This window comes from Podarcis cretensis (genome assembly GCF_951804945.1).
Source record: "Podarcis cretensis genome assembly, chromosome: 6".
NCBI lineage: Eukaryota > Metazoa > Chordata > Lepidosauria > Squamata > Lacertidae > Podarcis > Podarcis cretensis.
The window spans coordinates 38685351-38829529 of record NC_137175.1 but is presented as its reverse complement, the minus strand read 5'-3'; the positions used below and the strand labels follow the sequence as shown (position 1 = coordinate 38829529).

General features: G+C 42.7%; 7 protein-coding genes across 7 annotated transcripts in view; 3 read left to right on the top strand and 4 right to left on the bottom strand.

Annotated features, from left to right (window-relative positions):
- The window catches only part of GUCA1B (guanylate cyclase activator 1B), a 27853-nt gene extending 8247 nt beyond the window's left edge, over positions 1-19606 (top strand). Inside the window, exons 2-5 of the mRNA XM_079980052.1 lie at positions 1562-2013; positions 9786-9935; positions 16127-16241; positions 17293-19606. Of these exons, the coding sequence (XP_079836178.1) occupies positions 1810-2013; positions 9786-9935; positions 16127-16241; positions 17293-17414 (591 nt within the window). The 5' untranslated portion in view covers positions 1562-1809 and the 3' untranslated portion in view covers positions 17415-19606. The remainder of the gene's footprint in view (positions 1-1561; positions 2014-9785; positions 9936-16126; positions 16242-17292) is intronic.
- A 9328-nt stretch (positions 19607-28934) lies between these two features.
- GUCA1A (guanylate cyclase activator 1A) lies at positions 28935-41207 on the bottom strand. Its single transcript, XM_079980051.1, has 5 exons — positions 41065-41207; positions 40472-40732; positions 32497-32646; positions 32084-32174; positions 28935-31195 (listed from the first exon to the last, which is right to left on the bottom strand). Exons 2-5 carry the CDS (start codon positions 40667-40669, stop codon positions 31044-31046), a joined length of 591 nt encoding a protein of 196 aa, XP_079836177.1. The 5' UTR covers positions 40670-40732; positions 41065-41207; the 3' UTR covers positions 28935-31043.
- Positions 41208-45414: 4207 nt separating this feature from the next.
- Positions 45415-52041, bottom strand: CIMIP3 (ciliary microtubule inner protein 3). Its single transcript, XM_079980122.1, has 3 exons — positions 51847-52041; positions 48789-48858; positions 45415-46140 (listed from the first exon to the last, which is right to left on the bottom strand). Exons 2-3 carry the CDS (start codon positions 48801-48803, stop codon positions 45745-45747), a joined length of 411 nt encoding a protein of 136 aa, XP_079836248.1. The 5' UTR covers positions 48804-48858; positions 51847-52041; the 3' UTR covers positions 45415-45744.
- A 16659-nt stretch (positions 52042-68700) lies between these two features.
- LOC307219056 (uncharacterized protein C6orf132 homolog) lies at positions 68701-108000 on the top strand. Its single transcript, XM_079981906.1, has 5 exons — positions 68701-69003; positions 84197-84312; positions 97905-97980; positions 101794-104830; positions 105935-108000. The coding sequence occupies exons 1-5, from the start codon at positions 68856-68858 to the stop codon at positions 106038-106040; spliced, it is 3483 nt and encodes a 1160-aa protein (XP_079838032.1). The 5' UTR covers positions 68701-68855; the 3' UTR covers positions 106041-108000.
- Positions 108001-116345: 8345 nt separating this feature from the next.
- WDR77 (WD repeat domain 77) lies at positions 116346-125631 on the bottom strand. Its single transcript, XM_079981907.1, has 10 exons — positions 125404-125631; positions 124224-124409; positions 123271-123412; positions 123137-123186; positions 120273-120343; positions 119981-120035; positions 119198-119269; positions 118997-119105; positions 118689-118757; positions 116346-117710 (listed from the first exon to the last, which is right to left on the bottom strand). The coding sequence occupies exons 1-10, from the start codon at positions 125540-125542 to the stop codon at positions 117551-117553; spliced, it is 1053 nt and encodes a 350-aa protein (XP_079838033.1). The 5' UTR covers positions 125543-125631; the 3' UTR covers positions 116346-117550.
- Positions 125632-126765: 1134 nt separating this feature from the next.
- Positions 126766-135446, top strand: ATP5PB (ATP synthase peripheral stalk-membrane subunit b). The gene is made up of 7 exons (XM_079981909.1): positions 126766-126928; positions 127009-127054; positions 130207-130352; positions 131061-131224; positions 132446-132571; positions 134430-134609; positions 135313-135446. Exons 1-7 carry the CDS (start codon positions 126898-126900, stop codon positions 135382-135384), a joined length of 765 nt encoding a protein of 254 aa, XP_079838035.1. The 5' UTR covers positions 126766-126897; the 3' UTR covers positions 135385-135446.
- Positions 135447-136503: 1057 nt separating this feature from the next.
- On the bottom strand, positions 136504-143776 carry LOC307219058 (adenosine receptor A3-like). The gene is made up of 2 exons (XM_079981908.1): positions 143292-143776; positions 136504-139204 (listed from the first exon to the last, which is right to left on the bottom strand). The coding sequence occupies exons 1-2, from the start codon at positions 143735-143737 to the stop codon at positions 138607-138609; spliced, it is 1044 nt and encodes a 347-aa protein (XP_079838034.1). The 5' UTR covers positions 143738-143776; the 3' UTR covers positions 136504-138606.
- Positions 143777-144179: the final 403 nt, after the last annotated feature.

The following is a 144179-nucleotide window of genomic DNA, read 5'->3' as shown; positions in this document are numbered from 1 at the left end:
TTTGCCCCAAGCTTTCCCTGTGAAAACCCGCTCTTTAAAGCTGAATCGAAGCAAACACCAATTTGAGGTTTCCTTGGATTGTTGTTTGTTCCACATGAGCTTTTGAGAGCAGGTTTTTGTGGGGAAAGCTCCTCAAAATGGAGACACAGAGCTTTAAGTTGTGGGCCATGTCTGGAAAGAGTGGAGGAAAGATATGTGTGGATAAGGCCTTACAGCAACTGTTAGAGCCACTATGGTGTACAGTGGTACCTCGCAAGACGAAATTAATTCATTCTGCAAGTTTTTTCGTCTTGCGATTTTTTCGTCTTGCGAAGCATGGATTTTGGAAAAGCTTCAAAAATCACCAAAGTCTTCAAAAACCTCAAAAAAGGCTACCACACCGCGTGCTATGAGTTGCTTCTCGAAGTCAAGTCTCAACTGCACCCCCTGAATGCACGGTTTTAAGAAAAAGGAAACAAACTTGCAAGACAAAGGAAACAAACTTGCAAGACGTTTTCGTCTTGCGAAGCAAGCCCATAAGGAAATTCGTCTTGCAAAGCAACTCAAAAAACGAAAAACTCTTTCGTCTTGCGAGTTTTTTGTCTTACGAGGCATTTGTCTTGCGAGGTACCACTGTATTGGAAAATGGGTTGGGCATGGACTGTAGAGAGCTGAGTTTGAATCCTTGTTCAGCCACTAAGCAAACAGTGCCAGCCAAGCTATTACAATTCAGCCTGACGTCCCTCACAGGGTTGTTATCAGAATAAATTAGGAGGGCCATAGAGGCTATACTCCTTGGAGGAAGGATGACATGAAAAATACTGAATAAATAAAACAGTAAATGTGTACTTATAATATTTTATATAATAATATAATATGATTTTTGTTTGCTATAAAATATAGCCATTCAGATTTTACTTTGACGAGGATTTGTTTCGCTCAGGCATATAGGTGATTTTATGGGAAAGGGGAGTCATTTCTGTATCCAAAGAGCTGTCAGGTATGATAATACTTTTAGCCCTGAAGTTCTACTAAGGAGCTCAAAGCAAAATGCTCATTTGTAAGAAGAATGCGAGATGTTTCTGTTTTTTTTATTTAGTTTACTTACATACACTTGAAGAAGGATTTGCATACATTTGAAAATGACAATTGATTTTCAGAAGTACATAGTTACATCGTGATTCATAGACCAGAGACAGTAGGATATACACACCAAATTTGCATCCACAGAAATGTTGGGTCCACGTATAGATAATGGTGATTTACATTTAATTTTTCTTTGTTGTTGTTTCATATGATTTAAGAGAAGCAACCCCATTCACCTGTATTTGTGACGACAACTGAGAACAGCTGCAATAGCTTTGATATGTTCCAAATGCAGAATCATTCAGAAAAGTGTTATAAATAGTCTTAACAGGGGAGCTTTCAGGTCTTTAGACTGGCATCAGAGACCCCAGTGACCTGACTTGGGAAACACTTCTAAATGAGACATTGACCTGAGACCTCTGAAGGTCTCTGTGACGTGTATGGGGGAATCTCCTAATGTTCTTATACTTTCTTATCTTGTGCTGGATTAACTCAGGGGATCCACTCCCAGTTGCGCTTGTATGAGAATGACACTGGAAGGCTGAGTAGCCGCTGCATGGAAGACGGGTAAAAAGAAGAGGGAAAAATGATAAGGAGAAGCAGCCCGGCATAATCGTGCAATATTCACCAAAGCAAGAAAAAGAAAACTCACATCGTAAGTTTTTTAAAAAGCTATTCAAGAAAGAAAATACCAAGCTGAAAGAGAAGGGGGAAAATCCCACCACTTCCATTTCGTGAAACAACATGGGACAACGCTTAACAAATGAGGAGGGGGAACAAGTTGAGATTGATGTGGCTGAACTGCAGGAATGGTATAAGAAGTTTGTGGTGGAATGTCCAAGCGGGACTCTTTTCATGCATGAATTCAAGCGATTCTTCGGAGTACAGGATAATCAGGAGGCAGCAGAATACGTGGAGAACATGTTCAGAGCTTTTGATAAGAATGGGGTAAGCATTATTTTCCAGCATTTGCTGTTTTAAAAAGCTTTTGATTTAATTTAATTTAGATTTATATTGAAAGAAGAAAAGTCACTTTCCATTCTTTTCTGAGGCAGCTTCCAGACAACCCACTTATTGAACCATCTTATGGATTTGTTTTCAGGGAGGTTAAACAATGTTGGATATTTTCTGAGCATTCATTGCACCACACATGGGTTACTCCACACTCCCCATTTTATTTGCCGGTCACTTTCCGGATCTTTTTAGGAAGTGGATATGTTGCGCAAGACCTCCAAATCAACTTTAATTGCACAACCTGAATTTTCTGGTATGTGATTGCATCCCACCCCACAATTGCAACACTCTGGAAGCACCTTAAATGTGGATTTTTCCTTTGGACTAGACCTTATTTGTTAAGTGTTATTTGTTCAGAGGAGTTACCGATATGCCAAACTTGCAGGAGGTGGGTAATAATTTCCAGAACTTCCCAGAGAGTTAACTAATAAAATTTAATTTTGTTCAATATTCCCTCCAGCCCAACCCCACCCCAAAATTGGGTTCTTTGAACCTTAGATTTATCTGTCAAATTCTAGGAACCTACATTTTACAGACTTGTGAAATGTACATCAGATTCAAGGCAATAAACGGTGAACAACCTTCAGAAAAACAAAGCTGGACACATTTAAAGGGGTTCTCTCAACTGTAGCCATTAATATAACTTTAATTTTTATGATAATCATTTATCTGGGTAGCAAAATGATTTTCTGATGAAACAGCCTGTTGTCACTGTACAGTGGTAGGAGAGTGATTTTGGTGCACTGATTTATAGCAGTCACTGCAAGGTCACACTGACTATTGTTACATAAGATGTCACTTGACTATGTTCTAAATATCAGCGAGAGGAAGGAACTCTGCTGACTTAGTGACCTTAGATCATAAAATCATAGAATTGTAGAGTTAGTAGGGACCCCATGGGCCATCTAGTCCAACCCCCTGCAATGCAGAAATATCAACACGCAGCCCCCCAATCCAATTTGAAATCATACTGGACCCTACTTAGCTTTGCAGATCTGCTAATGGTTTTATTGCTGCACCACTAGGACAAGTCGCTTTGTAACTAACAACGAATCGGTAGCCAGAACATCATTTTGTTGTTGAAATTCCTGTAAATAACATTGGAATGCCACATTTTTATTATTGTTCAAGTACAGATCAAATATTGAATATATTTTTTAGCCAACCTCCATACCTATATTACACACTTCTTGTAAATGTCATAGTAATTCATATCAGTTTAACTTCATATTCCCTGTTCCAGGAAGAGAAGCACTATACAGTGGTACCTTGGTTTACAAACTTAATCCATTCTGGAAATTTGTTCTTAAAACCAAAGCAGTCTTAAACCAAGGCGTGCTTTCCCATAGCAGCGGGGGACTCAATTGACAAATGGAACACACTCAACATGAAGTGGAAAATGTTCTGCTTCCAAGGCAAAGTTCACAAACCAAAACACCTACTTCCGGGTTTGCAGCGTTCTTAATCTAAGTTGTTCGTAGACTAAGCTGTTCTTAAACCAAGGTACCACTATATAGACATAGAAGGAGTGCATTGTGTTGAACTGGACATATGAAAGATGCAGCTTGTATCCAAGTTGTGACTCAACACGTTCTGAGAAGTTTCAACTTAGATGGGCTGAGTTGCAGTGTGGGAGTGAATTAAACTAATCACAAAACCAGCTCAATTAATTAAAAATGAGGTGTAGTCATCAACTAAGTTCTACTCAGGGTAGACTTGCTGAAATTAATAGGTCTAACTTAGCCATGTTCATTAATTTTAATGGGTCTACTCGCTGAGTATAACTTAGTGGGAGACCCCACCCAACTCCTGTTACTTCCAACACATAATTATCACGTGCTTTGATGGCAAGGGAAATTTCCAGCAGGAAAGCACCAATTCAGGGCAACAGGCTACAAATGGATAACACAGTTGAGAGGTAAATGTCCTTAGGAAGAATATTCTAGGATTTGCATTTTGTATGTTGGGTGTTTTTTAGTTTGACATTGACATTGTACAACTGCATATACTGAATGCAAGCTTTAACTAATTCACAGCAAGGGTAAGAGCAGAGGGGAAAGAAAGATGCATATGCAGTTGGATAGCGCAGATTGTTCTTGTTGGCATCCACCCATCTCAGGAAACAATGGAGTGTGCCTCCAAGTTGAAGTCAAACCACTGGAGAATCACAGCACCTGCTGTGGCTGCAGAGACTGATAACTCGTAACTGCTGCCTCCTGCGTTGTTTTTGCTACATTAGCAGCACCAAAGTGACCTCCCTGAGGCACAAGCCTCGGCAGTGTGTGTGGAGGTCCCGAGCTGTCCAGACAACAAGACTCCCACCTCTTGGCCTTGCTGATGTGCTCCAAAGGAAAGCAGAGCAATATGTTTGGCACCAGCTTGGCTGCAGGAGTTGCTCCTTAGTGGCCCCCAGTTCTCCAGAGCTGATTTCGAGGGTGCACAAGGGCTGGAGGAGAGGAAGAAGAAGTTAAGAGAATAAGAAGAGCCGGCTGGATCAGGCCAATGGCCTATCTAGTCTAGAATCCTGTTCTCACAGTAGTCAAACAGATTCTCAAGTGACCCCCGAGCACAAGTTCTGTGTGCACATAGAAATCTGTTGTGCCAGCAGAGCTGCATTGTTGGAGGCCATCCTTCATACCAGCTTGAGGTTTGTGCCTGAAATATAAAAAGTGAACAGACCCCAAGAAAGAGAGATGAATGGGAGTATAGGCTTTTGCATGGCCTGATCTTATGAAAAAGTGCTCCACTCTTAAGAGTAGTAGAATTTGATCTGATTGTTTCAGTGTTGGTATCAGCTCAAACTGGCTTGCCGTGCAAGAATTTCCATACAGTCTTTTGTATTAAGTGCCTCTGGGCCGGACGTGAGCCATTGGCTTGGGGAACAGAGGCAGAAAAATTCCCATAGGAATCAAGGAGAGCACAGAGATGCACTGCTCAAAGCTGACAGCAATGAAAGCAGTGTATTCTATGTGAAGAAATATGATGAAATGCACTTTGGGGACTGCAGAGGAATTTATTGCTTGCACCCCTCTAGCTTAAGCCTTACCCATTAGACTGGGCTGGCAATCACTTTAAGCTTTGTAAAGACACTTAAGGGTGTTAGTGGGGTGTATGGAGAAGGATGCGGTTAATAATGAAGAAGAGGGGTAAAAGAGGAGAAGGCTCCTCTCCCACTTTGCTCCTTTAAATCAAGCAGGCTCTGCTTTTCTACCTCCTCCCCGCTCATCCCCGGCTTAGCAAGCTGAAAAACTTTGCTGCTATGTAGCGAGCTGAGTGGGGAGGAGAGAGGGACAGAGAGCCTGGTTGCTTTAAAGGAGCCAACCGGACAGGAGCCACTTACACTCGTGTAAGCGGCTCCTCTCATCTCCCGCTTTGCTCCTTTAAAGAAGCAGGCTCTCTGTCCCTCTCTCCTCCCCACTCAGCGGCTCTTCTCCCGCTTTGCTGTTTCAAAGCAAGCCACGGAGGAGGGAAGGAAGGGGAACCATGGATCCTCTGCTCACGACTGCAGCAGATCCCCCCCGCCACCCGTAGGCATTCCCTCCATAACACGCACAGACATTTCCCCTTACTTTCTAGGAGGAAAAAAGTGAGTGTTATGGTGCAAAAAATACGGTAAATGGAAGCTCTGGGGGTTGGCAAAATCCCAACTGTCTTAGGTGTATGCTCCAGTTTTGAGAACATTGTATGATTGACAGGACATCATGGTCTACCTAGCATAAGTATATGTTCAGCCCTGAGGTCAGTTCACATATATCTTAATGGCAGGAAGATCAAGCCCAGCTAATTGAAGCTATAGCAGACCTATCACTGCATGGCTCACAATTAAAAAACTGGAAGAGCAAACTCCTACAACGCTTAAGAACTGGAAAAGCAAGCTTCTATAACTTTTCTTCTTGAGGGAAGTTGGCTTCAATCAGATTTGACCATAAACAAATTTAAATAAAGATTGTGCTATACAGAGAGCTGAGTGGATGTAATGAAAAACTAAAACCGAAAACAGTCTGAAGACTAGTTATGGAGGGTGCTACAGCAGCTACACTGCCTACCCTACTTATTCTAATCCTTATCTCACAAAGCCTGATTCTGTCAGTAATGAATCTTGCTCTCTTCTTTCCTTCAGTCAGGATGCCAAAGACTGGCTTTGAGAAAGAGGATACTGTCCATTGTTCCTGTTCAGTATAGTTAAATGGTATGCAGGACAAGAACAGGAAAGCCAGACATAGAGATTGTAGGCACCTCCTACCTTTAGGAGTTTTATTACAGGTGTATTCTGCAACATATCCTTGACAAAATAATAGTGCATTGGTGATGGATTCATTTTGATTCATCATTCGTTCTACAATATTTTCCCAATGCTAGGGGCCGGATTAAGACAAACAAAAATGTAGGCTACATTTGAAGCTGACAAGCAGAGGGCCAATTAAGATTTAGAATAAGCAAAAATACATTTGTTTTCAAACTTCCAGTGCTCCTTTAAAATCAAAGAAAAAGGTGCTATATTCTGTACAATGGTACCTCTGGTTACGAACACTTCAGGTTACAAGCTCCACTAACCCAGAAGTAGCTGCTTCTGGTTGCAAACTTTGCCCCAGGATGTGGACAGAAATCACGCGCCAGAGGCACGTGTGCTGTGGGAGTCCCCATTAAAGAAAGCGCGCCTCAGGATAAGAACGATTTCAGCTTAAGAACGGACCTCCAGAACGAATTAAATTCGTAACCAGAGGTACCACTGTATTTACATAGTGTCCTCCAATGGCAGAACCTGTGATTTTTAATATAGCATATGCAATCGGTGATTTCTATCTAACATGTTAATACAAACAAATAATGGTATGAAGTGTTTCTAAAACACAGCACGCCATCCAACTTTTTCATTTCAAAAACCAGGACACGCGTCTTCTGCGACATGCTCCCAGGTGAGTCACGTGACATGCTTTGCAATCCTGCCCTGAAAAAAGTGCTTTTTCAGGGCAAGAGTGCAAGAGAGAGCAGCATTCAAAATGGCCGCCACAGTCTTGCTTTAAAAAATAGGGTGCCCCTTTTTTCTGGGACACTCGGCATGTATGACACAGTTGCCATCTGAATTAACCAATTCAGTTTCTGTCTGAATGGAACCTTTGTTGGAGAAGATTCTTGAGAATAACTCTCCATTCATGTAGCCATTCAGGTCAACTAATCCATGCAGGCAGTTCATGTGCTTGTCAATATAGAATATGGTGTCAGGTGTTTGGTACTCTGTGTAGGGAGAGGGATGTGGAAACTGACATCAAAATAGGAGCCAGAAAGTCAGACATGGGAAGCAAAGTTGTGTATCAGCACCAGAAGAGGATCAAGATAGTGAAGTCAAATCAGGTTTATATAGATCAAGGAAACTAGGTGTCAATAGTGCAGGGTCAAAAGTCAAGAAGATATGCCAAGTAAGGAAAAGAAAGTCAAAAGAGTAAGCAGGGATTATACGCTTCATATAGGATTAGATAAACAATGGAAACATGACCTCAGCACGGCCACACAGGAGCAAGGAGGACAGAATGCCAGTGATAATATGGTATAGAAATGCTAAGGTTGTGTACCACACACTATACTTTTAAAGCACATCCAAAGCACATCTAAAGCACCCTCGCTCAAAGAAATCTGAGCATCGTAGTTTGTTAAGGGTTGCTAGGAATTTTCACTCTGTGAGCGAAAACTGTAGTGCCCAGAATTCTTTAAACGGAAAGAATGTGCTCAAATGTGCTTTTAAGGTATAGTTTGCACATAGCCCAAGTCAACGTCTGTTGTTTCAAATATACAAAAGATGATTGCACCATTTGGAATCATTGCACACTTCCACAGAAACCACTAGTGTCTGCTGTGTTCTGTGATTAAAGGTCTAATCTTCAACTATTTTCAAAATTCAAATGTAATTAAAGTCACTTTTTATTAGCTGAGTTTTGTGATAAGAATCAATTTTAAAAGATCTTCAAATTATCCTTGTTAGAATCTAAAACTTAAATACTTAGACATTGGATCACCCATTGCAGGGTTACTGCCACACCCAAGGAACTCTTTAGACTAGATTATCCTGAAATAGGTTGTATCACAGGATCACTGGGAAGAGTAGAAACTACTCTTTCAATTCCAAAGGTCCCCCGCCCCCTTTTAAAGAAAGTTTTCAAACAATATATAGTCTTTAACAAAAAACAAACAAAAAAAAACATTAGGCAAGAATGAAGCTTGTGAGAGTGAAACACAGTGTTGTTGTTTAGTGGTTTAGTTGTGTCCAACTCTTCATGACCCCATGGACCAGAGCATGCCAGGCACTCCTGTCTTCCGCTGTCTCCCGCAGTTTGGTCAAACTCATGCTGGTAGCTTCGAGAACACTGTCCAACCATCTCATCCTCTGTCATCCCCTGCTCCTTGTGCCCTCAATCTTTCCCAACACCAGGGTCTTTTCCATGGAGTCTTCTCTTCTCAGTAGGAAACACAGTAAAGGTAAAAGGTAAAGGTACCCCTGCCCGTACGGGCCAGTCTTGACAGACTCTGGGGTTGTGCGCCCATCTCACTTAAGAGGCCAGGGGCCAGCGCTGTCCGGAGACACTTCCGGGTCACGTGGCCAGCGTGACATCGCTGCTCTGGCGAGCCAGAGCCGCACACGGAAACGCCGTTTACCTTCCCGCTGGTAAGCGGTCCCTACTTATCTACTTGCACCCGGAGGTGCTTTCGAACTGCTAGGTTGGCAGGCGCTGGGACCGAGCAGCGGGAGCGCACCCCACCGCAGGGATTCGAACCGCCGACCTTTCGATCGGCAAGCCCTAGGCGCTGAGGCTTTAACCCACAGCGCCACCTGCGTCCCACACAGTAGGAAGGCAATATTTATAAATAGCTGACAAAGTATTTGTAGCCATGCTGATCATTTGGAATATAGCACACATACAAAAAGTGAGAAGACACCCTGATTCAAATGTGAATGATTTTTTACGTTACTCCAGGGGTGGTGACCACATAAGCGCTCTCTCGGAGACCTTTACAAATAATCCAAATAAAGCCTACTGCTACAGCCTGCATTTAAAATAGTGAAGGGTTCCAGCTTTCTCCCTCTATCCTAAGACTGAAAACAAGTCAGAAGATAACATATGCTAGACACAATAATAAGACCTGGTGTGTGGATAAACGTGTGTGCATGCAGACACATGGTACCAAGCATGAAGAAGTGTACTTGATAACTTCATTTGATAACAGGAATCTGCACAACGTAGTGCGCTTGATAACATAAGCTGTATTTTTGCTACAAAATGTTGGGCAGCTGCTGCCTCCAGAAATGGAGATGGGATCTGGCCTCAGGAAGGACTTTACCACAAAGACTTCTTGTGATTAGGATTCAAGGTGCACAAATGCTTCCTGGGACAAAGCACTAAGTGAAGAATGGATTCCTTTTGGAAATATAGAAACCTGACGTAAGGCACAACTGGTCGGTAATGATAATCTAAGAGATTTTAAGATTACATTGAGTAATTACGTCAGCCAAAGGTTATAGGAGAAAACAAAAGTAGATAGCACATGAGTAAATATCATATGACTACGTTTAGATTTCATCAGGGAATTGAAATTATGGCATGCAGCCATCATTCTAACTCCATTTCCATTAGTTTAAGATCTTTTTGACAAGTTCACTCTACATTTTGCTTCACTCTTTCCAAATTAACCCCTCCATGTTTTTTAATCCACAGGACAACACCATTGATTTCCTAGAATATGTGGCTGCTCTGAATCTTGTTTTACGAGGGAAGTTGGAACACAAACTGAGGTGGACGTTCAAAATATATGATAAGGATGGCAACGGCTGCATAGACAAACCTGAGCTCTTAGAAATAGTTGAGGTGAGTAAAAATTTAGTATTTGCTGCCAGACACTCTGTCTGATTTCATAACTTGAGTTTGGAGGCTTCTATAAACCCAGTCCTGCTTGAAGAACTGCTGCAGGGTTTCTCAAAAATGGGACATTTCAGCCATCCATAGAGATATGCGAAACCTAGTGTCCGGCACTGTCATGACACTAGATCTGCTGCTGTGAGTGTGAGACCTATGATGTTGATCGCTCACCTTCCCTCTTGAATTGTTTCATTTATTTGTAGCATTTGTATAAGTTTTTTTTTTTTACAATACATAAAACAAAATAATTTAAATGCAACCTAGGGCGTGAAATCATAAAAACAAAAGGTACATATAAAGAAATACTCTCAAAGTTAAAACACAGATTGAAAAATGGGCACCATAATCCAAAGCCCATTTAGCTGGCGGGGGGTGGGGGTGGTATCCTGATTCTGCCAGTCTTTGCCTACAGCAGTGGTTTTCAACCAGTGTGCCATGGCACCCTGGGGTGCCTTGAAGGATGGTCAGTGGTGTCGCGGGCAACACTGGCCTCTGCCCCTCTTTCTTTCCCTCCCTCCTTTGATCCCCTCTCATGTCTCTGCCTCCCAAAGGCTTGCACAGCTGTTTGTTGCAGCAGCCCTGGCTACAAGCTCTGCAAGCGAATGGTGCCTCTCAGGCTGACCAGGGGGTGCTGGTTACCAGAAGCTGAGGTGGCCTCAGAGTAAACAAGCAAGCAGGCAAGGGAGCCCAGCCAGCCAGTCCACCAGCCCTTGCTGTTGGGAGGCAGGGCAGATAAGCGCTGCTTTGGCCTTTCTTGTGCTTGCTGTGTGCAAGGCCTGCCTGGGAATTGAGTGCCCACTGCTGCCTCCCAAGGTAAGCTGCTGGCCTCATGGTCACTTTTGGCTATTCTTCATTGGACCACTAAGGCTGGGGGTATCCTCTTCACAGGCCTCTCTTTGGAGCAGAGGTGGAGGGAAGCTTAGAGATCAGGGGCGACAGCAGCAGCTGCCCAGAGGACTCCCAAAGAGAGCCATCATACAATCATCCAAAACAATTTGTCTGCCTCCTCCCATCATGGGAGCATCAGGACTGCAGATGCCGCAATGACCCCCTCACACCATTAAGCTGCAGTAGGAGCACCCAGGGTATGAATTTCAGCCTGATCCAGGCTACAAAGATTATTTTAAATACCTGGGTGAACAGAACGATCTTCCTCTTGTGCCCCAAACGCCACAAAGATGGTGCCAGAAAGGCTCCCTGGAAAGACTATAGAGCTAGGGTGCCACAACTGAAAAGGCCCTCACTGGAGGAGCAAAGCCTCCAATGAAAATGTTAAGCTTTTGGGAAGATGCACATGGGAGAATGTGGTCTTTTGGACAACCCCATCTAGGGCTTTAAGGTTAAAACTGGCACTTTAACTGGACCTGGACCTGGAAATGGACTGGGATTTTGAAATCTGATTTTTTTAAAATGGTGCCTTTGCTCTGCTCTGTTCACTTTCACTGAGGTTTCCCAAATGATGTTATTGACAGTAAAAAGTAAAAATCTTAACTTTTTTGCCTGTCATGTTAATATGCACACGTCATGCTTTCTTAACTTTATGTGCATGGTCAGAAAGGGTAGTGACAAGGAATGGGCTTCAGTATCAAGGAAAGGATCCAGCTTCTTCTAAATTATCAAAGACTGACAAGTTGGGTGTGATGCAGTGGCTTTCCTGTAATGCTTCTGATCATGATGAAAGTACAGTGGTACCTTGGTTTACAACCATAATCCATTCCGGAGGTCCAATTGTAAACCAAAACAGGTTGTAACCCAAAGCGCGCTTTCACCAATGGGGCCTCCCCCCCAAAATTGGTTGTAATAAAAAAAAATATGGGTTGTAATCCAAAATGGTTGTAATCCAAAGCAGTTGCAAACCAAGGTACCACTGTATTCGAACAAGGTGGCAACACAATCTTGAGAGATAGCAGTGGATTCCAGACAGTCTGAAGGAACAGAGTACAGGAGATGGTTATGGGTTTCTATTCACAAGTGGGAAGAGTGCTGTTGTGCTCTGATCCTGCTTGTGGGCTTCCCATAGGCATCTGGTTGACCATGGTGAGAACAGGATGCTGGACTAGATGGGCCATTGGCCTGATCCAGCACTTTCTCTCTCTCTTTTTTAAATACAATTTTTATTAAGTTTTACACAATTTTTCAACACAACATCTCCAACACTACATAACAAATCCTTGGCTATCATAGCCTAGGGTTTCCATCAACCCCTTCTGATGGTTTTCTGAATTCCTTTCTAATTGTGCATTTTATTACTATGCTTATTGTTTTAAATCCAATCATACCGTAGATTCCGGCGTATTAGGCGACTGGGCGTATTAGACGACCCCCCCCCCCAAAATTGGCAGCTGCAATTTGGGGGTTTGTCTTATAAGCCTAGTCTTTCTCCCGGTGCGGAACCCGCCACCCGCCACCCATACCCAGCGTATAAGACGACCCCCGACTTTTTAACCTCTTTTCCGGGGTTAAAAAGTCGTCTTATACGCCGGAATCTACGGTATGTCAACTAATATTAATACTTCTCACAATAATTTGAATAGCTCTCCTTACAAAACTTCTTGCAATCCTACAATTCAAATACAATATAAATTTCTTCCAGTCCTTTAGGCAAGTCTGGTCCCGCTGGTTTCAAATTTTCCCTGTAAGTCTTCCCAGCTCGACGTTGTCCATCAATTTTATTTGCCACTCTTCTTTTGTTGGCATTTCTTCTTGCTTCCATCTTTGGGCTAATAGTATTCTTGCTGCATATAAAAACAGTTTTAAAAAATCATTTTTATGAATTTCTGTACCTACCATACCCAGTAAAAGAGCTTCTGTTTTTTTGGGAAATGTATATTTCAACATTTTTTTGCTTTCATTATACATCATTTCCCAGAAGTCTTTCTCTTTTTTGCATTCCCACCACATGTGGTAAAATGTGCCCTTTTTTTCTTTACATTTCCAACATTTATTTTTTGTTTTATACATTTTAGCTAGTTTCACTGGTGTTACGTACCACCTATACATCATTTTCATTATATTTTCTTTTAATGCACTGCAGGCAGTAAAATTTATTCGCTCTCTCCATAACCTCCCCCAATCATCTATTGGTATATTATGTCCTATATCTTTAGCCCAATGTATCATTACTGATTTGACTTCTTCATCTTTTAGATGCCGTTCCAATAGTAATTTGTACATTTAAGTGATCCAGCACTCTCATATTCACAATGGACAAGTAAAGGTCCCTGGAGATTAGAACAGTGTCAATCCAAATGGAGAAAATGCAGCTAGGTTGTTTTTTGTTTTTTGTTTTTTTGGGTAATATATACCAGAAAAGAAAAACAATGCTATGTGATCTGAGGAGCTCTTTTTACACACACGGCATGCTGTACATAACCAAGAGCAAACAGTGTAAAGGAATGATCGGAAATTTATTGGAAAAATTTCTTGCTTCAGCTAGCATTACATAAGAATAAGGATTATAGAGAGAGAAATCAGGACTAAGCCATTGCACTTATCACACTAGCCCAGGGGTCTGCAACCCGCGGCTCCGGAGCCGCATGTGGCTCTTTTACACCTTTGCCGCGGCTCCGGGGCGGATACTAGCGAGGGGAGGAGGCGCATTGTGCGCCCCGACAATCCCCACTGTGGCGGGCGCTGTACTGGCTGTGACATCGCATGGGGGCGGTGTGTGCGTTAGTCACGCACCGTCCCGACGTCACCTTCCCGCCCGCCCGCCTGCCCGATACATTGTAAGGGGCATGTACGCTGGTCACTGCATTGAAAGGGGGCATGTACGCTGGTCACTGTTTTGAAGGGGAGTGAAGAACACACACACAAAAAAAAGGTAACTTGTTAATTTAACGTTTATTTCTATGAGGAGGAGTAATTCTGAGGGGTCAAACAAAGAAATAATAAAAAAGTGACAAAAAAGTTATTTTAATAATGACGAGTTTTGCGGCTCCCAGTTTTTTTTTCTTCGGAAACGGTCCAAGCAGTGGCATAGCGTGGGTTGTCAGCACCCGGGGCAAGGCAAGTAATTTGCGCCCCCTAACCCGTGGATTTGCGCCCCCTAACCATAACCCCCAGATGTTGCGCCCGGTGCGGCCGGCCCCCCTGCACCCCCCACGCTACGCCACTGGGTCCAAGTGGCTCTCTTTGTCTTAAAGGTTGCAGACCCCTGCACTAGCCATTCTTTCTTTCCTGTATCCAAGACCAACTGCATCCAGTAGTTAATTGCTTCAAGTAAAACAAAGCCATAATTCCTTTGGTGAGTCATAAGCATCAGGAAGATAAGCAGCCAATGACCTGTGCCAACAAAGAGGTCTGCTTTAGGCAGATTCACAGTCCCAGTTTTAAGGTCCGCAGAGAATTGGCCATAGCTGGGTCATGCCCTGGCTAATCCACAGTCTGGTGAGATGCCTCGTCCTTGTTGAAAGATGTAAAGAAAATCAAGGAGGGGAGAAGAGAATTCTAATTCTTAAGCCTGAAGGGGAAAGAGAGGCCATGACTCAGAATCCCCAAAACTGCAAAAACACACACACAAATAATCCCACAAATCCATCAGAATGTAGAATCATGAAGTTTGAAGGAACTTCAAATGTATTCCCAACACCTGCCAAGGCAGGAAAACCACTACTCCAACTCCCCTGATAAGTGGCCACCCAACCTTGGCTTTAAAAACCACTAACAAAGAAGAGCCCAGCACTTTCTAAGGCAGTTTGTCCCACTTTTGAACAACATATGATGTTTAGTCTAAATACCTTATTTAAATTTGAACCTACTCGTACTCTCTGGAGCAAGAGAGTACAAATTTGCTCTATCATCTGTGCAATAGCCCTTCAAATATTTGATGACAATCATCATAAATAAAGCCTCTTAATCATCTCTTTCATGGGCTAAACATACCTAACCCCTTCAACTTTTCCTCTTAGGTCTTGTTCCCCAAGCTCCTCACTATCTTTATCAACCTCTTTGTCATATGACACATTCGATTTCTATTTTATACAGAAGTTATATTTTCACTTACATTTGAATGGAACTGCTATCCTAAGCACAGGACTAAGAAAAAGTAGTGTTCAAAAAGAGAATATGCGGTTTAGAGGAGGATCGGTGATTACAGAGTTGGAAGTGATCAAAGGCCATTGAGCTTAGTCCTTAATCACACAACAGCTCCATCAACTTGTCATGTTTTCAAAGACCAATCTGCACACCACATTAAAGTACTGTACTGTTTAAATTAAGTTGTGGTTTAATGTGAATGAGCAACATGCTTCTCCTCTCTGCTCCTTTCTTTTGTGTCTGGGAAAGAAGAAAAACAGAGGCTGGCTTGCTGTTATGTGTGAACCAGCACTCATAGTTCATTTCTCTCTTAACAAACCATGATGGTAAGCCTAAAACAAACCATAGCTTTCCAAAGTAGCTGTTTGGGAGAAAAACAAATCATGAGCATTGGTTTGCACATAATGGCAAGCAAGCCTTTGGTTTGTTTCCTCCCCAGTGCACTGAATAAAGGAGCTCAGGAACAGCATTGCAATGCATTTTGTTTAGATCATAATTTAGACCAGCATGGGTCAAATGGTATACATTACATGTGATTGCATCTCATAATAGCCTGGTGGTCTTGTTAAAAAAAAACAAAAACACAATCTGGAAAAGTCATTTTGGGAAGGGCAACTATGGACAGAGAAGGGGTAAATCCTTAACCTCTCTCGCTGCCCACTCCCTTCCTGCTACAAATAGCACCTCCTAGCTGTTTTTTCTGTTCAGAACATCCCAGGTGCATGTTTCCTTGTGCAACCAACAGGAGAAAGCAAGGTACACTGCACTGAAGTCCCAGCAAAGCAGACAGGGAGACTTTACGTACTAATCCTCAAGATGGTTCTGACTCAGTGACCATGAACAAAACTTACCTAAAGGAAATTGAGGAGGTGGAGGTGTATGTCCACCCCATCTGACATGCTGTCTCTTGCTGTGCCATTTTCTGATGTCTCAGATCCTGACATGCACAGATTATTTCCCCAGATTACAAATGTGAGCAAAATATTCATTAGATTTTTCTGCATCTCTGTCTCGGAAACTTAAGTTGCTTTCTTTTCTGGTCTTCTCTTACCAGCAAGTGTTTGTTTGTTTTTAAAAACCATGGTTGTTTTTCTGTCTTCCAGTCTATTTACAGGCTTAAGCAAGTATGCCAGCCTGATGAAGAGCAAGGGGCACCTCGTCTCACTCCAGAAGAAGTTGTGGACAGGATATTTCAGTTAGTGGATGAGAATGGAGATGGTAAGAAATTTTCACCTTGGGTGATATTTGTGTCTGGATCTGTAATACTTATGCCATTCCAATGATTAATGGTTACACCAAAACTCACAGGAAGGAGCATTGTATGCATTTTAGTACAGCCCGTGTCAACTCATTTAAAATGTAAGGGCGTTGGGTGGCTCATTTGGTTGAGCATGAGGCTTTTAATCTCAGGATTGTGTGTTCAAGTCTCATGTTGGGCAAAATATTCCTACATTCCAGGGGCTGGACTAGAAGACCCTCATGGTCCCTTCCAACTCTACAGTTCCACGATTCTATGATTCCCTAGATCAGGGTTGGGCTCCTGTAGTCCTCCAGACATGGCTTGACTACAACTCCTATCATCTCTGCCCCTTGACCCTGCTGGCTGAGACTGATCTTCTTCTGATTGTTGGAGCTGGGAGTCCAACAATATCCAAAGTGCAACAGGTCCCACCACCCTTGGTCTACATAAAAGCTTCTACATTTTTGAGCCTTTACTCAGATTTTCTGTGGACCATCATATCCAATCATTGCTGGTGCTGAGCCAAATCTGAATGTTTGATTTGCACCTGAGCACCTACTCTTGGCTTTCCCCTTTTAGACTTGCTCAGGCACTTCACGACTCCCTTGAAAATGTTTGAAGAGCACGAAGGGCGGGGTGGGGGGAACTCAGCAAATAATGTGCCTGAAAGTGAAAACTCTCTTAAGGAGATTCTGGCTGACTTAAATGCTCTCAACACTCATAGTCCTGGTTGGTAAGAATCTGAAGCGACTATATTGGAACATTCTGATAACTTGTTTTCCTACAATGAATAAGTGCAGAAGCACCATTTGGGACCCACTAGCATGAGGATACCCATTCCCTTCTCTCTCCACAACGAAAATGGCAGGTTGTAGGTGGCAGGAGAGTCTCTGATAGCACATGGTGGCAAAGAGGTGCAGTGACCCAAGTGCTGGCATGCAGATGTACAGAATAGGTAGAGCTTTGAGGGCATGCTTCCTTTGTTCCCTTTCATCTTTGATAAACATCTCTCTTGCATTGATTCTTTAGGGCAGCTTTCTCTGGATGAATTCATTGACGGGGCCCGAAAAGACAAGTGGGTGATGAAGATGCTACAAATGGATGTGAACCCAGGAGGATGGATTGTTGAGCAGAGGAGGAAATCTCTGTGACCGGAAGGATGTGGTGTGGGGCAGCGGGTGGTTCAGTGTGTTGCATTTCCAGTTGTAACCAAATGGAGAGTGCTTCCTTTCATTCTAGAATCATTTGCTTAACTGAAAGCATTCTCCAGCAACTCTGTGAAGCGCATGTATTGAAAGTACCACGGGTACTAACCTATGTGAGCCATGGCTAGGAAATAACCATATGCATAAATATTGTCCTGTTTGCTGGTCCAGGTATCAAAAGGGACTGCCTTAGAAGAGTCTCAAAAGTGAACACTGAGTGTCATTTGATGCTCAGATGCACAAAGGGACTGATTAGTGAGTCACAATGCTTTCTTTGTAGGTGTATGTCTGCTATTTTATGTCTGAGGAGAAAGAGATGAACTTGCTGGAAGAGAGGAAGTTCTTTGGTAACAGAGTTTGAGAAGATGGCTGGTTAGTCTGTTCTGATTCTGAGTTTGTGTGTTCCAAGGGTTTTACTTGATGTTAATATTCTGCTGCTAACCTAAACCATTTGGAGACTGTTTCATCGCAAGTGAGATGTTCCAACTTTTTGTAACATTGCAAATGCACAGCCAAGCATATATGGAATTCGAAACAGGAAAAGAACCTATTTACTATATGCAATGAGACTGCAGGGAGGACAGGCTCTTACTAGACCAAGTGCAGAATATTATGAATACTGAACTTGTAGCATCATACACCTATTGTGTTCTGAGTCTATTTCCCTCTGTCAACTCACTGATTGTCTTAGGGCAGATTCCTCTACATGGTAGATCCTTCTTTGGAACCCTTTTCTAGGAATTTTAGTGTCATTGAGGAAACTTTGGTCTGGTTAAGATGATCCTCCAGACTACAGTTTGAAAAATCAGAAAGGTGACATAACATCATGCGCTTGCAGTAGCTGTCTCTCTCTTGCATTTTCTTGTGGCGGTTCCCACTCCCTTTCCTTATTTCTTCTAACCATGGTTTGCCATAATTATTGACTTGGGCAAACTGTGATTAGCAATAACCAGGACTAACTCCAAACGATGATTTGCAAGCCTATGGTCTCAAGGCATAGTTTGCAGGCAAGTATTACCCTTAGTTTGCCATCTTTGGACATCACAACAAACTATGGTTAGTGGAAACCTGATAATGGAGTGGCTCAGTGTGCATCAATGGAGGTGAGAGGGGGAAGAGAAAGTGCAAGAACACTTGGTACCTTCCCAAACTTCCAAACCATGGTTTGGAGTACTGGATCATGATGTCTGCCCAGGCCTGAATATGAGGATGGTGACAGGGCAGCATGTTCTGGTGAGAAATGATGCTAATTGTGAAATGAGCAGTGCAGATTTGTCACATTTGCACTAAAAGTTTGCAGATGAATTAGTGAATAAATTAGGTGAGGCTCCATTTGCTGAGCCCGTTGCACACTGTGAATACTAGGTATAAGTGCTCATTAGCAAATAGGTGACATTGTATTATATTTATTAAAACCCTTCAAATACAGAAGAACTCATTTGTTTGAGTGGCCTGCATTACATTCAAGCTTTCCAGAGACTACAAGCCAGGATCAGTGCCAGGTTTAGTGGGGCACTTGGCACTGCACAGGTGCCCCTCTTGCCTTGATAACCTGCAGACCCAGCAACAGAAAAAGCTGGTCCAGCCAGCAAGCGATGCTATATTGGAGCCCCAGAGACACTGGGGGAGGGGGTTAAAATGAAAGGAGCCACCCACAGTCATGCGGGAGCCCGTGCTGAGAGGACCACCAGGCCTCCGTGGCCAAATCAGATTTGGTGGTGCTTCCTTAGTGAGGGCTCAGGCCCTTAGCAATGGCCTGGTGGTGTTGACCCCAGTCGCTGGACGGTATAGCAATAGCATGGAATGGTCTGGCCCAAAGCACACAACAGACTGATCATTCTCGTGATCTCTCAATATCTTCATTTTCACATAACTCTTTGGCTGCACATTCAATTTGTAAAGCATGTGGAAACACCAGAAATAAAGTCATATAGGCAATATTTTTGAATATTCATAGATATGTAATTATGGGAAGGGTCTGTTACATCTATCAGAGATATCATATTCTGGTAGAATTGTGTAATACAATAAGAAGACCCAAATGCTAAACTAAACCAGCTGAATAATAATTTTCTCACCTTACCTTGAATGTATTTTATTTGCCATTTTCTTATTCTTCAGACTCATAAGACAAAATCCGCTCTGTACAAGGTTGGAATAATATGTATATATATTTCTGTGGCCTTTTGTTATAAACCCTTTGCTTCTCTTTAGTGTCTGAGTTTTACATACTTGGTTTGCTTTCTTACATTTAGGGGCATTGGGGTTGGTACATGGGTGGGTAAATAAAACCAGTGTTTTCAGCAATCCAGTACAAGTGTGATTGACATATCTCTACATTCTAATATGCTTGCCTTTACTATCAAAGAAAATATATCTTTTATGAAAAGTGCCACTAAAAGTTTTATTATGTATGTTAACTTTCTGCATCTTCATTCACTTGCAACCAAACAAACTTTTTACAATATGGGGTTTTTCTGATGACATTGTATTTGTTTGTTTGTTTGTTAGATACAACTTCTATACTGCTTCAGTGTAGGGGGGGGGGACTTCAAAGTGATTTACACAAATGATAAAACAATATAACTATCGCTAAAGATTTACAACCATTAATTAAAACATAAAGTTAAAACCACAATAGAGCAGACTAAAATAAAACACATTCAAACTCTCGGAACAACAGGGTAGGTTTGTTTAAATAAGAATGTCTTCAGCAGGCACCAAAAAGAATACAGTCGTACCTTGGATCCCCAACGCCTTGGCTTCTGAACAGATTGGCTCCCGAACAATCAAAACCCGGAAGTGAGTGTTCTGGTTTTTGAACGATTTTCGGAAGCCAAATGTCAGGCGCAGCTTCCTGCAGCCAATCAGAAGCCGCGCTTTGGTTTCTGAACGTTTTGGAAGTCGAACAGACTTCCAGAACGGATTCTGTTCGACTTCCAAGGTACAATTGTACAGTGAAGATGTCTGCCTGATATCCATAGGCAGGGAGTTCCAAAGTGTTGGTGCCACTGTCCTAGACAACTGAGTTCTTACAGATGCGGTGCAGGTATTATGTGGCACCTATAAAAGTGCCAATTCCTTTGATCAAAGTGGCCGTGTGGGCACATATGGGATAAAAGGACCTCTTTCTTCTGTGCCTGGAATAGCACAAAAGAAGCTGGATATTCTTGAAGGACACTAAGGCCATGTCCACACTTCATAGTAAACCATAAACTTGGCTTTGCCATCTGAGAGCTACATTACCTCATGGACAACCTTCCAGGGGCCGCGTTCGAGTGTCAATTGAGGCCAGAAACAAAAGTGGATGTGGCTCTTCTCTTTGTGCAGGAGGTTTCATTCCAACAACACAAAAGTCAGTTTCTATACACCTCTCTCGTCAGCCTCCATCCAAACAAGTAAAAGACACCATCATAGTTCATGAAAACTTTCCAGCCAAGCAAAATCACTGAAGAAGAAGAAGAAGAGTTTGAATTTGATATCCTGCTTTATCGCTACCCAAAGGAGTAGCTACTCAAGGAGGCTAACATTCTCCTTTCCCTCCCCCCCCACAACAAACACTCTGTGAGGTGAGTGGGGCTGAGAGACTTCAGAGAAGTGTGACTGGCCCAAGGCTCAGCAGCTGCATGTGGAGGAGCAGGGAATCAAACCCGGTTCACCAGATTACGAGTCCACCGCTCTTAACCGCTACACAACACAAGGAGGCTGCAGAACTGGCCAGTCAGGGGTGTGGCCTAGAGAGATAGAGGTGTGGCCTGAGGAGAGTCCCGAGGGCCAGGTAGAAGGATTTGGAGGGCCACATTTGGCTCCTGGCCCTGAGGTACCCCATGCACCAGTCAACTATGCCTACTTTGCTCCTCTCCACTCTACGTGGCTCCCATGCAAAGGAAGCAGCCTATGATCCCTGCCTCTGTGTTACATCCAAACCAGAGATCAAAACTTGATTTGATCCAAAAACTACTGTGAGTAAAGGAAAAACAAACCTTGCTTACAGATGGTGGTTTGTTGGGAGTGAAAACAACGCTTCTCCATAGGGTTGAACTGAAACAATTGTTTTAATTCATTTTGGACATCAAACATACATACACAGTAACAGCTAAATTTCCTTTTTTAAAAAAGTTTATTTTTGAGACACTCAGAATTGGGGCATAAGACATTTTGAAGTGGGATAAAATAAAATTTAAAAATAGAGAAGAAAGGGCCTCAGCTGAAAGCTTTTTAAATTCATTTATGAAACAGGGATTCTGCAAAAAAGAATCTATGGGTGCACTTTTCAGAGATGTTTTCTTCTTATTGAATCTTGCCATTAGTTCTCTAAGAAGGAAACTGACCCCCTCCCTTCAATTTGATTTAACCCCTGGGCTACTTACGATGTCAGAAACTTTCTGTAATCCATTTTCCAGACCTACAGCCTAATTAAGATTGAATTGACTTGATCCGATTTCTCAGGCTAATTTCGGAAACTGGGAGGTGGGCATCAAAAGCTTAGGAGGAGCAAATCCCAGTTGAAGCTACGAGCTGATCATAGCTGGTGCTTCTTTGTGATGTTGCCCCAAATAAGAGAGGATTGAAGATAGATTCATGGGGAAAGAAGGAGGAGACCCAGTATACCTCCTAGAGCACAGTATTATGGACTGCTGTATCGAGACGAGAATGTGCAGTAATAGTGTTTCATAGGAATATGTAAAAGTTCTGTGTTGTGTTGGATACTGAACAAACACATGTCTTTCCCACAGAACTTCCAAACTGATTGAAAGAAGGGCTCCTTACACATTAAAATTTTTTGACTGAAGAGACATGCCATGCAACCAATTGTAGTCTGAAGCTCTTTTGACTACAAACCCCCAATTCTGGTTCTATGCCAAAGTTTTGTGCTAGAAAACTCTCTCTGCACTCCTCCCAGTGGTCATTTTTCCTCTAATTACTGCTGTGGATTTTATTTTATTTTATTTTATTTTATTTTATTTTATTTTATTTTATTTTATTTATCTTATCTGCCCTTCATTAGCAGTTCCCAATGTAGGTTACAACAATTTAAAATTAAGAAATAACAACAGTTAATAAGAATTATAGAATGAAAAACTGTAAGGGTGTTCTGAATTCTTTTATTCCCTTTTCAGCCCAGCTTTACCTGCATCTCCTGCTTGAATATGAGCCACATCTGCAAAGGAAGATTTTTCCTTTGCAGCCTGGCTTGAGTTAAAGCTGTGAACTCATAAGCAAGAAAAAAGAATCCCAGAAGGTCATGTAGCCAACCAGAACTCTGCTCCCTTGCTGCCGCCCCCCGCCAATACCCCTTCTTGCTTCATTATATTACCGGAGGGAACTAGAATGCATTTTATGTCTGACAAATAGTTTCTATTGCATTAAAAAGATGGAGTTACACAATAGGCTGCTCGGCAGAGTGCTAAGACAATGTGTAACTACAGCAATGGCCAGATGGTGGCATGCTAGATTTATAAAACTCAGGAAGATTCTCAATTTACTGCAAAATGAAGTTGAAACAAATTAGGAGAAATTAAAGACAATTATTCCAACTCAAATTTGCTTGGAGAAAGATAGATTTATCATCTCTTTAAAAAAAAATTCTCATTCCCAGTTATGGTTCCACAACTCAAATTCAAGTTATATAAAAATTCTGGAAACTGTAATATAGGGTGTGGGAACATAAGAAGCTGTCAGTTTTTTCAACTTACCTTAACTATAGGAGCACCTATAATCCTATATCAACAATGTAGAGTAATGTAGGACACACACACAGCTATTCTAGGATGCTCAGACCTATACTAGGAGTTAAATTTCCTTGAGTCGTGTATGGGCAGAATTGGGCTGAACTAGCAAGTTTAGTGTTTTGGCACCAGGCCCTTTATATGAACATGCCCAGGAAAGCTACTTTGGGTTAGGAATTGTTACTTGCAGCCCAATCCTGTTCATGTTTACTTAGAAGTAACTCCCACTGTTTGAATGGGTCTTGCTCCCAAGTAAATGTGTTTAGGAATGCAGCCTAAATTTGAATTGTCACATGCTACCAAATATAACACATGTACTCAAGAAACAAGCTTTGGTTCTTGTATTCTTCTCCCTCCTGTTTCTACTCTCTTAACAAAATGGTGAATGCACATTAATATCACATTATAATTGGCAATGAACAAATTGGTATTGGTGAGTTACAGATAGGTAGCCGTGTTGGTCTGCCATAGTCAAAACAAAATAAATTTTTTTTCTTCCAGTAGCACCTTAAAGACCAACTAGGTTAGTACTTGGTATGAGCTTTCGTGTGCATGCACACTTCTTCAGATACACTGAAACAGAAGTCACCAGACCCTTCTATATAGTGAACCTTCTCACTATATAGAAGGGTCTGGTGACTTCTGTTTCAGTGTATCTGAAGAAGTGTGCATGCACACGAAAGCTCATACCAAGTACTAACCTAGTTGGTCTTTAAGGTGCTACTGGAAGAAAATTTTTTTATTTTGTTTTGGTATTGGTGAGTCTGAGATAACAGAGACTTGAACATGTAATGATATCATATACTTATATTAATGCTTAAGTTTGCATATCTGGTCCCAAGGAATGTTAGGAAATGTAGTTTATAAAGGCTCATAATTCCATTAGAGATTCATATGATGTAAGGGGCACTCTACTAATCCTGTAAAAAAGGTCATGGATTGTAGCATCTTGTGTTTTTATATAATTTGATAGCTGCTATGATTCTCCCCTGGCTAGATCTAGAACACAATGACTGAACACAATGCCATATTGTCTCTGGACCAATGTGGCAACCCTTTAATCAAAACACAGTTGCTGATGAACCATTATAAATGAAGTTTTTTAACATCATGACCGCCCTGCAGTTCAATGAATCGTCTGTCTTTATTTAGCATGTGTCTGAGTGGAAGGCAATGAAGTACCAGATGCGTGATGGTATCCATCCTAAAAACATCTGTATAGTTGCCACAAGAAGTTGGAAAAAGTGGATAGTGAAAAGTTTTTCTCCCTTTCTCATAACGCTAGAATTCATGGACATCCAATGAAGCTGAATATTGGAAGATTTAGGACAGATAAAAGAAACTACATCTTCATGCAGTACATAGTCAAACTATGAACCTCACTCCCCCAGGAGGGGATGACTGGTCACCAACTTGGATGGCTTAAAAAAAATTGTTGTTGTTTAGTCGTTCAGTCGTGTCCAACTCTTTGTGACCCCATGGACCAGAGCACACCAGGCACTCCTGTCTTCCACTGCCTCCCACAGTTTGGTCAGACTCATGTTCATAGCTTCAATAACACTGTCCAACCATCTCGTCCTCTGTCGTCCCCTTCTCCTTGTGCCCTCCATCTTTCCCAACATCAGGGTCTTTTCCAGGGAGTCTTCTCTTCTCATGAGGTGGCTAAAGTATCGGAGCCTCATCTTTCTTGAGGTACACTAACTGGAAATGGTTCCCCTTCAGGCAGGTATTGTCCTCTGTCTGATGTGATCCTTAACTGGCCATTAGACTGTCAGTTGTGAAGCCTGCTGGCTGAAAGGATAACGAAAACATAAGGTTTATCTTTTCAACTAGCAACTGAACCAGCCACTCTAAGTATAGGTTTCACATGTGGCCAGCGTGGAGCCAGTAAGTTAACACCAGCACATGCTAGCTAGCTCATACTCATAGGGAACTTTGCAAAGAAACAGAAAGGAAGTAAAGGCTGAAAGGAAGTAATCTACTTTACCAATAAGTAGTTACTAAAAGAATCTGGCCACCTCATGAGAAGAGAAGACTCCCTGGAGAAGAACCTGATGTTGGGAAAGATGGAGGGCACAAGGAGAAGGGGGCGACAGAGGACGAGATGGTTGGATAGTGTTTTCGAGGTTACCAGCATGAGTCTGACCAAGCTGCGGGGGGCAGTGGAGGACAGGAGTGCCTGGCGTTCTCTGGTCCATGGGGTGACGAAGAGTCGGACACAACTAAACGACTAAACAACAACAACAAAAGAATCTGTAAGGAGAATAAGCTACCTGCCTCATTCAGGTTGCTTATTGCCAGCTTTGCTATATTTTACTTCCCAACAAGGGGAAGAGACTCAGCAGGGCAGCCGGATAGGAAATGGAATTCCTGACTCACTATTTCTATTATATTTCGGAAACAACAGTTATAATTAAAAACACTCACAAATTTATTTTAAGTATGCTCCGCCCTCCATACGGATTTGAGAGACCCCAAGATAATAATAATTAAGTGAATAGGGCTCACCCTTTAAAATAACTAGGTAGACAGGTCCTGCCCTAAATTCCATTCCTGAATATCTTAAGTCAAAATGGCTTCCAAAGCCCTGGAAGTCTCCCTCTCCTCTCTCATGCCCCTCCCACTCCACACCCCAGTCTGCATTCAAGAACTTGACAGCCTTGAATCTACTGAAAGCAACAGGTCTAATTAAGCCATATGGGTAGCATAAACGGGGTGGCAAATCCTGACAACATAAGAAGAGCCTGCTGGATCAGGCCAATGGCCCATCTAGTCCAGCTTCCTGTTCTCACAATGGACAGCCAGAGGTCTGTGGGAAACAAGCAAGAGGAACATGATCACGAGAGCACTTTCCCTTCCCATAATCTGCATTTTCTTTTCACCAAACTAGGGTCAAGCAGAATTAAAAGGGCACTGGTGGGATTTCTCTTGCACTTTATATGATAAAAAAGTCCTGCTGCACAGAGACATCCCTGGCATAGCTGTCAACTTTCAGATTTGAAAATAAGGGATCAGCAGCCTCACCTGTCCCGGGGACAGTCTACGGGATATCTAACAATCCAGGATAGCAGCAGAAAGCAGCTGGAATAAGGGAATTTCCCACAAAAAAGGGGAAGGTTGACAGCTGTAAACCCTGGATCCTGAAACCCTGATTGTGCACCATGTGAGTGCGACTAAAAGCATGGTCCCACAACACTTTTGCTGTGTGAAGTGGAGACCTAGAGAACTTGTGCTCTTTGAAAACAACTTTGTGGTCGTCACCACCACAACCGTTTATCCTTTCCAGCCTTTTCCCATCACAGTTATGTGACCAACCCTATTTATCTGGAAGCCAGGGGCAGCAGGAGTGGCTGCGTACAGACCATACATTTGAATACACCCCCCCCCAAAAGGATCCTGAGAACTGTAGTTTGCAAAGGATGCTGGGGATTGTAGGTCTGTGAGGTATAAGCTACAGGGCAGTGTTCAAATAGCATGTTCCATCAGTGCAAATATTTCTGCTTGTACAATGGGACTCTTGCCCACCACATACCTTGCACCCTTCCCAATCTGCTCCACTGCCTTGGGGAAACTCCCAGAACTGATTTAGGGGGTGCCCAGGGGAAGGGGGGAACATTCCAGGGGGGAACATTCCATTGAACCAGGATAAATCCTTGCACTGATGACACTTCATGGATTCCACCCAGTTCCCAGGATTCTTTGGGTGGGTGGGGATATGCTTTAAATATGCTTTAAATATGTGTTGTGTACACAGCCAGAATCACAGATTTGGATTTAGCAGGCCTATCATGTCCTTGGATTATTTCACCTATAATAATTCCTCCAGGTTAGGCTCTATTCAACAAGTACACATGCATGTCAAGAAATGGGGGAAGAGAGCAAATGTTTCGCTCTTTAGCTACCAAGCTACCAAGCATGAGTCTAAAAGCATCTAAGTTATGCTAAGTAGTAATTAATCTTCATTAATTTATTTTGAATAATGTTGATGAGAAATTGGACCTGGGAATTTAATTGCTTCCTGGAACGCCAGTGCTCAGATGAAGAACTGGCAAGAGCAACAACAACAAAGGTGGTTTTCAAAGAACAGAACCTTTTCTCTTAAACTCTTAATTCCGGTCCGTATCATTTACAACCAGTGCCTACACAAAACAGACAGGCTACAGTATTTGATCTGTGAAATGTTTCCGATCTTTTTGCCTTTCTTTTTTCGTTTCCCAAATAAGTAGCTTCTTGTTTGTAAGCTTGCGGACATGACTATCTGCTCATGCTCAGATACTGACACAGAGTACATTCAGATCCAGAGGTGGAATGCTTCCTGTGCACTCACCTTTAAAATTCATCAGATGAAAAACAAGTCAATTTTCTCTCTTCATCACAGACTGAGTAACTTTTTATTTATTTTTTGCATGAGTGCAATGCCAAAATAAGTCTCACATCCCCACCCACATTCTGGATGGGAGATGGTTTTTAATGAAACACACAGAAAGAATGCTGTCTCCACTAGAATCTCGTTTTTGTTTCATGGTAAGTCTAGCTCTGCACCTGAGTGAGCAGTTGTATGTGTGATGACGGAAACAGCAGTTGCCTAGAACAAGGGTTCTTCAACCTTGGGTCCCCAAGCCCAGCTTAGGGTGATGGGAATTGTAGTCCAACCACATATGAGGACCCAGAATAGCACAACACAGATATGTGATATACTAGGGATTCCTCTTTTATCTTTGCTTGCATTACAGTCTAGCTGTTGATTGGTAGAAATCCTGAATCTCTTTCACATTTGGGCATATGACTGCAAAGAGGCGTTATTATGCCCTGCATGGGTTCTGAAACTCATTTGTTTGCTGCAGCAGCAGCAACCATCTTTCATTAAAGCCAAGCACTCTAGAAAACTAAGATACAGATACGCATTTATTCAAACAGGTAAATAAAAATACCAAAGAAAGTTGATTTTGTAAAATACTATCTTTAATTTGACCTTTGATTACATTGTAACATCCAAAGTATAAAACTTACAAGTTTACATTTGAACGGAAATATAAATTTTCAGAAAATAAAAAAGGGTGTGTACATGGAAAATGTCTAATGTGCAATAGATAAAAGCTATTGCTTCCATTATCACCTGACTCTCTCTCATACCTGTCTCCTGTCCCTGTCAGGTGAGGGAAAAATTAATTCAGTAATCACTAACAGAGATAGGGAGTGTGTAGTTGTGGAAATGGGCAGGGATGTAGAGATATGGAGGACCTGAACATATTGCAGAGTTCCTGCAAAACATCACAGCCATATGCATGATTGAGCTAATGACGCTAATAAAATATATAATCCACTTTCATCAGTGGAACAAACAATCATCAACACGGAGCAATTTGTGTTTTCAGGAAAATGTGTGATCATTGGAGTTAAAGTGCAGATTTCTTATGGAAAATTGTAATGTATGCCTCTCTAGACCACAATACAAAGCCTTATCTTTTTATCATTCAATTCTTATCATAAGTCATAATGGACCTAAAAATTTTGGCCACCTTGATTATGTGAAGATGTACCAGCATTTTGAAACCTCAGTTTGTAGTTTAAAAAAATAAATAAATCCTACCAAAGGAAAGGTTTTTAAATTTTCTTTTTGCAGGTATTAGGTTAATGTGATCTTGTGCAATAAAATAGTAAAAAAAATTCTCTATTCACACTCTTAACAGTATAATTCTATAGAAATCTACTTCAGAAGTGAAGTCCCATAGAGTTCATTTGGGCTTCTTCTAAATAAGCATGCACAGGACTGCAGCCTTATATATTCACTTGTCAGAGAATAACACAGGTAGCACGAATGCCTATTAAAAAAACCCCACCCTTTCTAAATTTACAAAAATAGCTATTATATTACAATCTTTTAAGACCAGCAAATAAAAAAGAAGCTTATGCTCTTGTTACGTACAGAAAATATTCTACTAAAACTTCTTGAGCCATAATATGACAGCGTTGCCATTTAGAGATTCTTCCTGCAACGACAAGAGGCTCTCACAGAAACTGCTTTGATTAGGCTGGTACATGTTTAAAGGCACATGCTGAATACTTGAAAGGAAGAGGGAGAAAATAACACTGTTGTCAGTGGTATTGTTTTTCAGTTTCTCTAGCTCTGGCATTAGGCCCTGTGATTTTTCAAACACGAACAGTGTCACCATTACTATGAATCTCATCAATGAATGCAGACAAGATTGTGTATTTCTGACTCAGAGCAACTGCCTTGAAATACTTTTCACACCCTGTTGCATCTTTTATGACTTGCTTGAAGAGTTGCAATTTCCCCCGCAAAAATGGTACTACTATCAAACCCTGTGAAATGCACGCTTGGTCCTTAGCTTTTTCAGGAAGTGTGTGTGGAGGGAGCCTTTGGGCCCATTCTCCTTGAGATATCCAGTCTTGATTCATTTTGTGCAAAAGTCTTGCAGCCATAGTGTCCCATGCTGAAATGGCTGGCCAGTGGCTGCAACCCGAACTCAGCACAGCTCCCCCCCCCCCCCGCCACAAATATTTTGTGAAATCTGATCAGCACTGATCAGAGTCATTTTGACAACGAACCATTTTATTAAGTGTGTAACCAGTCTATGTAAGTGTGTATACTGGTGCTTACATTGTGTTACTCTTTGCAAAAAAATATATAAACATTTTCCAAACAAAGTTAAACAAATTTCAAAATCTTCTTTCCTAAAATTAACGTTGGGTACTTGTGGAAGGTGTGTTCAAACTGTATCATTAATACAGATATCCTAAGTAAATATGGCTTAATACTTTTGTGAAGCAATTAAGCCTCCAGGGCTTTTATCTGTATGGCTGAATTTTAGTGCCCGTTTGCTTCAGACACATTCTAAAACTGTCTCAATTTTCATAACTGAAATAGCTAGATATTTAGTTTTGCCTGATGATTTCCAAACAAAAATGAGATATAATATTTTTTTTGGCCCAAACCTTATCTGCAAATCTTTGCATCTATCACATATGCAGAACTCTGCATCAGACTGGAAGCAGAATTCTGTGAAATATATTTTTGAAAGACTGAATGGCAACCAGCCTGGTTCACTAAAATAACACATGAGTTATTTTGTGTTTCTTTTGATTTGGGGGCAAAACGTTATGTGCCTTGCTTGCATTTTCCAGGCTCCCACTTGCCATTGATGGAACCAAAACAATTATGTAAAGTCTGACATACAGAAAGGGTCATCACTAGACCCTAGAACCATTTGAGTCCATGAGACTTTGGTCTCTGACTTCAGTGGAACCAAGTTTAGATTCTCAGGAACACATAGAAGATCTTGGATATCATTGAGCTCCACTGCATCTAAGGAGGTCAGCACCTAGGCATTTTTCAAGTTATATTTTTCAATCTTACATGATCCAGCTCTCTCCCAGCTAGATTACATATATTGTATATCCCTCACTAGAACGTACAGCCTTCGGAGGCAGTCAAGATGGCACTGGGATTCTTGTGGCACCATTCAGAAATTTCCATCATGCTGGCCTCCTCTACTGACACTGATCCTGGAAGGTTTAGCCAACAAATCATCTTCTTTTTACATTTTAACACATTCCCTTCAGCAGATGTGTTGTCAGTTGCCTCTACTTCCCAAGCAACCTGGATATCTTAAGTACCAGTAACCATTATTCATTGTGATCACAACAGATGACGTCTTCTGATTACACAGAAAAAGGTTAAAAGCTGATACTTTTTTTTCTCTTTAGGGTACTATTCTAAAGCAGAGTCCCCTGGAACCCTTTCCAATTTGTATCCTGATTTTTGTTTATGCAGTGTTACATATATTTAGCATTTTTCCTTTCCCCTTGAAAAATTCAAATCTGTCTATTCAGCAGCTCCAGCCGCTTCCTCGGGATTCTTTCCATCATTCTGGATCATTCGAACAATGTGCGTCAGGTCCAGGCTACGGGTCAGGATGTCAAGTAGAACCTCATCTTTCTGTACTCCGTCCATGAACTCCTCCAGAGACAGCTCACCTACAAAAACACAAAAGGTCTCAATTCATGTACTGTATAGCCTAATATAATGGATGGAGTGGTATCTGATTTTCAAAGGGATGACATGGAAACCGAATTGGCTATTTCTGCATCATGCCCACCATTTCTGCCCAAGTCGGAGTTGCAGGATTTTGTTTCACTTCCAAAGAAAAGAGAACCCACGCTTTCCTTACATCAAGATGTCACAATAGCTGATCAACCTACTTTCAAGGTCTGTAGCATATCAGATCTGAATCCGTTATCTTCACCCCTTTAAATTCCTATTTAAAATCTCTCTACTCAATTGATTTCTCTCTTTTTTACTAATCTCAACCCTGATTAAATTACTTCTTCTCCTGAATAAGCAAAATGTCTTAAGCATCTCAGTGGAGTACATGATTTGCAGACCTCAGGCTTAGTTAACTGACTTTTCCACAGCCTTTCCATAGACCTGCATTGGAGGTTTGTTCCCCTCTCACATTAACATTTTGTTGCATTTCTCAGGACCAACTTGCAGTGCAATGTGAGGGGGGAATAGTTTCAAAGATTCAGAAAAGGAAGTGGAATGTTTGGAATGGAATGTCAGTTATGTCTGCCTTAAAAGCATAATGGTCAGAGGGCCAACAGAAAAGAAGTAGTCTTATTTATTTATTTAGCTAATTAATTTCTTCCTACCAAAGAAATGTGAGGTAGTACCCCACCTCTCTTTGATCAATTTCGGCATGTAACACTGGCGGCCATCCCTCCTGCACTGAATTTTCTCTAGCGCAAACTGATGTCAATCTGAAACCTTCACACAAGAGTCCTATGACCACACACTGGAAGGTCCCAGTCTATATTTTTGGCCTATAAATGTCCACACCTTGGAGTGCATAGAGAAATTCTTACCATCTCCATTTATATCGATTTTATCAAACACCATGTTTGTGAATTCCTCAGCTGTCATTACTTCATGACATGGGTTGATGGTGCGAATCGCCTGCAGGAAATTGAGATGGAGACCATTTAATGAGCTCAAGTTGCAGAGTTATGTATTTGCATACAGTAGATGGATTACTCCCCCCCCCCCATGGCCCCTATGTGCATCAGTGGAGCACACATAAGTCTGCTTTGCCCCATTACGGCCACCCCCACCTTGCCCTCTTTAGGCCCCCACATGTCAGTGGTCATGTGTCAGTTGGACACGTGCAAAATGGTTGCCTCCTGTATTGAAACAGTAAAGGGCAACTGTGTCATGGAATCTTCCACAAACATCTGCCAAACACCATCAATACAACAATAGGCCAAGGAAAATAACTCACCTTAATGATGTTTAGCAACTCATCCCTGTCAATACAGCCGTTTCCATCCACATCATACAGTTTGAAGTACCATCTCAGCTTCTGTTCCACTTTTCCCTTCAGGACCAAGCTTAGAGCTGCCACATACTCCATAAAATCAATGTAGCCATCCTGTTGAAACACAAGAGCCAGCTTGTCAGATGCTATGAGTAAGCCACAGCCATTCTTGCTGAATGCTTTTGTGCCTTAAACATTGGATCAACCACAGGGTGCACACAAACAGCCTGGCAAAATACATTTGCAATGAAAATCATCAAAGAGAACTGCTCTTACCAAAACACACTCTTGGAGACCTTAGCCTCATCCTACCATTCATCCGTGGTCCTTTTTCTGCACACCTCCTTTATAATATTTCTATTGCTTCCCATAGACACTGTTTCTGTTACAATCAAATACATATCGCAACTTTTGTAATGCAAGTGCAATTACAACCCTGCTTTAAAGCCGGACAGAAGTATTAGTCAATGTTTGCAGCATTACACAGAACATTTACAGTAGGAAAAGGAACTGAAATGGGTCACAAGTACCAGTTCCCCAGTGAATTAAGCTGAAAGCTGATCTTGTGTATGGCATCCTTTTCCACATGGTTTTTCTTTATATGAATTTTACGATGCTCTCAGACAAATAGAAAGATCACTGCTTGCTGCCTTTCATAGTTCCTCTGAAGAGTTGGGAGATAAAAGAGGTGGTACTTTTAGACATCAACTACCAGGGATGTCTCAAAACACGCAATTTAGCACCACACCAAAAGAATGAAGCATCTGATGATTTTGCCACCTCAGATGAACCTACTTTCTAGTGTCCTCCTTTTATATAGGAACAAAGATTTCCTAGAGATCTGCCTTTCAAGGGCTCATTGACTGCTTGTGTATATTCTCTGTACCTTTGTGATTCTCAAGCTGCTGTTAAAATAATGTTGACAAATCACTGCAAAGTTAGGGGAATGATTGTATTTCTATGTATTTCTACTACAAAACAGCTGATGTAAAAATGGGGTGGGGGGCCCTGGTGGACAAAAACCTTCCAAAATAACAAATAGATTTATTGTATTTACATATTTCTTCAAGCTTTTCTGCAGTGGAAAATGAAAAAAAGAAGTGCAGGATCCTCTGTGCTGAATCTGTTCCATAGGTCAATTCACTGCTAAATATCACTAGTGCAATGGCATTTTGGAACACAATGTTGATCAGGAATGTATAGATGGATGCCAGAGAACTGTGCTTTTGAAATTCATGCGGCTGCGACTTTTGTGTAGATCTCAAATGTATATACATTTGCTAACCAAAACCTAAGGCTGCAATCCTTGGCAAGAAGAACTTGACAAGCCAAATTATTTGTCCAGATTTGTCTCCATGGAGGTTAATTTCCTTTTGAGCCCTGATTATCTGTATCTTCGTCCTTGTGCTTCATTTTGTTTTGTGATTGTCTGTTGCCATGCTACCTAGAGATTCACGTCTTGGCCAGGACTTTCAAGGTGTTTTTTAAGAAGCTATGTGTCAGGATCAATGTACGTTTGCATGCATTATACACCTAAGATGCAAGTGCAGGTGCTGGTGCTGGAAATTCTGGAATAGTCTGCTCAAATCATGTCTGTATAGACCTGCTAAAAACTAAACAAACAAAAACAACAACTACTACTACACTAGATAGGGGTATGGTTTCATCTCTATGCTTCAATGACAGAACAGTACAATATGAAGGGGAATATAGATTCCCGTGGGATGTTCTCTTACAGCAACTCAAACTATTTCCCTCTGGATCACAAACAGCTAATCTGATTTATTCCACAGGCGCAAAAGTCAGATTAGGTTTAACAACATTGAACCCAATTACCGGATTGGATTTCCTGCATGTTGATTTATTCATCTTGGCTGGGATTCAAAGAACCATGCAACTAAATTGCACAAGCTCAAGGGGGCTTTCAACTTGCGTTGCTCAAACAGCAGTTCTTTATCCCATGTGTCATAGCCACATTTGTAACCAAGGATACTTTCAAAATAAGTTGGTGGTATGGCATGGGGGTGGCATCTGCTGTTCATGAAGGAGAAGGGTAAAAAAATCCCACAGGGCCAAGCACAAAGCAGCTCTGGATCCCACTTTAAAAGTTTATTTAGTGTATTTTTGGTCAACCTGGCATACTTCTTGCATTTTCTTCTTTTAATCTGTTGAAAGAAACAAAACTTTTGCTAACAGAAACCTAAGTCGGCAATTATTGGTAAGAAGTAAATTAAAAGCCATAGAATTTATTTTCATACAAATATCCATGTTTGAGTATGCATGTTAGTCGTGTCTTTCACGAGGTCCAGCACTGAAGGCCTTCTGGCAGTTCCCTCACTGCGAGAAGCAAAGTTACAGGGAACCAGGCAGAGGGCCTTCTCAGTAGTGGCGCCTGCCGTGTAGAATGCCCTCTCATCAGATGTCAAGGAAATAAACAACTATCTGACTTTTAGAAGACATCTGAAGGCAGCCCTGTTTAGGGAAGCTTTTAATGTGTGATGATTTATTGTATTTTAATATTTTGTTAGAAGCCGCCCAGAGTGGCTGGGGAAACCCAGCCAGATGGCCGGGGTACAAATAATAATAATAATAATAATAACTATTTCTTCTTCTTTTTCATCATCATCATAATTCTCTCTTATCTTAAAGACTCTTATTGAGAAATCAAGACTTGCTTTATATGGGATTTTTGCTTTGGCAAGGCCTGAAGATTAAAAGATCTGGTAACTCTCAATGTGAGTTGCAAGGCTGATTATTCCTATGACGTTGTGAGTAGGAGGCTGGATCTATGGTTATGAAACTGCCCCATGCTGAAAGCATAATTAAATTACTGCACGTGGCAGTGCAGGCAGAGTGCAAATGTTTAATCACAGGGTAAAGATGGTTGGGCAGGTGTCACTGCATGAGGAAGCATTCATATGGAAAAAAACTGGTTATTTTCTCATTTCAACCACTGTCATTCATGATTAATTCTTATGCAAGAACAGGAAACAAGTCTTGATTTTGATCAACTGTCTATCCCTTGCCTCCAAGAATTTCCATTGTAACTTCTCTCAAAATAATGGGATTGTACTATTTTATAACCAGCTATACATTTTATGTCCAATTTATTTCAATGAACTTTAAGAGCATGAAAAGTCTGCAGACATCCATTGATGAAAACTAAATTCACATGGATGTGTGCTCAATGACTTTGCACAACCACTTCCTTAATCCATCAAATCCTAGGAGTTCATTAAATTAATAAAGGCCAAGTCGTGCATCCTTTAATCATAAACACAAATAATCTGATATGGAATTATGGTTGTAGTCTTAAATGTACCAACAGAGATTATGTCCCTTTGAACTGTGTGGGACTTCTACAGTATATAAATATGCTTAAGATCATGCTTCTTAGAAGGCATTAGTTTGACCCATTATACAACAAGCCAAATCAAAGCTCTATTCCACAAATTCTTGCTCAATTTGGTAGTTGTAAGTGATAGCATCTAATGAAAGTTTTATCAAACACTGTGGATTAGATAATCCTGAATACTCAATTCAGTGCATACATAATTTCTCAGATATGCAGAGGGTGAGTGAGAAATTTTGGGCATTTTTAAATTATTGTTGGCCCTGTAAGATATATAGTTGTTGTCAAGAATAATGGAGACCATTACTAAAATAAGCAAAATGCCAAATGTTGGATACAAAACGGAATATTAACCTGTTTCATTTACAAATGAAGTCCTGCAATTTAAGAAAAGCTGAAACAAAAATTCCTCAAATGATTGCGCTGGGTTCTATATCACACAGGGAACCCTCATAAATTGCTGAAGCTCCCCATTTCAGACCATATACCTCAAACTCACGAGGGCTGTAAACCAGAGGATAGTGACATAGTAGAAAGGTGAGGCTTAGCAGAATCCGCCCTCCTCACCGTCACATGTTTGCTCACATGTAGAGATGAACAGAGATGGAGGAGAAATGCAATTCAGTTTGCATTTAAAGGTGAATCTACCTAATTTGCACTGACTGAAACAATACAAGAACTGAAAATTCTCTGAATTTTCCAGTGCAGTATAAAAATACATATATTAGGGCAAAATGTGCATAAAAATTAATATATTTGTGAAAATGACATACAAAAATGCATTATATTAGAGGAAATTGCTTTGTAATAATGGATTATATTGGGGAAATCGCTATGTTTAATAGGCAAAATTGCATAAAAACAAATGTATCTGAAGAGAAATTTGCACTGATGAATTTTCCTGAGAATTTTTTTTTTAATCATAAACATATATGGAAATCTGGAGAATAGAATTTAAGATTGTAAAGAGGAGGAACCGAGAGAAACAGAGACTAACAAATTTGCCTGTTCCTAGATATGGACAAATCTGTCAGTTTCAGTTTCTCATCTTAAAAAAAATCTTAAATTCAATTTGCCAGATTTCCACATTTGTTGCACTTTTTCTTTAACATTCACCTAAAAATTCTTCAGCCTTTTAGCATGCCTTTGTCCTAATATGCACATTTAGAAAGTGCAAATTAGCTAGGTTCACATTAACATGAAAACAGAATGAAATTTCGCATCCATCTCTACTTAGACACAAGTAGAACAAATGCCTGATTAAAAATTTATTGTTGCTTTTTGTGAAAACTGAAGCAGGAATTTACTGATAAGGGCATTCTTTTAAACAAAATTATCATTGTAGGTTTGAATATTTGTAATTGATAATTCTGAGCTCTGTACCACAAGGTGAAATGGATAGAACCATTTTTCCAAATTGAAATGTCATTATTAAAATCTGTTTTTATTAGAAGCAATGTCTGACAAGCGCTTACCACAGCAAAAACGAGACAATATATCATTTAATCGTTTTGCCTGCATAACTTTTTGCTTTGAAGTTAAAACTCAATTGAGGGCCTAAGGAGAAAGTCTGGAATGATTTTCATTCCTTTTTCATGGGAGGCAGATGGAACGAAACATTGCCTTCCTGGGACATTCCTTGATTGTTGAAACTAAATAGCAGGTCTCCTTGACAGGAAATATTAGACAAAGATGAGGAACCTGTGGCCCTGTTGGACTATAGCTCCTATTAGCCTTGACAAATAGCCATAGTGGCTGGAGACAATGAGAGGTGGAAGGCAGAACTTTGGTTCAGCATCTCTGATATCATGTGTCCTTAGCAGCACCCTTTAGCCTAAAGTAGTTGAAGTAAGGTCAGTTTTGTTCTGTAGACTTCTGTAGTATGAAATACCTCAAATCCTAATACTTTCAAATGACTGTGGACAGTGAATAGGTGTTATGCATTTTCAGGCAGAGAGCTACGGTCCTCTGGTGGAAAGTAATTGGGGGTAGCATTCCAAAGGTTTGTGGGCCAGGCCCCAAAGTGGACAAAACCAGAAACACACACAGCCACACATACATGATCACACTAACCTATGCACAAGGGATGACTGCTTAAGTGCCAAACAGCAAGGTTTTTTTAATGACTACAGGGAACACACACATACACCAGACACACACTTAACACACAAGCACACACTTAACACTCACTTTTAACAGAGAAACACACTTAATTTTTATAATTAACACAAGGATGCACACTTAACACACATTTAAGTGCACACACAGGTTCAGCCAAAGTTGGGCACTTTTAGTTGCATAGTGATGTCAGCAGGAAAGTTAAGCACTTACTTAAAGTATTTTACAGTAAAATCAATAAGACTATAAAGTACTCAATTTTGGCTGGATCACTCTCACACTCTACATCTTTTTAGTCTAACTGTGGAGCCTTTCTTGCACAGGTATGAAGCATTTGGAGTCAGTTACGGTAAATAACCTCTTTATCCATTGTCTCTGATGATACTTCTCAGACAAAGTTCTCTCTCACGCTCTCTCTCTCTATTACAAAATACTCTCTAATAATTAAAAACGACTTTCTGCAAGCACGGGATGTTTATATCATTTAATATTTGTCCTAAATATTTTTCCCGTTTTTCTAAAATAACTAGGGTGGTGCAGACTCTAGTTATTTTAGAAAAAGGCTTACAGACTCTGTGGTTCAGAATTTAATGAGCTACAGAATAACTGATCATAATCCATGCCATTATAACCAACCTTCACTTCTCTGGCTCAGTTATTGGTTCAGTCCTTATATGTCATTTTGGCATATAAGTGGTATACAAATTAATAAATAATAAAATAATTGTTGTTGTTGTTGTTGTTTAGTCGTTTAGTCGTGTCCGACTCTTTGTGACCCCATGGACCAGAGCACGCCAGGCACTCCTGTCTTCCACTGCCTCCCGCAGTTTGGTCAGACTCATGTTTGTAGCTTCGAGAACAGTCCAACCATCTTGTCCTCTGTCGTCCCCTTCTTCTTGTGACCTCAATCTTTCCCAACATCGGGGTCTTTTCCAGGAAGTCTTCTCTTCTCATGAGGTGGCCAAAGTATAAAATAATAGCAATTCTCAATTTGTTTTTGGCTATCCACTGAAAGAGCCACATTAGTGACAAGGCTTTTTAAAAAACCTCGTTGGAGACATCCTGAAAAAGCACCTGTGCAGACCTGCCAAGTGCCCCTATTTTCCAGGGACAGTCCTGCATTTACAGAAGCTGTTCCAGATTCTGATCTGATCTTCGATCTTGGAGTGTCCCACTTTTCCTTAGGATGTCCCTATTTTCATCAGATAAATATTGGAGGATATGGTAGAATGTCCTTATTTTCATCAGGTAAATGTTGGAGAGTATGCGATCCCTGAGCCAAGGAGATAAGTAACTATACAGCCTTTAGAAGACATCTGAAGGCAGCCCTATATAGGGAAGGATGTCCCTATTTTCATCAGCAAAATGTTGGAGAGTATGCCTTTGCTGCCATGAACCCAGTGCTTCCTTGCCAGACAGGAGGACAGATGAATAGCAACACCCCACCTTAACATACCATGCCTAAACCCCATTCATTATCCCCCAAATTATCTCCAGATGAAATCATCTTAAATGATTTCCCCAACCCAGATCACCCCACAACAAAATTTCCCTCAAATTCATTTTATACTCAGAAATACTTGGGGCACTTAGAAAAAGATTTGGGATTCTTACAGCTCCCCTGTTAAACGGATCTAGAACACATCTGACTTAAGAGTAAAGACAGGGCTGCATCCTTTGACATCTGCAGATCAATTCTATACTTAACACATGCTGAATGACAGCAGGAATTGACCCTAGGGCCTTTTGCCTAGAAAATAAGCTTTACATGCCCCTAGGTCCTGAAAGCTTCTTATACAGCTTTGCTCCTGGTTTGCCAGCACTCCACATGTGATGACCCTGTATCAACTCCACTGATGTTAAACAGGTCACTGTCGGCATATAATCAGAATAGCAGTATTTTCCATGGGGCAGCAGTAACCAATATTCCAGCTCCCCCGAAAAAGGCTTGGAGAAGATCACCAGGCTAAAATGAGACTAGAAGCTCCTCAGGAGTGTTGCATGATCAGAATATTCAGAGCATCAGCAGTAATAGAAAATTTGCTTTGCAGATGCAGGTAACAGAGTTTTTTGTTACAAATCTTCAGAAATGCTCATGTGACAGGGTGCAGGACTTTGAAAACGGCAGGCTTTGAAATTTCCATCTAACCCAGCAGTAAAGGTAAATGATTAAACTAGCCATAATAACCAGACTACTTCTGAAAAAGATCCAACACATATAGCACGTTCACAAGCAGCAATTCAAAACTGAGAGAGGCACATTCCATTCAAAGAAATAGAAAGTGTGCAATATCATAACAGACAGACAGAAATTACTGTTCTATATCAAACAAAGTAAAAATGGCAAAGATCAACACTGTGAGGATTAGATGTTATTTCATAGTATTTTAGATAAGAACCACATGTTCTTATATGTATAGGCATTACATATGTAAACAGAATGTTGTCTGACTGCAGCTGAATACCCACCTTATTAAAGTCGAATGTTTCAAACATCTGCTCGATGTATTCATTTGATGCTGGAGTCAGGTTTTTCAAGCCAAAAAACTGCTTGAACTCATGCAAGGTCAGCTGACCGGAGGGACACTCCGTCATGAACTTCTTGTACCACTGGTGGCACTCGGTGGCGCTCAGTTCCTCAACAGACTTTCCATCCATGTTCCCCATTGTAAAGCAAAAGAAGTGAGCACGTCTCTCAAAAAACAGTGGAGGACTTCTAGAGGCTTCCCCCTTGTTACAGTTCAGAAGCAGGCGGTATGGTATTTATAAGTGAAAGAAAACAGCAAACCTCCTAAGGCTTGCTAAAGAGCAGGGATGATTGGGGGAGCTTCCTGAGAAAATTTCACACTCTCTGATGGAGTTTTAAAATTGCAAAAGCCTCTTCAAAGAAGCACCTGATGTTTAAGTACCCACTAAATCCTCCTCCAGCCAATGAGAGAAGAGTCCTATGATGGGATCCCAAAAGGGGCATGGGAAGTTCAGGGCAAAAAATAGAAAGGTGGTAAAATGGGAAAGCGTTTTGAAGATTATGGGACCCAGGAGATTAAAATGGCAGGATTTACCTGAAGACATCATAAGCTTCTAATCCACTTCTCTTTTGATTCTATCAGCCATGTGCAGATATGGCATACAGGACAGAATGATCTCCATACTTTGACTATGTGCTGTGTGAACAAGTACTTTATCTGTCCTGAATCTTCTAACATTCGGCATCATTGGGTGTCCACAAGTTATGAGAGAGAGAGAGAGAGAGAGAGAGAGAGAGAGAGAGACTTTACTTTGTCCATTTCCTCCAGGGCCTGAGTAATTTTATGAACTTCTATCAGGTCACCTCAGTCTTGTCAACTTTCTTGAGAAATACTGCCATTTGATGTGTTTTCCCTCAAGCCAGCTTCAATCCAAAAACATAAGCCACATTCATTTTGCAGTAAAGCTGAGGTGTGTACATTTGAGACAGCCACGGTATATACATGGATGACAGTGTATGATAGCTTCACAAATAGTGATGGGGAAATCAAACAGGGAATGCTCATCTGGCGAAGACATCCCAGCCCCCTCTCTGGTGTGTACAGCAGCATGCAAATAGACTTGAAACACAGTGGTGGAGTGTTGACCTTGCTGTATTTTAAGCTACTAGTGTGTACATAGCCTTCATATCCCCAAGTCATACTTGTATCCATCCAACAGGGAAAAACACTAAGCTGCACAGCCCCATTTTTTCCAGCAACCCAGTGTGAAAGGGAGATGTCTTTCCACGTGTCAGCTTTCCTCTTTATTATTATGAGGAATTTGTGGGTGTTAGACACCCTAAACTCTTGGGTCCAGTAGGTGTTAGAATTTAATCAAGGCTTGGAGCGTTAAAACTGGAGGCCAGAGCACTGTGTTTTAAGCTGTGTGCCAGACACTTTTAACCCCTGGAATCAGCAAATGTTAAAAGCTAATTAAGCTAGGCTAACTTTCTCAGCCTGGGGGGGATGAGCAATTAAGAGGACAAAGGATCAGAGGGCCTTGGTATGAGATGGCAGGTGGTTGGGGCCACCTTCCTCAACTCAGTTAGATGATAAAGCCAGAGCTTAGAGAGGTTAGTGTTAGAAGCAATGTGAGTTAGGAGTTATGTGATTGAAACACAAAGCAGCAGTCAGCTGCAGCTGTGCTTAAGTCCTACCCTAGGGTGCACCTCTGGGAAAAGCAAGACCCTCTTGGAGTGCTGACACTATGAACTCCTCCATTGTAGGCTCAGGTTGTATAGATTTCTGAATAAACCATATAACATAAAAAGACCATAGTCTCAGCTGCGCCTCATTTCCAAAAGGAGACACGGACCCTGAGTAAAGTACCTGGAACCCCCTGGAATCTCATTCCGCTAAGAGATTGTGGGTGGCCTGCAACTTTCTTATTATTCTATTTCTATTCTGCCCTTCCTCCACATTTTGTCACACATCTGCTTCAGACAACACCTGCCTAATGCTCCTCACCACTTCTGCATCAGTTTTGCCAGTGCTTTTTTTCTGGGGGGACGCAGGGGTACGCATACCCCTAAACATTTTGTGAATCTATGTTTGGCCTCGTTGAGGGGCAGTATTTCAATATGAGTAGGAAAATTAGAGTACTCCTAAACATTTTTTTTAAAAAAAAGCATAGAGTTTTGCTTCTGGGAACCCTTTCCCATTTGTCTCCATCTTCACTACATTGCAGTTTACCCTGAATCAGGAATGCTTTAAGGGGTGGCCTAGCAGGTCTGAGCTCTGAATCTACTGCACCAGCCCAGTCTCCTGCCTGATTTTTCTCCATTTTTAAAAGCCCAGTGCTGGTGAGGCCCTGGCACCTGCCATCAGAATTGGTTCATATACACTAGCACATGCTAACTATATGCACATTGGTGTCACTGGCCTGTGCCTGGATCCTTGAAGTGCCTAGAAAAACTCCTGCCCTGAATCTGATTGAAATATTATTAAAATAGCAACTGTAAGAGCAATCCAATGCACACTTTTGTGAGATATACATGTATAGCTGCGTATACATGTATTTTCTGATATATACATGTATATCTGAGATATAGATGTATATTTCTGCATATACATGTATAGGATTGTGCCATTAAGTCACCCACATTTTCCAATGATCGCATTGTTTCATTTATTGCCATATATGCCCACATGGAATGCTTTCCCAGCAGCACCCCATAGAACTTAAGAGACAAATACATAAAAATATAGAAGATCTCAGTTAGCAGGTCTTGCAAGAATTCATGAAAACTGAAGCCAACTTTTGCCAAGAAGTTTCTGGGTCGCCAGAGCAAAACAACACAGTTCTAAATTCTGTGAGTCTTGCCACTTCTGCCCACTCCCCAAAAAACCCTGGATCTCTGTTGTTTGTTCTATATGTTTCAAGAAACTGTGTCTTTGGAAAGAGCAAGTCAGATCAAGGAATCAGTTGCAGCACAGTGCAAGGCAGTTCATGACACACTTCTGCAGCTTGTGTAAGTGGATTAATATTAAGGACAAGGAGGAAACACCTGTTTATAGCAGAGGAAATACCATGTCTGCTAAGCACCAGGGATAGCCCCTACGCAATTAGAGGATTTCAGGGGATTCCCTCCAATCTGCTGCAGACCCACTAAGTGTTGAAATTCAGCAGTTAGTTATCCTGACCTAAATTTGGCTTTTGCTAGAAGCTCCTCTGTATTGACACATCTAAGGATTTACTTCTGATCTTCCTCGGCTGCCTTCATCTCTTTCAGAAAGCCCCTTGGCATTTAGCCCATTCTTTCCGAGATGGGGACAGTTTTAAACTTTGCCCCATGCAATGAGTCCAGCTGGGGTTGTTTTTTGCTTTGGGATTATTTCAGTTTCCCTAAAATAAAGATTCCAGCAGCAATGGTCACTTACATAACCTAGCCTGGCATAAAATGAACAAGTGTGGCAAATGCTCCTTAGTAAGATTCCTGAGCTGTGGTAGAACAGTTAGCAATGCATGAGTGTAACTTGCCTGTGTCCATGCAGATAAAGTATCAGGACTGAAATGCATACTTTATAGTGTGTGCAGCAGGCAGCCCTTGTGGAACTTCTTAAAATAACTGGACCTGGATAAAGTGCAACCAACTATGGGTGCTTTCTCGTGCTACTTCCTCCTTGCAAACAGGGATACAGTGGTACCTCGGGTTACATAAGCTTCAGGTTACATACGCTTCAGGTTACAGACTCTGCTAACCCAGAAATAGTGCTTCAGGTTAAGAACTTTGCTTCAGGATGAGAACAGAAATCGTGCTCCGGCGGCATGGCAGCAGCAGGAGGCCCCATTAGCTAAAGTGGTGCTTCAGGTTAAGAACAGTTTCAGGTTAAGTACGGACCTCCAGAACGAATTAAGTACTTAACTTGAGGTACCACTGTATGTGGGAACCCAATGACATCTGCATGAAGGAAACGCAGCATCAGCATAACATCTAAAATATCTTCAGCCTTGTTAAAGCAGATGGAAAACACACATACTGTAAAACAAACAGAAAAATAAATAGCTCAGCACTTGCAAGAGGATAGAAGCTGGAGACTTCCCCAGCAGGAGTCATCCTGACTCCAGTCTCATCCTTACAAAGTGAGTGCACACCTAGAGGTCCCAGGCATTTGTGTTGTTGTGTCTTCCTCCCCCCTGCAGTACTAAGATGTCCTACTTGTGTGGGCCCACAAATAATTTTAGACTCTGGGCTTAATGCTCTCTCATACACATACACACACACACACACACACACACAATCTCTTCATATGGTAATCTGTATCATTTCACTTACATCCAAATGTGGTAAGCACATACTGATCCTGCCCCTCAAATAACATCCCTGATAACCAAGATATTTCTGATACACACAAATAGGTTGTGTGAAGTCCAATGTTCTCAACATGTCACTAGACTACAGCTGAGCCTTATTTCAGGTGCACTCCAGGTTTCAAGAGAATGGTGGGTACTTCTTATATAACAAAGCTGTGGAGATACACAGCCCTGCTGTAGCAATGACCTGTCTGCTTGCTTAGGATACTGTGGGTTTCCCTCTCATGCTTCCACCCACCATCTTAACGTCTTTGCAAATTCCCAGATCACTAAACTGGCTGCCTACCTTCTTCACCTGCCTTAGAAGTGACATCTTCAGCCCGTGAAAGTCCATTCACATGCTATACCAAAGTGGAGAAGGTATAACAGAGTTGTGTATCAACCTTCCCTGTTCCAGTGGCTGTTTGAAACTCAGAAGACAGAACTCTCCATGCGTGAGATCCAAAAGCCCCCACTGACACCCCATGTTACAGCAAAACTGAAGAAAGTACAGCATAAATAATTTCTGCTTCTGCCCTTACCATTACTGTGGGGAACAAAAACACAGAGTGCATGAGGCCACAAGGATAAATAGAATCTCCTCAACGGGCTTTGCATTTTGGTGTTTTATTCACAGTTTTTGATCATCTGCTTTGCTACTTTTTGCATTCTGCTGACTCACGTCAAAAGGTGGAAAGCCAGGTGCCTTTATTGTTTCTCTCCAGGATGAGCCTTAGCTTAAAGTGCCAACTAAAACCTGGGTTGTGGTACCCGCTTTATAGTGGCACTTGGGTGACTTCGTTGCAATTTATCCCAGAAGTTCTTGTTAAGGCAGATCTGTTTCTTCTGAAGTTCCTACAACAATCTCCTTCTGAGTGGCCTTAGAAAATGAGTGAGCTCAAGCCTCTGAATGGAAGTCCCGGGTTAACTGCATGGCGATTTCAGTGTTTTGAGCCTGCTGCAGACAAGCCTGGCTTCTTCCCAAAAATGGGTTTCCATTTTGAGAAATCCACTCTTTCAACATCCATCACCTTCCTCGTGTGATCTGTGTCTCGACAATACCGATAACCGCAGGTGGGTTTTTGCAAAGTGTAAAATGGTGTGTACGTGTTGGAGTAGTTAGGGTTGTAGAAAGCATATCGGAGAGACTCACGCTTGTGTCCTCCAGGGTGGAGGACAACAGGGACATACTGAGAAACTAAAGCCTGCTCCATTTTGTAGCCCAGAGCTACTGGGAATGGCTTCTGATGCTTGTTCGCAGCAGCTTTGGCTGCATTCTTCTCCTGTGACATCTTGCAGGCACAGATGCATACTTTGGGTTTCATGGGTGCCTTGGTCTGTGAAGATAAAGGCCACATGGAAGAAGGACATGTTGAGTCAATTTGTTATACAGGGAACTGCATGAGCCCCCCCCCCGGATATCTAATTGCCCCCCTCCCCACAAATCAACGCCTCTCCCCTGGCCCAATCCTTAATTCATATCCAATTGGATTAGATGAAAATTTAAAAGCATTTTGAACATAACATCAACAAAAAGAATAGAGATAACAGGAAGAAAATGCATCTTTCCAAACTGAAGGTACAGTAATTCCTCTGATGACAATATACATGATTTTTTTAAACAACCAGTAATAGCCAGCAATTCTATAACTCAATTGTCTCTTTCTTCAATTCAAGTGCCGGTTCTATTAGTGCCAGTCATTTGGAAAGAAATATTTGTGTGAGAACTATTTTTTAATTGTTACTTAACCAGCTAGTTCCAATATAGCTGCTTTATTTATTGCCAGTGACACCCGCGCCCCAGGTAATTGAATGGAAACCTGTGTCGATTATCCTGTTTAAACTCTTGACGGCACTTGAGCTTATTTTTAAACTCTGTTAACGGGTTTTCTACTTTCCATGATGCTCTGAGCTCATTAGGCTGCATTATTTTAGGCCTCTAGATCTGGCTCTGTCCACTGGCTTGTAAAGCTATTAATCGTGTAACAAGGGGAATCGGCAACCATTCATGTACATCACTGAATGGCTATGACGCCAAGGGAGTCTGTGCAATGAAATAACCAACAGTTTCTTCCAAACAGGGGGACAGAGCCTTCAGCCTTTTTTAGATAAATGGTTTATCAAGCAACAGATACATAGGATCCAGATTTCTTCTTGCAAGGAAGCTCTTCAGTTTCACAAAAAGTGCACCCACAATATAATCAGCTATCCCAGCAGGGCTTCATTGTCTATCAGAACACACCAGTTGCCCCTATTTTATTTTTAATTTTTTGGGAGACAGACCCTCCTTTGTGGCACCTGTGTCCGAGAAAGTGAATCACTGGCTGTTTTGTCCCTATTTGTCTTTTCAGAAATGTTCCACTGGAATTTTTTTAGTGTGAGATGCTAAGAGCAGTCGTTCTTCAGTGTTACTGCCCAGTTCCCCCAGAATTTAATCATTAAGTTGGGAGATGACTACTAAACATGATGCCTATGTTCTACTTTCACTGTTGGAGACATTCTGCTTCTGAATTCCTGTTGTTGCAAACTGTAGGAGGAGAGAGTGACATGGACACCTGGTTGGCCACTGTGAGAACAGGATATTGGACTAGACTGGTCACTGGCCGGATTTAACTGGCCTATTCTTATTGTTATACATATGGGCAGTGCTTTTTCTCTAGAAAAGCCGGTACTCACCATGAAGTTGTTACAAGAAGTGCCACACTTTTTAACAACAACAGAAAAGAGATGCTGGTACTGAGTCCCACCCACCCCCCCTTGAAAAAAGGACTGTGTTTGGGGGAAGCTGGGCAACCAGTCAATCAAGTTTCTTTGGAGATGAAGACCAACTGGCCACATAATGTCCTGATGGGCTTTCCAAAGGGATAAGCTGGGTTGCAATAGCTGCAACAACCAAAAGAGCAAAAAAATGGGCCTGGGCTAGAGAACAGCTATGTGAGTGAGCTGAAAACTGAAGGGGAGATGCTACAGGAACTGGGGACATACATATGTCTTGCTCTGTAATGAATCCAAAGCTGTGACTAATGGGGAAGCAAGATCTTTTGGGGCTATAAGCCCCTCCATCCTATGCTCAGGTTGTATATGTGTAAATAAAACCATATAACTTAAAGAGACCATAGTCTCTGCTGTCTTTCCAAGGAACCTGAGCCCCAGGAAAGTGCTGGTATCCCTGGAGTCTCACCACTTGGAGTTTGGGGTGGCATGTAGCATAATATTTCTATGAGAAGGATTCATCTACTCTCTGGTGCAAGCAAATGTATGTACATGGGCACTAAAGCACAATCTGCAACTTCACACACTGCAGCTGTGAGGGTAACAACTGCTGTGGGACAGTTCTGCTTTCTGACTGTTTATTGAGCCAAAAGAACAAACACCAGCATATTTTAAATCAGGCTACAGCAGAACCTCCAGCAATGTCTAACAATGGGTGTCAGGCAGCAGTCGCTGTTATGAAAATAGAATTATTGCAAGCATGCCCCTATTTTTGACAGGGCATGCTATACCAGAGCATGCTATACCAGAGGAGGGCAACCAAAATGGTCAAAGGCCTGGAAACGATGCCTTATGAGGAACGGCTAAGGGAGCTGGGCATGTTTAGCCTGGAGAAGAGGAGGTTAAGGGGTGATATGATAGCCATGTTCAAATATATAAAAGGATGTCACATAGAGGAGGGAGAAAGGTTGTTTTCTGCTGCTCCAGAGAAGCGGACACGGAGCAATGGTTTCAAACTACAAGAAAGAAGATTCCACCTAAACATTAGGAAGAACTTCCTGACAGTAAGAGCTGTTTGACAGTGGAATTTGCTGCCAAGGAGTGTGGTGGAGTCTCCTTCTTTGGAGGTCTTTAAGCAGAGGCTTGACAACCATATGTCAGGAGTGCTCTGATGGTGTTTCCTGCTTGGCAGGGGATTGGACTCGATGGCCCTTGTGGTCTCTTCCAACTCTATGATTCTATGATTCTATGATTCTATGAAATGGTCACTTACTTTCTGCCTTTGCATTTTTTAAATCTAGGTGGCTAATGGAGTGCTTGAATCTCTAGGTGGGCAAGGGTGCCTGCAATAAAAAATAAAAATAATTAAGAAGACCATGTGTGTAGCTTGCACACCTCAGTCCAGCAGAAGTTTGCTTCAAATTACAGTGGTACCTCTGGTTAAGTATTTAATTCATTCCGGAGATCCGTTCTTAACCTGAAACTGTTCTTAACCTGAAGCACCACTTTAGCTAATAGGGCCTCCTGCTGCCACCATGCCGCTGGAGCACAATTTCTGTTCTCATCCTGAAGCAAAGTTCTTAACCCGAGGTACTATTTCTGGGTTAGCAGAGTCTGTAACCTGAAGCGTATGTAACCCGAGGTATCACTGTATAGGACAGACACTCTTCTATTCCAATTAACCTCTGTCTCCAGAGGCCATCCCAAGATCTCAAGTTTCAGTCCTGAACTTTCAGAGGCTGGGGTGTTCCTGACCTGGCAACTCTAGAAACAAGTCTACTATATAAATGCAAATTTTAAATTTGATGTCCCAGCTGCTTTGCCATCACTGGCATGCAGCCCCGCCCTTGGAAAGTGGACCAGAAGGAAAATAGCCTCTTGGGCTGCAAACATTCCCCCACCCTAGCTCTAGTAGAAAACTTACACTCTGAAGAATAGCATGCCATGATTTTAACATTCTGAAGATTTATTTCAAAGTCCATAAGCTGAGAGGCATGTGTACGTTATGCTTCCCTCACATGCACCCAACTGGAACCATGTTCAGATACCAAAAATAATGCTGAGTCACTCCAGTAAGAAACACTGGGATATACATCGGCTAATAAAGAAGATAAATAAAGCAAAAATAAAATAAATCCAAATTTTAAAGATTCTTCCCTCCCTTGTTTCTGTTTTAAAAGTGCTCCACAGGACCCAACTGCAAAAGAAATGGTTCTCAGCCTTCCTGTATTCATTAAAGCTTCTCATAGAGGTGTTTCCTAACACGACATATTTTCCAGATTAACTAGCAAGCTGTCTTGTCAACCTTTTTCAAAGCCTGAGGCAACTAGTAATGTGCCCATAAGAAATGACATGGGCAACAAACCTCCCAGAAACACAGACACACACTTGGGATGAAGTCATGGGAACTAAGAAATGATCCACACTAGGATTATAAATAAGGGTGTCACCTTTTTTTACTGGCCCGCTGTGCACTCCTGTGCCTGCAAACACACACGCAACCGCCCTAATGCAGTTGGTACATTTGGAGTGTTTGTGCCAGTCTCAAAATGGCTGCCATATCTTAAAGGGCAGAAAAAGAGATGGCCACAAAATGGTACAGGTGTGTTGGAAAAGGCACCTATATCAGCTAGTGCAGTGCTCACTCCCAGGGAGAAGCTCTGTGCCCCTCTTCTGTCCAATGAAATGTGGGCATGTTTAAGGAGAGGCTAAACCAGTGCAAAGGGAAATTGAGGAGAGAGAACAGTCTCCCATGCACAGTGGATTTCTGAGGAGATGTTTGCAAATACCCTTCACAGGTGACACAGGAGATTCTGGTGGGCACACTGGTTCTGGTGCCCCAAGATGCTGTCTTGATGACCCCTGACCAAGTGCATATTTAACATAGAATTCACCACCACAAGGGGGTTCTGATGGCTACCAGCTCAGAAGGCTTTGAGGAAGGACAGAACAATTTCATGAAGTATACCCCTGTCAAGAGCTATAAGCTGGTACGGCTAAATGACACCTCCGTTTTTCAGATAGTTTGTTGAATTGCAACAGAGAGGTTCTAGGCATTCTTAAACCATCAGCTACCTAGCTTCCAGAGTAATCTCCAGGCAGAGTTCAAAGGGAGGGCAGAGATCAAGCTGAGAAACAGCCTGAATTACACCTCCAGATCGCTCTTCTCTCGACTCCATCTCATCATTTTACATTATTGATGAGTTCTATATTCTTTCCTCACGGTTCCTACATTTGCTCTTTGCCTGCCTCTGATGAAGTGCTTGTTATAGAGACAATGTTTAAGTTCATATTAGGTTTACTGTTTCATTGGCTGCTTTATAGAAAACAAACATGCCGCTCGACAGAATGGATCAGAATCTTTGTGACCAAGAAAAACCATCCCTGGAGAGATCAATATCATGCCCACACTGGCACCTCTCCTGACCTTCATATATCTTGGTTTCATTTGCACAGGGACCTATGCATGTACACTCAAATTTATACATGCTCCTGCAGGGGTTCAGAAGGTACCGCACCCCCAACTGCACTACAGCCACAGTACATAAAAGCAGGGTCCTTGTAGAAGGTATAGGGCAAAATAGACCTTCCAAAAACTATTTGATCCAAAATGCCTGTGGCTGTAAATATTGAGTCAATAAGTTGGTGGCTATCCAGACTGTTGCTAGCTGGATCTTTTCCCCATCAAGGCAACACAGTTCCATAATTCCCACCACCTGGTGACTCCCAAAATTCCATACAAGTACAAAAAGGATATATGAATGGATATAAGGAGAGCCTGCTGGATCAGGCAGTGGTCCATATAGCCCAGCATCCTGTTCTCACTTTGGCCAAGCAGATGCCTATGGGAAGCCAACAGGAAAGACCTGGGAGCATCAGATCTCTCTCTTTCTGGGGGTTCCAGCCACTGGCATTCAGAAACACACAGACGGTGGTTATTAGCCACTAGCTATCCAAATGTACCATTCCTTGAGCTCCACCCAATAACTCTTCTAAATGCAACAGTCCCTTCTATAGTGTCCCCTCTTTCCCATCCTGCGCCTAGCTGCTTCCTTTTTTGCTGCCAGAGAAAACCTCTCTGTGTTTGGGCATTTTACGCTATGGGAAGACAACGTCCTTCCTATGCAATCCAGATAAGGTGGATTTGATTTAGGCACGTAGCCCACGTCCCGCAGCGGCTGGTGTTCCGGATAAGCTGCTGGACTGGACACCTTCAAGGGACCGGCGTTGGAGCTCTTCAGTCCTGGAAAGATGCTCCAGGGACTCCCTCGTGGGACTCCGCCCCTCTCTCCTCGGAGCCCAGCAGCCCCGCCACCGCCGCCGCCGCCTACCTTCGAGGGAAGCCTCGCCGCGGTGTCCTCCCGTCGCGTCACTCGGCAGCTCCTCCTCCGCCACCTCGCGATTTCCCTAAGCGCCGGGAAAAGCGCCGCCCGGGAGGAGGAGGGAAGGCTGGGCCGCTGCGGCCGGGCGCATGGTGACCTTCGCCGCCTGGTGCCGCCACCCTCTGCAGCCCGGGAGAGCGCGGCGCCGCGTCCTGCGGGGACGGCTCATTGTGACTCGGGCAGGGCGTCAGCTGGCCACGCAGAGCCGGGCGATCCCGAAAAGGGAAGCGAGCGGCGGGGCGATCCTGGGGCGAGGGATCCCGTGGCCGATCGGGGCTTGGGAGGAGAAGCGCGCTCGCCTTGGGGGAAGCCGTGTGCGCGACCCAACTCCAGGCTCGGCGCATGCGATGAGAAACTCCAGACATGCTCAGAGACACTTTTTTTTAATTTTATTTGACAAAACCGTATTCTAGAAGTAAGGCCAGTTGGTCTGAGCCTACTCCACGGATGGGTTTGAAGCCAAGTCAGGCGTCGTCGCCCGCCCCCTCAAATCCTTAGTTCTCTTAGGATTCCGCGCAGTGGTGCTCGTTTGCAATGTGACGTTGCGCCCACGTGTTTGCTCCTCCTACGCAGCTCGCTATTCAGCGGGAAGCTGCAGGGGTACATTGGGCGAGCCCTTATTGAACTTTTTGCCTCGGTCAAAGGACATTCTTTACGTGCAGCAAACGTGCTGGAGGCGTTAAGTCACCTTAAGAGTGTTTGCTCGAATCGGGAGGCATTTTGCGCTTCCTTCCATGTTGCTGAACGAGGAGGAGTCCGATGTATTGGATAGAGTGCGTGCTGCTGGACCTGGACCTGTGAGAAATAGATTCACACAGCTATTCACGCAATACTTACCTCATGTTTCTAATACTGTTAGGCAGAACAAGGGAACAAATGGGCAGAGAGCAGCACTGGACAACAGAGTGTGCGCCTAAAGCTTACCTTAGGTGTGCTGGAGGACATGGCCCGGTTCCCAGTGTTGAAATGAGATTAAAGCTACCAGTCCTGTCAGCTTTTGTTGGTGGAATGGCAGGGAGCGGTGAGAGACACCATCATCTCTTGCATCAGGCAGCAAAATGTCTTCTACTTAAGCCCACCCTTCCATTCAGAATTCCTATCCTGAGCTCCTTGGATGAAGAGCAGGAACAGGCTACAACTCTGATAAATAGCATATTCCCTCCCCAAATCCCTCTCGCCACCAAGGAAGTGTAATAAGTGAATAGCCAGAGAACCTACCCAGTTGACACTGACACAAAACCCTACACATACACTACACGTACAGTATAAAAGAATTTAAGTTTCACCCACCCCACCCCACCCCCTTCTTCCCCAACCTTATACAGTGGTACCTCGGGTTACAGACGCTTCAGGTTACAGACACTTCAGGTTACAGACTCCGCTAACCCAGAAATAGTACCTCGGCTTAAGAACTTTGCTTCAGGATGAGAACAGAAATCGTTCTCCGGCAGCGGGAGGCCCCATTAGCTAAAGTGGTGCTTCAGGTTAAGAACAGACCTCCGGAATGAATTAAGTTCTTACGAGGTACCACTGTACAGTTCTCAACACTACTGTCTAATAACAGATGTAACTGATCTGTAGAAAAGACTTTACAACCTGAAAAAGGAGACGATGCACATCCTTTTGTATACCAAGAAAATATTTTATATGTTTTTTAAAAAATAGCATACTCCCTCCTAGAAGTTTATTAAGGTTGCTGGGAATCATAGTTTGGGGGTAAACAATAGTTCCCATGATTTTCTTTTTGGTGGGGTGTACTTCAAAGCAACCCAAATGTAGTCCTAAGAAATTTTGTGTACTATTCAAAAATATTGTAAGGTGCTGAGCCGATCAGCATGGTACTTTACAGTCAAATCATCTGTGCACTGTTTTCATTACTGTCAGTGCCACACAAATACATTATTTAATATGTGGCTGCTAAGAAGTTCACATAAACTTAAAAATCAGTTTTGTGTTGGGTTTGTTCCCCAAACAAGTCCTACATACTTGAGAAGTCACTGCTGTATAATTGTACCCTGGATGTTGATGGAGTGCTATATAAATCAGTTTGCTTCTTGGTTGCTTGGCTGTGACAGTCGTATCATTCTTTAAAATCTGAAGAATTTTAGAATGGGGACTACGCCCTCTGGGTATGCACCATTTTTGTGCATACGCATAGCTGAGTTTCATGTGAGTTAGCGGCATGAATAACTTGCGTCATGTCATAACAAATACTTGCAGGAAAGGGAGTGTCCTGCTATTCATTATGCAACCTCCGTGCTATATTTCTATCCGTTTTGCAAGTGATCAGTCCTAGAGACCATGACCTGCTTAGTATAAGCATTGTGGCTGTCGCTGACTATATAGATCTGTGGAGAATGGGCACGTATAGGTATCAGGCGCCTATATTTGAGCAGCTTGCATTGTGTTTTCCAGAACCAATTGCATCTCACTAACTTCCAAGACACTTGAATACAGTTCCAGGGTTCTTCATTTCTTGAACAAGTATCACGTGTCACTGATTTAATACCCCCCCCTTTTTGACATGTCTCCCCCTCCCCAATTACCTTTGCAATTTCTCCCCCACCACAACTCCTAGGGATCATTGTGGCAGAACTAGCCCTGAGCATGATGCAGGGCTGGTTCCATCAACAACTTGTCGTGTTCTTCCCCTCCCCTTTCATAACATGTAGTTATACTTAACTCACAACCTGATATCATCACATTGTAAGTTTCTCCACCCTGTTCCATTCTGCCATCTGCCATGCATGTAACTGGATGAAGGATTGAAGACTAAAATAGGATGATCCTCAAACAGGGTAGGGTTGCACTGTGTTGGTCTGGATCCAAATGTATATATCTCATTGTTTTCCACAGCAAACTACAGAAAAGTTCTGGAAGTCACAGTCCTGTCACCAGACATATGCAGGAGAATTCTGTTGCACGACTGCTCCTAGGGGATATCGAGGATGCACGAAACATGGAGAAATCAGACAGATCTCATTTTAAAGATCTATTTTTTAAAATGGAGTTTTAATTCCAAGTAACAAAACATACCCATACAAAGAATACAGAGCTTAGTAGTTGTGCAGAAAAGAAAGAAAACTAGTGGCTGATGGTTGTAGTTTTAGATGTGCTAAGAAAGGCTGTCAAATGAAAGGGTCTCCATCAGTTTCCATGAGTTGATAAAGGGTTAAAAAACAACATGTTTAATTGTCTTAACAAGGTCATTTAAAGGATACCATGTCATTTAGAAGGTGTGAGTCTCTTCCCCCCCCCCATCTCCAATCAATATTCCTTTTGTCAAATGGTTAATTTGTGATACGTAAGTACAATATCCCATACTTGCAAAATCCAGGCTACAAAAAGATTTGCAATTAAAGTTTTCCAGTGTTTTGCAATCAAAAATTTAACTGCAGCTAATAAAAGGAGGATCATTTGATTGTTCAAAAAACAGAATAATTTGGGGGCAAAGCTACCACGTGTTCTAGAGAGCCAGGTAAATTGCATGGCCCTCAGCAAATGTTGGATGTGTTACGATTAATTCTACATAATCTGCCTGGGCACATTTACCAGCAATGTGGTATCTTTAAAGCATTTTCTCACGCTCTAATTGAGATGGATCCAAATAGTAGTTTATTCCAAATTTGTTCCCAGTGTTCTTCCTCTAATACTTCTCCAAAATCTTTTCCCCATTTTAGTCTTAATAAAGTGAGAGGAAGGATAGCCAGTTGTGTGGGGATTTTATATACATGGGAGATGATTCCCTTTCCCAGTGTGTTGCTTGAGTTGAGTAGCTGCTCAAAACTATTTAAGCTGCATGATGCTTGAATTATTATATCTGGCTGATTTGGAAAATGTATGATCTGCTATATCTCTAACCAACCGCATAGTACATCTCCCACCATAAAATTTATTTCTGGAGGTGAAATGGGTTTTTGATTAGTGTAGAAATATCAGAGTTTAGCTAATCACACTGTTTCCTACCTAGCATATATGCCTGATTTGGCTGTTGTGCAAAAGGAAGAAAGCTGAGTTATTAGGACCCTCCTGGGGGGGGGGATAAGTCACATTGGTGCCTTCTCATTGCTAGCCCATTGCAAACTGATTTACATGAAACACCCTAATCATTTCTATTAGTCAAAACCAGTGCTGGATTTACATATAAGCTAAACAAGGTATAGCTTAGGGCCCCACTCTCTTGGGGACTCCCCCAAAACATACTTCTTAATTATATTTCACTATTAATATACTTCTTCTGAATTGTATTTCAGTTCAACAATTACTTTGATAAAATACATAATTTGTTATGTGCAAATGGCTTTAGATACCTATTAGGTCCATAAATTACCATATAGCATATATTCAACAGAAAAAACAGCGACAATTTGTTGTTGATAAAGGACAGCTGGACATATAAAGGGCCCCATTACCTTCAGGAGCTTAGCGTCTCATCAAACCTAAATCCAGCCCTGGTCAAAACCCAGCCAGACACCATCATTGCTGAAGTATTGCTTAGCGGGTTGGAATCAATTCTAGCCCACTGTGTTCTTTCAATACATATAGCAAAACGAATAAATTGCTGAAATATTGATTATCCTGGAAATGAAAGTACTGATTTACTACAAAATACAGATTTGGGGAACGATAATGAAACTTATCTCTTCTCCACTTAAAAGCAGATGATACAATCAATGATACTTAAATTTCCCAAACCACTACTCCGCTAGAAAAAAACATTGTCCAAAAAACACTGACATCCATAGCAATAAACAGTTGGTGCAAATTGGAGCAACCCTTGTATGATTAGTACCAAATTCTAAATGTTCCCTTTCTGTCAGTCCAATATTAAATGCAATATTAATTGCACAATGCCTAAGAGACCCAGCCTGTGGCAGGTGCTGTCAGAGAAGCACCTCATGACAAACTCTAGCTGTTCAACAAGGGGAAACATCAATCAGTAGAATATCAACAGGCAACACCTCAAAGAATGCCAAGGTAATATCATTCCCTCCCATTTGAGTAACTGACAAGAAACTTAAATGCCAAGCTGTGCACTGTGAAGATCACGTACATATTTTTCTTTTGCACAGATTCGTGAAAACTTAAATGTGTTTACTCATTATTACTGTTGGCTATATTCTGCTTAGATTTTCTAGCTCACGACTCTAGCATGTTCCAATTCACTGGCTTGGTGCTTGTACCAACTGTGTTTTGAATGTTGTTGTATAAAACAAAGGTGTTCATTTCCACACCATAAAATGGGCAAGGAGCAAAGCTCTCTCACACCTTGTGTTTGTGTTTGGTTAAACTAATATTCCCTCTGCTGGTTTTATTATTATTATTATCAAGATTTGATGATATGTTTGCATTTTCAACAAGCAGAGGTAGAAAAATACAAGATCTGAACAATGTTATCACATAAAGAGAGCACAATGGCTTCTGTAGAAGTGAGAATAGATAGAGATGTGCACATACAACTAAATGTAAAAATTGCTGGTGTTATGGGCAGAGAAACGGGGGTGTGGTGGGGGCGGACTGCCCCAGTTGTCACCACTGAGGGGCTGACAAAATGCCGGGTGGCACTCACCGTGGGGCCTGCAGCACACCCGAGCCTTGCATCTCTCCTGGGAGTGACGCAGTGGCTTGGGCGCCCACAGGCTCTGCACTGCCCCAAACAGTCTGCCCACTGCCTCCCCCTCAACTGTAGGGTGGCTGAGTGGGAGGAGGCAAGCAGACTCCTTGGAGGTCCCCTGGGGTGCCCTGCCCTGCGGGCGGCTGGCCCCACCCCTGGGCACAGGGCACACGCACCACCCCAGGCACCAAATCAGCTTGCTCAGTCGCTGGTTATGAGTTGGGGAGGGGAGGAAACAGACTGTATGTGAGATCCTTCTGACTCCTGGAGCCAGCAAACATTAAAATATAAGCCAGACTAGCTTCCTGTGTTGAGGTGATAGCTTGGGTGATGGGCCATTAAGGGATACAAAGGAAAGGGGCTTTGTGGGAGATGGCAAATGGGTAGGGCTCCTCCCCATCTCACAGTTAGTTAGAAGGATGAAGCAGAGTTTAGAGTTGAGTTGCAGTGATGTGAGCCAGATGGAAAGTAGCAAGCTGGGAGACAGAGCAATGTTTGATGTCTCTTTGAATCTAAGCCTGTGGCTATGGAAGAAACAAAACCTTTTTGGGGTGTTGATGCTGTGCATAGCCGTCTTTCCCATTGGGCTTAGTGCTGCGCCAGGGTGCCAGCCTCTCAGGGGCGCCCCAGCGAGTGGGGGAGCTGCGCGACTTTGCTGCCAGCCTCCCCTTTCCCTGCACACCCACCAGCTGCTCCCCATCAACCATATGGCTGAAGAGCGTGCAGCTTCCTTCCCAAGCCTCCACGGGAGGAGAGCGATCCCCGCAATGGCTTGGGAAGAGATTGACAACTCTGGGAAATTGGGGGGGGGGCGGGCGGGCGGAGGGATCTTTGCACCACTGCGCTGGATATGCTTAAGACCCCCCATGTGAACCCCCCATCGTAGGCTTGTATATATATGTAAATAAAACATACATCCTAAAGACACCGCAGTCTCCGCTGTGCCTCATTCCAAAAGGAAACACGAACCCTGGGCAAGCAGCCGGAACTCCTGCAATCTCACGCTGCTTGGTATGCAATACTATTTTTTGTTAACCCAAATTTGGCTGACTTTTGGGTTGTGTCAGGCACAACCGAAGAGTTGGTTAGATTTGACATGATCAAAGTTTCCATCAGGGGTTAATGTCAATTTGAAACCAGGTAATATGTATTGGGCCTGTGCAGTCTGTGTTGGAGACCTTTGGAGATCTGTATGAGCAAAATTACATACTTCAATTTGCCTTGGTTCAAACTTGAGTGGTTTTATTTATCCATAAGATTTATATCCCACCCTTCATCCAAGGATCTCAGGGTTAAACGCCCGGCTTTATCCTCACACCAACCCTATGAAGTAGGTTAGGTTCAGAAAGTGTTACTTGCCCCCGGTCCCCCTGTGAGTTTCACCCAGTGGGAACCCACGCTTCCCATGGCCCTACAGGCTCATGCAATTTGGTGAAACGTAATGTCCCAATGTTAATGTCTAAAAGGAAAAGTACACTGGCATTCCAGCATGTTTGGAAACTGGCACCATCTGATATGGAAGTTCTGTTTCTAAACCCATGTGTGGAAAGGGATATAATAATACTTTCTGTGTGTGCTCAGATGAACAGTTATCAAAATCACCTTCATGAGTTAAGAGGCTAAGCCTTAGCTTAGCCTCTTAGCTTAAAAACAAAACAAAGCAACATGATCTAAGCACTGGAAAGTCTGGCTAATATTATTAAATCTTGTTGGAAGCTGCTGACCATGGTCAGATATTGTTATATGTATCTTGCTTCTTATTTGTAAGTTGCCTTGGTTCAAAGGTTCATCACTGCAGGGCAGGGTTGAGCCTGGTTGCACAAATATATACATGTACCAAGCTAGCTTCCATGGATGAAATGCAAATAAGCACAAAACATCACATTTGATATATTTGTATGTAAACTTCTGGAATTTTCACCAGATATTTAAAAACAAAGGGAGCGAGAAGACCTAAAAAAACCAATAGAAGCTAAATTGAGTTCATTTATCTTTGGGGGTGCCTCAGTCTTAACATAATCAAACATGCTGAAATCTACAATGTGCTTTTAAAGGCATGTTACAAAGCAGATTTCATGTACCTGGCTGGGTTGCCCAGCTGGAATGTGGCAAAATATCACTTGAACATGCAAGTTGTGTCACTCACCATATGCCCATGCACCAAGAGTTGGAAGCAAGAAGTGTTGACTGCATAGTGTATGCCATGGTGGAAAATTGGTGCGGGACCATTTTAGGTGAAAGCTTCTACTGGATCTGGGCTCTGAGCACTGGTGGGATTTGGAAGCAATTTATGAGTGCTTAAGTCCTTTTCATCTCGGGACGCAGGTGGCGCTGTGGGTTAAAGCCTCAGAGCCTAGGACTTGCCGATCGAAAGGTCGGCGGTTCGAATCCCTGCGGCGGGGTGCGCTCCCGCTGCTCGGTCCCAGCGCCTGCCAACCTAGCAGTTCGAAAGCACCTCCAGGTGCAAGTAGATAAATAGGGACCGCTTACCAGCGGGAAGGTAAACGGCGTTTCCGTGTGCGGCTCTGGCTCGCCAGAGCAGCGATGTCACGCTGGCCACGTGACCCGGAAGTGTCTCCAGACAGCGCTGGCCCCTGGCCTCTTAAGTGAGATGGGCGCACAACCCCAGAGTCTGTCAAGACTGGCCCGTACGGGCAGGGGTACCTTTACCTTTACCTTTACATCCTTTTCATAAGTGCCAGGCACGAACACATCCCCTACTCAGAGATCTAGCTGGCAGAGATGGTAGTATAGTACTACTACTGTGATTCCCATGCGGTTAGCCAATATGATTTGAGAGCTGAAAATAGTGCAGTTCTCTTTATATAGTTCTCTTTAAATAAATAGTGCTGTTACTTATTAACTATATTTCGTCATTTCAGATAGATAGCATAATCACATAACATAGCTACAGTATGCAAAGCACATGCACAGACACATGGAATTAAAATAATAAAAGTGATTCTTACCAGGTCAGATTCTTTTTCTTTAACTTTTTTACTTTCTTTTTTAATTACAGACAATACATTAAAACAAACAAATATAAAATGATCAAAGCATTTCAAAGATCACATTGAAAGAGAAAAAGTGCAAGTGAATCATGCGTCCTCATTACACATTTTGGAAAAAATGTATCTACAAATGCCAAATACATAGCATGTATTACAATAGCAGATTTGCAAAGTTAACAACAACCACCTTTAAACCTTAGAGAGAGCCGGTGATGTGATACCTAAATGAAAAAATTATCTCTGATTATGTTGCCTCAGACTACTCTGCAATGTTGTGTTAGTTTGTCTGCAAGCATAACCTTCCAAACCCTATCATACCAGTTTTGCATAGTTAACAAATGATCACTTCTCCGTAAGAATGCAATCTCTGTCCAGGCTGCTACCAGGAAATCGGGTCCTCCCTTAAAGAGGGCACGTATTATGGTGAGACCTGAAAACTGACACCCTGTGTTGTGGATGGGTATGATTGGTCAGCCACAACACCCGATTGGTAGGCCCCTAGTAGCTGGGTGCAATCTGGCCAATGGGATGCAGTCCAAATGGTTCGAGGGACCTATTTATGCCCACGCATGTGACCCAGAGCTTCCTCTTTCGGCGTGTGAATTCGGAACACCCGCCCACCTCTCCCTACTTTTAGGGCTTTGCACTTGACCTTGCTATGCCGTTGTGTGTCGTCTGTCGTTGGGACAGGGGCATGGCAGGAATTTTCCCCACTTGGCTGATTGGCTGTTGCCATTTGGGTTTCACCTGCCACGTATTAAATTGTCACAACTTGTAAGGTTGCGGATAGGCTCTGGTTCAGGTGATAGGGGTGGGAGAACGCTCTCACCATCCCTATGTGAAGGGTATTTCTTGGCTGACCTATGCTGGAACCCTGGGTCAGCACTACCTGCAACAGTTCAGGGAGCTAGTCGAACCAGAGTCTCTGTAATCAATAAAGTTGTGGCCTAAATTCTGCCACAAACCAAAACCAAAATTTGAGTCAAGTGTGAATTTATTTAGGGGGGAGGTTTCTGGGTCTGAACACGCAAATAGTTTATTAATGCCTTAAACAAAATATATCCATTTGCTCCTCAAAATAACAATAGCAAGGCCAGACCTGGGTCTTTAACCACTGTACTCTTCAGAATTGTAGAAATCATGTGGAACAAAACATTTCCAAAACTTGCTTACAGCCTGACATTCCCACAATAAGTGAATAGAAGACCCATTAGTAGAGCACCTCCACCAAGAAAGAGAGGAAATCAAGCCACAAATACAATGTCAGCACACTGGCTAATTTAAGTGCAAATATTCAGAAACCTCCAGTTTCTGAAAACACTTGCAAAGATACCCACTTAAGGTATGTCCTATTTAAGGATGTTTGTAGGTTTCGTGTTAGCAAAGACTAGTTATCCTGGGTCCAAACCCCAGTATTTCAGACTCTTCGACTGCAGATGAATAGGATGTGTTCCTCCACTATTCCCACAACACATTTGTACAATAATTTCCCCATTGTGACTTTTGAACAGTGGTCAAAATGTGTCATGTAAATGGACTGCTGGGCCCTATGTGATTGTGTGTAAATATATAGCTATAGTTCATTGTATCACCTGATTTAGATTAACAAGAAAGGGCCCACAATTATGCTCACCCGGAAGTATAAGTCATTAATGCGGAAGTGGTAAAAATTAACTTCTATTGATTTGAATGTCGTCGCAATATTCATGCATGGTTGACTACAGAGAAAAATGGCCACAAATCACATGCTGAGGAGTACCAAGATGATATTGTACGTAAACAGTGTACTAAGAAGTTTAGAAAACCAGTACACCTATAAAGGGTTTTCCAAGGGGGAAAAACGATAAAACACATTCATATTCTACAACTTCCTAGCACAGCCAAAAATGGCAGAGAGCCCTGTTGATTCATTAAAAACATTCTTATTATAACCAAGTAAAATAACACAAAACAACTCAAAGCATGCTCTCACATTCACCAGAATTCCAGCAAACCCTAAAACTGGCCAACTTCTTTCTAGGAGGTCATCCTAGCTCTAAAGCAGTGATGGCCAAACTTGGCCCTCCAGCTGTTTGGGGACTACAACTCCCATCATCCCTAGCTAACAGGACCAGTGGGCAGGGGTGATGGAAATTGTAGTCCCAAAACAGCTGGAGGGCCAAGTTTGGCCATCACTGCTCTAAAGACTGTGCATGAGTTTCTAACAAGCCCTCAAGATATGGCTATTTTAAAAAGCTGCTCTTTTTGTTCTTACTTTTGTTCTATCTATATTTATGTAGCTTGCTAAATAGGTTTGATCAAACAATACAAACACTGGGTGATATGCTTGTCTCCTACAGGTATTCTTACTGCACCCAAGTAGCTACACATCTTCTCTCTTGGTGAGAATATCACTAAGTGGGATGGAAAGAGAAATGCCTTTTTTGTTTGTTTGGGTGCTTGCATGCAGAACGGTCCCCCTCCAAACTTGGGGGTTCTTATTTGGTGCACCCAAGACAGGCAAGCCATAGAAAGCATGCACCAAATGTCTGGATTGTTTGCATGTTGGAATGGCAGAATCTTGCTTTGGAAGTGCAGCCAACAGTATATAGGAAAGTCCATTGGTGGCCATTAAGTATGATGGTTGCATATTACTTTCAGTATGTTTTCCCTCCCCCCTTTATTGTATGATGTGTTGATCTACACTTTGGATGGAAGTGGATAGTTGAAATTGTTTAGTTATTCTATTGCTGGGTTTTACGGATCTGTATTACAGATGTGTTGAGAGACATTTTTGCCTAAAAAGTAGCCCAAAAGTCAAATGAAAAGTCAAGTAAAAGTCGCAAAGGCACCTCCGCCAGCCACATCTTATTTTTAATGGGATAATCTTATCATCACTGATAGGAACCATAGTTAGATCTTTTGGAAAAAGCAAACAGAGCTAAGACTGGCTGGGCTGTCATCCATTCTTTGGGTGATTAATGAGCAAATGATACTTGCGTTTGATATGGAAATTGGTTCAGGGGATCAATTGGAAAATTACAACTTTATGTTTATTGCTAGTTTGGGCTGGCTGCAACCCAGGGGCTTTCCACAATGACACACTCATTGCTCAGTGAATCCAAATCACACACACTGTCTCTGGGCATGTACAGAATTCCAGATGAACTGAGCTACTCTGTAACAACTCTCATTTTAAAGACTCTTCGGATGGAAGGGTTTGCAAGCGCATCAGGATTCTGCGGATCTGTGAGCTGATCACTGTTAATCCAAATAGGCAGGATCAGTATAGCTGACACAGCAGCTGTGGTGAACAGTCAACCAAAACAGTGCCACCCCCACAAGGTTAATTTTCACCTTTCCCCCTTTACTTTCCTGTTTTGGTAGCATAGCTACAGTGGAAGCTGCCATCTGAAAGCACCCTGATTTGCTTATCAGTTTTCCTTGGCATGCGGGAGGATCAGCCAGGGACAGTGTGGGTGCTTGCAAAAGGCCCACAACAGACTCTCCCCGAAACCTTCCTGATGAAAGCCTTGCAGACTCTGATCAGCTGAACTGAACTGAATTTCTGAAATGATGGAGAGAGCTTAACCACGAGCCCAGGTCCAGATGTCACACTAAGCCAAAACTTGCTTTAGCTCAGCGTGGTTTGGGAGTAAAAACAAACAACCAAGGAGAAGGAAAGCAGCAACAGTGGTTGCTGACACTGTCCACTTACTTCCAGTAAGACATAGTTTGGCTTAGTATGTCATGTGAAACAGGCCTCTCTTTCATCTTTATTTGCTCAAATGTGCAAATATTTGCTTAGAACTCCCATACATATCAGTGGAATTTGCTTCCAAATAACTGATATGGATCACTGCCTCAGGTACCCAGATGTACCCTGTGGTGCCCTCTTGTTACTTCCTCAGTCTTGCTGGAAGGTGGTGATCAGCTTGTAGCAGGTGATAAAATGTGTCATGAACTTTCTGTGTTGGATCAGACCAGGACTGATTTGAGATAGTGTGAACGTGCTGTAAAACAATGGGTGGGGAGAAGGTGGATTGAGATCTGCTGTTGGACCTCCAAGAGTTTCTGATTCCCAGGAAGTCCTGAGTTCAAATCTATTTTTGACACAGCCACAAACACATTTAAGAAGCATTAGATAAGACCAGTGCCTGATTTATGTATAAGCTAAACAAGCTATAGCTTAGGGCCCCACTCTCTTGAGGAACCCCCCAAAATATACTTCTTCTTAATTATATTTCAGTTCAACAATTACTTTGATAAAATACGTATTCTGTTATGTGCAAATGGCTTTAGATACCTATGAGGTCCATAAATTACCATATAGCATATATTCAACACAAAAAACAGTAACAACTTGTTGTTGACAAAGGACAACTGGAGACATAAAGGGCTCCATTACCTTCAGGAGCTTAGGGCCTCATCAAACCTAAATCCAGCCCTGGATAAGACACCATTCTCCCTGCCACTGACTCTCATCTGTAACTTGGGGATAATGATTCTAGACTACCTTACAGGGCTGTTGTAAGGATTACTGTGATAATGTATGGGAAAGCCTGCAGCATGCAGTAGAAATGTTAGTGGTATTAGTGTTGCATTGAGGTTGTTTTTTTTAAAATCATTTGTATTGGGGTTTTTTAAAAAAAACACAATATCTGTAATCATTACATTACATTCGAATTTCAATTTCCCCCTTCCCCACTGACTTCCCTCAACTTCCATCCCTGGTTTATTACATCTCATGTTACATTCTGTTGTTTATATATACTTCTATATTGTCCTACTATTAGCTTTCTTATTTTTTATAAGTAAAATTGCAAATGTTTATTTAAGTCCTACCAATGACTCTATTTTTTTTTGTTGTTTCTGCAAATACGATGTAAAAGGTTCCCATTCTTTTTCAAAATCACTATTGTCTTTTTCACACAGTTGATCTGTTAACTTTGCCAACTCTGCATAGTTCATCAACTTCTCTTGCCATTGTTCCTTTGATGGTATCTCCAGTCTTCCAGTTCTGTGCTATCAGAATTCTTGCCGCTGTCATCGCATACATAAATAATGTCTGTTTTTCTTTTGGCAGTTGACCTAAAATTCCTATCAAAAAAGCTTCTGGTTTTTTAATAAATGTCATTTTAAATATTTTTTTTCAATTCATTATATATCATTTCCCAAAAGATTTGAATATTTTTACACTTCCACCACATGTGGTAAAAGGTACCTTCCCCTTCTTTACATCTCCAACAATTCCTTTGTTCTGTTTTATACATTCTTGCCAATTTTGTTGGTGTAACATACCACCTGTACATCATCTTCATATAATTCTCTTTTAACAATATACAATCCGTAAACTTCAAGTCCACTTTCCAAAGTTTTGTCCAAACATCAATTGTATATTATGCCCAATATCCTGCGCCCATTTAATCATTACTGATTTAACTTCCTCATCTTTAATTTCTCATTCCAGAAGTATGCCATATGCCTTTTTTAACAGTTTAGAGTTATCATCTATAACATCCCTTTTAAATCTGGAAACTGTATAGGCAAATCATTTTTTATTGTCCTCTTTAAAAATTTCATTCAATTGTCTATGGTGCAACCAACTCTGTAGATATTCCTTTATTTTGTCATGCTCTTTCAATTTTAATTTTCCTTCCTGTTCAATTAATAGTTCTCTATATGTTGGCCATATTCCATTCTTTGAGGACATTTTGAGTGACAATGCTTCAACAGGTGATATCCACCACAGATATTTAGGTTCCAGTAACTCTTTATATTTTCCCCAGACCTTTAATAGGGACCTTCTTATTATGTGATTGTGGAATCCTTTATGTACCTTGCTGAAATTGCACTTGCTGGCCAATAGCCTACCAATGGAGCGCTATCTGTCCACCCCTGGATTAAGAGACAGAAATATAGTGTTAAAGTTAGGGGGGGGGGATTCTTACGGTAAAAGCTGCCTCATTGCCATAATATTTTCTTCAGTCTGTATTCCTTCACGAGCTTGTGGATTGTTGGGTTTCTCAAATTTACAAAAAGCGAATCGGAATTTTGAAATAATAAAGAAGAAAAAGCCTTTTGCTTGTTCTAAGTGTGATGAGTTCAAATGTGAAAAGATTCCCACATGTATTCTCATCTTTTTAATTTGGCCCAGTTGACACAATGAAGCAACCATAACAGCTGGTACCTGAGGAAAAGATGTTAACATGTTTAGCTGAACTCGTCAGTAGAATTTTTTAGAACAGGGCCAAAATTTATCCAAATATATTTTTCTGAGGAAAACTTTATTTTTCTCATTCTCAACTCTTAGGAAAAAAAGGTTGTTTTGCCAAACATTTTCTGAATATTCATTACCATTTTTTTGTGGTGGTCACAATTCCTCACCACCATCAATCACAACGTCCTGGAATGATCCCAGGTCCAGCTCACTGTGAAGAGAACATAACGGTGGCCAGGCTGCCAGTGCAGTTACCACAACAGCAGCAAAACAAACCTTAGAAAAAAGGAGGAAAGAAACTGTGCTACTGCCACCACAAAGATCAAACTTCACCCACAAAGAAAGTGGAAAATTCCTCCTTCTCTGACAGAATATTTGGTGAAGTGATTCCCACCATCGCACACAATTTTGACACTGGCAAATGAGGTGGAGAATTTCAGGACAGCCTTTCCACTCTGCTTTATAATTTTTCTGCTGAAGTAAGTGAATATGCACAAAAATGTGAGTTTCAGGATTAAAATTTTGAGTTTGAAATTCAAATGAAGAAACTGGATTCCAAACACTGCAATGCAGATTGTACTCTACTTCTGCTTTTTAAATATGAATTTGCAGATTCACAGTGCTCAGTACTAACAATCTGGAGACTTTGTAGAGACATAAAAAGGTAAAGGACCCCTGACAGTCATGAACAACTCTGGGGTAGTGGCGCTCATCTCGCTTTACTGGCCAAGGGAGCCAATGTTTGTCCACAGACAGTTTTTCCGGGTCATGTGGCCAGCATGACAAAACCGCTTCTGGTGAAACCAGAGCAGTGCACAGAAACACCGTTTACCTTCCCACCGGAGTAGTACCTATTTATCTACTTGCACTTTGACATGCTTTCGAACAGCTAGGTTGGCAGGAGCTGGGACCGAGCAACGGGAGCTCACCCCATCACAGGGATTCGAAACGATCCACAAGCCCTAGACTCAGTGGTTTAGACCACAGCGCCACCCGCCATGCTTTGTAGAGACACAGAAGCTCCCAAATGGAGTGACCACACTAATACACATTTCAGAAGCCACGGGAGATCTTCTGATTTACTTCCCCCAAACACCTCCTGTTGGTTACTTGTCTCTGATGCCATAATTTAATGTACAGTAAACATGCCCTTCATAATTTCATGGGGGCACATCACAGCACATTTCCTGGGGGAGGCTCATGTAGACAGGGAAATGGCCATGTGATGAGGAAATAGCAGGTGTTGACATGTGTTAAACATGATGGAGGGGATGAAGATGAGTCTTCGTGAAGAGAGCATTTCCGTAGACCTCTTTCACCTCTCTCATTGTGAAAGCAACCTTTTCATTGTTCCCTCTGAAAGTCAATTTTTAAAAAGAAAAAGATATTTTGCAAGGAGAGAATTTTCCAGAAGTTGTTTCCTAGCCTTGGGGAGGTTGACCAAAGCCTTAGCTCAAGCTTCTATAGAGTTTACAAAAGGAGAAATGCAGTGACTGTGGATGAGTAGGAAGTTCTTACAGTTGTATATTTTATATCTTTGTTTAAAAATAATATTTATCTGACTGTAGCTATAGATCACACACATACAGAGAGAGAGAGAGAGAGAGAGAGCGCTTTAGAAACGTAACTTTTTCTGAGACTTACCAAACAGGAAAGGTGATAATCCTAAATCAATATTGGTGTGGTCAGTCGGAGAATTCATGTGTTTGAGACCAATGCTTTTTATTTATTTGACTTTGTTTCTAAAAACCTGGGAGGCATTCTGGATTTTGCTGCGTTTAGTTTTTTAAACCAGGAAACATCGTAAACCTTTCAGTCCCCGTTGGACATGGCAATGCCTTAGGGAAGACCTCTACAAGCTCCCAGGCTTAAGAGCTGCCTTGGGTGTAACAATGGCTTATTGTAGCAGCACGGAAAGAATGTGAGCAAAGGAGCTGCTACGGGGTGTGGCCAGGTGAGAACAGCCAGCCCTCTCTACCTGCTCAGGTGGCTTAGCTTTTAAAGAAGCTGAAAAGTTAGCTCAGCAGACGAGCACCTGCTGGAGCTCTGTGTGCTGGGTAGTAGCTGAACAAAGTGGAAATATGTTTTGCTAGAGGGAGCGTTTGTAGACACGCCGGAGAAGGCAGCAGTCAGGATGAAGAAGAATCACTCTGTGCAGGGGACTATTAGCAGGCTCTTCGGGAAAAAACATGCCAGCAACAATTCCACCACTTCCCTCTACGTCACCAACCCCCCTTGGATCTTCACTCAGGAGGTCACCACTGACAACCTGGCGAGAACTGGTCAGTATGGCTTCTGTTTCGTTTTGAGCTTTCAGGGAGAGGACTCGGAGGAGCCTGTTTGCCCTTCCACTATCCACCCCCCAAATCAGGCTTCAGCTTGTAGGATGTTCAACTGTGGGGGGCTACTGGCACACTCGGAGGTGGGGTGCGCAGTTCTGATGTTGCTCTGGATACTTCCATCGGGGCCTTGAGAAAGCTTTATTAATAAGCCGTGCAGTCGGAAAACAACAGCCTTTGGTAGGAATGACTGGATTAAAGAGAAACTTGTTGGAACCTGCAAAACTAAATTAGCAGCCTGTGATCCACTCTCTTTAAAAAAACAACAACCCAAGAAGAATGTGCAGATTTCAGCAAGTCTCCTGTAGAGCAGGAATATGGGTGTAATGGAGCGTAAGACAAGTAGCAGATCCACCAGACAGTTGTAAATAAATCTCTGACATATTTTTATGTGGGAGATTAGAGTTAGCACTGACTGAAACCCAAAGGCAGCTTTTACAGGGATATCTGGTAGGTCTCTCTGGTGTTGACAGCAGCAGATGTGTTTATTTTGCATATTGTATTTATTGTCTTGAAGTTTGTAATTGTGGAACAGCAAACTGGAGGCTCAGATGGGTGGGTGCCAACTCTGAATAGTGTCTGAACAGGCTGAGTGTCAGAAGAGCTGTTGGAACAAATGGAGGGTGCACAGCCGAGTTCTTCATAGATGGCGCCTTTGGAGGCCACTAGTGTTGCGAAACTTGTAGCTGTGTGTGGTTCACGCTAGGCAGTGGCACTGACTTTGTCGCAGTGTCCGGGACTGTGACATTTCAGATGAAAGGGAGACCTAAGTAATAATAAGGAAGAATCAAATTCTCTGGGATGAAATGAAATGTGAAGCTTTGCCCTTTGGCTTGCTTCTAGTTCAAAGAATGAATCACTTCTTTGCTGTGGGGAAAAAAAGTTACACAGTGTTTAATTAATAAGTTGTGCTCCAAGTCTGAGGCAGTATCTGCCAACACTGGAGCTCTTATAGGTACTAAAGCTTCTTTCTGGTATCTGATCTTATAGGATGCTTTGCAGAATCGCAGAGCTCTGTGTCCAGGATTTCCCATGTGGTGGGCAAAGACTGAACGATAATGATAATATTGCACCCTCAGGATTTATCTGTTGCTCTTCTTCCTGTTCTCTGCTGCTGTTCTTGTTTCCCGTCCATGCACACTTCCTTTTTCTGGGCTGTGGGTGTCCTTTGGGTTACGTAATAAACATGCAGAAACCTAAATATTGTTGAATCAAGATAGGCCTTCTTACACAAGGCAATGAGAAGCTGTCATTTCAGACAGCAGATTCCAGTGGGGTGCAGCATTTTCCCAAGTTCCATCTGTGTGACAAATGTCATTCTAAAATAAGTTCTAGGATGGAGAGGGGGATGGACCAGTTGGCCCAACAATAACTGCAAAAAACAAGAAGTGTGGTGTGGTTCTGTCTCTATTGGATCAAGAAGCCTCAGTTAGGGTATACAATGTCAATCCTGAAAGAAAGAAAACCATGTGAGTAGGTTAAAAACTGTGTACATTCAGCATGAGTTTAATAGCAAAAGCAATGAAGTAGGAGCAATTTTTGGGAAGGGCTGCAGTTCAGTGATAGAGCATTGGCTTTGTAAGAAGAAGATCCAAAGTTCAATCTCCAGAGAGGGCTGGGAATATCCCCTCTCTTAAATGCTGGAGAGCCACTGCCAGTCCGTGCAGACAGTATTGAGCCAGATGAATCTCACTCACTCTGAAGGCCACCAGGTGAGGGGAGTCTGCCCTGAGCATTATCTTTGTGTTGTCCTCCATGCCCTTTGAGAACATGTTGGTAAGCTTGCCATATGGTCAGTTCAAATAAGAAATGTGGCTTTCTCCCACCTTCTCTGGAGTCCATCTCATGAAGAACATTGTACAAAAAAATATTTTCTCCAGATGGACTGTGTGTGGACACATTCTGCAGTGGCCAACAGTCTCCCCACCACCATCCCGCCATCTCAACAGCTGCCAAAAGTTTCTACCACCCTGCCATTATGAAAATGGCTGCTAGTCACAATGGACTATATCAGTGCAGTTTGATATGCAAGATTGTGTTGGGGGAATAAACTGTCAGAACCCGTTTGTATCAACCAGCCTACAGGTACATCCCCAAATCCAACCACCAACATATTCATAGCCAAGCAGTCAACTGCTGGGATATTAACAAATGGTCCCACTCTGTGCCAACAGACTCACTCTGTGGCTTTTGAGTAACTTAACACCTTTCGCCCCCACTCTCAAACAAATTTGTGCTCTCCCTCCAAGTGGTTTGAATGGTTGCCAACACCCACCCAGAGCAAGAAACCCCCACCCCTTATCCAGTCAAAACAGAGCAAAACATGCACATAAAAAGGAGGGGGGTGTCAATGAGGATGGCTCTGGCCAGCGGCCACCTGTGATTTGCTGTGGACCACTGTGGGAAAATTATGCAGAGCTGTCCCAAGTCTGTACTGACATCTACTGAGATACCTTGAAGAAGCTCCCAATTTGAGGAGCACCAGTGGGTCAAGATAGCAGTGAGGTTACCCTAGGCCTGTGTTATACAACCACCTTAAATGTTTGCTGCATGCTTTTCATGCTGCATGGGCTAAAAGAGATTGAATGCTTTAATCCCCACCTTAGTTTGTGTCTGATGAGTTGCAAAGTAAACACAGGTTACCCAACCGGAGATGGGTGTGGGCTTGTGTGTGTCACTGACTCAGAGATTCCTGAATCTAGTCCCTGGCCCCGCCCTCTCTGCTACACCTCCCTTAAAGCTATGGATGCAATTGGCATAAAGAGAAAGCTACACCTCGCATGAGCAATGCAGCAAATCATAGAGTTGGAAGGGTCATATAGTCCAGTGTTCTGCAACACAGGAATCTTTTGCCCAGCATGGGGCTCAACTCCACAACCCTGAGATTAAGAGTGTCATGTTCTACCAACTAAGCTATTCTGACACAACATAGATGTGTCTTAGAAATAGTTCCAAACAACTATATATATATAAAATTATCTGAGAGGGTCAAGTTCAGGCAGAGGATTCTATTGAACTGGATTATGCCCCTTGGGCAAATGTAACCAGAAAACTAGAAACTTATCCATTATTTCACCATTTTTTCTTTATATCCTCAACAAGCATAACTGTTTGTTACCTCTTCTCTCCAAGTAACAAATTGGGCATTGTGGATGTTTATTGCTGAGGATGCTGCTCAAATGTTCCTTTTAGGGCCCAAAACATTTACTCTTTCATTTTTAACCAGGACTGTATGGGGAAGGGCAATTTTAGAGTTTTCAGAATGACTAGAAGCACACTTGGGGGGGGGGGAATCAGGCATTTAGGTAATAGTGACAGTTCAGTGGCTTTGTGTGGACACTGAGTGTGGGGGGGAATGCAGGACTGAGGAGAACCCAATACACAATAAACAGCTGTTTGCAAACAAACTAGGAAATAGTGAAAGAGTAGATGTGAATCCCACTTTCCTAACAAGGTCGATTAGCATTTTCTACTGGTGCTGTGCAACTTCTCTGGCTGGATCACAAACCAATTCGGGCTGATTTGAGTTGACCCAAGATTTGGTCAGAGTGGATTGAAGAAGCTCTGGGTTGGATCCTTTCTGTCATGAAAAAGCTAAAGCATTGTATCAGCTTTTGCAGCTGTGAAAGGAATGGACTGATGCATCTGAGCTTCAGCCACTTCCTTCTCCCCCACTCAACTACATATTTAATCGGTTGACAAATGTGCCAGGCCCCCTATCTAGCTCAGGACCCAGATCTGGGTTGGGCCTGGACCATCCCAAATCAGATCAGGTCCCAAATAGGATCAGAGGGCCATGCACAGCCCTACCCTCTTAGTTTCAATAATTTTGAAATAATTTTGGCAATGACAGTGTGGGGTAAAAATAACTTGTTTTTTTCTTGCTTCAGAGGGTAGGACTAGAATGAGTGGAATGGAAAAGAAAAGGGACTAGATTTTGGGTGCACTTCAGGAGAAACAGCACACACACACACAAAGAAACAGCCATGTAAAAATATGTAATAACCAGTATTTTCATTGGAGTTTCTTCCCGCTAAATAGTGCCATTTACCACTCCTATAGATACTATTGATAAAAACTCAGCCACCCTTGCAGGGGTGGATAGCACATGTTTGCGTAGCTGGTTGTACAATGGACCATAGAAAATAATATGTTCTACTGTGGCCGGCGCATTCAAAGAACATCCGCAATATCTATAATTTCTGGGGATGTTTAAATATCTGATGTTGGGCTGTCCTTTGTTGCACATATTTAAGCAGAGGCTGATTGGCTATCAGTCAGGGATGCTATCGTGGCAAGATTCCTACACAGGCAAGCGGTTGGACAGGATGACTTCCAAGGTCCCTACTCTAAAAAAAATAATTCCATGATTCTAAATAAATGTGTCCTGTCCTCTGTGTTCAGGGTTTATGCATAAAACTGGAATGTGAGGAATAGTAAGTGAAATAGGGTCCTACCAAATGGTCATACTAATGAACCGAGAGCACAATGCACATTCACTTATTTATTTATATCTGAAAGAGATATGCCCACACTTTTAATGACAATCACCATTCCTAGGATACTCAAACAGCTAGCAAAGGTGCAGGTCCTCCCTGACCCTTCAACAGACTCTATTTTCAATTTATTTTATTGAACCAGGAAATAGTAGACATGTAGGCTGTACTGTATGTACCGGTATTTACCAGTATGTGGACTGATTCAACTGAAGACCATTTTTCCTTTTTGGGGGCTGTTTACACTCTTCTCTGAGAGCATTCACTGATCTCATGCCCCGAACCCCCTCTTTGTTTAACTTCTCCCATGATGAGATATGAAACTAAAGTGACAGCAGTTGCTCATTGTGCCTGACAGTTTTCTTTGTCAGTCTCCAGAAGGCTTTGTCGTGTTTTCCTGACTCAAGGTGGCTTAGTTTGCAAAGCTGCATGTTAACTGAGGTTGTTTCCAGACAACCTGTTTACTTAGTGCTCATTCTGATCTGCATACAGGGAGATTAGACAATATTGGTTGTTTATTGAGCATTAATTATGATTTGTTTACGGGGAGACTAGACAACATTGCATCAAGGAAATGTTATCGCACACTTTCCAGAGCATTTATTTTCCCATCCTTTCTCTTACTGCAAAAAGGCAGGTTTCCGAGGCAAGTTTTTTGTGCAAGAGTTTCAAATCAATTTTAACCACACAACCAGAATTTGCCAGTATTTGATTGAATCCCACCTGAAAATAGGGACAATGTGGAAGCGCCACGAGGTTGTATGGCTCTGCATTAAGTGGAACTAGACAAATGCAAGCCACAGTGATGTTCTTTTGTACTGTCTCTTGCACAGCTTATTTTTACTTCTCTGCATCCTGCACAAGAGACTTTTTACCTTAAAAACCAGCAAAAGATTCTTGTGGTATCTTTTAAAGACTAACAGCCCATTTTGACAGTTGCAGCTCCTTGCTGATTCTGCTTTCAGTAGAGTTTGGGCCTTTTTATTTCTAAAGGGATTGTCATCATCATAGTTTATTTGTATGCCACTTTTCCATGATAAATCGTGCTCAAAGCAGCTAATAACACCAACAACATTATAATAAGAGAATGCACTAACAAGTACAGTTATATGAACAACAGACTAAGGAAAACTTCTCCAATCAATCTACAATAAAATTAAACAATCCACTGATCATTCATCATAAGGTCTACCAATAAAAATACAAGAGCGTAATGCAGATAACAGCAAAAATAATACATCTCTGAAGCTAAATCTTGACCCCAATAATAACCCCTAAATAATACCCCTGTCGGGGTCTGCACACACCATATATTTGGAGCACATTCCTCACCCCAAGAACCCTGGAAACTAGTTCACTCCTCCCAGGTAACTCCTAACAATTCCCAGCATCCTTAACAAACTACAGTTCCTAGGATTTTTTTTGTAAGGGCTGCTTTAAATTTATGGTGTGTATGGAACCCAAATCTCTAAGCACCAGGAGCAACAGAGGCAGCCTTCAGCGCTGAACTTGGTCAGGGCTCTCCCTTCCTGGATCAGATGGAAAAGGTCCAACTTAAGAGCAGGGATCAGTTCTTTCAGGACTTGTAGGGAGATGGTCTTTGTAGCTGGAGTCAGCCAGGACCCCAGTTTCCTGTATAAGACTGAAGCCAGTTCTGTGGTGCCCTCATATCAAGTGGACAAACCTGTTGGAATCTGAAATTTGAGGTTGCTCTAGCAGAGCAAAGATTGACAGGGACTCTTGCTTCTTTTCAGTCCCTGCAGGACTTTGGCAGTTCTTACTGCCTTGGGCAGGGATGGCGTGAGGATCTGTGGACTGTCAACGATCTTGGAGGCGTAGACCTTGGCCAAATATACCAAAACCTGGAGAAAGCAAGCTGAGTTCTGTCATGTTATTCAAGTTGGTTTTTGCAGCTGACTCACATGCTGAACAGACATGCCCATATGGGTGTCAGTACGGGTATCATAGCTTTTGGTTCACAGGTGTGCTCTGTCTCTCCAATGTTCAGCCTCCTTCTCATTCCAGGCCAGCTGCTTGGCACAGGTCTTGCTCATGAGGATTTGTCCAGAGAGCTTAAAGGAAAGGGTGCATTTAGCCTAGCAAAGGGAATAGGGGTAGACAGACTCCCAAAGACTTCTTTGGAGTTCAGTTCCTCTCCAATATGGGAGTCATTTTCTTCCACCTATTTTCCTCCCCACCTCCAGTTTCAAATGCATTTTTGTCTCCTTTTTAACCCCTTGGTGGAAGACGCTGGAGGGGATTTTGAGTCAAAAAATGATGGGAGGTGAAAGGGTTAATCATAGGGTTGCCATATTTCAAAAAGTAGAATTCCTGACACCCGCAGATCCGGACGTATGGCAAGCCTAGTTAAGCATTCACTACCAGCTTAGGGCTGCCATATTTCAAAAAGTGAAGATCTGAGCACAAAAGTTGTTGAGCCTTTTTTGGCCAAAGTTATTCTGGCTATGTCTGGGAAATTCAAGACGAATGGCAACCCTATACTAACTGTTTCACAAAGTGAGTTGCATATATTTAGTCCTTAAAACCACCTTAATTCTGTACTTATCTCTTTGTTGTTATTTTACTGGCCATTTCTTAAGTATCAGATGAGCTGAAGCAGATGACATGTTTGCCGAGCATTCAACCCCATTTGTTTGCAGAGAGATTAAATGATTTTGGCTATTTAATGAACATTCCTTTCCTTGATTGCAGGGAGGTTGCATGATGTTGCATCAAAGCAAGTGGTATCCCACACCTTTGAGTGCATTTTCCCATTGCTTTTCTTATTACAAAAAGTCTGATCTTCTGGGAAAGTGAGTTTGTTGTCCAAGACCTCCCATTCCACTATTAATGCACAACTTGAATTTGCCATTATGTGATTGAATAGTGGCAGTCTGGAAGCACCCTTGCTGTTTGCATAGGGACATTTTCTGCACAGGGACATTTCTGCACCAGATCATTTCTGGGCATCTTGGTTTTTTGTTTTTGAAAGGTTTGTATAGATGCAGTTTTTTCAGCAAACAACTTTCTACTAGAAGGATATAGATGCAATTCATCTCACATATCCTTAAAAACTGGATACAACGCTGCACCAAAGTTTCTTAAGGCACCTGGTCTCCAGGTGAGGGCATTGAATGAAAGATGGGGACAGGTTGGTGGATACTGCAGCTGCCTGGTTTTCCCACGGCACCCTAAACCTGCCTTTGGCAAGCTGTTGCAACATAGGAAAGGCAGACGAGCCACCTGAATAGAGTCTGTGTGGGCAGAGACTGCACTGCTGTATAGGTAAAAAGAGCAGCTCACAGAGAACCTTTTTGTGAGTTTGTGAAAACCTTGGAGCCTCTAGATTGCACAGGCATGAGATAAGAAATACGGGCTGTACATGGTACATATAATTCTCATGGATTATGATACAAGGCCAGTGCAATTTAGTAAGCAAAGAATGAAACTGATTTAGAAGATGTAGACCGTACAGCGGACTATTCCTAGGTAAGTGTGCACAGGATTCTAACCAAGTGGCACAATCCTATTCATGGTTACTCAATCATAAATGCCATTCCATTCAATGGTCCTTACTCCCTAATAAGCATTTTAAGAATTTGATTAACAACATGAACATAACACTTGGGGAATATATGGGACAGGTTCCCATGTAGTGTGGTCCGCTTCTCCAAGAAATATTTGCTCTCAAACTGCAGTTCCCCTCCCTTTTACTAACTAGGTAATCTTTAAGGAAGTTTTTAATGTTTGATGTCTTACTGTGTTTTGATTTGTTGGAAACTGCCCAGAGTAGCTGGGGTAACCCGGTCAGATGGGTGTCATATAATTTATTATTTTTATTATTATTATTATTATTATTATTATTATTATTCCCATTTAAACCGTCATTTTTGGCATGACCAACACAACAGGAATTAAACTAGTCATGTGACTGGTACAATATTACCTCATATGTACCATTTGGTGTACCTTGGATGTGATCCAACTGCGACAAACAGACATCCAAATTATAATTTGCCACCTTTTCAGAAAAGGTTCTAAAAATGGATGGAAGAAGTGATGAGCTGCAGTTTGAAGATGCGTTGAAAACATCATGCCAACTGGTTTATTGCCATCAGCTTGGGTTGACTTCCTTCTCTCATGCAGTCGATTTAGAGGAAACCTTCTTTATGAAGATGTGTTGAATCAATGTTATGATGAGGTTATTTGTAGCAGGCAGGAACCTCACCCAGACTGTTAACTTCAAGGTTAACCTGATTATCTGCTCCCTTTTTAAAGCTTAATTTGGCCATCTAGAAAGGAAGCCAGGCAAAAGAGTCATAGACTTTGGGTGTCAGTAACCTCTAATATCATGACAGCCCAGACAACCAGGTATTTCAGCTTCAAGCAAGTAAGGCAAAAATAAATAGAAACAGGTATCACCTTGAGAAGCATATGCCCAGCTTTTCTTCTTGCATTAGGGAGAAATGTGTGCTGCAATTTCTATACAAATGTCCATTGCTAGGAAAAGTGCTAGAAGCTGTCTCAGCCTTTGGTTAAACACTGTGTGTATGTATACCTTTGCTGACTTAATCCTTTCTTGGAGGGGTAGGGAACTATTATATTCATCCACACTTATGTTATCCCCACTCTTCCTGAGTGCTTTTGCCTGGCTGTCCTTGAACAGTGATAAGGCCTCTTGTTTGTCTGCCTGGAGAAGTGTGTGTGTGTGTGGCAGGAGTTCCTGCGGGCTCGCAAGGCTTGCGGGCAGCAGCCTGTTCTGTGGGCTGGGGTCGGAGGAAGCTTGGGCTTCCCCCGCCCCAGCCCCACGGCTGGGGGGGGGATTTTTTTTTTATTCATCCCCCCCAAAAAAAAAACCAACGTGTGTCCTATGGGCCAGTGCGCCTTATACGGCGAAAAATACGATAATCACATCTATTGTTCTGTCCACTTTGCCTCTCACCCAGTGCCGAATTTACATAGAAGCTAAACAAGCTATAGCTTAGGGCCGCACTCTCTTGGGGGGCCCCAAAAAAATTAAAGGGAAAAAACCCTGGATGTACATTTCCAAAATATAAGATAAGAAACAAATAAAATAAAACCTACATACAGCAACAGTGTTTTGTGTTCTGTAGGCTCCTATGATGTAAGTAATGGGCCCCGCTTGCTAGCCTGCTCCCTAAAACATCACTGGTTTCCTCATTTCTATATATAGGGTGCCTTCATTCTGCATGTGCAAATGGCTTTAGATACCTATTAGGTCCATAAATTACCATATAGCATATATTCAACACAAAAACAGTGACAATTTGTTGTTGACAATGGACAGCTGGACATATAAAGGGCCCCATTACCTTCAGTAGCTTAGGGCCTCATCAAGCCTAAATCTGGCCCCGCTTCCTGCTGTCACCCTGTCCACTGCTGCCATGTGGCCTCAGCGAATGTGGCACTCTGGCTGATAATGAAATTATCTTTCCACTCTCCCTCTCAGTCTTTCTAAGGCTGAATCAGCAATGAAATGTAATTGATAGGGTTGGGTGTGGGCCTTTCTCTCCATGTGGCAATCCATCCTGCTTTGTGGCTGATGGCACATATTCTGCACGTTGCACCTTCCTCTCTGCTTGACTTTAACACATTCACTTTCTCAGTAGCAAAGTGCTGCAGAGCAGCCCTTTAAGCAGAGGTGGGGTTTATAGAAGCGGAGTGTCTCTGCTGATCATACCTGTTAATTCATAATGTTCAGCTGAGAACCTTATTAAAGTAAATTACAGGTTGTGGTGCTCATTACTAGAAAGAACAGCTCAGAGAGGTGTGGTCCCAAGGCAAGCGCTTAAGGATGGAAGCTAGGAAGTCCCCAAGTTCTATTCTCAGCTCTGACACCAATTCCGTCATCAGGTTTCCTCCCCTGTCAGCTTTACAAGGGGAATAGTTACAATTAACATAATGTTTAGGAAGGATGTCTGTGCCCACAGAAGAGATCAGATACTTCAAATAGTTTCTCTTTCCAACAGGACTGGCTCCAGCGGCTATTACCATCAGGTATTTGCTGAGACTTAAGGACTCCAGAAATGCTTTTGTTTAAACATGACAGGGACCTCACAATAAACATTGCATATAGGCTCTGTTTCCTCCAGATTGGGGATATACCAAAACCTTGGAGTCATGGGCATTCAAATCATCATCATAAAATTCATAACCACTTAATTGTCAGAAGCCTCAGTTTACAAAATATTAAGGAGAAAATTATAATTATTATAATTGTTATTTTTTTCAGTATATATCCTGCCTTTCACCCCAAAGGATTACAAAAACCTTTTAATGAAACATGATTCTTTATTATTTCCTTTTTTAAAAAAAGGCTGGATATTTCAGTGATTTTGCAAATACAACATGACAGCAGCAATAGCATTGACAGTATCAACACTGCACATTTTTTGTTTTGTTGACTTCGTTATTTGTTAATTCTGTGGTTTTATTTCTTTTCTATTTAGTGATCATTTGTTCATGCGGTGTTTTTGTAACCCACCTTGGGCTCATTTGGTGAAGGGCAGACTATAAATTGTTTATCTCTGTTAGGAAGTGACGTTTTGGTGGACGGCAGTTCCCATAATACAGCTGCATGCACAAAAATTGAGTAAACATCAGATCAGGAAGCTAGTCGGAGGGCAGACTAGAGGTAGCAAAGGCCCTTCCTATAAAGGAATAAAAGGAAAGTGTTTTGTGCTCAGATTGCATTTCTTAACTGGTCTTCAGCAAAAGATTCTAGGGCAACGCACAAAAAGTATTCATGCAACAGATGAATGCAATTTCCAAAAAGAAGATAAAGGCAAAATAAAAATGTAAAACTGGGGAACAGAGAAGGTAGTTCTAACTGAAATATAATCCAGAGCCCCATTGACTTAAAATAGGACTTGCAGTGCAACTCTATACATCTCTATTCAGAATTAAGTCCTGTTAAGCTCAGTGAAGTGTATACAGAATTGCAACTTTGCTTATATTTGAGTAGACATGCATAGGACTGTGCTCTTAATATGTTATACAGGTTTTATTAAGTTTGCCTTCACACCTACCCTGTCACTATTACTATAGTTGGAAAATGGAAACTGAGAGGGAGAATGTAGTTGACCTGAACTCTGGTTCATGAGCTATTTAAAATGATATATGTGTCTCTTGTGGAAAGGACATGGATTTAGGAAATAGAAAGCATACCATCCTATGTCAATCAGTGATGGCTACATGAACATCTGTTGCACAGTACATACCACAGAGGTGTAATTGGAAGGTCTCAAAAGTTGTGGCTGCGCAGTAACATGGTCCCATACAATGACACAAGAGACCTGTATTGCCCTCAGCACCCATCTACACATGATTTTCATGCCTTTTCCTATGTGAAATGCTTCCATGAAATTAATGTTAATGGTTGAAGCAGTCCTCAGTGTATTCAACCACTGAATTACACTGTTAGCAGTATGTTGGGAGGATATATTATATAAGAATTTAATATATTAGATAACCAAGTAAAGGCTCCTCCACATCCCAGTGGTAATGTGCTGTCCCTTCAGCACTATTTTGGGTTGGGAATGGCAACTGGGATCTTCCAGTGGCAACTATATTTTGTGGTGGTCCCCTGTCTTTGGAATGCTGTTTCTTAAGAAGCCAATCTTATAAGCCTTCTTTAAAGGGGGTGCAGGCTATTTGGAAGCTGTGTGATACATTGACTGAGTTTACTTGAAGGTTGACTTGACTTTAGCCTGCCGCCGCCATTGTTATCAAGGAATTTGATGTTGCTGGCTTTAAAGTGTATTGTTCCAATGTCTTTTAATAGAAGTGCAGTTTTGAATCAGTTAATCTATCAACATGTTTATTTGGAAGTTCTGCAGATTTTGATGGGATTTATTCCTGAATGTGTGTGCATAGCCTTAAAAAACCAATAATGGATTAAAACTATACCCAAATTAATCTGGTAGCATTTTTTAAAAAGGAGTATTCTTAGCAAATATTATTGGGAAAACTTAATATTGAAAGTGGAATTTTGTGTTCACTTTCACAGATGAGGGACCCATTCTATTCATATGTGGCAATCGTTCACAAACATAAAGTATGCTTCTTGTTTTAGAAGTTTTCTTACATACAAATATTTGGAGGGAAATCACCTGATTTAATCAACTAAGTAGCTAAAGTTCATACCAATGCAATTGGTTAAAATCTTACAGCTCTTTTATCTGTTTCCATATCTCTTGTGATATTAGCCAATGTCCCAGCTGGGACCCATAAATCAGATAATAAAATGCAAAAGCAAACACCTTTCTAGCACTAACAAAGCGATAATGTGATAGTTTGATGCACCTGAATGGAGGAGCCAAGTTGTGCCCTAGGGCTGTCCCTACATTTAGGCACAGAAGGGTGACCTGCCTCGAGGACCAGATTTGGGGTAACATTAAAAGACAGCCATTTGTCAATGATTGCTACCTTGTTTATTATCTTCTCGCCACCTTCTCAGTTTTCTGCCCCAGGCACCAAAAAGTCTCAACCATCTGCATTCTGCACCCTCTGAATTGTTTCCTGTTCCTGGCTTTATGTGTACCTCCTCTGTATCCCTCTCTTACCTTGCCTGGCTGCAACAGTGGCATGAGGAAGAGCCACTGCAGTTATTTGTCTTGTCTAACCTGGGGCTGGTGCCCAGTGGATGATGCTCTGTTTGCCCAACGAGTGGGCTGTGCAGGAACATTTCTACTGGTAATTATGAAGGGCGCAGGTGTCACCACGTGCATAGTTTCCTAATTCTTTCCATTCCTCATTGCCATTCTTAGGAAAGAATGAAGCAGCCAGGCAAAGAAAAACCCGGCAGTTTCATGCAAAGCCTCACCCTGTACCTCCTACTGTGTACTCTATTAAATTCGCTGAATGGAGAATTCACTTGTCTGAGAAGAATTCACTTGCTGTGTTTGGTGTTTGTTGCAAAGGCACCAGACAAAAGGCACTGCGGGTGCTGGCTGCAAAGCTGAAAGCAGTGATATTCTCAGGCAACACTAGGGACTTATTGTCCCTCTGTGGCCTGTGCCTGAATGATAAAGTAACCCAAGGCGCTTGTGTATTGAAAACAGACTCCCTGCCCATGGGGGTGTGCAGCAGCGGGGATGGTGTGGTTAGTGACACATTGCTTGCGCTCTGGCACAACAGTCCCACCCCTTCTCCTGCCAAAGCCTGTCAGCCAAAGGCCACAATTTGAGGGCCACTGAGAGCAGAACCTGGCCCATCCGCTAAATCAGCCCTCTGCTTTATATGCTAGAAATTGAATGGGGGAAATAAATGGAAAGTATTTTTTACCAGATTTTCACCAGATTCCTTGTTCTCATACTTAAAAAAAAAAAAGTAGGGTGCTCTGGAGCTTGGTTCTCAGGACTCCTTTTTCTGTCACTTTTTGTGCATACGTGAGACCCAGCACAGCATATAGTAAAATAAGAGTATTTTATTTCAACAGAAGGTACCTTGGTGAGAATCCTCATTCACAAAGTTGTGTGTGTATGAATGTGAATGAACCTGTGACTCTAAATATTGTTGGACTGCAACTCCCATCATCCATGACTATTCCCCATGCTGGCTGAGGCTGATGGGAGTTGCAGTCCCACAACATCCAGAGGTCCACAGGTCCCTGCATTAAGTGACCTTGAGGAAGCCACTACCTCTCATCCTAACCTCCCTCACAAGAGTTGCTTAATGAGTTAACTTAAGCTGCTTGAAGGAACAGCTAAATGCTAACAGGATACCGGAGAACAGCAACAACACTTAAATACAGCACCATTTATGAATGATAGAAGTCATACATGCATATTTAGAGATTGTGGCTACCTTCAGTAATATACATGGGTGGACTGCCAATAGCATGCAACCATTAGTCACAATTTATACTAGTGCAAGCCATTCATAGGTGACTGTTGAATTTGAACCATTATATATTTTAGGAATGTAGCTGAGAATATGCTTTTTAAAGTGTTTTTTTAAAGATGACATTTTTAAAATGTCATTTTTTATTTGCATAGCACTTTTATTATCTTACTGTATGTATTCTTGCTGGCATGGATATGCCAGCAACACATTTGCAAGCACATGTAATCTATCTATCTATTCTAAGGAGAGCTCAGTTGATGGCAGCTCTAGGTTTACATTTGGTAGCAAACTCCTATTTGCTTCCATATAGTGTGTCTAATGGCCCTTAGGTCTTCTACAAAAATCTATGAAGAGACCCTCGGCTCCAAGGGATTCTGTAAATCTCAGGTGCTTCTGAATTGTTGGTGCCCTGATGTGCCTGTTATTCTAACAGTCAGTTCATCTAAGATACTTGCTTTCCATGCAAGCAAACCCTGAACATCCTTGGGCACTCTGACAAACATAACAAGCAGGATCCATTTGCAGGGGACAAACAAAAGTGGCTCCAATATGGAGCAATACAGAAGAAATTACAGTCTTGACCAACTTAAATTGTTGTCTTGATAGCTATCTGATCCAAGATACCCATTTAAGCAGTGACTCATGGATTTTTACATAAACTCATGGAGTTCTGCCCATTACCCTCAAGGTGATGGGGTTTGCGGCCACGCCTTCAAAACAATGTGTGGTTTGTTTGCCTTTTGTTTCTAACTTGCTTCTCCTTCTTGTTTCAGGTGAAGTGGATGGCATTTATTATGGGGATAATCGCTTTGCTTCAGTGACAGATTCTGGAACAGCAACACTTAAGCCACGTCCAAGAGTCCGACCTTTGTTGACTTTCTTACCTCTTGTAAGTATTTGCTATGTGTAGCAGGTTGGTTTGGCTTTAGTTTGTATGGTATATATGGAACGCAGATGCCATTTTGCTTCTATAAAATGAGATGCAATGTAAGACAGAGGTGGGCAGAAGGTAGATTGGGATCCATTGCTAGTTTGGGGGTGACTTGCAGTAGATCTTCTGATGGAGCACTTTGAGTGGTGCCCCATGCCCCTGAGGTTTGGTCAGCAGGCCCACACTAAAATGGAGATGGGAAAATCATATACAACACCTTGAGTGCCTTGGCTGTGTGGTAAACATTTTTTAGTAGTCAACCAGCTTACTAGGTGGTTACATGTACACTGTGGAAAAGTTACCACTTATTAAATGATTGCTGTGTCTACTTATGCTCACCAGCACACTGATCCAGTAAAAGCTGTTACTTAATGTTCTGCTTCAGATGGTAGGACATGGGCATAAAAGGCTGTCATGAGTAGAGAAATTTAAGCCACTGCAAACGACGTAGTATCCATACTTTCCCAACTTGTCTCACAAAAGAGAGACAGAGAGAAACAAATGAAAAGTAGAACTGCTGGAGAACTTCCTGGTGATGGTGCCCAAGGCAGAAAAGGCTTAGATGAGGTACAGGGAACATTCTCATCATACATTCAACTGGTTCTCAACTTGGTTGACTGGATCTGCACCTTTCATGCAAATGCAATGGAAATCATTTTGGGCCTTGTGCTTTGTATGCGTGTTGAAGTTTTCCCTGTTGGTTGTGTCACAGCCTGGTAATCTTGACTTCAGTGACGCCTCAAATTAATCAAATTAATGACTAATAGAAGTGGGGTGGGGGGAGAAGGAAAAAGCATAGAAGAAGGAGGAAGTGTGAGCAGGGATGCTAATTTTGTAGCTGAAATGGCAAAATGAACATGAACACTGTAGCCCTGTTCAGGTTTTCTTAAGTTGTACCTGTGGAGACAGTCCCACCACCTCCTTCAACTTTGACCTTCTCGCATTGAGTGGGAAGGTCTGAAGGAGGATTATATGTGTGTTCTGCTGAACACCATTCCAATCCTCCACGACTCCATGAATACAATTTAAGAACTGTAGTCTTCCCTCAATTTGAGTAATGATCATGCAGTGCATATGCTAGATGTTTCCTAAGGAATAAGAGTGCTACTCTCTGAAGTTTACTTTTATCCAAGTGTGGAATGGAGAAACTTTATGGACTATATGGATTCTATGATTCTTCTTCAGTGCAAAAAGTAAATTCAGAACTTGGCACTGGGTGCAGAATTTGGTGTGCTTTCCCTTTTGAAACCCTCCTCCCCCATTTTTTTCTTAATTTTCATAATTTATACAGGTCTTGACATTATAGTTCCTTTATGCTGAATTCTATATTTTTTAAATATGCAAACTGCACAGCCTGTGTGATTAATTGGCTGTTCCACTTCATTTGCTCTTTTTAACAATACTTTGGGGAACACAATCCCAGGGGTTCCTTGGTTTGTATTGTACTCATTTAATTTGTGTTGGGCACCAGCATTAGATTTGCTGCTTCTGGAACCATGACAACAAGAAGCAGCTGGAAATAGCTTACAGTATCTTATTTCAGAGACAAATATTTAAGATAAATCAAGCAGAAATGCTGTGTGGTACTAAGTTTGCTATAGTTAAGTTGGCTGTTGGAGGGAGCAGACCAACAAATGCATTTTCCTAGTGAAATTTTAGTCTCATTTCCCTCTTTAGCTAACCAGCCAGACAGACGTGGGTATCAGAAAGGGTTAGTTAGTGCTGGAGACCATTTAATTGTTGAGTGACTTATCCCTCTGAGACCCATTAATTCCACTTGTCTTCAAAGACCACATTAATACCACACTTTAAAGCACTATGATACTGTTTTAAACATTCATGGTTTCACCCAAAGAATTCTAGGAGCTGTAGTTTACGGGTGTTGAGAGTTGTTAGGAGGCCCCTATTCTCCTCCCAGAGCTACAATTCCCAGAGCTCCCTAGGAAGGGTGAAACCATTCTGTGAACTGTAGCTCTGTGAGAGGTGTAGGGTCTAACAACTCTCAGCACCCTTAAGAAACCACAGCTTCCAGAATTCTTCGGGGGAAACCCTGACTAATTAATGTGGTATCATAGCGCTATAAATGCATGGTGAGAATGTGGCCTAATATGAGACCCATTAATTCCCCTTGCCCCTCTAAGGTGAGACCCGTTAACTGTTGACATTCTAAAAGCTCAGAGACAGCAAGAGAGTTTCCATCTGCTGCAAAGCCTCCTGCCCTTTTGCTCAAGCAGTCTCTTCTCCCACCCTTCTCTTCAGTTCTGCTGACTACAGCAAGTACAAGAGAAGAGGCTGGGAAAGCACCACTTCTGCATATTATCCTGATAACACCAGGTTTTAAAACTGATAGGCAAATAGCATGTTTATGATATACTGCTCCCCACTACCTGGGAGGGATCTAGATCTGTTTCGATAAAGGTAGGAAAGCAAATGGGGGATTTTGAACAAGAAGATGAGTGGTAGGAAGCAGCTAAGGTTGCTGTTACTTTACTCAAATGGTTTCCCCAGGCTACCTTCCACTTTCAAAATAAAAATGCTGGGACTTCATTATGTATGTTTTAATATAGTGTTGTTGTTTGCCCTTGAAGCTCAATTTATCTCACTCTGGGAAAGATGTGAGCTGCGAATGTTTCTGACCTATTCACCCTGGTGTGGAACAAAATAGCAGCCTCCTCCCATTGGGCCCAGAGATATGGGAGTGATGAGAAACACTCCAGCAGCTCCCGTGCTGCTGAGGTAACAAAATTATCCTAGTGTGGTTGCTTGAAGGCAAAGAGGACATCATCCTCAATTAACTAGGAAGCTTATGTGTAATGTGAACACCCAGCGTAATTTGAAAACACTTTTCCACCACCGTTGCCAGAAGACAAGGTGGCCAACCAAGTGTTTCGGTGATGTGGACAAGTGTGGCAGGCATGAGACTATTCATCCTGGGCAGCAGAGAAGACTAAGACTGGCTTTGCTCAGGGAAAATGACAATCCCTCCCTTTCTCCATATGCCAAACCCTGCATTTTATCATCGCAACAATCTTGTGGGATAGGTTAGGGTGAAAGAGGGTGACTGTTCTAGGGGAACTGTAGTGTAATTCTATGCATGTTTACTCAAAAGTCACTGTGTTCAGTCACTGGTAAGTGTGTTTAGGATTGCAGCTGTAGTAAATAAGCTACACAAATAAATAATAAGCCCTGTGACCCACTGCTTTCCCTTGGAAAACTCGCTCTTTAGCACTAAATTGGACCAAATGGCAATCCACAGAAAACCTGATTTGTTCCAATTTGATGCTAAAGAGCGGGTTTCCATGAGGGAAAGTGACAGTGGAAGTATGGATAAGCTGTAAGCGGATGGTGCCGTCAGGCAGTGCCACCACCTGGATTGGCTGAAAGTAAGAAGGCTGGCAAGTGAGTGCTAGCTGAGGGCAAACTGAGGTTGGTGGAGCAGTGCCCAATTTACTCTAATGGACCAGTTCGCACTGGTTTCAGGCAGATGCTATTCTTGTGAGCATGTATTTGGAACTCCACAGAGATTAAAAGGAAGAGAAAATCCCACAGAGACATTTTTGATGCACTGTCCCCAGACTCACCCTTCCAGAAGATGCTTTTCTTTACAAAGAATGGCCACGTAGCTTCATTTCATGCATTTTTATGTAATGTGCAGTTAGGCTCTTCAGCATTGGGTTAAAGGGATAAATGAGCCTAAAAAATGAAGTACATGAGCCCAAGCCCTTGTCTTCAGTCATGTATAAATCTGAAACTTTCAAAGCCCAAGCCCTTCCTTTAGACAGACATTGAGAGCTGTGCAATTCTGTCTCAGAAAGGAATGAGGGTTTGTCCAGCTGCCATGGATGTAGGTATGAGTCAATATTTGAACTGGCTTAAGAACTGTGTACACCCAGCATTGGATGGAAGCCCATCCATATTCCTTTGCTTTGAAAATAACCCCCTGTAAAACTAAAACTTCCTTGCCACGCCCTGTATTGAACTTGGCATGTGTCTCGCGCATGCAAAGTCTCTCACCTGTCTCACACATGCAGAGTGAAGCATCCAGGAAGCTTTTTTTCATATTTTTGTGAGAAATGAATTGTGTTCTAAGCAATGTTTGCCAGAGCATGTCTTAGCCAGCATCCGTAGCTGCAGATTTGCACAGGGCCAGTCTGCTTCTCTTGGGTCCCCTTGTGCATATCAGTTTGACTCCTCTGTGCTCTGCCATCTCTTATGCCTGTCCCATCCCCCACAGCGCCAGCCTCTGCTCTGTAAATCAGATGAGGTGAAACCTGCTGACACATTGATTATTATTATTTAAATCTGCTCTCTCTCTTTTTTTTTAAGAAGCTACAGCAACATCCTGCTAGTCGTTTGAAAATTTACTTGGGGCTTTTCACTGTCACTTTTGTGCCCTTTTAATATTGTTTTTAATAAAGCTTGAAAATGGGACTGTTTTTATAATTTCATTTTAAACTTTTTAATCAATTGCCTTTGAGCCTTTCTGTTGAAGAATACCCTAGGTATAAATAAGTAACAAAATTAAGAACAACCCCTTGTCTCACTTTCTGCATACCCAGAGTTTCTCCTTCTACCGCTTTGCTCCAATTGAAGGAAGAAGAGTATATGTAAGAGGAAGCAATGATATAAAAACTAGATCAAAACTTGCCAGATTATTTTTCCAAAAAGAAATAAGAGAAGGTAGTTACTTGCATTACAATTAAGTAAACTAAGGTGGAAAGACTGATGCAGCAATAGGCCTAAGCCATAAAACGTTTAAAAACATTAAAAACAATGGAGCTAAAACCATAAAAACTTAACTAAAAGCTGGAGGGTTTGATTAATGCTGCCATCTTGTTTCTCCTCCCAGTTACTTGCATTAAGAATCTGGAAGCAGGGGACGTCATGGGTCTGCCTAGTTCAGTGTTGCCTTCCATGACTAGCAGTAGTTTCAGGAAGGGGACATTCCCAGCTGTAGCTGAGTGAGGTTTTCTGCATGCAGGCCATGTGTTCTGCCACCCCTGATAATTTGGCTCTTCCCCTCTAGGGTAGTGATGGCCAAACAGTAGAACCAGCCAAAAAGATGGGTTTCAATGACACCAGTGAAACAATGTGTGATCCAAGAATTGTGGCCTAGCATCCTTGAGTGCATGCCTTGGGTTGTATGCCACAGTCGCATGGAACAGCAAGATGTCTTTAGGCCCATCTTGACACTTACGTTTGTGGGCCACATGCTGATTTCTGTCTCATTTTCCTTTACAAAATGGCCCAAATAAGCTGTGAATATTGCCTTTAAAACTTCATTCAGCAGTGAAAGTTACACTCTCTCAATAATAGTAAAACAAGACATCCAGTTCAAAAGACATCCCAGAGAGACAGTGGAATAAATATGTATCTGCCCACCAAAATGGCAGATGGAGATGGAACCAGGCAGGCAACATTTGGACAAGGGGAAGATTCTGCTGTCTAGGTCCATGATAGAATGGGCCCTGCCTCTTTTACACAGCCACCATACTTCCACGGAAAGAGGGGATGCAGAGAATGCCTCTGATGGTTCATATGTGACAATGAGGGTCTTGTCTTATCCCAGTCCAAGGTGTATTCTACTCCTGAACAACCATCACATAGCTTTTCAGTATTGCTATTAGACTTGTCCCACAGCGGATGGTTGATGCATTGGATTGCTCATGATTTACATTCTCCAAGCTTGAAAAGCTGGTTTTAAGTCGCCCTGTGTTGTGAAAGTGACCCTTGATGAGTCAGATAAATGTACCGGTAAGGCTGCTCCTGCTACTACTGCTGACTCTTTATTCCACAGCACTCTCTAAAATATGAAGGTAACAAAGGGCTTACAAGACATATCCATGAGGAAATGACCAAATGATGAAGGAGGTGTATTTCTCAGTGGTCCCTAGAGAGCAGCTCAGTGCCAGGGATCATACTTTTCAGTTGAATTACCTAAAACCCAATTATTATTTTTTAAGCTTTTCATGGTGATCACTTGCTCTGTTGTTGCTGGGTGGCTCTTTCTTTCTTTCTTTCTTTCTTTCTTTCTTTCTTTCTTTGGCACTTCCAGACTGTTGGGATTGAGTTTCATCATGGAAGAAAGGTGGACTAAATTAATAAAACAAATAAAAGCACTCTATATGCGGTGAGCAGCCTTCCTTGGCACAGCCCACAATGTTTTAATGGAGCCAAGTTTAACTGTTCCCACTGCGAGATGGGGGGTGGGGACCCATCAAACAAATCTCAACCTTGGCCTGGAATAATGCTTGTTAAATATTAGCAGAATCTCTTAAGGTTAGCTTGAGAATTCGAAGTATTTGTGTGTTCAAATGTGTGTGCGTGTGCAACACTTGGAATTGTGAAATCAAGGGTCATATTTCACTGTACAATCCCTTTTGTATGGGACTTCAGGTTATTTTTCAGCAAACTTTTATTTATTGTACTGTTGCAGACTTGTGGTTTGTATCATAACTTTCCTGTACTTTGGAGTGAAAAGAAGCTTAATTCCTGAGTAGCCAGAGTTTCTTTCTTTTTAAAGAGAAATCCAAGGAGTATTTCAGAGCTATGGTGGTTTGGATTAAAGTAACATCCATGGTTTACAATAACAGTATTAGTTCTTGCAGCATCTTAAAGACTAACAAATATATTGAAGCATAAACATTCATGGGCCGGAGGCCACTTCGTCAGGTGCATGTTGGTCTCTATAATGTTGGATAGAGACAATGTGATGTTCTAGAATAAAAGTTAGCCCTTTGAAATAATGCACATGCGACATCTGTACTTAATCCAAACAGCTTTGTCATGGTTGCTGAAATTAGAAATGTGGTAGAATTATACACGTGCAAAGCACCAATTCCCAAATATAGGCATAATTTTACAGCATAAAAAGGAATCCAGATAGAAGGTCCTAGTGTAATAATAGATAACAAAGGAGAAGAGACTAAAGCATGGTTGCCAGCAGAATTTTTTTTTCAGTTCAACGCTATAAACAATCACTCATAACTAGCACCACAGCATGTCTACTATTTCTGGTAGATATGGTGACTGAACAGCTTTGAGACCTGGGTAGACCTGGCCTCTGAGAAACATGTATTTCAGGTCTATCATCTTTCTTGTTTCTCAACAGTTAGACATGCTGTCCATCCATGAGTCTATCTGACATCCAGATGATGCCTTTCCATTCACAGCTGAAACTCTCAGTTCTTTTCCTCCTTCCCTTCAACCCTTCCAGCCCTTAATTAATTGTCCAGTTAATACAATCAACTGCACTACATTACCCTTTTTAAAAAAACACACACCAGAATTTAAAATAATAATACTGGATTACACTTCAGGGCCTTTACACACTGCGCTTCTCTCTCCTCTCCTTCAAGCAGAATGAGTATAATAATACCGGGTTACTTTGCAAGGCTGGCACAATAATCCACATTCTCTCTGACACAGCTCCACCTTCTGTAATATGGGTAAAATAATCATGGATTTTGAGGTGGTTTGCCCATCGTTGTAGGCCAGAGTTATGCTGGCATGTTATGCTGGCTCCTGCAAAGGAGCTCACACTCACCTAGCTCCTCACCAGGCTAAAAAGCACACAATAGCAGCAGCTATGTCAAGATCTGGCTTAGTGGGCCATCTGAACCCAGGATCATCATCAAGATCTCTCATCTTTAACAACAACCTGCAACCATAAGACAGATTTGTGTGTTTGTGCTTGGTCATGGTTTGGCTAAGCATTGTATGTATCTGTATTGGTAAAATAGTTTTTTTAAAAAAATGTTTACAAACTCAGTGATGGGAAACCTCTCCCTCTTTTTTACATTTCATTTGGCATGAAATAAGATTAGAAATATTGTGCCTTTCCTGCTACCTTCTGCTTTGGAACGGAACCACAACCTTCCAGTCACAGCTTCTTTTATCATTTTCAGTGCAATTATTATTATTAAAATCTATACCTCACCCTTTTCCTCTAAGGAGCTCAAGGTGGCAACACGGTTCTCCTTCTCCCCATTTTATCCTCACAACAGCCCTGTAAGGTAGGACTCGAATCCTGGTCGCCCAGGCCCTAGTGGCTTATGCTAACTCTACACCACATTGATTCTCTTCAATGAGGAAGCACTTCAATCCATAAGGTGCCAGCTAGAGCAAAGGGCTGGCTGATGCTTTACTTCTTAATTTCAGTGGTGCCACACTCACCACACTGAACGTGTGTGTGTGTGTGTGTGTGTGTGTGTGTATTAGCACTGCAGCAGCCAGCATAATAGAGATCATCAGCATCCCCATATCTGAAGAAGTATGCATGCACACGAAAGCTCATACCAATAACAAACTTAGTTGGCCTCTAAGGTGCTACTGGAAGGATTTTTTTTATTTTGTTTCGACTACAGCAGACCAACACCTGTAACTAGCATCCCCATGTCGGTGTGAGATGTTCCGATTTGGTGTGTCTGACACTTGCAAACAACTTTACATGAGAACTGACTGATTGGGGCCACTGGAAAGGAAAAGACAATTGAAACCAGAAGCAGGAAGTGCAGTGTTGATTTTGGGGTGAGAATAGACGAGGATCAAAGCATCATTGGGCACTTGGTTGGGAGGCACACCGTATACAATCGACTCTGCTAACAGCTCCAGACTCTTCCCAACTTTGAAGCCAGAGGCATTTCAGAGCCGCAGGATTTCCTTAAAGTAGGGAAGTAATGCTTCTCAAGCCGGCTAGTCACTGTGAGATGAACCCAATCCTGCTATTCGTGTTCCTCTGTCCCTAAAAAATGTATAGCATGGGCCTAAGCAGGTTAGACATGCGGGTGAGACAGGTTCGGAGGTGTGTGCCAAGTGAATCAACTTTAGGCTTAATAATAGTTTCAGGTACATGAATACAGAAATGGTAGGTAACCTTAAAATATAATGAAACACAGAGGGTTAGCTTTGGTCTGTGACAGACATATGGGGAATGAGGGCAAAAGCTGAAATTGGTTTGAAAGATTTGTAAGAAGAGATGATTTCAGGATAGGGTGGTTCCACAGCGGAGATCAGGGCAATGAGAATGAGGAATTGCTGTATGTGCACATTTTCGTAACACCTGAGACATTGAAATTACTAACTTTTTAAAATGATAAAACAAACAAACATTTTCGAGTTTTATTTACAAAACTAGTAAAGTTTAAAAATATGCACATTTTCATAGCATGCAATTAACACTGTGAAATTGAGACTACCAGATTAGATTTAAAAACAAAACTTGCAACAATTTATTACTGGTAAATGTTTTCATTCTGCTTCCACGTTATTTGCAGGCCTGCATAGGTTAGAAGGAAAGCTTTCCTCAGTTCAAGGTCTTTGGCCCCACAGCTATTTCATTGGTTAGTAGGTTGTTGTTATGTACTGAAGTTCTCACCCTGGGCCAGCAGGGGGATACTGTAGATAGTTCAGGTCCACATATGCAAATAAGAGATCGAAAGTGGCATTCAGTGATTGGATAGTTACGGAAAGTTGTGACAGTTACGTTGTACTGGAGCTCTATATAAGCAGGCTGGCTGATCCCTTCAGTTCAGTTCTGTTCTGTTCTGGCCTGTGAATAAACAAGAGCTGTTTGAAGAGCTGCTGTGTCGTCTGATATGTTCACCCACAACTTAACAGTTGTGGCCACTGCAAGGCAGGATACTATGACATTTGTTCTGGTCTTCATCAATTGCATAGCTCATTGCTTTACCAAAAAAGAAAGAGAGAGAAGGGAGGTTGTAACAATTTATCTGCTCTTTGACATTCTGGTTTGAGTTATATAGGGTGGTGTGTCTTTGGTTGCAGTCTCCTTGAATGATGAAAACTGCTCAGTGAAAAGCACAGATTTTTGGCTTAATAATTATCAAAGGGTGTATGCATAGCAGAGCAGTTAAAAACCCTTGAAATGAAGCAGAGCATTTTAATGCCGCCAGTAAGAATTCCCATTTCCTCATTATTTGTAAGAACACCCAGTGTTAAAAGAATGCATGAGATGATGTAGAGTAAAAGCATTTTAGTGAAAAGCATCATAAGAGCACTTCTTGTTTTCCTTGGAACAGGTGCATTGCACTTAAGATGACCAAAAAAGAGGACAGGACAGAACAGTACAGTACAAAGATTTGCATAGTGTTTACATGTTTGGTCATCTTAAGTTAATTCATAGGTGCACATTTAGAAATAATTACTATAATTTAAATTCAAATAAAATACACCTCATCATAGAGACATGGTGACCCATGTTCTTGCTGGGGCTTCTGTCTGGGTGCTAAATGTTGATGGGCATCATTAAGACCTCTGCTGCTCTCTCTTCTTAGAGTTCTCGGTCTTTCAACAGGACTTTGATCAGACAGTCCCTCAAATAGAGAACACCCTCAAATAGAGGCCTTCTGCTAGCCTTTCACATAGAGATTGATCTTCTGTAAAGAAGGACACAGGGCTTTTTTCAGCTGGAACTTACCAGGACTCAGTTCCAGCACCTCTCAGGTGGGCGCCATTGCCATTATAAGAGAACAAAGGAGGTGTTCGTGGTGCATTCCAGCACCTCTTTTTCTAGAAGGAGATGTGGTCACCCCATATAATGCTTCTATGTACTGGTCCCTCTCTGGTTCACACAAATGACCAGGGAACATGGTAGGATGAAGTGGCAGCTTGTGCAACATGCAAAGGTGGACTTTCTATGATGGGCGCAAGTGTCTCCAAGAGGGAAAGGCACCTGCATTCTCCAGGCACACTTCCGGCATTTTCAGCTGTGTAATTGTGCTGAACTTGGTGCACCGGAAGCTACATTACATATACAGTGGTACCTCGGGTTACATACGCTTCAGGTTACATACGCTCGAGGTTACAGACTCCGCTAACCCAGAAATAGTGCTTCAGGTTAAGAACTTTGCTTTAGGATGAGAACATAAATTGTGCTCCAGCGGCATGGCAGTAGCAGGAGGCCCCAATAGTTAAAGTGGTGCTTCAGGTTAAGAACAGTTTCAGGTTAAGTACGGACCTCCGGAATGAATAAGTACTTAACCCGAGGTACCACTGTATGTCTTAAAAATAATGTAGGTGCTTAAAGATTTTCCAGATTATGTTTGCACCTGGAACTGCTTCATTTCTGATATGATGTTTTTAGCTGTGCCTATGTAGTAAAATGAAGACTCTTGCCTTGATCAACTCATGTTTGCAAACACTGTGGAGTATGTTGCCCCATGACTAGTAGTGGGGCAACTATAATACAGGGGTAGGGAACTCATGTCAGGGAAGTGAGTGGCGCTGTGGTCTAAACCACAGAGCCTCTTGGGCTTGCCAATCAGAAGGTTGGCAGTTCGAATCCCCGCATCGGGGTGAGCTCCCGTTGCTCAGTCCCAGCTCCTGCCAACCTAGCAGTTCAAAAGCATGCCAAAAAGTGCAAGTAGATAAATAGGTACCGCTCCGGTGGGAAGGTAAATGGCGTTTCTGTCTGCTGCTCTGGTTTTGGTGTTCCATTGTGCCAGAAGCAGCTTAGTCATGCTGGCCACCTGACCCGGAAAAACTGTCTGTGGACAAAGGCCAGCTCCCTCAGCCTGAAAAGCAAGATGAGCGTCGCAACCCCAGAGTCGTCTGTGACTGGACTTAACTGTCAGGGGTCCTTTACCTTTACCTTTAGGGAACTCATGGTCCTCTAGATGTTGTCATACTGCAGCCCCCATCATCAGTGATTGTTGGCCATTCTGGCTGTGGGTGATGGGAGTGGGAATCCAACAACATCTGCAGGGTCCCAATTTCATATGTGAATTAAACCGCTGAAGGAATGGTGTTGATGCAGGTTCATTGCACTTGGGTGGGGCAGAAACTCAGTGCTACTAAATAAATCACTGTCCCCAAAAGAAGGAAGCATGACTTCAACTCCTGACACTGACCTCCCTGTAATTTAGATGCATTAGTGTAGGCTCAGAGAGTAGCAGAAGCATTAAATGCCTTTTTTTGTGGAATGATGGCAATAGTGAATCACCAGTGGAGAGGCGAGTTGAGTCCAATTCCATGGGGCTGGATTCCAGCAGAATCCCTTGTTCAGCATTCTGGACTGCTAAGATGGCTTTCAGGGAAAGAGCAGAGGAAGGTGGGTGTCCAGTATAGCCCAATATTATCTTGACCTTTTCACAAGCATTGCAGGTGATCAGGCTTAGCATCCTGAGCCAAGCCACATCTGCTGTGCAGGAAGGTTCGCCTGACACCTTCAGTATATGCCTTTAGGCACCGGGCAATAATGTTCCACTTTGGCTGGTTGACATTCAATGCCCTTTTAAAATGTGTTGGGACAGGGGTTATTGGGTTGGTTTTGTTTTTATTTTAATTATATATTTTGTGTTTTTATCCTGTGAATGGCCCTGAGACCTGTGGGTATACAGCAGTAAATTTATTATTATTATTATTATTATTATTATTATTATTATTATTATTATTTATAGTCATAAAGAGCAGAGGGGAAAACCCAGGCCAACTGCGAACTCTGCTTTGAGCTTTGCAAGGGAGCAGCCTGCAAAGAGGGAACATGGCCAGGGGTATTTGCACTATCATGAAAACCATTTTGTAAAAGGTCCCCCTTTTGACTTGTGAACAGAGCACATCTGGGAACCAACTTAGCATATTTCAGATCAATATATGAATCTGTTCATTTTGGACTAGTGCTGGAGAACCTGTGGGCCAGATCAGGCCTGCCAACCAGGGGTCAGCAAACTTTTTCAGCAGGGAGTTGGTCCACTGTCCCTCAGACCTTGTGGGGGGGGGCGGACTATATTTTTGAAGGGGGAAAAAATGAACGAATTCCTATGCCCCACAAATAAACCAGAGATGCATTTTAAATAAAAGCACATATTCTACTCATGTAAAAACACGCTGATTCCCAGACCGTCCGCTGGCCAGATTTAGAAGGTGATTGGGCCAGATCTGGCCCCTGGGCCTTAGTTTGCCTAGCATAGCCATGCCTTATAGCACACCAGTCCCAGACCTGAATTTCTTTTTTCTCTGATGGGAAGCTTGAAAAGACTTCCTGAGATTAGAGCAGGGGAATTCAAAAGGCTTTGCTGCCAACTGGCAAATTGGGAGACAGATTGCTTCCTGTACCCATGTGCTGTATGTATGTAGCTGGGCTGAGCGTATGAACCATATGTATGTCTGCATGAGCATATATGTACTGTGTGCCGTGAGAGGCATTCGACCCTCTGAGGGATGTCTATCCTGCAATGTGGTCCTTCCGCTGAGAAAGTTTAGCCACCCCTCCTTCAGGTCCTTTTCTTCAGAATTTTGTCATGTTGCTTTATGCTTAGCAATACACCAATAAGCAATTTACAAATATTTGCAGTGCAAAATCAATAAATAACAAATGCCAAATAAATAACGAATTGCCAAAAGCCAGAGAACCATACATCAATGGAATTGACTCTTGTAATGCCAGGAGATGATAGATATAGATAGATAGATTCTGGTTTGCTTTGAAACTGAACCCTGTTGTTTGCCATGTGCTTAAATCTCTGAATGTTTCTGCCTTCCACCAATTGTTGTTTATGGTCTTTGAAGTCTGTTTTCCCAACGTTTTTCAGAATGCTCAAGAGCCTCATGGAGTGGCTGTGCCAACGCCATCAGTACCAGAAGGCTTTGAGGAAAAACCAGCTCTAGGTAAGATGACAGTTGTTAAGATGACAGTTGTTAAATCAACAACTCCTGCTTTGCACATGGACACCATTCAATTCAGCTTGTCCCAGACCTTTGTACTGATGATCTTTTGACATCACTATTGACTTCCTTGCAACGGCAGCACAATGACACACACTTTGGTACCGCACAGTCATAGGGACACAGAAGCTGGAGTCAGGTGATTGGTCCACCTACCTCAGTTTTCCCAGTAGTGATGTATGGAAGTGAGAGCTGGACCATAAAGAAGGCTGATCGCCAAAGAACTGATGCTTTTGAATTATGGTGCTGGAGGAGGCTCTTGAGAGTCCCATGGACTGCAAGAAGAACAAACCTATCCATTCTGAAGGAAATCAGCCCTGATAGCTCACTGGAAGGACAGATCCTGAAGCTGAGGCTCCAGTACTTTGGCCACCTCATGAGAAGAGAAGACTCCCTGATGTTGGGAAAGATTGAGGGCACAAGGAGAAGGGGACGACAGAGGACGAGATGGTTGGACAGTGTTCTCGAAGCTACAAACATGAGTTTGACCAAGCTGCGGGAGGCAGTGGAATACAGGAGTGCCTGGCGTGCTCTGGTCCATGGGGTTACGAAGAGTCGGACACGACTAAACGACTAAACAACAAACAACCTCAGTGTTATTGTCAACAAAGACTTGCAGCAACTTTGCAGGATTTCAAGCAGGGTTCTCTCTCAGCCCTACCTGGAGATGCTGGGGATTGAACCTGCAAAGCAAATGAGATACCAAAGCAATAATGAACATTTTAATGTGGCATCCTGTTATTTTTTATAGCAGGACATTTTTAATGATCAATTAAAAACAAACCAGAAAGCACTTTACATTTATTTTAAAATATTCACCTTTAGTTCAGTAGTTTCTGTTAGAACATGTTCCAGCTTGGGAACATGTCTGAGAACTTCTAGAAATCTATGCTGAACCTAAGTCCGACTCAGAGTAGACTCGCTGAAAGCAATGGACTTAAGTTACTCATGATGACTAACTTTCGCCCATTTGTTTCCATAGGCCTACCTGGAGTATCACTTGGTTGGATATCACCCAAAATATTTAGTGTTGCTAACAGGAAGACAGCTTGGCACCGAGTTAAGGGCAGCTATCATAAAGCTAAATCAACCTCTTCAAGAGCACGTTCAGCTAGTTTCTGCAGTCAGGCAGCCATGGCAATTATCAGACATATTTAAAAATATAAAGTTACTTCCCTGTTAATAAGTCAGTCTTGTTTGCTACAGCCGCATATTCACTAGGAAACGGGAAAGTATTTGTCCTGCTTGTTTTGATATCAGCCCAGGAAAAAGCTGCCAGTCTTGCAGGCTCCAGTATCTGTTCCTGCATTGGGAGGAACATTTTCTGGACACCAGCTGCGTGCAGTGCTGAATGTAGTTTCACAAAGCAGCTATTAGAAAAAACCCATTAGATTCCCATCAAGATTGCTTTGCTGGTTGTTCTAGAAAATCCAAATGTAGCTGTTACAGTGGTAGATGAATGTTTCTGTTGGATCACCACCCAGCCTACACAAATGGTATGTTGGGGGCTGTTTAAACCAGAGCATCGACAGATGTGCCAGTCACCTGTGCCAGTCACCCTGAAATTAAAGCAGTGATGTTTCAAATCGGAAGGTGATCCAGCACCAGCAGCAAAAGAGCTGAGAAGAATCAGTTTCAGTAGAAAACGGGTCATTCAAATGACTCCTGTGTTTCCATAATGTGTGATTTTGCTCCCTAGCTCTAAACTAGATGTGACTTGCTCAGTGCATATTTGCATTTACTGTACAGGTTTTTAAAACTGCAGATAGCACTAGCTGGGCAAGGGTACTCCAAAGCAAACAGCATATTTTGTGGAAGGATCTTCCCCAAAACTGCAGCAGGGGATGATAGACTTCAACTCCCTCTCCTCACCTTTTGCAGTCCCAATAATCAACTCCCACCCCTACAGCTGATCTTGTTTTCATTTGTAAAAACCTGCTCAATTAGATGTAAATGTCCATTTAATGAACTACTCTGCCTCAGCAAAAGAAACAAGGCAGTTATCTAATTATCTGGGAGGTTGCATAGCTCAGTTGGTTACAGTACGGTGCTCATAACACCATGGCTGCAGGTTTAATCCTCATATGGGGCAGCTGCATATTCCTGCATTGCAAGGGGTTGGACTAGATGATCCTCAGGATCCCTTCCAACTCTATGATTCTATGGTTTTTTTGATCCAGATGATTGAGCTCCCTCCAATTACGAAATTAATCCGTTCCGTGAGGCTCTTCGTATAGCGGTTTTTTCGTCTTGCGAAGCAAGCCCATTGACAGCTTAGCGGATTAGCGCTATTAGCGGTTTAGCGGCTTTTAGCGATCAGCTGTTAAGCGGCTTATTAGCGGATCAGCTGATAAGCGGCTTAGCGGCTTAGGAAAAGGGGGGAAAAAGGGGGGGAAACCCGCAGGAACTCGCAAGACATTTTCGTCTTGCGAAGCAAGCCCATAGGGAAATTCGTTTTGCGAAGTGCCTCCAAAACGGAAAACCCTTTCGTCTAGCGGGTTTTCTGTCTTGCGAGGCGTTCATCTTGTGGGGCACCACTGTACCTGCATAGACCTCCTTCGCATGCACAGGAGATTCTGAACCACATGTGAGCACACATGGTTCTCTGGAATGAGTGGTTGCTATGTTACTGATAAAGTTTCCCTTTTGCATCGCCAACTTGTATCAGTTTCAGAATCTGAAAGAGTTTCTGAAAACTGATAAAAGCTATTTAGTTAGAAAAAACTGTCAGGGACCAAAGCAGTCTTCTCAGTTTCATGGAATTCTAAAACTTATCCAATGCCCTCCATCAGCACAAAAATTTCCACTTGCGTAACAGAACCCAGACCCCTCTCCTCTCCCTGCCCACACACTGCACCGGGGTGCCAACTTGAATAAAATATTGTGGGGACCCAGGTAAACCCCAACCCACATAATCAATCACATGGCACAGTGTACACACACCATTTGAATGGGAATGCCCATCAACTTTGTGGGTGCTTGGCAACTTTGTGGGTGCTTATTGTGGAGGCCAAAGCCCCCAGGGCCCCTAGGAGCTGGCTCCTATACCCTGCACCTTCCCCAAATTTGCTCCAAAGGTTTGGGGGGAAGCCCTCCCCCCTGAGGGGTGGGGGAAGGGAGATGCAATACGCAATTGCCAATCCTTGTGCTGACAGAATGAACGCTCACTCCTCCGATTGTGGGTGCCCTTTGCAGGACCACGCGCAGCACCCCCGAGCCACGTGAGACTTGCCACCTGGTTGTGCTGGCCCGCCTCCCTGATGTCGCAGTCGTTGGGGGTTCCCACCAAACCCCAGTTCAAATAATCCAATCAGAGGCTTTGATAGAGGTGGGTCCAGCCGAGCGGACTGCGAGTGAGCAGGCTTCACTCTGGTCCACTCAAGGTGAATAAAACGGGGGGCGGACAGAATGTTTTACTTAGAATGGAAGGATGGAAGGAAACCAAAAGTAGAAACTATTATGAATGGACTTGTATGATTTTATGTCTGTTTCTTCACTTTTCAGTGAAAGGGGGCCATTTTTAGGGAAGCTTTTAATGTTTAATAGGTTATTGTATTTTAGTGTTTTATTGGAAGACGCTCAGAGTGGCTGGGGAAACCCAGCCAGATGGGCGGGGTTTGTTTGTTTATTATCCCCGCCTACCCATCTTATTAAAGAGTTTCTTAGCATTGCCTAACAGAAAATGTCTGCCTGCCTTAATGTTGACTAAAATGAGAGGCCACCTTAACACCACTGTATGTGTTGTTTTCTCCCCAGGACTAGCTTCTCAGATCAATGGCAATTACAGAAAGTACAATTCGGTTCTTGATCTGAGGCCCAAGGCATTTGAAGAGAACTACTTGGATGATGAATACATTCCACCACCACCACCTGTTCCTCCTCCTCCTCCACCACCACCAACGGTTGATGTACCACCACCTCCCATGGAAGTTCCACCTCCACCTCCCATGGAAGTTCCACCTCCACCTCCCATGGAAGCTCCACCTCCACCTTCTGTGGAACCCCCACCCCCACCTCCACCAATGGTGCCTCCACCCCCACCACCTCTTCCAGGAATGCCAGCGCCATCTCCTTCATCCCTGGCTCCACCTTCATTCTCATATTCCAATTTGTCTTCCCCCAGTACTCCATCCCCACCAGACTTCATTCCTCCTACTCCTCCGCCTCTGGCTTTTAGGGATGGCAAAGCCCCTCGTATGCCTCCCATTTCACCAGCGCTTCACACCCCACCATTCTCCAATGGTGTGTCCAAATGGAAATCTGAGACTGTTCTGAACCTGAGGCAGCCCGAAACCATTTCTCCCAATCCAAACCTTGCTTCTCCAAGCACTCCCACCCATAAGGTGTCACTATTGCCACAATCCAGCCCAGAGCCTCACCTTACCTTTCCGAGGTCATTAAAAGTACCTCCCCCGACTCCCGTGAGAACGTCCTCTATATCCTCGGCAGAAAAAGAATCCAGTCCAAGAGATGAGCAGCTCCCCAAGTTGACTCCTCATAGCCGACCTGCCCTGCCATCTAACTTTACTGTACGAAGTGCAGCCACGGTTCACCCAGAGGGAGAAGTTGCAGGGAAAGCCACAGTGGAAAAGCCTTCCATGTTAACCACAGAGGCTGGAAGTTCAAAACGGACATCAGATTCTAATGGCTCCTCTGCCTCCCTGCTGAAGCATGAGGCACCACCAGGCAAAGAAACAGATTCTTCGGACTGGGCGTCCTCTGATGATGAAGACTGGAAGGAACGCAGCAACCTGGACAAGCTAAAGCATGAATTGTCTGCCCTGCTGTCCTCTTCGTGCAGAAAGGAAGACAGGCCACTAGACAGAAAAGTATCTGCCAAGACTAAAGCCAATGTTACCAATAGCAACCAAGTTGTTCCAGATGAACCAAAACAAGCTAGGCCTGCCGTGACAAGCCCAAAATCACCAGCGGTTACAGAAAGTGAAAGGAAAGGAATCAGGCCTGCTAATACACCTTCCATGGGCAAAACATCCCCCAGTGATGCTGCCTCAACACTAGACAACAAATCCACCTCTGTGCAAGCAAACAGTGTTTTGAAATTCAAAGATGAACTGGAAGCCTTGTTGTCACCAACCAAGGACGGGGGGCCACCTTTGGCTTTTGCAAACCTAAGACATACTCCAGAACCAAAGAAGCAAGTTACTCTTCAGTTTGGTGGCAGCCAGACCAATAGTGGCGAGCCCGGGCTTCCAAAACCCACAGCAAGTCCGAATACACCAACGACGGAAGTGACAGAGAAAGAGCCTAAGATTTCTAGCACCTCTGCTGGCCACTCGGCACCTGACAACACTTGTAAACCCCCAGCCTCTCCTCTGAAACCAAAGAATGAACTCTTGGTTCCATCTGCACCTTCACCAGCCTCTTCTGGCACGGCCTCACCTCTACCAAATGCATCTCCTAACATGGATTTCTCTCTTTTCCAATACAAGATGCATAGGACGAGGTTCGGTTCCATTGACAGCCTGGCTTCTGCGAGTTCTTCCCAAACGACAGAAGATGGAACCACCAGCACAAATCATAATGAAAACCAAAGAGATTCAGCTGAGCGCAGGCCCTCAGAGACATCCACATCCTCTTGGAAGACAGAGAAAATGAATAGTGAAGTTTTGGTTCACCCTGTTACAGGAGAAAAAGTAGAGAGGGGATCCCCAATGGCTCTCCTCTTAGCTGCACAACAGAGGGCCCAAAGAGGTAGATCTTCTGCCTCTGCCTCCCGACAGAACAGCTACTTGTCAGAGAGGCCCCAGTTCAAGTTATCAGAGAAGTTGCACAGCAACAGCCAGTCAGAGACTGGGTCACCCACTATTTACTACAGTGACTCCAAGCCCAACTCTGTCACAATTGTACCAAAGTCTCCTCAAAAGGAATCACTTGCAGCCTCCGAAAACAAGCAGCGTAATGGAGCAGGTATTCCTGACAGCAGCACCTTGGGCTTGTCAGAGGGGCAGAGGGATCAGAAGCCTCAGACATTTTCCAGTGCCTCAGAACAATGTGGGAATGTGCAGAAGGTCAAGGAGATGAATGTCTCCCAGAATCTTCCTTCATCAAACAGGCATGTTAGTTCCATGTTAGTTCAAGGCCTCCTAAGTCACAGCAGGCAGGAAGCTCCCTTCCACTCTCTCACAGCACCCCAAAACCATGCCAAAGACAAGAACGATGAAGTGGAAGAGGGTTTTGATTTTGAGATCATTCCCCCTCCACCCGAGTTCAGCAACGATGCCCAAGTGGTCCCAGACGATTCTTCAAAAGGGGAGGAGAACCACAAAGCCCTTAATATCCCAGGTGGCAACCAGGCCTCAAATAAGCAACTTAATTCCAACCCTTCAAGCTATAACTACAGTAACAGTTATTCCCTGACATCCAAATCAATTCTGGAAAACAGCATGAGGCCCAGTGGATACAGTCACCATTACCCAGGTGGGAGCTACTCCTCCAGCTACCTCAGTTCCTATGACAACAGCCGTCCTCTGATCAAGAAGCGCCTCTATGTGACAGAGACGGATAGGTCGTATAGCCGGCCCACCATGTCTTCTCGCAGCATGAGCACACCCACCTCCTCCTACGGCCACAGTACAATGTCATACAACTCTCAGGCTGCGGAAGGGATGCGCAGGGCCAACTCTACTCACAGGAATGGTCCAAACAGCGCACAAGGGCGAAGGGTGTCCCTGGAATTACCTGGGAAGATGGTGACTTACAGTAATGCTGCCAGTGAAGCCATGTATACAGGCCAGAATGGCGAGTACGCTACCAACACAGCAGCCGCTGGCAGGTATGTTCCGCAAATGCAGGAATTGTGATGTGATCTGGGAGCTTCAAGGAAAGTGTTGCTGGCAAGGTGTAGGCATGCAGGTGACAACTTTAAAATCCTCCAGTACACACTGTCTAGTGTGGGGGTGGGGAAACCTTTTTCAAGCCAGGAGCTTCATTCACTGCGGTGGGCAACCTTCCAGGGACCGCCTGCCAGTAGTGGGTGGGGGCAAGGGATATGACTCCTATGTTTGTACAGTTGGCTCCACTCTAGCCATGCAAAACTTAGAAGTGCTTATGTATGGCTCTGTGGACCCGAGGCTCTCCACCCCCAACCTAGTAGATCCAGTCCTTTCCCCCTCTCTAGAGAAGAGTAGAAAATCCCTGACGGGCCATTTTTTATCACATTATTCTCAATACCCCACACAAGACATAACCGACTGTACTTTTGAATAAATAAGGTATACTATCCATTGTTTCAAATTGTAGATTTCAACAGAAGTCTCATAAAGTTCAATGAAAAAAGGAGAAGACCCAGCGGATCAGTTCATTCTATATTCCGTTCATGCATCAGGTCCATACATGTATAAGTGTCTATTCTACCTGTCAGTTCCTAGAGTCCAATAATCCACACGAAGGGTTGTTACAGTTCCACAGAATCCTTTCACAGAGTCTAAGACAAGGACTTATGGAATATTAGCCTTGTTTCGTCAGCTGACTCATGCAGAAGTGAAGCACCACTGCAAGCGCCAGCAAAACCTCTTTTCTGAGCTTGGCGGTGGCAGCACTGGAAGGGGGAAACGGGACATTCTGGGATTAAAGTAATTCTGGGATGTCCCAGGAAAATCAGAACTCTTGAAGGGTATGTAGTCACGATACCAGATTTAGGTCAAGAGCAAGGAAAACTGCACATGTGAAGCACTTTTCCTCTTAAAATCAGCATGTCTGTTTGGCAAGGTTATTGACTGCGTAGAAAACATTCAAAACGCGTTGAGCTGGGGCTGAGCAAAAATCATTTTCTTACTTTCCCACCCCATAGTGCTTCTCAGGACTTTGTATTATATTGTATGATTAATTATTTCTGTTCATGTGGTGATGTTTTTGTTTTTCTCCCTTCCCTCTTCAGATCCTCTCATGGAAATCAACAATATAGTGGAACTGCAAATACATTTACCGTCAGGCCTGGAGCACGACAACCCATTTCTTATTCGTACCAAGGAGGTCTTCGATAAGGCACGTACAAGGAAGCTGTATCGCCTTGCACCAGCTTTGGCCAAGTTATAGGCCTCGTCCTCTCTGCTTTGTTCTGGCTCTTCCTTTGATAACTGTAAAATGAGGCACAAGAGCCTGTCCTAGACTGAAAGTAGTCCAAGCATTCGCTTGTAAATAGACTGTAAGTTATTAGGGACAAGGTAAGAATGAGTTCTAAGGGCTTCTGTGCACAATGGATAAGGGGGCAAGTTATGCCACATAGTCACTCAGCAACCTTTGCTTAAAGCATTCAAGTAATTAATTACATAGACTTCCTAGTGACTAGTGCCAGCTTGGCCTGTAGAAGATTATATCTAGACTAGCAGTTTATGGAAGAAATTTTCAGCACCATCTTCCTTCTTGAATGTGCATCTGACACTTCGAAGCAGCAAAGAAAGGATGGAGGCCTTCATCCTAGTGGGAGGCAAGGAACAGAAGAGGAATCTAGATGCAGAAAAGGAGAGCAGGAGCCAAGGTTAAGAGGGGGAGTTGAATGGCAGTGGCCCCAATAGCTATGTGGGGCCAAGAATTTAAATTTGAAGAGCCCAGTGGTTGGAAGAAGATGGCATAGTAGTAGGGAAGGGGAAGAAGGGTTTAGAGGGATAAAGCAGAAGAAAGCAAATAGATGAGAGGGACTAAGGTTGCTTACTTTTTCTGGTAGCTGTGGCTTTAACACAGGAATGGAGAACCTGTGGTCCTCCTGGTCATGTTGGACTTCAGTTTCCATCATCTCTTACCATTGTGGCTGAAGCTGATGGGAGTTAGAAGTCAACAACCTCTGGAAGGCCATTAGTTCTCGGTCCCTGCTTTAATAACTCCACAAAAAGAGAAAAATTAAGCTGCTAGGATTTTTTTTTCATCACTGCATCTCCATGTCAGAAAAAGCCAAACTTACTGGATTTCCATTTGTCATGCAAGTACAAAAAACACAGGAACCTTGAGAGAAGTCCGCTAGCCTAGGAGGCATTGTCAGACCCAGGTGTTATTGAATCCATTGGAAATAATTGAGATTGCACCTTCTTCAGACAGTTCTACAGGTCAATTTTTAGACTAGGGAGTTTAGCGTTTTGTATGACTCACCTCTAGAGACGAGAATGAGACTTCACAGCATTCACTAATACCCATACAATACAAATACAGAATATTAAGACAGTAAGAATATTACTGTCACTTTAAAATGCAACTTGTTAATTGAATTTTGTGGAGAGGTTTTAATTAAGAAACTGCACCAGGATAAAATGAGTCGAAATGCCATATTTGCCAGGATGCAGTCTGGAGATCCTGTTTGTCTCCTTAAAAGAACAGTCACTGTAACCCCTGACCTGTGCCTCCATTGGTCCTTTCACCTTTGCCTTGCCTACTGTGGTGGAAAACTAATCACAGCAAGCAACAGGATATGGGCAGAAGAACAGAATGGGAGGCGTAAAAGGCTGTATCTTTCTTCTGCTGTCCTGGAAATATTTTAAGGAGATTGGACCCATCTCCTTTGTGGTCTGAACATCTTACATACAAAGTGACAAAAGATGTCAAAGTGGGCACCAAACAATTTGGTTTTAAGGTGTGTGTGTTTTAACATTATGGGGCATTTAAAACTTTAGGTGCTGGCACCTATAAAAATTAAAGCCAAGTTATATATTGATGTATATCAAGGAAGCAATGCAGGTTTAACGTTCAGCTCTGTAAATGTGAGCCTTGTAGCCTGATCCTTTGAGTAAGTTTTATTGAGTCAATGAGATTTACTTCCAAAAAGCTAAGTATGGGATTGCATTAACCCACCTTGGCTTGTTTGCCCATTTATGAGAGCTGTTCATTCTATGTGTGGAATTTGTTGGTCTGGTCTCTGTTTAATGGCTGACAAGTGTCATGTTTTTGTCAGTGATTACATGATAAACCTGGATATCTTATTCCTAAATTAGTCCCATGTTGACACATGCAGCAGCAGCAGCGACTTTCAAGACTGCAAAAAACCAAAAACACCCCACCTCGCAAAAAAAAATAAATTCTGTGGATTGTGCAAGAAAACTATTACATACCCAATTCTTATTATTTATTGAAGTTACATCTCACCCTTCCTCTTGAATAGCTTTTCACACTTGTAGATAATACTGTAAACAATAAAATGTGCAGGCTGGCTAACTTAAGACTATTGAATTCTGTGGCTCTGTTCAAAGTCTGACTTAGCTGGATACCACTCATATAAATCTTGCTGATTTGGCCTGAGAACAAACACTCTTTCTTATAAAGCCATGTCTCATTTAGTCTCGGCTCAGGTCAATTTTGTTGTTGTTGTTGATGACATCCGTCTGTCTCTGGAGACAATAGAAGAGTGCTCCTTTGGGAACGAAGTCAAACGGTTAGAGAGTTACAGCACCTGCTGTGACTGTAGAAACCAATGCAGGGGAGACATGTTTTGTTGCAGCTGGGGCAGATGAAGACATCCAGTTGTGCTGCTGCAGATGCACCATGGTATTTCTTCTCTCTGCGTTCTTCCTAGCAGCCATTCCTCCTCTGGTCACTTCAGTTTATTTAGGTGGCTGGTATTACTCTGTTCCCTAGGATGGCTTCATACATACAGCGGGTGGCGCTGTGGGTTAAACCACAGAGCCTAGGACTTGCTGATCAGAAGGTCGGCGGTTCGAATCCCTGCGATGGGGTGAGCTCCCATTGCTCGGTCCCTGCTCCTGCCAACCTAGCAGTTCGAAAGCATGTCAAGTGCAAATAGATAAATAGGTATGGCTCTGGTGGGAAGGTAAACGGCATTTCCGTGTCCTGCTCTGGTTTGCTAGAAGCGGCTTAGTCATGCTAGCCACATGACCCGGAAGCTGTACGCCGGCTCCCTCGACCAATAAAGTGAGATGAGCGCCGCAACCCCAGAGTCGGTCATGACTGGACCTAATGGTCAGGGGTCCCTTTACCTTTATTACTTTGTTCACTAGGACTGCTTCATACATACAGTGGCCAAGTACCACACAGGAAAGGGTTCCTGTACCTTTGAGTCCTGTATTTTAAGGGATTTTAACTTGCCATGTCATGGTGCTACAGTTGCCTTTTTCATGCATTACTGCCCTGCCCTGCCCCACCTCTCACACGTTTTCTGCACATGAACCCATAGACTTGGATCGTAACATAAGTTAGCTTAAAATATGTTAACAGAAGGAATGTTTCCCATCCTGTCCTTCCGCATGGTGTCCTATGCACTCACACATACCCAAATCCTCTCTGGAGGGTTGTTGGGGCTCTCCTCAACAATATGGGATGAGTTGTGGGTAGAAAGGAAGGGATGGGAAACTTTATTTCCATGAGCTTCCTTAAGTTAACTTATTTCAAGACCTGAACCATTATTTTTAGAAGCTGCAAAACTCTCTCCATTATGCACACAAGTACCTCAAGTGTCTTCCAAACATTATAGCCCCCCCCCCCGCACAATGTACAGCAGTGTTGGGGAAATGTAACATGAAACAGTCTCAATGCCTTATACTTGCATGCATGGTTTGCCTGTATTATTGATTTGGAGGCTGCCTTTTCCAGACATGCAATGTTCTAAATTAGTTGCTGCTAAGCGAATATCCGTATGAGATAGGGGAACAAGCGACTTGTATTCTCAGCCCTTATCGAGGATTTTTCAATTCATTTCAGATTGCAAATACTTGTAAAAGATCACCATATTTTAAAAAGTTATAAAGCTGAAACAAGCTTGTGTAGTAGTTTGCCATCATAAGGCAATGTAAAGAACTGTAAAATAGATGTAAAACATGTAGAGAATAAATTGTATTATAGAAAAATAAAGCACTTTGAGACAATCATAGGGTTGCCATACCTCTGGAATTTACCAGACATATTCGGAATACTGCAGTTGGCAGCAGTCCAGGCGGAAATCGGGTAAACGTCCAGGAAACCCCCCCCCAAAAGAAACCCAAACTCAACAACTTTGCCAAAAAGAGCTCAACAACTTTTCTTTCCAGAATTTCACTGTTTGGAATATGGCAACCCTAGATAAGCATATTGAATGCACTTTTTAATTTTCATCCATATGCAGCATCTCTTCTTTAGTTCACTCACAGTGCAATCCTATACATGTTTACTCTGAAGTAAGTCTTGTGCGAGTTCAGTGGGGCTTGATCCCAGGGAAGTGTGTATGGAATTGCATCCATACACTTTTCCAGATAATGTGTGTACATGTGTGGAAATATGTATATGTAAATTTCACTCAATATTCTTGTGCCTTAAAATTAAGAATGATTCTCGACTATAGTCACTTAAAAAACAATTTTACAATAAGTGTGTGTACTTGTAGAAGCCATAGTGTGTTTAATTGCCATATATTATATGAACAATCAAAAATAACTGGTTTTCTTTTTTCGATAGTGATAATATTCGATAAAAATACAATAAATTCCAAACTACTTTTCTGTTCTGAGTAAAATGAGAATGCAAATATTACTGTTAGTGGCTTTAATCCACAGTGAGTTGTGCATGAACAACAATGCAGAGTACTAAACAAGCTGTAATACTTGCAGCCGTCACATCTATGTTGGACGCATTAATCCATGAAGGTGCATGATTCTGCGCATCATTATGCATGCTTCTTGTGTGATAGTGTGAAAAGAGCACAGCATGATACATATAGTTCATTGAAGAGCTTTGCACAAAAATGGTGAGCAATACCAATGCAAAATTAATACTCCCAACACTGAATATTTTGCTGCCTCTTCTTCAAATTGTGTCGGTGTTCTATAAACCACAGAACTCAGGATCAAAGCCTGACCGTTCCGTGGCATCCTATTGTTAACAGCACATGTCATCAGTAAACCCCGTTTTCAGAAGGTCTTCCTCTTAGATAAGACAGCATAGGATTCTAACCCACATATCCATATATTAAACATTTAAATAGTACTGCCAAAGTTTGGTACCCAATGTAACTGCTGTAGCAAAGAATATATTATATTTTTAAACATTAATGAACACCAAAGGAATCAGTAACTTACCACTTGTAAATTATTGACAAAGCCTGTGAAGGGCTTCTGGTTTGCAGTACCTGGCATATGAGAAATATTGGAAGCTTCATTTGTGGAAGAACAAATGTAATTTTGACTGCAATTGTGTAAAATGTCTGCTCTGACAAAAGTCCTATTGACAAGAGGTGATTTTGAAATTATTGGTTTTCTTTCATCCTGTGAGGCAACAAATTGAAATAAAAAGTTGAACTTCAAAGCTTAATTTTAAAAGTCAAGCTCCGGGGAGAACATCCCTGGAGCCAAAGGAGAAATTGGATTTCTTCCAGAATCTGATGTCAGATGCCCCTGGCTCCATTGCTGTGGATTTTTTTGTGGTCATGGCCCTTTTTGGTACAGCCCCAAAAAAGATGCACTGGGGATGGTTTACCGCTGCATTCAGCTCCACCCCTGGCTCCTCTTGATGTCCTGGCATTGTGCGTACGACTTCAGCTCCCCCAAATCACCCTCGCAAGCTGGCACATCTGGTCTTGGAGTGACTAGGATAAAATATTGGCTCCCGAAGGATCCAGCTCCTTCCTAAACAGCCTAACGGCCCTCCAAACCCATAACAAATTTAAGACAGCACAGGAGATTGTTTCAAATGGGAAGGAAAATACTTTCCTTGGGCAGGGACACTGATAAAGAAAGAGGGAAGATTGCAGGAGCGCTCCTCCAACCTCATTTCCAACCCTGTTTGGACAGGCACTACTGCCTTTGGTCGCCACCACACCCTACCATAGGATTGTACAGTAACTGTTCAACTAAGAAATAATAATAATAAAATGTTGTCTTCAATTGGAACACCCAAAACCAAAGCAATGTATTAAACCAAATTCAGCAAAACTATATCCATCGTTTCACTGCAGGTACTGCTTTGTATGCTGCAACATTACCAAGCCTTTGGATTAGAAGAAAATGCAACATAACCTAGTGGGATTTAAAAAAAAAAAAAAAAGATATGCATGGAATAAGGTGGCTTTTGTCAATGGTTTTTTTGCCAGAGCTTATTGGACTCAGACTTTGTGTGCATAAGCTTTGCTTCAAAGAATTTGGCTTACAGCTCTAGCCTGCAGCCCTCCTCGTTTTCATTCCAGAGAGCAGACAAAAATCTCCACATCATGCAGTGCAAGTACAGTACATGAAATGTATGTATAGCCTTGAAGTATTGCTTTCAGTTTTTAAAAAAGTAAAGCTATAATCTTTGCAGCTGTGCAGACACGCTTGTGGAAGATGTATCATAAACTGGGAAGGGGAGGGGCACATAAAACTCTCTCATATTTTAAGCAGCCTGGTCTACGAGCTGGGCTGGATCAGTCCAGTCTAGCCCACCATCCTGTTCTCACACTGGCCAACTAGATGCCTGTGAGAACCTTGTGAACAGATGAACACAACACTCTCCCTACTAGTGCTCCCCAGCAGCTGGTGTTCAGAGGCATACCACTGCCATGCCAAGTTTGTTGCCATGCAGGTTGACAGAAAAAAGCATCAGGTTTAAAAGATGCTGAATTTCAGCTGCCTTCCTTTTCAAACGACTCAAAACTTTCCTGCCCCAAACATCCTATGAAGTCAGACACGGGAAAGGGGTGTGCAGTTTACCCTGAACAGGCCTAATTGGGCCCACAAATTAATGCTTCCTACAACTGCTTTAGATACCATCTCATTCTGGTAGTGTACACAAAATCTGCTTTTGTAGGCAACTGGGGATAGGTTTTTGGCTTCCAGGTAGATGATCCATATTAATCCAGCCTCCACCTCCCTTGCTGTTGTCTTTAATATCAAGACCAGATGAGTCATCTTAAGTAGAGATCCACATCTGATGGGGCAACATGAGCAGAAAAGCTTGTTCTGCTGCTTACAAAGACTCAAGCTATAAATAGAAAACACATGTCTTCAAAGCTGTCCATACAACTACTTTCAGCAAGCCCTAACAGGAGAGTCTTTTGAAATGGCGAATACTTGCACTAATCCTCTCAGAGGCACAAAGCAAAACTCTCTGAAACTTAAAAAACACAACCATCCTTGATTTTGTATAATGGGCATCTTAAGTGTACAAGTGTGTTCATGTCATTTTAAAATGGCGGCAAAGGCACTGTAAGATCCCAGGAAGTTAGCAAAGAAAAGAGGCAGAATTTGACCAAACATGTTTGGGAAGCAACTTTTGGGATACTAAGCCGAGACCCAAAACTGACTCTCATCTGAAGCCTTGTGCTCAGAACACTATTGGATTCCATGCTCTGCTGAAAACTGTCTATTTAAAAATATTTGGAATCAATATTTCCCCTCTTCTGCGCACAGCCAAGGAGCGTATTCCTAACTGCTGAATTACTGAAAAAATTATTAGTAAAAACAATTAAAAGCAACTATTTAAAAGGTTTTTTTTAAATTAAAAAAACCAGCTATAGACTAAAAATAAATTAAAACACATGACAGCATTTTGCATATGTAGGTAAGCTTGTCTAAACAAGAACGTGCTTAGCAGGTGCCGAAAAGCACAAAAAGCCCCTGCCCAGAATCAATAGGCAGGGAGATTCAATGTGTAGGCACTGCCACACTAAAATACTGATTACTTACAAGTGCAGAATGAATATTATGGGGTGCAAGTTTCACAAACTGAAGTGACTGACAGGGCAAATATGGGGCAAGGTTATATTGCAGGCACACTGGTCCCAAGCTGTTAAGGGCTATATACGGTATATTAACCATAACACTTTTTGAGCTTGGCCTGGTAGCAAACCAGAGCAGTTCTCTGCTCACAGATATTATATGGTGACAAGGTCTCAGTCCATTCTGCACTAAGTGCAGCTTCCAGATCAAACTTAAGGGAACATTGGACATTTCAGGTCCATCTGACAATCTTGCCAAAAGGGTTTCTACTCACAAGTGAGCAGTTGGGCAGGTCATAAACTACCCAATTAGGCTACTTACCTGCAATTCAAAAGATAAGGATGCAGCTGAAAGGTTAAACCTTTTCTACAAGGGACTGATCTTTGCTGTGTAATTTTCCACACTTTCAGAAAGTTGCAACATTACCGTTCAAGCTAATTATATCAACTAGCTCATACAGCAAACCCAACAAAGAATCTTGTGACACTATAAAGGATGGGCAGCCCACCTGGTACCCTCCAGGTATTTTGGGCTACAGCTCTCACCATCCCTGACCAGGGGTCAAGCTAGCCGAGACTAATGGGAGTTGTAGTCCAACAATTTCTGGAAGGCATTAGGTTGGCTTCCCCTGCCCTAAAGACTAACAGGTTTATTGTGGCCTAAGTGTTTGTAGATGAGTTGACTTCCTCAGATCTAGCAGTCTTTCAGGCACCTGTTGCAGTTTCTTTAGCAGGATTCATCAGAATGGAAGAGACAATGTGAGATAAAGTCACATATCAATATGTTTCCTCACCAAACTTTTCAGGTTATACTTGCATGGGAATCTCACATTCAGCAAGGGAAACCTTTGACCATTTTAGACTAAGAAATAAGCAACAGCTGCCACCTTGTGGTACAGAGAAAAACCCAGTATAGAAAAATGTACATAGCTATTAAGGCAGAGTTCAGATACTAGGCAGGCTCAGCAGGGTGTGGCGGTGCTGTTTTGAGGTGCAGGATTCAATACAACCCCTCCACCACATGGAAGTGACATCGGTGATATATGTGGAGGCTCACATTTGCAAGACCGTTTTTCCTTCCCATTTTTTTAAAGGGAAAATTGTGATGAAACACAAGTGGAACATGTGCACCACCTACCAGTTTGTGTACGTCGGAGGCCTACCCTAATTTCTTGCTGAAAACTACCCACTCCACATGGACATAGGCCCTGAGGTTGATAGAAGCCCAGGCCATTTCCAGCTTTTGAAGCCTCCAACCTTAATAAGAATAAACCATTACAACACCTGAACACAACATAAGGCACCTAAAGCAGAGCAGGGCACATTCAGCTACAGTAGTACCTCAGGTTAAGTACTTAATTCGTTCCTGAGATCCATACTTAACCTGAAACTGTTCTTAACCTGAAGCACCACTTTAGCTAATGGGGCCTCCTGCTGCTGCCGCGCCGCTGGAGCCCGATTTCTATTCTCATCCTGAAGTTCTTAACCCGAGGTACTATTTCTGGGTTAGCGGAGTCTGTAACCTGAAGCGTAAGTAACCTGAGGTACCACTGTAATGCTTTTCTATCTGAGAAGGTGCGTCACATTTTGGCCTGATGGGCATAAAAAAAGGTTATGAATTGTGTCCCCCAAATTAAAAAGTGTCTAAATTTGAGACGCCCTTTGAGATTGAGCCCCTGGACCAAGTGGGTATCCTGCCCCACCCCCAGAACTGGCCTTGGTGAGAGGACAATGTGGATTGAGGACCTGCAGTTTATTTCCTTAAAAAGTGGCTAATTTATACTCCTCTCAAAATGGTGACTAGTGAAACATGTAGTTTAGTCCTTAGGAGAAACACAGCTCAACAGATTGCAGTCATGGCCAGTGAATGTCTGAAACTGCCCCAGAATTAAAATGGAAAGAGCGTGGGGAGAGAAATTTAGGACAAGTGTTAACCTGAAATTACAAAATGTTTGGTTGAGTGCTCCTCTCAGACTTAATGTTTGTAATTTGTTTTTTTTTTTAAAAAAAAGGTAAGATTGTTTTCTCACAGGTTTTTCCTCCAGGAAATGTGGAAAATGTATTTTTCTTTCGCAAGAAAATACCATATAAGCTTCCATTTAGAACATAAGGGAGGCCAGAAGAGCTCAGTCACATTCAGAAGACACTTTGGGATAATTCATGGTCTTTATGTTGACATGTGGCCTTTATGTTGTTCATAATCCACCGGAAACAGTACATCTTGTGAATGCAGACAACAGCTTAAGGATATACTTGCTTGACCTTGTGGGTGGGCTTTTTAAAGCAGTGCTTTTGAGACTCAGGTCCAATCATCCTGAGTGACGAGGTGCTACTGTAGGGTTATGGGGAGCTGAGGAACAGGACACAAGAAAGCAATGGCTGAGCAATGGTCCAGGTTAAGAGGCCACTGAAATGAACAGGAATCATTTCCCCTTCAAGTCACTCTGGATGAATTGCAATTATGTGTGCATCTGAAGCCACTTAATATTTAATTACTTGAGTTCAGTGATGTTTTTAGGGAGGAAAGCTTTACAATTGAGCAAAAACAGGATCTGAAGTTTTATGGCCACGTAAGTGAGCACCTGACATCTTGAAATATCACTGCAAAGAGTGCAAAGTTCCATTTAGAAGAGGATTCGAAATAAGAGGCATAAGAGGACACTGTCAAATAAAACAGAAAATTGGCTCATTTAAAAATGAAAAGGGATTTATTTCAAAAACTGCCTTCCCTTTTGCGTGCGATCATCTCTATCCATTTCATGTCACAATCGTCCTGGAGTAGTGCTTGCTGCCGACATCAAATAAGCAGTTTGTCTTCCTTTGCTCCAGAAAATCACGGAAGACAAGGGGATGCCTCCCAGCAGTTCTCCCATTACAAAACCATGATGTGTGACATCAGCATGCGCACCTTACATCTTCTACTCCACAATGGGACATGGGTGTGAATATATTAAACAAAACAAAATGTACAACAGATGAGCCTCCCTTCTTGGAAACTGGCTGTAGACGCACAACAGTTGGGATTTCACATAACAACTACATAGATTTGCAAACACTAATGTTGTGAGTTTCTAATTCTGAGGGGGGTTAATGGCTTCCTATCAGCTTATCTTCTTTGCTCTACATAATGTAACCTGAGAGCTGGGAGCAAGTAGTTCCGCAGGCTTCAAGAGCTGTAGAGCGGTGTGATACCCACCCCATCCCAATCTTGCACACAATTCTCTGCAGCTCAGTTCAAAACCAATGTTCTACAAGAATGCTTTGTTGTCCCCTCTTCCAAGGACACAACCTAAAAACTAAGCCTTAGTTCAAACTCTCCACTGATGGGGCTCATGAGTTCAATCTCACCCGCTGCTTGGCTATACATATAGCATGCTTTCATGTCTATATCTACATAACTTTATCCCAGATGAGATTCCGTATCACAATACACTGCATCCTCAAGATGGGACAATTTAGACCACATTTGGCAGGATTACCTCACAGTCTCTCAAAGTCATAATTAAAACTCCAATGCAAGGCTGCCCCCAAAATAGCCTAGAAATTCCTGCAAGGTTGTATTAATTCCCCATTCAAAAAAGGGCTACACACACACTTCTCTACAACTTTGGAGGTTCTAAAAAAAATAGAACTAAAACAAAATGAACCCAATTATCTATGATTTTGTACTGCGCTGTCACCATCAATCAGACTTCTGATGCTCAAAGAATCTCATTGGCTGAAACAGTGGTTGAAATGAGCTAGTGCTCACCTAACATGAAATTGCTACAGGACTTTTCTTCATCGCTGCAAAGGCCATATTCATCCCCAGGACTTGACCAAAACAAAAACAAAAAACTGAAAGCAAAAAAGATGCTATTCCAGGGAGAATGACCCCAAATGGAACACACAGATCTATGAAGTTATGTTGTTTTTTCCAGAAGGATGGTTATTCTGCGTCGGGACTGTATGATGTAGAACCTGATGGTCCCATCCAACCGTCGTCAGTGAGACTTTGTTTAATGGTGACCATGATAAGCCTTTCACAAAGTCTCGATGGGACCGGTTTCTAAAACTGGAGAAAGGTATAAAACATTAGTGGTGCTACCCCAGACACATATCACTACAAACCTCCCCGAGCTGGCATTGTTTCTTGCAATTTATTAGAAATAGAAAATGGACTCAAATGCTAATGCAAAATGAGATTGCAGATTCTAATGACTTTAAAAAAACAACAACAAAAAAAAAAACAAAATGACTGCTCTAACAGCAGGATTGGGGTGAAGAATCTGTGCCCCTTCAGATGTTGTTGGACTTCACCTTCCATCAGTCCCAAGCTAGCACAGCCCACGATCAGGAATGATGGGAGTTGGAGTCCAGCATCATCTAGTAGTTCCCTAGTCAAGCTGGAACATCATTGTCTCCAAGTGCCAATTCCTGGTTTCCATCTCTTCCTGGCTAGTGTGGCTGATAAGAGAGGAAAGCCAATGTACACGGACAGCAGAGTCCCCAACACCCATGGTGGAAGATAATTTGCAAGGTAGCAAGATGGGCAGTGTTACTGCCTCACCCTTTTGCCTCAATTTAGTCTGTCTCTGCTAAACAAAGATGTACCAAGCTCAGTAAACCCAGTCCCTACTCCCCTTCTTTGCCTGACACTGCTGAACTGGGGGACAAGACCAAAAGGGTGAGGAAGCCCTCATTTCACTTCCAACTCCTCATCCACCTTCCAAGCAACTACCTCCACAGGGTAAGTAGGGATGGGGGTGGGCCTGGTTTACCATGCCCATACCATCCCTCCTCCTTGATAGCTTTGGTGGCCTTTGGCACTGACCAATGACTTCAGACATATTGCTAGCTATACATTTGTAATGGACCAAACGGATGCAGGAATTCAATTATGGTGCCGTTTTGGATTTGTCCAAGTGCATGCAGCTGCCACACCAGGTATTTCGCAGGATTGTGGCCAGTTTGTGGAAAATGTAACTGAGCCCAGGAGGGGGATACTGAGAGGAGAGCAGGGCAGGGATCGATGGAACGGTCTTGTACTCACACTTCTGAGAAGCTCGAGTCAAGAACAACTACTGAGCAGTCTTCACTGATGGAAGCCAACAGGGGTGAGCTAAAGGAAAAATGAAAAGTTGATGTTTACACATTTATTTTTTTTAGCTCCAATTTGCCAAGCAAAATAAAAATGCATTCACTAGGAAAATTTGACCTTTCCCTAGGTCCTGTAGATGTGAACAAGCATTTCAAGAATTTACAGAGCTGCCAATCAGGAAACAATGATGTCTATTCAGTTCCCTGCCTCTGGCCAGGAAACCAATGCATGTATCTAGAAACTGATATTGCAGATCATACCTATGTGCAGAAAAAGCAAATCCGGTGACGCTTCGGGAGTGCACAGGTGAGCTTAGGGCAGAGTCTGTGTTCTTTGTGTCCACAAGGACAACAGTCCCACTTTCGTCACCTTCAAAACAGTAATGGAGAGCAACGTTATTAGAGAGATACAAGCATTTTATTGCCCCATCTGTAAAACAAGCATCTATAAATACTCCTTACCCAATACGAAAGTGTCTGTTCGGTGTGGATGCCACACCAGGGAGGTAGGGAGGTTACTAAAGGCACTGCAGGCTACATGGGGAAGGGAAAAAAGGAAAATTCTGGTCAGTCTCAAAGTTCTCTAAAATAGCTGACAGACTGTAGGGTTGGACTTAAAAGGGTGGGGATAGAAAGGAAAAACAGAAACTGCTCTTCCCACCAATTCCAGACAGCTCAATATTTATGGAATTCTGTAATATAAGTATGTCTGCAAAGCATGATTTTGAGCTCCAGCAGTATTCAACCATATAATTCTGCTGGCATAAAAAGTACCACAAGCACAATGAGACTTCCACAACTGCATCATCCCCAAATCTGCTCAGAGAGTTGGGGGGAAATCCCAGAACAGACTTAGGGGGCATGCAGAGGGAGAGGGGGACCATTCCAAAGAACTGGAAATCTTTGCAGTGACTAAACCATTTGCTTAGTGCTACACCGAATAGAACTCTTAGTCCTAACTGTAGTTAGTGTAAACTAGGGATAAAGGGAACTGTGAAAGGAGTGTGAAAACTCTCAGAACATGCCTCAGAAATTAATGGATTTCACTAAGTCAAGTTTTTTTAAAAAAAAAAAAATTAAGTAGGTCTATTCTGAGGAAAGCTTAGTTGAATGCCACTCAATAAATTATTATGAGAATATTTCTTAATTCACACTTAACTTTCTTCTGGGCAACAAGAACTCTGAATAAAATTTTATTCTTAAACCACAGGAAATGCAGACATAATCTAACGCCCCAAAACATACCAATCCGAGTTGCTGGTTTTGGTGATCTGGTATCCCAGAGTAAAATCCTGCCATCCTAAAAAAGAATGAGATAAAATAAGCCTTAAAAGCAGAATTATCATTGTAGCGGGAAAGTATGGACCAAAACTTTGTCAGTTTTGTCAGGCATCTCTCTCTCTCTCTCTCTCTCTCTCAATACTGTGTAATTCCATTAGCTTTGTGCTCATATTGACAATATCAAAGATATCCAAATCATTTCACCTATAGGCTAAATTTGAATCTACAAAGTTCTAGAAACAAAAGTTGGTTTTACCTCTGCACAGGACAGGAACACGGTGTCTTTTCCAGGGCAGGAGGCCACACATGTCACTGGACTGGAATGAGCTGGCCAAAATTGAACAAAAAGCACACAATATACTACATTAATATGGGCTTGTCTAGGTGGTGATTCAAGGCTGGATGCATTGTGAGTAGAAGGCATTACTGCACATGAATGGAAGAGAAGGAGCCATTTGCCCACAGGCAGCATGTTAAAATTGACAACTTTGCTTGAAGGGGGGCGGAAATAATGGCTAGTGTGTGAACCAAAGAGTCACAATTAGCATCAAGTGGCTCCCAAAGTAACATCTCAAGAGGCCTTCAGGAGGTTAGAAGGCTAACTTGGAATAATAGACCACATGAAAAGTGCTAGTGTGTAGCACTCAAGTGCAAAGCCAGTTCCAAAAAATGGGGTTCTGGCTGCTTAGTTGCTGTTGCAAATTTTACTGGGAAACTCTTAGATATATTCTGCTGGAATCACTGGGTTAATTTAGGTGTGGGTTTGTGTTCCTGCAAGAGCAATAACTATATTATACAAATCTCTAGAGAGATCACCTTGCTGCTTCTCCCCAAATTACACTGCCCAAGATTTAAGCTCTGGGAATATGAACTTCTTTAGCCAATTTGATTCACCCTAAAAAACCCAAAGGAACTACAGTGGTGCCCCGCAAGACGAACGCCTCGCAAGACGGAAAACCCGCTAGACGAAAGGGTTTTCCGTTTTGGAGGCGCTTCGCAAAACGAATTTCCCTATGGGCTTCCTTCGCAAGACGAAAGCCCATAGGGAAATCTCCGGGACAGCGGGGAAGCACAGTGCGTCTTCCCCACTGTCCTCGGACCTCCTCCGAAGGCTGGCGGTGGGGCGGAGAGACCTCCTCCCGCCGCCAGCCTTCGGAAGGCTGCTCCGAAGGCTGGCGGCGGGAGGAGGTCTCTCCGCCCCACCGGCAGCCTTCGGAAGGCTGCTCCGAAGGCTGGCGGCGGGAGGAGGTCTCTCCGCCCCACCGGCAGCCTTCGGAAGGCTGCTCCGAAGGCTGGCGGCGGGAGGAGGTCTCTCCGCCCCACCGGCAGCCTTCGGAAGGCTGCTCTGAAGGCTGGCGACGGGAGGAGGTCTCTCCGCCCCACCGGCAGCCTTCGGAAGGCTGCTCCGAAGGCTGGCGGTGGGGCGGAGAGACCTCCTCCCGCCGCCAGCCTTCGGAAGGCTGCTCCGAAGGCTGGCGGCGGGAGGAGGTCTCTCCGCCCCACCGGCAGCCTTCGGAAGGCTGCTCCGAAGGCTGGCGGCGGGAGGAGGTCTCTCCGCCCCACCGGCAGCCTTCGGAAGGCTGCTCCGAAGGCTGGCGGCGGGAGGAGGTCTCTCCGCCCCACCGGCAGCCTTCGGAAGGCTGCTCTGAAGGCTGGCGACGGGAGGAGGTCTCTCCGCCCCACCGGCAGCCTTCGGAAGGCTGCTCCGAAGGCTGGCGGTGGGGCGGAGAGACCTCCTCCCGCCGCCAGCCTTCGGAAGGCTGCTCCGAAGGCTGGCGGCGGGAGGAGGTCTCTCCGCCCCACCGGCAGCCTTCGGAAGGCTGCTCCGAAGGCTGGCGGCGGGAGGAGGTCTCTCCGCCCCACCGGCAGCCTTCGGAAGGCTGCTCCGAAGGCTGGCGGCGGGAGGAGGTCTCTCCGCCCCACCGGCAGCCTTCGGAAGGCTGCTCTGAAGGCTGGCGGCGGGAGGAGGTCTCTCCGCCCCACCGGCAGCCTTCGGAAGGCTGCTCCGAAGGCTGGCGGCGGGAGGAGGTCTCTCCGCCCCACCGGCAGCCTTCGGAAGGCTCCTCCGAAGGCTGGCGGTGGGGCGGAGAGACCTGCTCCGGCCGCTAGCCTTGGGATGGCTGCTCCGAAGGCTGGCGGTGGGGCGGAGAGACCTCCTCCCGCCGCCAGCCTTCCGAGCAGCCTTCTGAAGGCTGCCGGTGGGGCGGAGGGTTTTCCTTCCCACCGCCAACTTTCAGAATGCTGTTCTGAATGTTGGCGTGGGGAGGAAAAACCCTCCTCCCACCGCAAGCCCCAGGAACAGAGGAGAAGCGCTGCGCGCCTTCCCCTCTGTTCCCGTACCTGTCCTGAAGGCTTGCAGTGGGGAGAAAAGCCCTTCTCCGCACCGCCAGCCTGGCAAGCGGTCTCCATAGGAACGCATTGATTGATTTTCAATGCATTCCTATGGGAAACCGTGCTTCGCAAGACAAAAAACTCGCAAGAAGAAAAAACTTGCGGAACGTATTAATTTCGTCTTGTGAGGCACCACTGTAAGTAGTATTAAATGACTCTCCTTCGGTTATCTGTAGAATGGAAAGTGGTCCCGCAAAGATCAATGACTAAACAGCATCAAATCATCCCACACAAGAGGGAACAAAGTCGTGCCATTTTTTTAAATCAAATACTATCTGTTGAGAAATTGTTTGCAATGACTGTGTTGTTAATCAGATAAGATTATAAGCCTGTCTCTTACATCCTCCCCCCTCCTGCTGTTTTGCTCTCATCTAGCATTCAGCAGTATTGTGATAATTTGGGACACTAACAGCTTGAAAACATATCCATGGAAGCTCTACACTGCATTTGGTCTCTTGAAGCATGTTGGAGAGAACATGGAACATGGATAAGACACACAGAAGCCAAAGTGTTTCCGGTTGCGGGGGTGTTGAAGAGATTCAGATTGTTCTCTGCTGTTCAGTCATAAAGCTCATTATGTCAGCCACAGGGCTACCCACATTCTCATACAGCCTGACACCTCGTGGCTATAAAACTGGGGGAATGGTTGGATCACATACAAGATCTGCTCGGGAGGAAGGGCAGGATAAAGTAATAAAAGTAAAGAAATAAATCAAGCTTAGCACTCACCTCTATAGGTGTTGAGTACTGTTTGTTGAGGGATGTCCCAGATCTTCACACTAGACATAAAATCCAGAGCAGGTTAAAAACTAGAATGGATACTTTTACAGTAAAGCTGAAAAGCAGCACCACAAAGGGATCACCTGAAGTCTTTGCTGCCGCTGACGGCCTGTGTGTTGTTGGCAAGGACACTCACTGTTGTCACAATGTCATCGTGCTCGTACTTACAGAATTTGTTCACGATCAGAGTTTCATTCTCATCTAGTTCCCAAAGTTCCACGGCACCTAAACAAAATGGGAATCAAAGTCAGCAGCAGAATACCTAATGAAAGCCCTACATACTTATTAGGTAAGTGGTGGGCTCCATTACTTAACGTTATTGGTAAACCAAAGACGACTTTTTCTACACCAGAAACAAAATCACACCCACCACCAAACTACTTTAGTAGCCCCAACACAGGGAACTCTGCTTTAAAATGACAGGGTTGGATCCAGGAGTGTCCTTTCAGGCACAAGAAGCAGAAACTTCCATTCATGGAAAAAGAAGAGAAGCAATATTGACTGCTTTCCATTTCCCGCCACCAGCTCCTCCTATGTTATTCCATTAGTAGATGATTTGCAGGGGGGAAATCAGCAAAAGAGACTCTTCTTCTTCCACTACCAGGCATCAGGAATGGCTGTTCCATGAGTTAATGCTACTCACAAGACCTTAGGATCCAGCCCACATATTTTATAGCAATTTGCAATGCACTTTTTATCCTGCAATGACAGTGCTTGTTCCAGGCTTCAGTCTCTTCAAAGATCTCATGTCAAATTATTTAATTGCTACAAAAGAGTGATTGTAGAAAATCCAGGATTTCCAGATGAATGTTCTTTAATGTTCTTGGAAGCAGCCAACCAAGTTACCATGATAAGAATTACAGTCCAAAAGAACTGGAAGGCAGTCATAAAGAGACACGTCACTTTTTGGTTTAAAAATTCTCTTTAGCATTGAGAACCACTTCAGAAAGGAAGCATAGCTTCATCCTTATGCGATCTTGGCCGTAATTTATAAGCCACTAAGAGGTTCCAGGAGACACACTTCCCTGATGCTCACCTGAATCCGAAGCTACCAAGATGCCTTTATCAGCAACCCATTTCAGATCTGCTATTCCTGCTTCAGTCTGAACTCCCGCAGAGCAAAAGCCTTCATTAGGAGCTTTAGATGGGTCCTTGAACACCCAAATGGAACCTACCCAGCAACGTCCACTCAAACTGGAAGCTCCCAGGAGCAAAGAACCATCTGGAAAATAAACAGAGTTAAGCTACAATGATATATTTGCAGTATGTGGATCACCTAAATTTAGCATAAAGAGAAATGCTACCACTGATTAATTATTAAATGCCAAAGTTGATCTCATTGCTATTCAAAACTCCTACATAACACAATCCCTTTGGAAAGGAATCACAATTCACCAGAAAAACAGGCAAGGCCTAACACAACTGAAGATCAAGCTCTGCTCTGAACCCATCCTAGAATCTAGACTGTTATGGCAAAATATCTTGACAAAAAAAAATCCTATTGACAACATCCAAAAATGTCACTTAATGAACAGCTGAAACAAAGCCTTACCTATTTCTTTTTTAAAAAACCTGTAACTGAATCTACGAGGGTTTTTGAGGACAGCAGCTGGAACAAATCTGGCATGGTGGAGTAATGTGAGGTTTCTTCTAGAGTGCACTGAATAGTCATTGAACATCAGTGAACAGGTAAAGCAACAGATAGAAATCCAGATAAAGCTCATTGTACTAAGCTCCTGAACTTGATTTTTCAATAACAGAGCTCAATCCCCTTAAAGAAATGCTCCTCTCAACCTAGAAAGTGTAGCTACTGCTAACACTGACATCGCATCGACCTATAAAGGAAAGAGCCATGCTTCACAGCTGGAGCATAAGCAATGTTCCACTTTTGAAGTGACCCACTGTAGGTGAGCGTTTTGGGACACAGTTGTAGGAAGACTTTGCAATAAAATAAATTTGATGTTGCAGCCTTGCAAAGTCGCATCACTTTCCACCCTGGGTCCACTGCAGACTAGGCACAAAAGGGTTTTAACCGGGGAGGCGTCCCGAACTCCACGCGGGGCCACGAGCGGGGAAAGGAGCCCACAAGGGATGCCCGGCTCCCGCCCGGTGGGAGCCCCGGCTGACGCGGCAGCAACGGGGCGGGCGCCGAGCTCAGGGTGCCTGGAGGGCGCGGGTCCCCGGCGCGGCGGGGGCAGCTCGCGACTGGCACCTACCTGCCCGGTAGTGGGCCCCGTCCAGGTGCCGCTCCATGCAGGCGGGCGCGTTGGCCGGGATGCTCCACTCGGACCCGGCTTCTCCGTCGGCCGGCTGAGCCGGAGCCGCCTTAGCCGGAGCCGCCTTCGCTCCCTCCATGGCCGCAGAGACGCGCGCGGACAAACTTGGAGCGCAACCCACGTGCTCCCAGGACACCCCGTTCCGCCCCTCGCCCCGACAGCTCTCGGCGCCGCTGCTCTCGCGAGAACGCCCGAAGCTTCGTTTCTCCTCTCTCGCTCTCTCTCTCTGTTTCTTCTCCTCCTCCCCAATTTCCGGGTTATGAATGGGTCTCGGACACCTCTGCTTCTCTCGCGATATTTTCTAAGCGGTTCGCCCAGGGAAACTCACAGAGATAGAAAGGGAAGAGTTAACACCCCAGAATTGACCTTTAATTCACCTTCAGCAACTCTGCGGTACCAAAGGGAGAGCACGGCGCGCCACATGTTCCTAAGAACGCTGAATCTCTATATCTACATTTAAAGGGGGCCACACCGCAGGGTTGCAATAAACTACTCTGCTTCAACACCTGGCCGCCTTCCATTTTGCGCTGTTAACGGTAGCTGCTCTAGCACGGCGCCGCACCAATCCGCTTGCTTTTAAACCCTTCTCGCTTTCTGTAACGTCGGGATAGCAACAGCGAAGAGCCGTCTTCGGCCACGCTCTCAACTGCAATCCTGAAATGTAGGCGGTGGGTAGGGGGGTGTGTCGGGGTGGGGGTGGTAATAGCCGACGCTCAGCCAGCGCCTTCCCACCTTCATCTGGTACACAGCGCCAGCTTGGGTGGCATTTATTGATTTATTGCATGGCTACTCCACTTTTCTTGTGAGGAGATAACGGTGCCGCACATGGCTGTCCCCTTTTTTCCCTGGTTATCCTCACAGCGATCCTGCGAGGCTGCCTCAAGGTCAACCCAGTGAGCTTCCTGGCTGAGCTGGGTTTCGAATCCGACACTGACCACACGCCACAACTGAGCAGAAGTTTGTGTGTGTGTGTGTGTGTAATATTTATATTAAAATATTTAAAATATATATATTTCCAAAAAAAACAAAACAAGCTTTGCATTCGCAAGATGAGCTGCTGCATTAGCCCCGCCACAGGCAATGCTGCAAATGCGGATTGTCCACCGCTTCCTATCGTTGCCCGTGGGAGGCAATACCCGGAAGTTCAGCCCCTGCGGCAACTCTATACTCTTATCTCTAGCTCTCTCTCTCTCCCCCCTCCCTCTCCCGCCCCCCTTTCGTTCTCGCGCGACTCTCTGCCCCGTCTCCGCGGTGACGCTCGCCGCATTGGTCCTCTCGGCCCAGCTGTTCCGATAGGTCCAGAAAAGCACGGCGAAGAAGGCGAGACCTCTCGCGAGACCTCCTCCACGGAGGCTGCCATCTTGAGTTCTCTTCGCCGGGAGGGTCACAGGGACGGAGAGGGCGGCGGCGGCGGCAGCAGCAGCAGCCGTCGTGATGTTGTCTCGTTTGGCCGTGCGCGCCCTGGGTAAAGCGGGGGCTGCAGGGCGGGCGGGCTGTTGGGTTTCGGGGGCTGTGCTTTGACTCTCTTGTTCTTGCCTCCCGCAGCCCCGGCTGGTGGCCTGAAGAGCTTGGCGCCCGCTCTGCCCGTGGGGTGAGTCCATGCAGGTGGTGAGGAGGGTGGCCTTGGAATAGGAAGAAGAGAGGGAGGAAGCCGCTGCTTTTCTCCGGGAAAAGCACAGGGAAGAAAGAGGAGGTTAGGCTTCTACAGGAGGCCGCAGCGACGCAGGTCGTCGTAAAAACTCGCAGGGATTATGCAGGGTGGGAACGGGAATCCAGGCCACAAGAAGCGGAAAGGTGCAATTCAATGATACTGGTATAACGCAGTGGTGGCGAACCTTTTAGAGACCGAGTGCCCATACTGCAACCCAAAACCTACTTATTTATCGCAAAATACCAACTCGGCAATTTGACCTGGATACAGAGATTTTAGTTTAGAAAAAAAACACAACTCATACATTAGGGTTAATGTAACCCTTTCCACTGATATATAATTTTATGGTATAACTCAGTGCTCCCCCCCCCCCCAAAAAAAAAATATGTTTAGGAATACTCTCATTTTGACTCAAGGAAATCACCATCAGGAAAAATAAATACAGTTCTAATTGGGGAAAATAAATACAGTGAATTTCTTCTTCTGTTAAATTTACAAAATGTTTAGGGGTATACGTCCCCACAGAAAAAAAGCACTAGTATTACTCCAACAAAAAGTAGTGTTATGAGCCATCCAGCCATTGGAGTACACTGGAAGGCTGTACTAAGAGCCACCCTCCCTCTCCCAATTTTTAATATGGGATAATATTGATTGTTTGTGTGCGCGCATGCAAATAAATATAAACAGATAAATAAACCCAGCCAGATGGGTGGGGTATAAATAATATATTACCATATTGGGGGATTCCATATTAAGAAAATGGGGGGAGATTGCCAAGAGTTTTTGAGCTTTTGGGGGGGGGGGATTGCTTACAATCGCACAAGTCGCCGAACACACACATCATTTCCATGCTCACTGCTGGCAGCCACAAATCGACCGCCAAATTGCCACAACGGCAGCCAATAGAAAACAGCCCTTGACACAGCAGCCAATCATCTGCACCATCGCTGCAGAGAATCTCGGGTCTTTCAGGAGCCCCAAAGAGTGGTGCTTCTCCCTCCCAGCCTGGAGCAGGAGGTGTGGCAGGCAAGTCGTGGGCATGTTCCTTAGTGTGTGCATGCTCTTGCCCAGACACCTTTCGCTTCCCTGCTCCCCTCCACACCTTCCGTGCCAACTGATTAGCGTCCACAGTGGCATGGGAGGGGGGAATGGCCGCCCACTTCGCCAACCCCCAGCAACGGCCCTACTTTGGTGCTGAGTGCCGCCTTTCGCACGTGTGCTAAAGGTTTGCTAGCACTGGTATAATGTACAATGGATGCTCGGGTTGCGAATGTGATCCCTGCAGGAGGCGTGTTCGCAACCCGCAGCGCCACGCCTGCGAACTCACAGGTCGTGATTTGGTGCTTCTGCACATGCGCAATTTAGCACTTTTGCACTAGCGCCGAAACCCGGAAGTAATCCGTTCCAGTACTGGGTTCGGCGCAGTGCACAACCCGAAAATGCACAACCGTCTGTAACCCAAGGTATGAAGCGTCTGTAACCCAAGGTATGACTGTATTGACTCAGAAGGCTGTCATACAGCACAGTACCTTCAAGGTCTGCAAGGCCCTGAGCACAACTGGGTTGCCATATGACAAAACTGATAACCTTCTGTAGAGGGGGGATCGTCGGTTCTCCAGTGCCAAGATAGAAGTAAGATCTGATTTCTTTTGGTCAGTTTAGGGGAAGCCTCCATCTCCTGAACTGGTAGATCATCCTGAAGTCTGTTGAGTTAATTAAAATGGAAAGTAATTGGGTTACATTGCCTCTATAGCTGAAGGAGCGTCCCCACCCTCAGTGTTCAGCCCAGAGACTTGAGATCCAGCTCTGAGGGGCTTATGGCGGTTCCCTCATTTTGAGAAGTGAAGCTACAGGGAACCAAGCAGTGGGTCTTCTTGGTAGTGGCGCCCGCCCTGTGGAGTGCCCTCCCATCAGATGTCAAGGAATAAACATCTATCTGACTTTCTGACATACATCTGAAGGCAGCTCTGTACATCCTTTCATTGTCCTTAATGATTATAGCAATAGTTTATATGTATATGTCATTCTGTTGTGTTCTCATGGTTCTTTTGCAAATAAGCCTTCACATTCCAGCCTTCACTTGCTCACACACATTTCAACTTTTAATTTTATTTCTATAATTTCAGTTACAACACTACTATGAATTTATACATGCAATTCTCATTGACTGTATTTTTCTGCATTTCATTTCCCTCTGTTCTCACTTTTTACATTCCCCTCACCCCCAAATAAATTTGTGTGTATATGTGTGTGTGTGCGTGCGCAACTGAGAATACAGTTAAAATGGACTGTAATCTGTGCTTTAAGGTGCTAAAGGGCCCTTTAATTTTTTTATCACCAAGTTGCAGCTTGCTTCTACTGTGTAGCAAGCAACTTCTAAAATGAGGAGAATTTTTACAACATGTTATGATTCAGTGTGAGGCACACGTAGTGCTCTCCCTTCACTGGGATACCAAACTTCAAGGGACTGTCTTGTTTAGGCACATTGGAAACATGCTTTTCTGTGTTAAAAGTGGTTTGTTTTGGTGTTGCTATCTTTGTTCTTGAAGTTTAGCCCTTCCCGTCTCTCTGATTGCTTTTTCTCCCCCACAATTTTTAGTTTGCTATTAAGTTATGCTTGCATAAGATGAAAGCATAACTATAATAGGGAGATTAATTTTATGCATGATTTTGGAGAATTTGGAGCCTTTTCCAAGTGCTACAGCTTGCACGGTTTATGGATGTGACAGTGATGCTTTGGAATTCCTAGGGAGACATACATTATCACTACTGTATATACCTTATAATGCCTGGTGAAGACCCGAATCCTTAAATATGCCTTTGGAGAAAGCTCAGATGAGAAATCTGTTTTGTTTACTGATTCTATTATTATAATATTTGATGATGTTCTTTCACATTGGATTGATTTGTAACTCAAAGCTGCTAACAGCTTAGAGCTCCTTAATGAAGGTAAGATAGGATAGATACTAAAAAACAAAAAAATAAAACAGATGATTACTGAATATCCTGAAGCTATTGATTTCTATTTAGCCACAAGTATAACCTTTTTTGGGGAAGGATTTGGAAATATGGAATCATTTTCTTCATTGCAGGGCAGTGCAAATATTCAGACCACTTCACACAAGTCAGCAACACTTGGCTCCTGTGCCACCTCTTCCAGAAACAGGAGGAAAAATCCGCCATGGAATATTCCCTGAAGAAATTTTCCAATTCTTATACCCTAAAACAGGAGTCACAGGTTAGCATGCCTGCATGAGTAAACTCTTTGTGAAAGCCAGTTCTTAGTAAGAAACTTATATTTAAAAAGTATTATTGAATATATTTATATCCAGTTTTTGAACTGAAGTCCACAAAGCACTTAACAGAGAAGGTGCCTCTGCTAATGATTAAGTTACACATTATCTTCTGAAGTATGTTGTGTTGATAACAACTTACAGCCAGCATAAGGAAAAGTACCTCAGAATAGATGTGTGCCTTTAGAAATTTGCGTTGCATTTCCTATTTCAACTAAAATTGTCTGGGTTTATCACTCATTTTGTCTTTATTTTGAGCAATAAATGTAATCTCTGTTTAGAACAGTGGTTGTCACAGATATGGCTGACATTCCAAAAGGGAGCTGTAGTACATATGTACAAGTTTATCTCTCCTTCCTTCCCTTATCTTTCTCTAAAAAAGAAGAGAGTGTGTTAAAAGGTGATAATGCAAGTATCATAAATTTAAATTAGTTATTAGATTGTAATGTGGTTTTGAAAGAAGTAGCACCTCTGATAACTAACTTAGGGCTTTTGTTTTCATGTTTGTGTGTCACAGTTCAAGGGCAACTGAGTTCTTTCCCCTGACAGATCTCATGTTCAGGGAGGGTAGCATATTCAATATTAAGGCAAATTTCCTTTATACTGAATGTCTCTATCGTCTTGTGTAATGGTATTGATTTGCTTGCTTTTAGGCCCCTATATGCTTGGGACTGGGCTTCTGCTCTATATGCTCTCTAAGGAACTTTACGTAGTTAACCATGAAACAATAGCTGGAGGTGTTATGGTGGGAATTCTCATCTACATAATTAAGAAGTACGGTCCAGATGTAGCAGCTATTGCTGACAAACTCAATGAGGTAAGACAGCACGTTTATTGCTACTCAGTAAAAGAGTTCACATGTTAAAATTAATTTTTTAAAAAGGATACAGCTCAGCACACTATATATAGGATGCTGTCAGTCAAAATGTGAGTCATGTCTTTTCCTTGTAAATAATGTGATCAGCTAAGGAGTAGCTTCCAGTTCAGCACCATACCATCCCTCCACCATGCAGTCCTATGCCACTTTACTGAAAGGTAAGCCCTACTGATTTCCATGTGGCTTGCTCTCACTGTGCATAGGAGTTCAGTTTTACTGTAATATAATTGCAGTTTTTAGTGCAGCTCAACACTCCTTCATTATTTTGTAGCCTCACCCCTGCTGTGCTATGGTAATAACCACAATAATAATCATATGCAGTCTCAAGACATCCAGAGAGATTGAGTTTTCTAATGTTCAGTACAATGATAACTTGGTTCTCGAAATTAATCCATTCTGGGAGTCCGTTCAACTCCCGAAACTATTTGAAAACCAAGCTTCCTGCATTTAAGCGGAAGCCACTTCGGACGTTCAGCTTCCAAAAAACGTTCGCAAACTGGAACACTTCTGGGTTTGCGGCATTCGGGAGCTGATTTGTTCAACAACTAAGCTGTTTAAGAACCAAGGTACCACTGTATAAGTACCTCCCAAATGAGTTAGATAGTCGGTTTTCATGCTGTTACTAGGCATGCTGTCCAAACTTAGCATTCAGTGATTACAAATTAACTGAATTAGAATGAGGTCATTTTAGAAGAGATTGGGCAGGTCTCAATGTATTATTATTTTTTTCTATGCAAATGGAGAAGAGGGTATACTACACTTAAAAATACCTCTCTGGAGTAGAATTGCATGTGCTTGCTTATTTATTTATTTCATTTATGCCACACCTTTTTCTCCAAAGAGCTCAAGGTGGGATACATTTCATCCTCATTTCATGCCCACAACAATCCTGTAAGGCATGTTAGGCTGAGAGGCAGTGAATGATTGGCCCAAAGTGAGCTTCAAGGCCAAGTGGGGATTTGAACCCTGGTCTCACAGGTCATAGTCCAGCACTCTAACCACTACACCCCATCTTGTATCCTGCTAATATTCAGTATAATTGTTACCATCATAACAATTACACAATGGCTTTTTTTCAACATCGCATCAAGGGAAAAGTGCATGATGTGAGTGCAAAACTGGATTTCTCTGAAGGTCAAACTAGCTTGTTTTTTATTTCAGGATGCTATAGCACAAGCAACAGCCGTGAAAAATGACATGATAGCTGAACACACTACGGCTATTGAAGAGGAGAAGAAAGAGCAGTGGAGGGTGGAGGGTCGTCACTATCTCTTTGATACCAAGCGGGTACAGTATTAAAATAAATACACAGAGTGCGAGATCCAGGGCACCATTGGCACAAGTCTGAGAGTTGACATTGTTGCACAAGTTTAGTTGTCCGTGAGGAGAATAATAATAATAATAATAATAATAGAAAATGTGCCATGGATTACATCAGTCACTAATGCAAGCCATTCTTTGAATATGGCTGCTGCAGTATAGCAATAATTAGGCTCCTACTAGGGGCATGGGTGTTGTGTGTTGTGTGTTGGTTGTCACCCATTGTTATTGTAGTTCCTGTACAAGGTTTAAATGGCAAACCTTTAAAAATGTAATAGCAGCTTTAACATGCCTCTGGTGCTTTGCTTTGCTTCACTACTGTCAGTCATAGAATTGTAGAGTTGCAGGGGGACCCAAGGGTCATCAAGTCCAGCCCCCTGCAATGCAGGAATCTCAGCTAAAGCATCCATGACAGGTCGCCCCCCAACCTCTGCTTAAAAGCCCCCAAGGAAGGGGAGTCCACCACATTTGGTGGGAGTCTGTTCCACTGTCAAACAGCTGTTGCTGTCATCAAGTTCTGCCTGATGTTTAGTTGGAATCTCCTTTCTTGAAGCCATTGGTTTGGGTCCTACCCTCTGCAGCAGGAGAAAACTAGCTTGCTCCATCCTATGATAGCAGTTTTGAACAGAAATATTCTAAGTGCCTTTAAAATATATCTCTGCCTAATATGAAAAAGAGATGGCAATTGCGGTATCACTAGAAATTTGTAATAATTTGTTCGACTAAATTAGCTATAACATATGCTATTAACATCAGGATATCATGATGATGAGATTTATGATTAAAACATTTAGTGCTGTCAACAACAAAAAAATGGAATTTCAACCTTTGTGAATCAGGATCAGTGGCTTGTGCTGGCAATCATATGCACAATCATAAGGGAGCAAGTTCCATTGAATATAATGGGACTTCTGTGTAGAGAAACCTGTCTCATTTAGTTAGTTAAAAACTACATATTTCAGTAGAAAACTAAGTGACTTAAATCTTCAAACAAAAAGGAATGTATGAAATCAAATATAAATTACACATTCATGTTTATAGGATAACACTCCAGTCAGAATTAAATTATTGTTTGAAAATGTATTAGAGAAAATAGATGGTGATGCACCTTTTAATCCCCTACCCTAAATCAGTATTTCCAGATACAACATGCTTTTTATTTTGCATTTTTAGGTAGCTTAGGGTTTCGAAGATGAAGTACTGCCCATGTACTGTGGTTAAGGAATAATTCAAAATTATCTATTTGGGGATTCATTGTTAAGAAACATTATTAGTACAAAAAAGCTGGAAAACATTTAAGACATGTATTTCCTTGCTGTTTGTGGAACTGGATCTTAAATAATGTCAGACAGTTGTGCTCTAAACTGAAGAATCATACAAAAATTCAAATATAAGTGGTACCAGACTCTATATATAACTAGAGGCTATTGGGGAAAATATATCACATAGAGTTAAAGGCATGCTGGTATAGTATATTCCACTTGGTCCTATTATAGTAACAGGCTGGCTATATGGTCTTGTGGGAAAAACTTTCTGTGGAACTTTCCTTGTGTTAAGTGTTAAAAAAATAAGTATTGCATGTTATAAACAAGATGGAAAAAGCTAGTGGTTAAGGTCTAAATTTACTAACTATATGTGTATTTGTAGGATGCAGATAAGAGGTATTTTCTAAACCATTCTTCACGTATGTTTTTTGTTTATTTATATCTCTAAATTATTTAAACGGAAGAAATACAAGATTTTGTGCACATACCGCATGTTCATTTTGCAGAAATACTGTAGTGTGCCCACAATGGAAAAGTGATTTCATTTCTTCCTTTTCTAGAACAATGTTGCTATAATGCTTGAGACAAACTACAGAGAGAGGCTGTTTACTGTATACACAGAAGTGAAGAAGCGGCTGGATTATCATGTGGCAATACAGCATCTCAAGCGGAATATGGAACAAAATCACATGATCAACTGGGTTGAGCAAAACGTTAGGCAGAGTATTACAGCCCAACAGGTACTAGGAGCAGGCTTCTCTATAGGTTTCCCCTTGCAGTTACCTCCACAGTACAAAATAAGTTTGTGCCTAAGCTACTGGAGGGTTTGTGTGTCCCTATGATATGATTAATGTTTAAGATGCTGCACATCTGTTTTTTCAAAGTTTCCATTGGAAGAGATTGCAAGAGCAGTGTCTTGGGGCACTGGTGTGGAGGAGCCGGGAATTTGTTGGAACTTAGCCAAATAATAGCCAAGCACTTGAATGGGAGATGTAAAGACTAATCTCAGTGTCTGCCTGTTCCCTAAAGGAAAGGGACAGAGGCGAATCTTGTTCCTCGATAACAGTCTATGTGAGACTTGTACCAATCATAGGATTGGTAGCTTTTTTGGACTAGGGAGGATTGGGTGTGCATTAATTAATTAATTTTTTGCCTTTATGGGCCCTAAAGCATTATTTTAAAAACATGAAGCTGTGCTCTCACCCTTTTTTGTGTGATATTATTTCTAGCCTAAGTAGGTGCCTGGGTCTCAAGCTTTTTATTCCTGCACAATTTTAATCTTGATTCTAAGGATGGACTAAATACTGAGTTATGAAATAATCAGTTAGGTATAGCATATCGTTTCAGTGTGGTATGATTTCAAATAAAATTGCTCATGTCATTCTCCATGAAGCTTTTTCCCTTCCAAGTTTCTTAAAGCATTCATTTGTTTCTGTATTGCAGGAGAAGGAGAGCATTGCTAAGTGCATCTTGGACCTGAAGGCATTGTCAAAGTCTGCACAGGCAACTGTTTAAACACAATTATGACCTCTTAAACCATATGATGGCAAATCTTAATTAAAGCATATATACCTTTTTGTTGGGCTTTCTCTCTGATAGCTTCGGAGTTAAATTTATTTAGGGTATTCCATTAACTCCAGTTTACTCTCACATAGAAATAATCAGGAAAGTGTATATAATTTGAGCAACTAATGGGAAGAGGTAGAATGAATGAAACTATGTTTTGCCTTGTGTCACTCTGCAACCCTTACTTGTTTTAAGTAGCAGGTAGAAAAAGACAAGCCGAACTTTTCATTTTGAATTAACAATGCAAACACTTTTTGATTTTTTAAAAAACAATCCTCTATTTCCTCCTCCCTTGCTCTTACAAGCATCTTCCCCATCCCTCATATCTTCCCAACTTCTGTATCCCTCCCTATATTCCACCTATACTAGGGTTTCATATCTTGAAGAGCAAAAAAAGAGGACAGCCTGAGCTGCTGCCAGCCCGAGCCAGGGAAACAGGCATGCGGGGCTGCCCCCACTCGTGCATGCCTCTTTCCGCAGCTTGGGCTGACAGCAGCTGTGGCGTGCAGAGCTGCCCAAGCCGCCCCCCGAAAAAAACTCCATACCCAGACATCTCCTTTAAAATGTAAAAATCCACCCAGATGGGTATGTTGGCCCCCCAAAAGAGGACATGTCTGGGATTTCCTGGACATATGGCAACCCTAACCTATACCCAATTTCCCTTAGTGCAGCATTCATTTCTATGATTAGTGAAAAACCTGTATTTTCACTACCTATTGCCTTAAACGCATCTCATCTATGCACAACCCTCTGGTTATGATGGAGCAATGCAAACAATCTTGCACTTAAACATTGTTGTAGACTTACTCCACGCTGAATGTAGTTCTTCTGATTTGTGCTCTTCGAATGAACTTGCTAGTTTTAACATTAATTTCCTAAAGATCTCTTTATGTCCACGAAGAAGTGCCATGTGATTATTGGTAAAGAGGTCTTTATTCTATGAGGGCACAACAATGGCCTTTCTTACGTACAGGAGGACACCTGTGGGGTAAGGCTTACTCCGATAATCTTCTGTAGCTTGCAGTAGCTCATGCAGATGTTTCCTTGTTACCCCACTGAGAAGATCAACCACATTCTGAAGATTAACCACATTCTGATCTGCTCCCTTGTGAACATCAGCATATTATCATGAAGCTGTAATCTGATAGCATCCCAATCAGTTTTCTATAAGCTTAGAACATGTATGCTGTCATCATCCCCTATGATAAACTTCTCAATTTTGCTCGTATGTTAGTACACATATGAAGGAAAGTGATTATGTAAACTGCTGTTGGTATTCTTCATGATTGCATAAAATATTTTCCTGTAGAAATCCTTAGAAGGTTCAGATTGGTGAGGATCACACCCAACATCAACATGTGCACACATTCTGCATCTAGGAAGAGTAGGCCCCTCTCAGATCTGCTATCTTGGTGGTCTGTGATCAGAACTACTTTTGCCCCAGGGTCTCGGTACATTCTCAATCAACTCACTTACCTATAACTAAAGCCACTGCCTATGAGAAATCTGCTTGGACGGTCTTCTTTGTGGGGTGGAATTGTCTCAGATTTATGTTCTCTCCCTGACATAGTGAGTCTCTGATTTCCCCGGGAAAGGTACCAGCAAGTGTAGTATCAGCAACAAAATATGTTTTATGGAATCGATGTCTTGAGCACACAGGCAAAGTCTGTCCTCGTAGTGATCGTGTCAGGTATTTCCCTCAGAAAAGTGATCGTGTCAGGTATTTCACTCAGAAAAGTGATCGTGTCAGGTATTTCCCTCAGAAAAGTGATCGTGTCAGGTATTTCACTCAGAAAATTTCTGCGCATAGCAACATCTTCTGACACATCATGTACCACTAAGTTCACAGCACGTTTTAGACAGCCAACATACAGTACTCATGGCTGTGCCTACCTTTACAAGAGCCTGCTTTCCACTGAGACATTCAGCAACATTGGATGCTTCATCATAGCATTGGCCATGACGCCTGTCAATAGAGATCAAAGCAGCAGAGTACATCTTTCAAAACAGAAGAGTTTTAGCAGTGATGGTATCATTTTAATAAAATAAAATAATTTAAGGATTTAATCAGGAAAGTTCACATGGATACAATATTATTTGAATAAAGTATTTAAGACATAAGAAATGAGGGTTTGGGGAACAAATAGCACAAACAGATCTGTTGGAATGTAATATTAAAGTGCTGTCCAAAATGTATAAGATACTATTGGATTGGACAACAGGATGAGCAAGTAAAATCTTCAATGATACATTGGGCAATAGATATTGAATACAATATAGATATGGAAGCATGGGAATGATTGTGGAATACGGATATAAAATTTACAGCATGCTATGGTTTAAGAGAAAACTATGAAAATGTTATATAAAAAAGGTAAAGGGACCCCTAACCATTAGGTCCAGTCGTGGCCGACTCTGGGGTTGCAGCACTCAATACCGAGTAAACTGGCAAAAATGTATAAATCAAAATCAAGTAAGTGTTGGAAATGTAAATAGAAAGAAGGTACTTTCTAGCATATGTGGTCTTTGCAGTAAGGTTAAAGTTTACTGGGAAATGATATGTAATGAAGTGAAAAATATGTTTAAAATAACATTTGTAAAAAAAAAAAACAAACCCAGAAGCTTTCCTCCTGGGAATTCTAGGGGTAGAACTACCTAAAGAGTATAGGAATTTATTCATGTATATGACTACAGTGGCAAGAATGTTATTTGCCCAAAATAAGAAGTCCTGACGACAGAAGATTGGATACAAAAACTCATGGACTATGCAGAAATGGTGAAACCTACTGGAAAAATAAGAAATCAAGACAAACGTTATAAAAGATTGGAAATGTTTTATTGAATATGTACATTTGACACACTATGCCAATACTGGCACATCTTTGACGGCTTGCTCAGCCAAAATGTATATGTAGAACCAGAACACAGCAGATGTGGGTTGACAGAACCTTGGACTGCCAGCTGTGTTACTGGATGCTACAGCAGTGAACAGCAGGCATTAACAAGGGGTAGAGTTTGTTTCTGAAAAGTTCTCTTGACTGCTGCAGGCCAAAACAACTGTTACATAAAGTCTCAGGGAAGCAATAGCTCCCCTGTCAGTAACTTTATTGTATCTTAGGGCAGAAGACATAAAGCTAGACAAGGCCATTGGTCTTCATCTGCATGAGGCAGCTATGAGCGTTCAGATGTTGTTGGACTGGGCGATGTAGTATCTTCCGAATCCTTGTGCACGATACAGGTTCTTAAAATCTGGATGCAAGTTTCCCGGAACTTCTTTATCCTGAAAGTGTAGACGATGGGATTCATGACCGAGTTGGAATGCGTGAGAAGGATTCCCATGTATGTGAGAGGTGGGCTCGATCGTTGGCCCAAATGCTCGATGCAGTTCAGAATGCATAGTGGCAGCCAACAAACAGCAAATAAGAAGAGGACCAGGGCCAATGACTTGGCTGTTCTGAACTCCTGCCTATAAAATGACCTTTGCCCGTTGACATTCATTGAACAGGGCTGCAGCTTTGTGCGGATGAGGCAGAAGATCTTTGCATAAAGGATGCACATGACAGTCAGTGGAATGAGGGTTCCAGCAAAGAAGCTCAAGTATATCATGTATTCCATTTTTATCACATTTGTGAAGGTACAGTTCATGAAATCGTAGTTTTTCGGTTTTGGTTTTGCCCATCCAAACGGAACAAATCCCACCAGCAGCGACAAGAGCCAGATTGCTACCAGAACCCCACGGATTTTTTTCTGACTGCTTTGTATCCTATACCTGTTTTGAGGAGAGAAAAATAAACTCACATCAAATGTGGAAGAGATTCTAATGTTGGTAGTCTTATTTCCTGATAGGGCCTCCTTTTTTGCTTTAATTTCATTGTGCCATTTTTCTTTTGTTTCCTTTTTATTGTTACTTTTTTTTAAGGGCAAGCTGTATAAAATGTGAGACTATCAGGCTGAATTTATTGACAGCATTTTGCTGATCTGGAGCATTTTGCATATACTAACTTGGTTTTCAATAAATACCAATAAAGTGGTACCGCCGGTTATGAACTTAATTCGTTCCAGAGGTCCTTTCTTAAACCGAAACCATTCTTAACATGAGTTGCGCTTTCGCCAATGGGGCCTCCCGCTGCTGCCACACTGCTGGCACGTGACTTCCACTCGCATTCTGGGGCAAAGTTTGCAATAAGGGGCATCTACTTCCAAGTTAGAGGAGCTCATTACCCAAAGCATTCGTAAGGAGGACGGTACATAACACCAGGTTCCACTGTACTTAACAACAACAAAAATGCAACAGATACTTTAAAGTGGCTATGTTTAAACTGTGATATGGACTGTGGCTTTATCAGAGAGACCAACAGAAAGCCATTTTAGTGAAGAGGAGGATATTGATCTTGCATTGTGTCATCCCAAAGCAGGACTACAGTGGTACCTTCGTTCTCAAAATTAGTTGGTTCTGGAAGTCCGTTCCAAAACCAAGGCGGGCTTTCCCATAGAAAGTAATGCAAAATGGATTAATCCATTTCAGACTTTTAAAAACAACCCTTAAAACAGAAATTTAACATGAATGTTACTGTCTAACAAGACCATTGATCCATAAAATGAAAGCAATAAACAATGTACTGCAGTCATACAATCAATCAGTAGCTGAACTGGGTACTACAGAGTCTCTCTCTCTCTCTTTCTCTCTCTCTCTCTCTCTCACACACACACAGCTGCAAAAACAAAAACGCAAAATAAATAGCAAAAACAGACCTCAGTTTAAGACTCAAAACGGAAGTGTGGCACTCCAATCAGAAGCATAACACTCAAAACAGCATGTTTGGCTTCTGAAAAAAGTCCAAGTTGTTTGAGTACTAAGGTGTTTAAGAACCAAGGTACCACTGTATTGAGAGAAGATCTTAGCCATGGAAAGATTCCTTCCACACAGGAAGATTTCAGACCACTTTATTATTATTATTCTATTTTACTTGTTTATTAAATTTATATCCTGCCCTTCTGCCAAGGCGCCTTCTATTACTCAGGAGTGTCCTTTCTCTTCTGGCTCACTCACTGCTTTTACACAATGACAATGCCTCGTTATAAACAATGAAGTGGTCTACTTCAGGGGTGGCAAAAAGTGGAGGAGGAGGCAAATAGGTGGGTGTGTGATAAAACCTAGGCACAGGTAGGAAGCTGCCCTACACTGAGTTAGACCATTGGTCCATCTAGCTCAGTATTTACAAGATGTGTAAAGTCACTGATGGTTGAAGTAGCATTCTCAATTCCATTACAGTGGTACCTTTGGTTACAAACAGAATCCGTTCCGGAGGTCCATACATAACCAGAAACCGCTCATAACATGAGGTGCCATTAGCTGCGTACGCCTCCGGCATGCAATTTCCGCTCTCATCCCAGAACAAAGTTTGCAACTGGGAGCGGCTACTTCCAGGTTACTGGAGCTCATAACCCATGCCGTGCTCAACCAGAGGCGTTCGCAACCAGAGGTACCACTGTATAGGAATCTACCAGGATTCCTTCCAGCCTTGTAATAAAGAAAGCAGCTTCCTTCCTTCCTGCTCCTGGATATCTTAGGGGTCGAAGCAGACTAAACATTGATTACATTTCTAGGTGTAGGGCATCAAAACCATCATCATCATCATCATCATCATTTTTTATTTGTATGCCGCCTTTCCACAGTTAAAAAACAATGCTCAAGGCGGCTTACAGCATAACAAGATTTACATAATTACAAAAGTCATAAACAATAAATAAACCACATCAAAAAAAATACACAACCAAATGGGAAACAATTTCCACATAAATCAAAATCTAAAACTAAGAATACACCATTCATATCAGAGTTTAAAATGACATAGGTAAAACAACAACAACAACCCCCCCCCCCCAAAAAAAAAAACAGAGCCCTCTCTGCCCAGAAGCAGCAGTGGCAGCAGTCCTTTATAGAGCCCATCAGGCCCCGCCCTGGGCCAGTCACATCAACAATGCCCTGTTAAAAAGGGGGAGCAGACAGCTGCAATTCTCTAACTCTAACTCTAACTAAAACCATAGTGGCAACATGTCAATAGTCAAGTCAAATGCTGATTAATTTTTTTCTAAATATTTTTTTCTGAATGAGGGTCTTCTCGGTAGTGGCGCCCACCCTGTGGAATGCCCTCCCATCAGATGTCATAGGAATAAACAACTCTGACTTTTAGAAGACATCTGAAGGCAGCCTGGTTTAGGGAAGCTTTTAATATTTGATGAATTATTATATTTTAATATTTTTCTGGCCAGATGGGTAGGGTATATATTATTATTATTATTATTATTATTATTATTATTATTATTTTTATTATTATTATTATTTAAGAGCCAGGGGGAGCTGATCAGAGAATCTTACTGTTGGTTGCAGAAATTATTGAAAGGAACTAAGAGTGAATAGACAGCTTAAAACAACTGACTGGCTTGAAGAGGACTGAAAAATATTGGCATTAGTGGAAAAGCTGGCACAGAGAAGTTCTGGACTAAAGGGTTGTAGCTCAGTGGCAGGAAATCTGCATGCAGGGGTCTCAGGTTCAATCTGGTATCTCCAGAGAGAAAGAGGCCCACCTGAAAACCTGGATAGCTGCTGCCGGTCAGTGAAGACAGTGCTGAACTAGACAACCAATGGTCTTACTCAGTATAAAGCAACTTCCTCTGTTTCAAATGCTTTACAAGGAAATTGGATAAAGATTCTTTGGAATTATTACTTAAACTGAAAACTAACCAGAATCCTATCCTTTATAGAACTATTGGAATGCTGAATATATTTGTCCTCATATAAATAATTGTGGAGGGCTGTACATCTGAATGTAACCATTAATCTCTATTGGAAGTGATGGATTTTTTATATATATTTTTAAACAACCCAAAGGAATTGCATATTCTGTCTGAGCACCACTGGGTTATTCCAATGCAGCCATGTATGCTATGCATCATATTTCTCATGCCTTTTTTATTTTTAGAAATTTTCTGAATGGTACAATTGCAAATGTTTGCATCACTGTTTGCTTAAAACCTCAGGCTACACTATGCTTTGCATGGCATATTAAACAAAATGCATAACTTTCTATCATATGGGGAACAGCAAAACAGAAATGAAAGTTATGGCACCCTTTTGAACAAGATTCTTATATTGGCAACAGTATTCATATTTAATTTAAAGCCAAGCTGAAGAGTTAAAAACTATGCTCCTTCAAAAGAGTTCTAAAATCACCTCTGTATGTTAATTTTAGAACTGTTTTAAAGGAGCATAGGGTCAAGAACTTAATTTGTTCTGGAGGTCCGTTTTTAAACTGAAACTGTTCTTAACCTGAAGCACCACTTTAGCTAATGGGGCCTCCTGCTGCTGCCGTGCCGCCGTCATGCGATTTCTGTTCTCATCCTGAAGTAAAGTTCTTAACCCGAGGTACTATTTCTGAGTTAGCGGAGTCTGTAACCTAAACCGTCTGTAACCTGAAGCGTCTGTAACCCGAGGTACCCTGTATATATATTTAGCCCAGCTGAAAAATCAGCAGTCATCCACAAAAAGCAGGTGGAACACAAAAAGCAAACCAGGGGGAAGGCCAGCAGCTCAGTGGAAGAGCGTCTGCTTTCCACACACCAGGTGCCAGATTCGATACGCAGCATCTTCAAGTTGGGCTGGCAGAGAACCCAAGTCTGAAACTCTGGTGAGCCATGGCCAGTCAGTGCAAGCAATACTGAGACCAACAATCTGATTCAGTGTAAGGCAACTTCCATTAGTCCTTAAAATCTCTTGCTTCTATATCACCCAAGCATTTAAACAGTAATGTGCAAACCACTCCCAAGAAAAAAGTCACTGACGAAGTAGAACTCACTGAGTAAGCAGCCGTAATCTCAGATATCTGTCGATTGCTATGGCGAGCAAGGACAGGATGGAGGCCTGAGTAAAAATCATGAGTTGACAACACATGAAAAGACAGGCATAATAGTGGATCTTGATTTCTAAACTGACTACGATAGCCAGTGGCATGACGAGCCCAACACCAATATCGGCCAGGGCCAGCGAGATAACAAAGTAGAAGGTGGTCTTCTGAAAGGCTGGGTTTAGCTTCACGACCCAAATGACCAGAACATTGCCCAGGATAGCCAGCACTGCAATCACTGCCTCGAAGGCAATGTAAACTCCTTGCACAGCCTCAGGCATCTCGGGAACCAAGATGTTTTCCCCTCGAGGTGAAGAGAGTCCAGGATGAATAGGTGGGAGTCTTCTTCTGAAGCACAGCCAAAATAATTCTGACAGCTGGCTGCAGTTGCAGTTCATGAGGGAGCAGCAGCAGAGCACCCCACAGCATTGTTTACTGTCAGAAATGACTCAGAACCACTTGCCACATTTGTCCGCAGATAAGCACTTTATAATTCTTAGGAACTGAATCTTTGAAAAGGAAGTTACACTTTGCTTTCGGACTCTGATCTCCTCTGTGGTCTTGAAGGCTTGGCATGGCTAAAGGATGGCAGGGATGGCCTTATTTTATTCTGTTTTCCTCATTTTTTTAAAAAAATAACATATAGATACAAATGTAAATATCAACAAATAGAAATTTTCAAGCACACTGCATAGCAAAGGACTCCGCTGAAGCTCTAGTCAAACTCGCCAATCTCATTTCCGCCCTGGCTTACCTATGTTAGCTATGGAGGATGCAATGTCTGTTTCCTAATGTGTTTCCTCCATTACCTGTTGGGGCAGATACACCTGACACCAACTA

Bases quoted from the DNA above. Each gene is read 5' to 3' on its own strand.
- GUCA1A (XM_079980051.1), bottom strand. From the start codon at position 40,669: ATGGGGAACATGGATGGAAAGTCTGTTGAGGAACTGAGCGCCACCGAG. The intron at 32,647-40,471 runs GTGGGTATTCAG...GTGTTTCAACAG, and splicing joins AAACATTCGACTTTAATAAG to GATGGCTACATTGATTTTAT. The intron at 32,175-32,496 runs GTGAGTTATTTT...AATTTCCTGCAG, and splicing joins AGTTGCTAAACATCATTAAG to GCGATTCGCACCATCAACCC.
- LOC307219056 (XM_079981906.1), top strand. From the start codon at position 68,856: ATGAAGAAGAATCACTCTGTGCAGGGGACTATTAGCAGGCTCTTCGGG. The intron at 69,004-84,196 runs GTCAGTATGGCT...TTCTTGTTTCAG, and splicing joins TGACAACCTGGCGAGAACTG to GTGAAGTGGATGGCATTTAT. The intron at 97,981-101,793 runs GTAAGATGACAG...TTTTCTCCCCAG, and splicing joins TGAGGAAAAACCAGCTCTAG to GACTAGCTTCTCAGATCAAT.
- WDR77 (XM_079981907.1), bottom strand. From the start codon at position 125,542: ATGGAGGGAGCGAAGGCGGCTCCGGCTAAGGCGGCTCCGGCTCAGCCG. The intron at 124,410-125,403 runs GTAGGTGCCAGT...TTTATTTTCCAG, and splicing joins CGGGGCCCACTACCGGGCAG to ATGGTTCTTTGCTCCTGGGA. The intron at 123,413-124,223 runs GTGAGCATCAGG...CATTTTGTTTAG, and splicing joins CTTGGTAGCTTCGGATTCAG to GTGCCGTGGAACTTTGGGAA.
- ATP5PB (XM_079981909.1), top strand. From the start codon at position 126,898: ATGTTGTCTCGTTTGGCCGTGCGCGCCCTGG. The intron at 126,929-127,008 runs GTAAAGCGGGGG...TGCCTCCCGCAG, and splicing joins TTTGGCCGTGCGCGCCCTGG to CCCCGGCTGGTGGCCTGAAG. The intron at 132,572-134,429 runs GTACAGTATTAA...TTCCTTTTCTAG, and splicing joins ATCTCTTTGATACCAAGCGG to AACAATGTTGCTATAATGCT.
- LOC307219058 (XM_079981908.1), bottom strand. From the start codon at position 143,737: ATGAACTGCAACTGCAGCCAGCTGTCAGAATTATTTTGGCTGTGCTTC. The intron at 139,205-143,291 runs GTGAGTTCTACT...TCCTCAAAACAG, and splicing joins AGATTACGGCTGCTTACTCA to GTATAGGATACAAAGCAGTC.